This window comes from Dermacentor silvarum, chromosome 6, assembly GCF_013339745.2.
Source record: "Dermacentor silvarum isolate Dsil-2018 chromosome 6, BIME_Dsil_1.4, whole genome shotgun sequence".
NCBI classification, from domain to species: Eukaryota; Metazoa; Arthropoda; class Arachnida; order Ixodida; family Ixodidae; genus Dermacentor; species Dermacentor silvarum.
In genome coordinates this window covers 115734276-115856171 of record NC_051159.1, presented here as the reverse complement: position 1 = coordinate 115856171, position 121896 = coordinate 115734276, and the positions used below count along the sequence as shown (strand labels likewise).

Below are 121896 nucleotides of genomic sequence, written 5' to 3'. Positions count from 1 at the left end.
TGCGTTTGCCTTTCCTGGTCACCCATTCTGCTATTCTAATAGACTACCGGTCCCATATTGCAGGTTCTATGCTATTGTATGACCTAGCTAACTCTACTTCTTCCTCTTGTTAAATCTCAACTAAAATATTGGATACCTAAATTCGTGCTCCTGATCCATGCTGCCATCTTGTCATCTCTAAACCTGGACAGTATCCCAACACTCACCATATTTTCTCAATTCTCTAAACAATGTTACACAGCATGGAACTATATTTCGGCACATGCTCCGCTGCTGAAATACGTCTGTTTAAGTGTGTCGTCATTTCATTGCTTGTCTTTGTCATTTTGCACATCAATTATGATTTCCTTTAATAATCATTGTATGAAACTATGCTTGGTGGAGTCAGTCATTTGCTTAGCCATCACTGGTGGAAGACAAGTGTGTTGCCACTTTTGAACGAAATGGCTTATAGACAAGCTAGAAACATCAGCTTCAATGAAGGCAAAGTAGAGTAGAAGACTCCTATACACATTGTGTGATGTGTGTGAATGAGCTTGTGCGAAATATTGGCATAAGTTTCCACAACCTTATTTTTTCAAGTAAATATCATTCAGTCCACGGGCATTACTTATCCAAAAAGCAAGGTGAATACTTTCGAGCAATTATCCCAAAGTTTTGTACTTATTAGCGTTCAGTGCTGTGAACAGCACACCAGGGTGTTGGCATGTCCAGTTCGTGTCTGCTCACTCTTCCTGCCTGCACTGTCAACTTTTGTAGTGCTGCAGAAACTAGACTCGTTTTTGTTGCCTACCGTGCCATGCAGGTACATTCCATTGAACGTGCTACTTTGCAACAGACGACAAAGAGTGGTCGTGGCTTGACTTGGGGGCACATGTGCAATAGGTTATGTTGCCCGACTCCTTTCTGTTGTCTGCTGTTGTCTACTGGACATAGTGCACTAGTTAATCCCAGACACAAAATCTATGCACATACCTTTTATTGCGATAGCAATTATATGGACACTCCAAAGCAGATTTCTGCCGTCGCCGTCGCCGTGAGGTTCCGTATGACGTCAATGGAGATGAAATCGTCGCCGCGCGCCGCCGAACGCTGTATGTGCGAGTGAAAGGGCGCGAGGGACGCGCGCTTTCACGGGGAGTGAACCCACGGCGGAGAACAAACGCGCGTTCTGCGCCGTGCGTTAAGGGCTGCAGAAGTAGGCGTCTCTTTCCTCCTTTACAATCACCATATATGTAGAGCAAACGCGCCTTCTTCGGACGCACGAAAAGCCGTGGGGGGGGGGGGGGGGGGAGGGAAGAGAAGCGACGTTTAGCTGCAGCACCAAGTGCCTATTTATATCAGAAGCTCCGGCAACAGTCACCAACGCCGCACGCATTTTGTGAGAACGCGGGCAAAACGCCGACGGCGTCGACAACAGTTGTGCGTGTTGCCGGTGCTGCTGCATGTCCAAGTTTATACAGCTGATAAAGCTACTATCATTACTCCGTATAGCTCTCTACAAATTTGCTATCGCAATTGATGCTTCGCCTTTCAGGTGAAACTGCGACAACTTTTTTCTCATCTTTATCAATGACCTACAGACTAACATCTCCTCTATTTGCCTTTTCGCACACGATTGTCCTTGACCAGCCTATTAATAGCTTCCACGATAGCATTGCCCTTCAAAATGATTTACTAATGGTTGAAAAACTGGTGTCGAACTTTGTTAATGTCTTTAAATGTCAGGAAAACTTCAGAGATCTTCCACCACCGAGCTTCCTACCAAGCACATAGGCGTAATCGAGAGTTCAACGGAAGCCTGTCTGGTCAGGATGGAACATGAAGAAAGACTTACACTGACCAAATAAAACTTCAAATGCAAGACGTTTCGGCTGAACCCATTGTGAAAAATTTGTGAACTATTGTTAACCCATCGTGAACAAGGCTTCGATTTGGAAGTCTTGCTTTTAGAGTTTTATTTGGTCAGTGTAAGTCTTTCTTTGTCAAGCACATAGTCGTTTTTGGTTCAGAGTTATCTTTAGTGTCATCATGCAAGTCCTGGGTGTCACAGCGACTCGTGATCTCAGCTGGTCGTATCACAAGTCTAACAAACGAAGCTAGCAGTGTCCTTGGCTATGTCCGGCGTGACCTTAAGTTTACCGCGTCCCATATAAAACTGCTCATGTACCAAATGTTTGCTTGTCCGAAGCTGGAATACGCATGTACAGTTTGGGACCCGCATCAGGTTAACCTACAAAAAGCTCTTGAATTAATCCAAAACCACGCTATTAGATTTATTTTCTCAGATTACTCGCTCTTCTAGGTCTCTTAACTAAAACAGAGCTAATCTTACCCGTCTTGAGTCACGCAGAAAAATAGCGCGCCTGCCCCTCTACCACAAGTTTTATCACTGGTCTCTTGCTTGCTCTATTATCATACCTGCTCATTGCCTTTCGCTCTGCAACAGTCATTCTAAAGCTGTGTACTCACAGTCTGCACACACTACTGTGCATCTCAACTCGTTTTTCATTCGAACAGCAAACGAATGGAATCATCTGCCCACCTATGCTGTGCACCACTTCAATCCTGGCCACTTCAAGTCATGCATCGAAGACCTCGCACAAATGTAAAAACACGCCCCTCCCGTAATACCCCGCACTATGGGCATTTGAGGTATCGCTAAATAAATAGTACCTGCCAACTCGTATAAAGTCCCACGGACACATCACCGGAAGTGTGAAGGGGGTGTCCCTCTGGCATCCTTTTACAATCGGGAAAGCTTCAAACGGCATGGTAGGAGAATGATGGAAAAACTTTTTTGCACACGGTTTGTTTTTCGTAAACTTGAACATTTGTAAAATCACAGAATGAGAACAAATTCGTAAACGTAACAAATTCAGGAGAGTTGGCAGGTATCTGTAGAACTAAAGCCCTTAATTACAGCCAGTTTAAATGCAACTTGTCAAGTGCAAGGATCCAAGCTCAACTGCAGGACAGGCTTTGCCGTACGACTTGCTATGTAAATCATCAGGCTTTATACTGCTAATTTATATTAGTAATATTTCCAGCAAAAAGCGTGTTAATAGCATAATATACACCAACGCAGTACATGCGAGTTCAATGGGGAATTATCCCCTCCAGGTACTGTGTGCACCCTTGTGCACACCAAGATAGTGCATCAGAAGCAAAAGCAGTGATGAAAATATTTTAAATGTGTCTCCATACATCACAAAACACTTTCAATTGGACCTGCGCTGCAAGTTTAATATGTAAAGATATTGAGTAAAACAAATTGGAAAGTAGACGACTGGATGTTGGCCCTAGGTGTTAGTGTGTGTTCATGTAGCGAGTTCTTTTTTTTCATTCTTTTGACAATGCTTTGACGTCAGGCATATATTTCAAGTAGCTAGATGCATGCTAGAAGTATGCTGGACATGAAAGTCCAACAATAAAGCCTGCAGAAATTACTAGTGAAATACAGAATCCCACAATTCACACGCCTCCTTTTAAACAAACAAGCTATCCCCAGCATATTTCACAACTTTCAACACACCAACCTCTTGTCAAACTATCAAGCATATTTCTGCAGAATCTAATCTATTTTTATCTTTCTCAATGAGGCAGAGCACAGCAAAGCAGTTGTCAACAGCAGGGCACTGCATTCTTAAACAAGCTAAGTGTTCAGAGCATAATTCTGGTGCCTTTTGTACCGTGGCAACAGAAGTGTACAACTGCCCCCCCCGCTGAATGCTTTTGCCAAAGTCTGCAGGTAATGCTTGCAAAGGCCAATTCTTCACACCGCTCCAGATTATAATTTATTTGATACCACACGTCAACAAAAAGTGATTGACACCGAATATTGATCTAACGCTACATAGAAGATTGCATATGTTAACAGAGGAACAGCAAATTACCACAAAATGACAGCAGTGCAACTGCGCAAGCTATTCTAATGGTATATTTCTTTTCCTGACAACATCAGACTAGCATATTCTTGATACAACGTCTAGTCTTCAGCGCCAGACGTCTCCAAGATGGTGTCAAATGCAAATGGCACAAACATGTGCCCTTCTCCCTTATAGAACTTGCTCTGGAACTCAACCCTGAAAAAAAAAAAAAAAATGACATTGGACAGTTTTAGTTCTACAGCATTTTGGCCATTTAGGTGAGACATGCGCAGTTGCGAGGCTATCAGTAAAGCTTTCTATTTGATATGGGCATCGCCATTGAAATGGGATGGTGGCACAGGCTACTTAGCTCATTCTTTTAACCTTTCGGGCATGTCTAATTATTTAAATACTTTAAGCTACATTATTAAAAGAAAGTTAGCTTAACTACACACCAAATGTCAAGGCACAATCATTCAGACAGGAATGGAAGAATTTCTGCAGCAGCATTGGCTGCTTCTCCTATGCTCAACAGCATCAAAAAAGATCAAACTTTACTAATACTTCTTTCTGGAAAGGAGATGAGACCAAGTAAACACTGCTATTACCATTGATTTTTTGCTAAAGTACGGCCAGATTAGGATTCAAGTGGGCGTTTGGGTGTGGCTTTGTAACATTAGCTATGCAAGCCAACCAAAGCCCGGATGACCAATAGTAGTTAAACCGGAAACAGGCACCCATATACAGTCGACTCCTGATAATTCGAAGTCGCTTAATTGGAATTTTCGGTAAATTAGAAGTAATGGAGTGGTCCCGTCAGTTTTGTATGCAGCTCTATGGAAAAAATTTCTCGATAATTCGAAGTTAAAATCTCATAATATTGGTTAATTATAAGTTATTTTTTAATCGAGAACCTCGCGGCTACCGTAATTTTTCAATAAGTGCGCAATTTTTCACGTGCCAAAACAGCTACCTGACCGCGCTGGTGTCGTCGCCATCGCAGCTGCCTGCAGCGCACTGTTATCGCCATCACCGCTGTCTGCAACGCCACACCTCTTAAAACAGCAAGATTGTTTAGTCAACGCCGGCGTTTCGTAGGCTTCGTCCAGTCTCTTGTTTTTCATCGAGTGCAACAGCCGCGCATTGGGTTAATTCCGCGTGTTTCTCCACGCTTCCGATTTTTGAGTGTCATAGTGACAACGATTGATAATGGCAACTCGCAGTTCTAACTTCTTACTGAACACTTGACCTGGCAACAAAAATCGAAGTCTTGAAAGTAGTTGACAAAGGAGGCACCGCCAAGCAAGACATCGCGCGCAAGTGCGGCATTAAGCCTAACACGCTCTTGAACTTCATCAAAAATAAGCATTCAATATTGGATGCTTTTGAGAATGACAAGTTCAAAATGTCACGGAAGCGAAGGCGCACCGGCGCCTACCCCGAGTTGGAAAATGCATTGCTGATTTGGATCAAAGAAGCTCGAAATAACAAACTTCCCCTCAGTGGTGAGGTCGTCGCGGCGAAAGCCTGATCGCTTGCAGCCAATGTTGGATATCAACGATTTCGCTTCGTCAGATGGATGGCTGACGCGCTTAAAACATTGGCATGACCCGATTTTCAAGAGCGTGTGTGGAGAAAAGGGGTCTGTCAACCCGGAAACTTGTGCGACGTGGAAAGCTGAAAAGCTGCGCGAGTACCTCAGCAAGTATCAGCCGGTTGACATCTTTAACGCAGACGAGACTGTGCTTTTTTACCGGCTGCTACCAGACAAGACCCTGACATTCAAGGATGACGACTGTGCTGGAGGCAAATGAAGTAAAGAAAGGGTGTCGGTTCTGAACGCGGCAAACATGACTGGCACCGAACGATGTCGCCTCTTGTGATCGGGAAGGCCGCAAAGCCTAGGTGTTTTAAAGGCGTAAAGATGCTTCCTGTGGACTACGCCTCAAACAGGAGGGCGTGGACGGCGTGCGACATTTTCCGAGAGTGGATCACCAAACTTGACCGCAAGTTCACGTCGTGGAACTGCAAGGTGTTGTTCCTTGTGGACCAATGCAGTGCCCACATGAATGTGCCAACCTTGAATGCTATCCATCTTGCATACTTGCCTGCAAACACGACATTGGTGTTGCAGCCGATGGACCAAGGCATAATAAAAAATGTAAAGGTCCTGTACAGGCAGCACCTCGTCGAGCGCATGATTTTGTGTATGGACAACTCCTCGAAATACGAAGTAAGTGTACTTAGTGCCATCCACATGCTAGCGCGAGCTTGGGGCCGCGTGAAAGATGAGACTATCACCAACTGCTTCCGGGCTTGTGGTTTCGTGGAAACTTCAGGGGATTGTTCTTGTCCGCCGGGGGAAGTGCAAGTAAGTGAGCTCGACAACGGTAGCTTTTGGCGCCGCTCTCGGTGACATTCGTTTTGAACAGTACATCGCCATGGACAGCACTGTGGAAACACGCAGTCCACTGACGGACAGCAAAATTGCGCAGATCGTTCGGCCCCATGAATGCATTCATGAAAGCGACGCTGACGCTGACGGCGACATCGAAAATGAGCCACAACCGAGGGCTGCTGATGTAGCTGCGGGTCTTGCTCTCGCGCAGCGATGTTTTGTTGGAGAAATTAACGCCGAAGAAGCACTTGGACACGTCTACTCCTTGCAAAACATGCTTGCCGCAGCTAGATTCGGCAAGCAGAAGCAGACGAAGATGACAGACTATTTTTCATAAAAGACTTTCTGCTTTGAAATCAATAAAGGTGCCGTTTTTTGTGCTTTTCTTTTAATTGGAAGTTCGTTTAATTGGAACTTTCTTGCAGTTCCCGTGAACTTCGTATTAATGGGAGTCGACTGTAATACCACCAATGCTAAATCCAAAAGATGACATGTATGCATAACCGATAAAGTTGTCCATTACATTGAGCACATGCAAACTTTGGACCCACTAGTTCGTAGCATTTGGAAGGGCTTTGCAATTGTATTCAGCAAAGAGGGTAGTTAACCAGCAGAGAACAATGATGCCATGTTGCAAATTCGTCATCCTGTGCAACATTCCCCAACACATGCTATCCACATTCAAAAGCATGATCGCTCATTTTACATAAAGCATCAAACATTGCATCAGGTCTGGGTACTGCTTTTGTTTAAAAGCACTGCAACACTTCTGCCTACTCACGGCCGGAAACATCCAAGCAAGAATATCTTCGGAACTATGTTTTCTAAAAGTGAGCTAATCATGGAAGCCAGAATTAATGATATATTAAATGGATCATCACAAAATATGGCTGCAACTGAGGCATCTGCTTCAATGTGTGCGCATGCAATGCAGCTGTGCTTACCAAGTTGCAATAATAAAGAAATATGCTTGGCAATAAAGCAAACTTGCAACGCTTCTTGTGAACCATAAACCAGCATTTTTCTGTCCAAATGCATGAGCACAGAAAGTCCTAGCAGATACATTCACCGGTGTTATAATCAGCAAGGAATTCGACAGCTCAACTGTGTGGGATACATCGCCGCGCGCTTTCCCATGACGGGAGGCGGTTATCATCATCTTGGAAACTCGGATCCCTCAAGTGTGGGAGACATCGCCGCGCGCGTTCCCATGACGAGACGCAGTTACCGTCTTCCTGGAAACTCGGGTCCCTCAAGTGTGGGGAAACCTCGCCGCACGCTATCGTCTTCCTGGAAACTCGGGTCCCTCAAGTGTCGGAAACCTCGCCGCACGCTATCGTCTTCCTGGAAACTCGGGTCCCTCAAGTGTGGGAAACCTCGCCGCGCGCTATCGTCTTCTGGAAACTCGGCTCCTTCAAGTGGGGAAACCTCGCCGCGCGCTTTTCCCATGTCGAGATAATCGCCTTCATCTCTGAGAAAGCGTCACCCCTTTTTCGCTCTGAGTGGACGCAAAGGCGAGCACCGAAGGGAGAAGGCACGAAGGGGAAAGGTCGTCGACTTGACAACCTGACAAAGGCACTGATTCCACAAGTTCACTTCCACAAGGGGGACATCAGCTACTACAAGACCGCGAGTGGTTATTTAAGGCTGTCCTGGCCCCCGTGTTAGGCAGAACCGCTCGAGACTCGGATAAAGTCAAAAGCATGTACCAATGAAGTGAATACAGTCTTCTATTTTCATCATCACGATGCCCGCCTTCACTGCCGTCTCCCAATTCTTGCGGTGACGACCCACCTCACCCGGTCGAGATTGTATCACCGCACAGGCTTCTGCATGTAAAGGCCAACTGCAACAAAAGTACAGTAGAACCTCGTTCATACGATTCTGCGCAATACGTTTTTTGAGATTATACGTGTTTTTTTTTTTGTTTTCTGGCCCCATAAGAGCAATGTATTTTCATGCGGTTGATATGATCACGTTTTCGCCTGAAATTGGACGATACGACTGCAAACTGGTATTTCTGAAACTCGTAGCTTTATATTCAAGTGTACTAAATTAAATTACATTCCAACCATCCACGCACAACGTGTTAAGGGCCGGTGACACTAGAGGAAAAACGCGCGCTGCGCGGCGGCGGCGGCGGCGGCAAAAAGCGCGCCACAAAAGCTGCCGCGCAGCAGGTTTTTAGTGCCGTGGGAGGGATCGGTCCTGGACCGATTTAAATTGCCGCGCGCCCCTGCGGCAAACAAGACATGAGCGAAGCAGACCAATGGGAGCTGCCCCCTTTATGTACGCGCGGGCACGGCCGGTCGGAAAGCACGTGCTCGCTCTTTAAAGAAGAAAGGGGCGAGCACGCCTCGAGACCGGCTGTTGTGCGGGAAACTGGTGTCATGCGGACCTGCCCAACTGCTATTTTCGCGCTCGTAGTATCGTCTGCTCACGTTTGTTTTGGTTGGCTTTTCAGGCGAGATCTTCATGCGGTCAGGTGGCTGAATGGAACGCCTGCCCTCCTTTGCCAGTCGTATCGCTCGTTGTGCGACGCTCTACAGTCTTCCTTTCTTTCGGAATTCTTGGCCTCGTGGTGCCGTGACCTCCGTAGCTATGTCAAGGAACTTGTTATCTTTCAAAAGAACTTGTTTACGGACTTTGAAAAAAAAAAAAAAGGAAGTTCAGCAAAAACTGACAAGCTGTTTTAAAGTTGTTCAATAAAAGTGTGTTGGCTTCGTTTCGTGTCGTGTGATGCAGCTCCGCATAACATGCGTGTTACGCGGAACAGTACCACTCGATGCCACAGGAAGCTTTGCTAGCGAGTTTGTCACCAAGTAAGCCTGTTGTCTTATGTTTTGGGGCTTGCTTTAGATGATACGATTTTCGGATGACACATTTTATTATCTGGTTCCCGTGAAGATTGTATCAACGAGGTTCCACTGTATCATCTTGGCTAAAGTAGCTATAAATGAGTAGTCTGTGTACGTACCAGTGCAGACGCAAGGCGTGCAGAAAGGCCGACAGCCCTTCCATGATCAGCAGCACGGCCACTGTGAGGAATGCCCAGGCAGCAAATGTGAAGTACATCAGAAAGCCGCCGACCACACTGATGGGCATCAGGCCGTTCTTCAGCACCATGTTCCACAGCACCTCCGACAGCTCTGCACAACACGACCAGAGAAGTTGTGAACAACAACTATGGGCCATGCAGCTACTATGTCCACCCTGCTGAAAGAAACCTGGGGCAGCAGCCAGCCATGTGCAGTGAAAATTGTGAAGGTGCCAAGTTATTTGCTGCACCACTGGTTAGAATCACATTTGACAATTAGCTGCATGTATTTTAAATATACCCAATAATGAACTGCATGTCTGCTCAAATGTAGCTAGTGCAGCAACCACATGGAATGAGTCTTGGATCTAATTTTCTATGCAGTCTCGATCAATATTTTTGTGCATTCATTTCGTGCTACGTCCTTAGTCAAAATGTGTACGACGGCATAAGCATGTTACTTGGCAGCCACATGGACCATTCCAACAGGGATCAAAGAAACAGTGCCGACATTCCAAATAGAGTGCAGTCTTTTTCAAGCACCTTATGTCTCTGCATACTTAAAAATAGATGCTGCACATTACGTAAAGCAACTGTTAGCATGTTCTACAGAAGACATTGCTGTGGATTTCGGTTTCAGTTTTCCCTAACCTGGCTAGTAGACCCACTAGAGGAGGTTGTAGCTGCAAGTGTAATCAAAGCCCGATACATTGGCAAGCAATGCCTGCTTTTTTAACAGCGAAACTGTATAATCCTGCCGTTAGTCCGTCCGTCGCGGACAAAAAATGTGGGCCGATCCTGGCGGTAGTGCAGAAAGGGTCCAAGCGCAATGGCACGTATCTCTGAACTAACGAAGCTGAGCCTGGCTAAGTCTAGCTAAGCATAATTGGGACTACTTAAGCTTAGTCATTGATAGCCAATCAATAATCGATCAATAATCAATAAATTCCAGAACATGTTAGGGATGACTTGTTAGTGCTTAGCCTAGCCCAAATATGTAGCCAATACCTTGCAATAGCCAATCGATAGCCAATAAATAATCAATAAATTCCAGAAAATGCTGGGGATGACTTGGTAGTGCTTAGCCTAGCCCAAAATACATGGCCAATACCTTGCAATAGCCAATCAATAATCTATCAATAATCAAATTCTGGAAAAGGCTGGGGATGATTTGGTAGTGCTTAGTCTAGCCCAAATACGTGGCCAATACTTTGCGATAGCCAATCGATAGGTAATTGATAATCGATCAATAATCAATAAATTCTGGGAAATGCTGGGGATGAATTTGTAGTGCTTAGCCTAGCACAAAAGCCAGGACTAGCTAGGAGCCCATCAGCTCTGCTGTCTCTTTAGCATTGGCCTCCAGGACAAGCTACGCTAATTTTTTTTTATTATTGCAATAGCAATTATATGGACACTCCAGGCAAATTTCTGCCTGGAGTTTCGTATAAAGTCTCGGTTCTGTATAAAGTCCAAGTGAGACAACATCGTGGATGCACGCCATGTACTGCAAGTGCGAGTGAAAGCTTACAAGGGTGAGCCGAGAAGAATGGTGGCTTGATGCGTCAGTGACTTCTCGCACTCGCAAGGGGGAGAGCGGGGAGATGTGCGAGCGAAAAGGAGGGAGGGGGTGCAGGTTAGTGCACATCTCTTCTACTGCAGCTGTGGCACCTGAGCGCGGCCGCAAGTGTCCTATCTTGGTGGAAACCTGCACTAGGTTCTAAGGCTAGCCGACCCAAGATAACTGAAGGGTTCATATGCACTGTGTTCTCACGCGCCAAGCCGTAGCCACCCCCGTGGCAAACACTAGGCCTAGCTACTTCGACATTCGCTACCAAGCTTCTTGCAGTTCTGTGCAGTGTTTTCCATTGAAACAATTCGCCACTGCTAGCAATGGCGCCGACTCAGCCTTTGTAATCCTCGCCAATGGCTTCAAAGCTTGGAAAGCACGACGCGTTGTATAGTGCCAGTTCCCGAAAGTCTTCGCCTAAGCACATGCGAAACATTGCTGTAGAGCATATCAAGAGTGAGAAGGGGCAATTGTCTCGGGACATGGTATGTATTCCTTAATTATACACGCGTGCACCTGCTGTCTCCTATCACAGTACGAGCACCGATATGCCTAATAAGTGTGCTGGTAGGCCTTTAGAGCTATTTCGGACGTGCCTGTGGTGATTTGAGTCCTTAAGGGCTGCAAAAGGCATGCATTCATTTTTTGGGACTGCCCGATTTTTTGGACGTTCTCGCAGCCCCTAGTGAGCCAAAAAAATCTGACGTTGACTGTATTGGATGCAACACGTGTACTTCCCTGTCAAATGCAACTTTGTATAAATAACAAGGTTAGACTATAATTTGGTTTTACCATCAATGTACGAGTTTTTGTGGCTTTGGCAAATCATATAGCCTGCCAATATTTGATCCCACAAACATGTCACTCATGCCACAAGTCAAACTCACGTGCGTGAGCCAGGCTCAGAGCCCAGAGTCGGAGGTAGGAAGCTGTATGCGACACGGAGCCCAAGCAGTACTCAATGGTGTGAATCGTCTGGTTGATGAAGGTGTCGCCGAAGTTGAACTCGCCAGACTCGTCGCCATGACCGCCGTGGCCACCACCACCCACGGCTTTGGGCGGCTCGGGCATTGCATTGGCCGCCGCTCCGTCTTCAGCGTCCTTCATTCCATGATGGGCCGAGCTGGTGGCAGTGCCCTACGCGAAAACAGGCAAAAAGTCTTGAGCCAGTGTCTGACCAAGACGCGAGTTAAACAGTTGTGTGAAACCTTAATGCAACATACTGACAAGTTTTAGGTCCCAAGGCTGCAGATTAGGCTAAAAGAATGCTGTAATGAAGGGCTCTGGATTAATTTTCACTGATTTCTGTTGTTTGTGCACCTGAATTTACAGGCACTCCTGCATTTTGATCCCATCAGAATGTGGCCGCCGCGGCTCAATGTCCAGGAGCATGTGACAAGAGAGAGAGAGAAAGAAAAACCTGCAGTAACAACATGCTAGCAAAGAATAAAGGTACAGTAAAACCTCGATAATTTGAATTTGGGTAATTCTAAGAATTTGAGCGGTCCCGTCATATTCAAGGCAAATTCCACCAGATAATTTTAATGGCCTGCGCGGCTCTATCCGGATAATTCGTAGTTTCCGCCTGGCAGCAACGTGCGACTCTTAGGTTAGGGCGCTCCGTACAGCCGCCGGCCGATATTCCGGACCTCGTGGAGACCAAAAATAGTCCGAAAAACTCGTTCGGCCAAAAACAATAAAATTTATTAAGCCGCTTAGTGCAACTTAAAAAACTTGAATGATGCCCTGCCTCATACTATGCTTGGAGGAGATCAGACTTGCTTGGATTTGTGCAAGAGTGATATCTCCATGTACAGTCGACATGAGCGTCACCGCGTTAGCGATACTCGCCAACGGAATTCGCCATGGAGATCGCATAAACAATCTTTGCACCAGTTCACTCTCACGAAGGCTCAGGAGGTGGCGCCGATCACCGAGACACACCTGCTCAGCGTACACACCACGTTCAAAATAGCAACTGAAATTTTATAAAAAATTTTTTAAAAAAGAAACAGATCCCACATTAAATTATGATAATATTGCTGACCGCAAAAAGAAGGAAAAATGACACAGTGCCGTCCTCTGGAGCATTTCGCCAGCCAAGGAAGAGTGGGCATGGCCTCCGAGACGATCATGGATTGATAGCGTGCGCCTCCCAATCTTGGAGGCTATAGAGCGGGCCATTGGAAGCCAAGCTAGCGGAAAATCCAACATGGCGGCCTCCAAGATCTGGTAGCGTGGATCGGAACGAGCGATTTAGTCCGGAAAATCAAACTTTGGGAACACAATTCGTCCAACAAAAAAAAATCGGTTGCGAAAATGCATTAGCTCAATGGGAACCCTGACGCTGCATTTTTGAAGTCCAGAGTATCCAACAAGTCCGAATTTTTTTAGTCAGGCATCCGTGTCCACTTCAGCGGTGGTTAACGATTCCGTGAACATTATCCGCAGCTTTGTTGAGTGCAGTGGGGGTGATATTTATATGCTACATGCTTTGAGCCAGGTGGAGAACATGGCACTTGGGGCGGTGAACTACCGCACCAAGAAATCGCGTATCAGTGATTACTTCAAGTAATCTTTCTTGAACAAATAAAGGTGATTTTTTTCTTTTGCTTTTTCTTGCAGCAAGTTCTTGCTTGTTTTCTTTTTTTCTTCATTTCAGTTAATTCGAAAATCCGCTTAATTCGAAGAATTTTCGTGGTCCAGTGGCCTTCGAATTATCGAGGTTTTACTGTAGCTTCAACATGGCACAGTTGGTGTTTAACCAAAATGGGAACTAAATTTAAATTAAAGAAACTTCAGGGAGCCTCTAAACGGCCTTAATGGCCACGCAACAGCTGGCTAGAATATGTCTTCTCACTTTGACATTTATCGTTATGTTTAAGTAGAGTAAATCGCAAAAGTTCATAAATCAGCAATTCTGACAAAATATACCTACTTGTTTCTAATTAAGGCGCTCGCCTTCATGGAAATCAAACAGCGTGAAAAGAGCTAAGGACAATGGAGTCAGACAACATGGGTGCCGTGTTGTCCGATTCTATTGTCTTTGTTCCCTTAGAAACATTTTATTTCTACGATGTTAACCATCAACTCACACAACATGCCATTTTGATCCACTTACCTTCATCCTAATGTTTTTCTTCTCACTATATATTTGCAAGTTTAAAGAGGGATGGCATAAACATTGATATGATCAAAAGCTAGATTGACTATTTGCATGGAATCAAGAAAGTCTTCCCGTTTCTGAGGAAGAGTGCTTGGTCAGTACTTGACGGAGACTTGAACTCAAATGCTAAGTAAAGTCTCGCAATTTTTCCAGTGTTTCATTCAGCAAAATTTGTGCTAACACTGGCCAGAACAGCACGGGGGAGGAAGAGCGCATAACAGCTACAGCTGAAGGACAAGTTCCTTCTTCCACTCCTCAATGGTCCCTTGACAGCTTACCAGAGCGTTTGAATGGCCACCTCCAGCCCTCAATGCCTGCTTGTGCTTGTGGCGCAGATAGAAGGGCTTGGCGAGGAGGATCCACGGGATGCAAATCACGGCCAGGAGGACTAGGAAGCTCTGCAGGCCTTTCTGCAGATTAACGAGAGCATTGCTGCGTGCGTTTCATTACTGGCATAAATGACCACTACAACGTAACTTGGCATGATGCAGTGCACACAATTCAAAGGCAGTGAATGAAAGCACGGGGCAACATAGATAACACACAACTTAGCAAGTTTGGACAGTTAGCTTTGTGGGGATGCGCGACTCTCGCGCGTCTCCTGTAATCCGGCTTCACCGCGTGACTAAGCGCCGGCGGCGGTCGTGGTGGTTGCGGCGCATTGCGAGGGATGGCGCGACTGTCGCGATGCTAATGCCACCGAACGGCGGGGTGACTTGGGAGAAAATGGTCGAAGGCGCTTCCTCTTCGGGTTGGGATCGGTGGGCGATGCGGACGTCCCGCGTGTGCGCCGGTCCACGCTTCGCGAGACCTTCTCGCGTGGCTCGGAGCAGGGCACCAGTATGGACGAACACGGACCGTTCGAACGCGCCACCGTTCGCGTGACCGTACACGTGCACGACTAGGCGATGGTGTCATAGCATGTGGCGAACATATTCGCTCGCTATCCGGTCGCGGTGAGTCGGACTTACTTGATTTGTCGCGCGCCCATGTAAATGTTCTTCGGGTAGTAATTCGGCTAGCATGCATTAGTGTATGAAAGGTGCAATACATGCCCTTTTTGTTTGCTTGCACTACTGTGTTGTCGTTCCTTTGTCCCAAGAGCGCGTATGAGACCCCACAGCTTGTATTCAGCATTATACAAACACGAGACAAGAGGCAGGCAACGGTGTAGGCCTGCATTCATTCTGCTTTGTCTGTATCCTGCACCGCTTGTAAAAGGTTCTACACAGCACACAAGCACAACTTGGCCCTTCCATAAGCAAGCATGTCAAAGAAAATGCACGTTCATGGTGGAATGACAGCACTACACAAATGAGCACATAGGGCAGCAAAAACAAGACATTCTCATGTCCCGATTTTCTTGCCTTATGTCATCACTTTCGTACCCCTACCATTTCAACATGCGCAATTCACAAACCTGCCCAGTTTTGCATTCCAACGCAGATACACATTTTTCACTTGTGCACGAGCTGAGATTCACACCTATATCTAAGAAAAAAAAGTACAGCCTTTGCATGGGAGAATGCAGTAATTGGGTGAAAAAGCTTGCGAAGCCCGTCGTCCTCACCTGTCCGTTGTAGAACTGTGCCTGGTAGCAAGGTTCAGTCGGGTAGGAGAAGAGGAACATGTTGATGAGCGTGATTAAGAGGCTAGGCGCACAGTACGTGTCCTTTCCAAAGTTGATGGTCCACTTGGCAAAGATGATGATCACCAGGTAGCCGAAGATGGAGCAGAGGAACAGCAGCTGAGGCACAAACTCGCACCACACGTTGGACATGTTGCGGAAGAACCTGGATGAGTAAAACGGAAAGTTTTGTATTGCTCTCAAGAGAACTTCTTTTACGCTGAAGACACTTACAATGCTACATAAATGGTTCTATACGTATGTCCATCAGTTGTGGCTGGTTTATTTGCGACTACAGTGGAACCTCATTGATACAATTCTGCGTAATACGTTTTTCGGGATGATACATTTTTTTTCTTCTTTTCCCGACATGATTTGGTAGGATAATATGTTGGAATTTTGGACGATACGCTTTATTTTCTGGTTCCCGTAATGATCGTATCAACGAGGTTCCACTGTACTTAATGCAGGCTCTGGATCGATAGAGACTAGTGCGAGTTTTTCAACAGGCACAAAACTGGCCTTTTGCTCATTTCAACTTTCTTCCCGTCACCCTAACTGGGAACTAAACTCCCAACTCTTACCCTACTGCCTGTACAATACAACATCACAAAATATAAAATTAGATTCTAGGGTTTTGGTACGCAATACCATAGAATTTAATTTTATTTTTTTTCAATGTTCTGTGTGCCAAAACTACCATACGATTATGGGGCATGCTCTAGTGGGGGACTCCGGATTAATTGTGACCGCCCGGGGTTCTTTAACGTGCACCCAATGCACGGTACACAATTTTTCTTGCATTTCACCCCCATCGAAATGAGGCTGCCGCAGCCGGGATTCGATCCCGCAACCTCAGGCTTAGCAGCACAACGCCAAAGCCACTATGCCCCCACAGCCGGTAATAGAACGTCACAGACAAATATGACCAAAGTACATGAAGTTATTTAAAGTCTGTATACAAAACAAAGAATACCAAAAAGTGAAGTGCACACACACACACACACAGAAAGTAGCAATGATGGCACGCGAAATCCAATAAGAGGACACCAATGTGTCAACCTTTATCATGAATTTTTTAACTTCCTTGAGTTTTGGTTGTGGAGCCCAATTCCCTCAATTTCATTGTGTTACACTCAGCCTGAATTGTGTAAGCAGAGCATTGTGTAGGAACACTAAATGCAACAGACGGAAGTCAAAGTTACACAGGCCTCTAAGAAACAACAGAATCACAACAAGTTATGAGCTTAAAAGAAGGCGTCATTGCTCTCACCTGTGGTTCCAGAGGCTGAGGAAAACACCAAAAAGCATCTGCGACACACCCAGCACGATGGACATCTTCATTTTGTACGAGTTGGTGAAAGGAATCTTGTTGGTAGCTAGCTGCCATGCCTGTGGCCAGACAGAGATTACGTGTTACAAAAGCAGGATGTGAAACTGCAACAACAAAAGCTTACAGGATCCACGCCAAACGGGTATGGCGATCCCATAAAGTTGTCCACTGGGTCCAGTTGTTCCTGCTCATGGTAATCCGCCCTGGAGACATGATGCAAAAAGAAAAAGGCATTCACTTAGTTGCGAGTGCTTGTGCAGCAGATGGGAAGCCCTACACCCAGATTGTTACTTTAATTTAAAATATTTAACACACGAAAACTTCTCCTATACTACTGCTGCTAGAAGATGGTGCAATGCCTGGCTTTGCACTGTAGTTTCTAGATAAAAAGTCGGACCTCGCTATAATGAAGTCGCAACAGACAAAAATACCCTTCCTCGCATTCAATCAATCCCATTTCGTACGATTTCCTGGAGCTAACGTTCACGATCGAGAACACAAAAATTACCCAACACATTTACACTTCTTTTACACTGGTTGACACGTTCCCGGAAAACACAATCTTTCGGCACCGACATTCAGTACATTGCCACACTGATCGTTTAATATGTTTATGGCCACTAGATCCCATGTAAACAAGAATGTGTGTTCGAGAACAGTAGCCACCCGCTGCAGCAGCTTCTCCGCAGTACTTGTCTGCCTGTGTCACGTGGAAACACTTGTGCACTCACGTTTTCTATTCCGTACCAGCAAATCTCCTCGCAGGCCGTTACACACCGCATTCGCAGCTATTGCCACCAACCCTATTGCAACCAGCATCTTCACCTAAGTATGTGTCGCAGCACACGTAACGTAGTGCCATTGGAAGAGTACTGCATGCTTCTATGTAATAGGCAATAACCCACACACCACTGTTCCCTGCTGCAGAAGGCAAGAAATGAGCATCATGTATCGCTCTGGCGGCACCAGCCAGCTCGTTTTCGTTTCAGTTACCGTCTTAAAGTACTACTTAATAAGAAAACGACAATGTGCGTCTCTGGGCTGCTCAGATCGCACCTGCTGGTTGCGTGTCAGTGTCTCATGCAGCCACAATTTGCACCGGGTGGGCGCGTCGGAAATTCCTGCCCTAATGCCCGGCTCAAAAAAGCTGCTAATCCAGGTAGAATTCGAGGAGTGCAAACAGAAGCTTGCCGAAGCCAGACAAATGACAACGCGCGTCTCGGGCCGCTCATACCTCACCGGCTCGGTACGAACCGGCGTGTCGTGCTGTAACAATTTGTGCAACACTTCACATTACGTAGATGGCTACAGTTGAACCTGCCAAAATTTTTAGTCAGTATGCCAAAATTTTTAGTGACTAGGATCGTATGTTTTCCAGGTTAGTATGTTTTTTTTTTTTGCATTTTTTCCACAATACATATGAACGTGCTTCTGCTGTATTTCTTAGAAGCTGATATGGGGAGAAATATTTTAGACTTACTTCATTATGTCCAATAATTTTTTATGTGCGTGTTTGTTATACAAATACAAAAAGGATGTCTTCACACATTGCACATGCAATTCCAACCAGACTTCAAAAAAGAAAAAGACTAAGTAGGAGTGGCAAAAACATGTTGCTGAGTAATCTGTTGACATAGCAATTGTTGGCATATACAATGGGGTACAATCGCTTCACACTCATAGAAGCCATTTCTGGTACATGTAACCACGATACAGACATCTCCAAGCTCATTCTTACAAAGAAACCAAGAAGTGTCTGGTAGGTTTTTGTGAATGATTAACAGTGACCAGGCTTAATGACAGTTTAAAAAGATGGCTGTCATGCTTTGCCTTAGTCGCACAAAAAAAAGAAGAAAAAAAAAAGGGGGGGGGGGGTGTAACAAGGTCCCCTAATGCCTAATCCATTTATTGGTCAGCTAGTCTTAAGTACACCACAAGCACAATCTCTGCACTTTTAACTTCAATGTTTCAAGTAATCAATGAGAGTTGTCATTTTTGACATGACTGATGCATGCAACATTTATGCACTCATATTTCGTGCCTAGAGTGTTTTTTATTGAGCAGTGACCTGTGCAACAATTGCATTTACTACAAGTTCTGCGCAATCATATTGAGCTTTTCAACTGAAGTGGCTATAACAAACTGAGTGAACAATTCACCTGCATAAATGTACATTCACACTGAAAATCAAAAAATCTCGACTGCCAGGGCTGGCAACAAAGGAGCGATTCGGTGTGATCGACATCTGTGCAGGCCAACACTTCTGAAAGTGACAACTCTGAAGCGTCTCGTTCTCAATGAAAATTTTTATTGCGATAGCAATTATATGGACACTCAAAAGCAGATTTCTGCCGTCGGCGTCAGCGTCGCCGTCGACGTGAGGTTCCGTATGACGTCATTTGGAAATGAAATCGTCGCCGCGCGCCGAACGCTGTATGTGCGAGTGAAAAGGCGCGAGGGGCGCGTCTTTCTCGGGGAGTGAACGCACGGCGGAGAACAAACGCGCGTTCTGCGCCGTGCTCGCTTAAGGGCTGCAGAAGTAGGCGTCTCTTTTCTCCTTTACAATCACCATATATGTAGAGCAAACGCGCCTTCTTCCGACGCGCGAGAGGCCGTGAGGGAGGGGAAGGGAAGGGAGGCGACGTTTAGCTGCGGCACCAAGTGCCTATTTATATCAGAGGCTCCGGCAACAGTCACCAACGCCGCACGCATTTTGAGCGAACGCGGGCAAAACGCCGATGGCGTCGACAACAGTTCTGCGTGTTGCCGATGCTGCTGCATGTCCAAGTTTATACAGCTGATAAAGCTAATATCATTACTCCGTATAGCTCTCTACAAGTTTGCTATCGCAATTGATGCTTCGCCTTTCAGGTGAAACTGCGACAACTTTTTTTTTGTGATCTTTGCAATTACATTTTTTTCAACAAAGCTTTTGGTAGAAGCCCTGCTTTCTAAAATGAACTTTGGGGTAGTTTCTTCCATACAAAGTCGACCAATGATAACATCAACGGCCATTTAAAAATTACAGTCCTTTTTAGAGAAATGACAATACACATTGGTGTCAGCTTTCCGGCATCAATGTGGAGGGCCGCAGACAACTTTTTTTATCAAGGATTACTCATTTGCAGTTTTTACAAAAGCCACAGAACTGAGTAAAACGGCACTAGTGCACCAATTCCTTGGCCATGCACTACGCAACTGCAAACTTACGCAGAAGGATATATCTTGCCAGAAAAAAAAAAAAAAAACTAAAAAATTTGAAAATAGAAAATATTGGCACGCACTTCTTTGCAACAAACCAGGACGAGCCAAAGATGTTGAAGGACTTGGAGAAGGTGTCATTGTATATGAGGCCTGTGTAGATGCTGAAGATCCCCATCAACAGGATGATGTAGCGGCCACCAAAGAAGGTGTTCCAGATCTGTTCACATAAAGAAGAGAGCCAGCAAACAAAAATCAAGGTTGCAAAATGAAGCAAGGACATCAGTTAAAAAAAGAATAGAAACTTGTTATAGAAAAGATTAAAGCTCAGAAATTATCAGTAATTCAACAGTCAGTGACAGATTATGAGCATATTCATCATAGACCAATGAAAAGAAATGCAGGTTGCAACAATTACCCTCGTTACAAAAAAAAAAAAAAAAAAAAACATACTATTGTAGCGGACAAGATGCACTGCTGTACAGCCCTTCAGCCTTGTTGGCAGTCGGCAATTGGCCTTCTATGTGACCGACTAATACTTTCTGTTCACTTGGGCATGCAGTTAGTGCAAAAGGCACAGTTTCAGCTAAGAACAGGCCAAAAATACAAGAGAGCGATGGCAAACCAAAGTTCAACAGTGGAGTGGACATTAACTCAGAGGGAACAACGTGCATGCATGCAGGTCCTGCTTAGGACAACAGGCGTGCCCAAGTACACTTACTTTATTCCAATATGCGATATAAGTGACAGGTGGCGTGAAAATCAACAGCAATTTGAATGTGGCCTGTGTACTAGCACCAAACTCAGACTACACTGCAGTGCATAATTAAGTTACTTTCCCTACTCACTACCAACCAAATCTTCGGAATCCTGGGGCACTCGGTTACGAAAAGCATTCTTATTTGGAAGGGGCATTGCGTAGCGCCATCACAAGCTCACCTGACACATTGCAAGTGCTTATAATTAGAACCTGTTCACGAGAACTGCAGTTCCCAGCAAATTTCATTCAAGAGACAAACTGGGGTAACGAATCTGGTCAGCTTCTCGTTTGCACATTATGAACTCTAATAAGCTTTTACTGCAAGCAATAATCAGAGACAATTTTGCTGTCTCATGGTTTGCTATACCCTATACCGATACACTAGTACTGTGGCTCAATATGCTGCTTCTACTATACTGTGACTGGCAACAATGCTGTTCTCAGGACAGCTACTAATCAAGCAAAGCTTGCAGCAGCAATTACCCCTAAGGCCACGATTTTGTAGTGATGCCTTTTCTCGATGCTAATGTTTTTCACCACTTTTCGCGAGTGGTTAAGTCGCGCTCCACCCCGGGCAGAGCATCGAATGTGGCCTCGCGAATGTGAAAAGTGCCGAAAAGGCATTAGCATCGAGAAACGGAATCGCCGCAAAATACCGTCCCTGGTTTATCTGAAAATGTAGAGAGAATACCAAGCTTACTGGAAGATAAATGAGTGGGATCGACGAGAGAATATAAAGCGCCACATGCCATCATTAGTGCATCAAATCACTGCTCCTCACATGCTGCTTTCCAGGTTTTTGGCTTATATGCACCCGCACTAGTCGTCGATGCTTAGGTCATGCGGCACAAGTAAGGTATGTTTAGCGGTGAGGAGTAATCAGCACACCACCATGAAGTTCATTTAAAAGTAACTAAAGTGGCACGCCAACCTCATTGTCAGATTTTTCAGCTTGCAGGGCCTTCTCCTTGAGCACCATCCAGAGAGCAAACAGGAACATCAGGGTACCATGGCCAGCATCTCCAAACATCACAGCGAACAGGAATGGAAATGTGATGATGGTGAATGGGGCTGCAGCAAAGCAGAGGGACAAACATCACCATCTTTGGCTAAAAAAAAGACTTGCACAGCAAGCCTCCTGCTTTTCCATAATGTAGGTACAATGAGGGTGAGCTCCTTTCAACGAAGATGTGCCTGTGCATACAGTTATTTAACAAAATACAAATGAAGGTCGTAAGAGGGAAGCTGCTATCTGCCTTAACCTTTTATTGATGAGTATTGCCTACAGGCAACAGGCTGAGTTTTTCAGGCTGAATTTCGGTATTGGGTACGAAGTTTCTGGCTAAATGTATTCGGCCAACTCTGAATGACAGGTATCAAGTGTCTTTTGTAGGTTGAGAGGTAACAAAACACAAGGAAGTAGTTTGGCACGCGACTCACTTTCTTTGAAAAGCATGGTCAGTGGAGACAGACCGATGCAAGATGTCTGGCTGCAAAGGTGCACACAGGGGATGTAAAGCAAATGAAATGTACCTCCGCTATGGTTCACATATCACGAGAGCTGTCTAAAAATTCAAATGAAGCCATAGGTGGCTTGGGGTGAAGCCCACTTTCAGTTTGCTGCCTGGTGTTTCTCCCCTATTGCAGAAAAAGTTTCCGTTAAATATTTTTCTCTTTTCATTGATTATGCTTATTCCCAAAGTATTTTGCACATTTAGAGAGAAAATAACACTTCTTCCTGGCATTTATATGTGCTGTCATTAAAGGGTGAAAGTAGCCCAAAGCTATACCGCATGCTAGCACATTCACTTTCAAGAATTAAGTGTGTTTCTGTGGAACTTGCTTTGGTTAAATCAGGGTCATGATTAAAAAAAAAAGATTACCTACTTGATGCAAACAAAGAGAAAAAGAAAAGCACACAGCCAATGGCCATAAAAGTAGTCATGACAGACAGAGCAAACAGGAACAAACGACCAAAAAAGGAGACAGGAAGAGTGGAACTTTGTTATCAATTCAACGCCTTCAAGTAACCAAGATGTGGGCAATGCAAGCACAAAGAACAAAAAGAAAGTACACACCTACTACTAAAAGTAAAAAACTTAGGGGAATAAAGAGGGAGGGGAACAAAGATGGAGGGCATGATTCAACTCGGTCTAACAAAGCTATCAATAAACAGCATACACACGTGTGAAAAGTTCTACATTGTTATTCTGCTATCCATCATGAATGTAAATAACGGGCCATTTTCTAGCCTGCTGCCCTTAAAATAGTTTCCTTGCCAAGTTCACTTTGATGTGAAGCTACGCCAAAGAGCTGATCACTACAGCCCAATGTGTCCAACTGACAAGTAGAAAGACTCAGCAGCGCATCACAAAGGAAAGCATGCTCACCTGGGTTGACCTCTCTGTAGCTTGGCACAGCATACGCATCGACAATGCTCTGGAACCCTACAGTGAAACGGTTGGTGCGGTTGTAGGTGGGCGGGGTCTCCTTGGTCTCCATGCGGTTCAAGATTGATGGCACTGTGTTACCACCACGGTCCTGGAGGATACAGTAAGTTTATGTGTAAAAAAACCATGAATGGCCTAACAAATTTTCAACTTCTGGCCATCACAGGCCAAGGTGTTACTTACTTAATAAAAAGATGCTCGTACAGCAAACTGGCTGTGCTTCCTGAATTTTAGCTTTGATATTCTGCTAGGATTACATTCTATAGGTGCTTCAGGGATCAGACTTACAATGAATGGGGAAAATGCTGAATGCGAGAAGCCAATGTGGTTTTAAATATGCAGGTTTTAAAAAGGTTACAGGAACAACAGCTCCATATGAGAGAAACTGTTTCCAAATGGCAGCTTCGAGGCTTTGAGAGTGCAATGATCTTCCTTTCCACCCAGCTGATCATGGCTTTCAAGTGCCCTTGGTAATTAGAGTCATTTTCCAGCAGCAAGTAGGCCTCACTACCTATCCTTTTAGTGACCCAGCGCACTGACCGTGCCTCGGTGCAGGGCCATCTGGATCTTCTCAAGGTCAGAGACGGCGCACCAGCACTCGGCAATGAGGCACTTCTGGGTCACATCCAGGTTGAACAGGTTCAAGGCATGGTAGATGGCCTTGATCTTGCGGACCTTCACGAACCAGTTCTTGATGTTCTTGGCCGCAGCCATCAGCACTCTGTGACGGTGGTCCTGTGTCTGGCCCAGCACCTGCAAAACATGAAAGTGGGTACAACCCATTCAGAAAGTTTGACCCACAGGTCATGACTGCAGATGCAATCGATGAATTAAAAACGGCTACTATATTACAATGTAAAAATTATAGTAAAATTAAATGGAGACAAATACACATTCCTTTTAAATGTGCACCAATGATTTGACTGCCCAATATGCACTCCGCATGGTCCTTCGTTCCGATTATTGCCACTCCGTACACATGCTATGCAAACTTCCACAGTTACGTATGTTATGTAATGCTCCACAGTAAGAGACACTGAAAAAAATCTGAACAAATAAGTTTTATTTAGAATATGAAGCAGCGCTTTTCAGTTCAGAACCATAACTGCCACAGAGATTCATTTTTGTGTGGAAAGTTTTGAACACTCAGGCATGAGGAAGCACAGCACTGAATTTTTCACTGTCACCTGCTGCGACTTTATTTCATTGTACTCCCGTGGTTTGGTGAAACCTGATGAGGGAAATGCACCCACAACGCTGCTTCAAGGCACAGATGTCAGAATGTGGATGCAGACATTCAAAAAATATGAATTAAAAAAAAAAAAACTGAATTGGACACCTAGTGTCCACAACATCAGCATTTCTAAACTTCACCAGCATATTTCGGTTGCTGCTGTTTAAACCAACAATACCTCCTACTCATCGAACTGCCGGCTTGGGCAATATGGCCCCGTTCTTAGTGCCAGCAGTTCGCCTGGCTTTGGCAGCCAATAGGTTACTTCACAGCGAATACACCAAGCCATCATAATGACAACCGTGCAGTTCCGGTGAAGAGCTCAACTATCCAAACAAAGCAGATCAAACCAGCAACTTCTTGGTTTCCAGCAGAACTGCCAAGTAGTTACTTTCTGGTTGATGAGAATGTGCCACTTTCACATACCATGACATATGTGCCATGTCAGGCCACCCAATGTATTTGTGGTAATTTCCACCATTATCTTAGGAAGCCATCTGATTTTTATAGCACGATGTCAAAGCTAAAGCAGTGACAATTCTTGGACAGGTTCATAAAGCTTTAGCAAGGACTACCCCTTGGTGATGACTAAGTCCTCACCGCTTTTATTTTACACTAACATTTAGCTAAACATTCTTGTAACTGTTCACATACCGTGTTGAGGTCTTCAATACGGGTCATCACACCAATGGACATCTCCCGTCTATCCGCTGGAGTCTCGGGGCATGGGTAAAGGGTTGCACGAAACCTGCAACATTATTGCCAATTAGACATGCCATAACAGGAAATACGAAGTGAGCAGCTGCAACTAATTCAGTGATCACTTGACTGATCTGATTTATTTAGTTCAGTATGCCAAGGAAGGTTCCTTAATGTGCACATAAAACTAAATGCCTTGTAGCTTTTGCATTCTGCCACCATTAGAATGTGGTTACGTGGTTCTGACGGTGGCCACTGAGCAAAAGTAGGAAAGAGCTGATGAACAAGGCAAAAGAAATCAACCAAAAATAATGACGATAGATGCCGATTTATATGTTACAGTGGGGTTAAAATGGGGCCATATTTACTTGAGTTCTACGTGTAATCGGAAAAAATGCACAGCCAATTAACTATGATGTGCTCGCAACACTCGGCCTAGGAAGAAAAAAAAAAAAAATTATGGGGTTTTAAGTGCCAAAACCACGATCTGATTATGAGGCACGCCGTAGTGGGGGACTCCGGCAATTTCGACCACCTGGGGTTCTTTAATGTGCACCTAAATCAAAGTACACGGGTGTTTTCGCATTTCGCTCCCATTGAAATGCGGCCGCCGTGGCTAGGATTCGATCCTGTGACCTCGTGCTCAGCAGCCCAACACCATAGCCACTGAGCAACCACGGCGGGTGCGGCCTAGGAACAGTCCAGTACTATCGCACCATTAAACAAACACCAAACAGCACTGGCACTTCATGCCAGAGGTGCCTTAATTATCTCAAATATGTCAGACAAAACAACACTGCTGCACACAAGAGATCAGCTAAAGTCTGATTAGGCCCTTCCTTAATATATGCGCAGTACGACAGTAAAAAATACTGCAGGTACTTTTCAGTACTGAAATTTCTAGCTGCTTTCAACTTTAATCAGTGTAATTGCACACCTAACGACATATGGCCTTATCACAGATATCAGAAGGTAACACCTGGTCAGCATACCCTTCACATATCTTCTTGACTCGCGTCTTCAGCTGCTCTCCTTGGAAGAAGATGATGAAGACCGTCTTGTACACTTGGTCACCCTGAGATAAACATAAACGTATGCTTCAAAAAATTTGTGAGTACGAGTGTGAGTACATTGGCATTAATCCTATTTTTTCATTCTTCCCCAAACCTTCAATGTGCAGTTAATCCGTCAAAGCCAGCCACATAACCAAATTTTAAGGTAATGTACAAACAACCACCATAAAAACTGAAGAACAAGAAATGCACCTACTACAGTCATCTGAGACTTGAGCTACCAATTGAAGAATGGTCAGTAATTGAACTGCAATCAATAAAACAGACTACAAAAAAAGCTATTGACTGATTCTGTCAGTGCCAGGAGCGCCAGCCTGTATGTGCAACAATATTTAAAATTTTTTGAATACTACCATGGTGAAATTTAAAACAAGAAAGGTGCAGTAGGTGGCTGGCTTACACATCAACCAATAGATATAGAGGTACTGAGAATGGTTAGGGCCTACAACACAACTAGAACTACGACGGAAACGAAACTGCCTTTATATTTATAGCGATGCAGCAGAAGACAAAGAATCTGCAACAAGAAGAAAAATTCATTTAGCAATTGTTATTCAGTATGCAAAAAAAGGAAGAAAAAAAAAAAAACTGGGTCAAGTCAGGACTTCGGACGTTTACTCAAACGCTAGGACTGACTCGCTAAATTTGGGACGGTTGGCAACCTCAGTGCAAATAGACAGGACATAAAGGAACACAAACGCTGTATGTGGACAAAAGGCAAATTTAGAGTTAAAAAAAATTACAATAAACTCAACTCACGGTGACAGGGTCTTCCAGAGGAGTTTCGATGGCCGCCTGGCGGAGGAACACGTTCCCACGGCACACACGCCACAGCATGCGCTCGAAGGACGGCAGCCGCTCCCGCAGCACCACACCGGCCACAAACCTAGTCGATTCAAGCGTCACGACAACCAAACACACATACACATCAGCACATGCAGAACACAACTGTCTCAACCAAAGCACACTCATTAAGGCAAGCCCTACAACATAAAAGCTTTAAGACCTAAATTTAAGAGAATATTTTCGTTACAAATAGATTTTGATCAGACTTGCACTCTTGTGATTTGATGAGATGAATGTAAAAAATTGTTTTCATACATCATGATACTTCTTTCTTACAACTCCAAATGTCATGACTTGTCAATTTCTGAGGAACAGACCTCTAGAACTGTACGACTGATATAACTAATTATTGATAATAAACTATTGCAGGGTATTTTAGGACAAAGATGTTTATAAATATTATTATAAGAGAGTTTGCTCCAATCACTTTTTGTTCCTGAAGAATGAGTATGGAATTTAGCTCCCAACAGTCACATATCTTCTGGTCTGGATTGGCCTAGAACTTTTACTTTTGTCTTATTGCACAGACTGCAAGTGCAAGACCATTCTGGTACATTGGAATATCTTCATATTTGCAGGTAAGTAAATAAGCCACCTCCAAACAGCAAGAAAATGTAATACCTAAATAACTATGTATGGTTCAAGAAAAACACATACTAGAATTTGGCCCATCATTATACTGGTAAGTGATGCAAGTTTTACCAATTTGCATTCACGAGTAAAAGTTATAAGCCCTTAGTTCGGCCTGCTCTATGAGCCGTCTTGTTTTGGAGAGGGCTATGCATTAAATTTGCATACCAAATCTGAGGTGATTAAGATCTATAGCCCCGGTGAAATGTAAGCATGGCAGCTGGGAGTTTAAACAGATGCACTCAGTAGCAGATTGTTAAGAGCCACAATAGCAAAGCTGTGCTCACGGTGTTATATTAAACCAGATATTGGTGTACACTACAGGTGCTTTAATTTTTCAAGCCCACATGGAAAGTAGTGTGCTTGGCACCGTGTGATATCACCGGAAAAAGATCTTATTTGTCCAACAAGTAAAGTAAAGAGACCAAGGAAAAGCTAGCAGATGTAACTCATTTTGTCTTAAATGCTGACATACCCTTTGGTAAGTACACTGTTTTGTATCTTGTAGCTCCTATAAATACTCAGAAATGACATCACAAAGGCTTAAGCCCCAAAGCGCATGACAGCGATGTTGTGTGCGACAACGTCGCGCAACGAAAAGGGCCGCCGTGCGAACAGATCGCTGGATTCTTGTCGCTCGATTGCTCGGTTCTGGAAATCTAAAATTCGTCACTCGTCGCCCGGAAGTGCTATGAGCGACTAGCCAACAGCGCGAAGCCGGAACAGGATGTACATTAGTCAAGTAGTATCAATTTTCAAGTAGTAAATACGCGCCAGTTTTGGCGCGTATTTGCTGCCCTCATACAGGCAACATCGGGGAGACGTCGCTCAAAGTTGTCGCTCGTGTGCGATACGACTTCTGGTGACGAGCGAACGCGACAATCATCTCCATCGTGTCGCTTGTCACTGTTGTGCACAAGATTGCTTGCATGCGGTTTATACTTTAATGTCACTAATTACCATGCCATAATGGATTCAAATCTAGCTGATGGTTTAAAATGTATGGTTTAAATGTATTACTACAGTACATACTATCTAGAAAATACACTGGCAAATCTAAATTCATATAGAGAAGTGACTTTTCCAAATGGAACCCTTGTCCTTTACTCAGTTTTCTGTAAATTCATGAAGCACTGAGACCTGAATTTCAATACTCTACACAGTCTGCTCATGTCTGCACTGAATTAAAGACCCCATGGACTACAATCATTGTGTCAATTCTTCACTGCTGCAAGTAAATGAAAGTTTGAATGTGGCTAATCCTTTTCAAAAGTAGGGCAGTAGCAACAGCTGCTTTGTACAAACACGTACAGACATTTAACTCACCTACATGTCGAATACAATGCCCAGCACATTCTACACATGAGTACATATGAGGCCAACCTACCTTACAGGGCAACAGTGTACACACCACTTTAAATAAATACAGGCCTACAAGAGTCACGCATGCATTTCTGGAGAAAATGCAGTGCTACACATGTGCTGGCGAAGTGCAGTGTGCGAAATACAGAGCATGCCACAGACATCCAGTCTGCTAGACATCGGTGAACATAATCTCGACATAGCCTGCAGAGAACAACCAGCGGCATGCAAGCAGAATAGCATAATAAAAAGAGCGGGCTGTGTGATTTCTTGTGGCAAGAAAATGAGAAAACCTTAGAAATGTGAGCTTCCAGAATGCTCTACTGTCATACACCCTTTCGCTCGTGGCATCCTTGTAGCAGATGCCACGAGCACACTCACTGTGGTCAGGGATTTTGACTAACCTTGAGGAACTAACCTCAAGGTAACTAACGTTCAGCATGGCGTCAGAATGCTATAACAGTGGTGACTGTCGCGGGCTCCATATAGCCATGATTTGTGTGCTACATGGTGAAGCAAACTTTGTGCTTCACATGTTCAATCTTGTTCAGCTTCAAGCAGTGTCTTCCAACACTATTTTAGGCCCTTCCAAATTTTAATATTGAGCAAAACAAGATATCCGTGTTGACCTAATAAACAGAGGACTGAACAGACCATGCCTGGCAGTGTAACAATGGTGATTGAACTATGCCGAATCCCCAGTGCAATGGATGAAATTGGAAACACTATTTTCAAGTTCCAACCTTGCTGTAATGTCTTAACATTATAAAGGACAAAAGCAATTGTGGCTGCCAGAAAAAAAAAAAAAGAAGAAACTTGTGCAATGTGCCAGTGTACCAGTACACCAGCCAAAGTGTGCACTGATCAGTGAGACAAAGGCCGCAATGGTATGCGAGAGTGTACATGCCACGGCATATCCTCGACTACCTAGACAAGTGCCACCCTCAACCTTTGCCACAAGCTGGGGTTCCCTAGAGTGCGGCAGGGAAGCTCTATACCCGCACCAAAGCTCAAAAGGCTAAGAGGTCTACACGGGAGACAGAAGAGGATGTGACCTACCCAAGTTGCATGGACGAAGACGCAGTCATATCACTAGGCACCAATTGGAGATGCATGTGCTCTAACTCCCCGGTCCGAGCATGCGTTTGCTGCATTGGTGCCAATCCGGCAGATACAGACGTGAGATGCACTGTTTCGTCACGACAACCTCCACAGCGGAGGGGAGGGGGGGTCGGAAGGGTAAACGTTGCAGCAAGACACGAAAACCAACAGACCATGCGACAACACAGCAAGGAGGATTCGGGATCACAGAGGGAAGAGAGAGTGCCCAAGGGAGGTGTGAGAGACAACAACGATGCCGGGTGTCAGAGACAATGGTCCACCAGCAGGTCAGGGTCTGGTGCAGCAGACGACGTTAGTTAAGAAGAAAAGGAAAGGAACACTGGGTGGTCTTGAACGCAAATATGTTTTTTTAGAGCGGAGACTGTCATAATTGCTGTTGAGCACCATTACACCATTGTCACTTTTACCCTTGATGGCCAGCTGGAAAGAGACTCGGCACACAAGACTGCTTGAGCACTCGCCAAGTACGCAGCATGATAATCTAACGAGACAGCATCCGCAGACTGCAGCTAGTGAGTCTGTAGCTCAGGGGATCACTGCTCAGTGCTTCCTGGGTTTAAGAAGTGTGAAGAATGGGTCACACCCCATACAAGAAAACCATTCAACTAAGTGAGTGGCCATTTCCCACATTTCCATTATGCATACTAGAATGCCTGTGACAAGAGTTAAACGGTACAATGCATACAAATAGAACAAGGAAAGATGGTGCATTGTTGCTGCTTAGTGGATGTCCCGTAGGCACACCGTAACTACAAGGGAATGAAACCTAGACAACTTGAAACAATACAATGTCGCCAAGATTTCACTTGTTATTACAAAATCAAACCCAAACAACTTCTCAGCTAAAATGGCACTACAGTCAACTCTCGTTAATTCGATTTCTCGCTTAATTTGAATACACTTGAAAGTTCCAGCAAGAAGCCACATGTAGTTTGAATGCAAGAGCATGCCACATTGGTTAATTTAACTTCCACCAGCACCCCCTCATGTGAGCAGCGGTTACTAAATGCTTAAAAATGCAAGAAGTTCAACAGATGGCACACTACAGCTTCCCTAAGCAATGATGGTGGCACAGTAACCTGTCCTGCAGTGATCGTAACAACTTGTGCTGTGTCCTGAGCAATGTCTATTTTGAGGATTTTGTCAGAGCCAACAACAGTGTTGAGGTTTGCGGGCCACTGACCGACAACATGTATAGTTATTGTAACACAGTACTGAGTAATCTCCACGGCAAACATGCCCCGGTAGCCTAGTGGCTATGCCAGGGGCTTCTGAGCTGGAGGTAGAGTGTTCAATCTCGCAGCTTTGGCACCGTAAACCCCCCATAATTTTTCCAAAGACTAGTTCAAGCAATGAGAGACTTTGAATTCGTTTTGCCACCATTTGTTCATTTGACCTTTCAGCATAATTTGACCAAATCTTGCGGTCCTGCAAGGGTCGAATTAACAGATGTCGACTGTATAATGAAGACAACCGAAGAAATTAAGCTATACCTGCCAAATTTCATATTGTACACGATTAACACTCTACATGTTCCATGCACTAAAGAGATCTTCAAGAAATGCTACCAATGGGACAAATGCAAATGAAGCTTGTTAGATAGTACATGCAATAATGTCAGGCTGCTTTACACATTCAGCATATCATGACTGGGCCAGCAAACAACACAAGGGGTAGTGGGTGGTTAGATTCCGTGCCACAGGGCTGGCCATGCAATATCCCTGGTGGTCCACAGGCTGGCAAGCACTCTATCTCAATATCCTGTACGCATGAAATGTGAGGGCAAACGGTTTGTAGTGCAATAAAGCAAGTGCTAACAGCTAACCTAAGTAAGCAACAACACCTAACATTGACCTTTGTCATGACACGCAACCTGCATGAAACTTCACGACATAGCTTATGTAGCAGACTGATCTCACAATTTTTTCATTTTTTTCACCCCAACATTATCGCAACAAGAGCTGCCCGATAGGCTTTTTCAGAGCAGATATGAATGGACAACATGTTTGAAGTGGCCAGTCTGTTGAGTGTCAAATTCAAGATCTTTGTCAACATTGTTTTCATCAAAGCACAAGTAACCTTGGAATTATTACACAGTGCATGTGTCACTTGCACCGTGAAAATAAAAATAAAATTAATACACAGTAAAACCTGCACTGTGTTTATAGCCTCAGTGCTTAACTCAATGTTGCCTCAAACTCTATTGCAGTGATAAATCAATAAAGACTACTGGCACCTTGGTGATAAGCAGGGTCTCCAGTGAGACTGTGCAGACATCAGTCTATTGACAAGGTGATGTTTCTGCTAATTAAAGCACTTTGCTAGCTGTCTTCAGACCATTGTTTAGCATGTGTTAAACAGCAAGCACCCATCCTGGACAGATACAATGCTTTTGGCCTGCACAAGCAAGCAAAGTCATTCTTCACCAGTTGCCATCCTTCCCAGACGTGACCATCCGTTCAAAGTGAAGCGTTTTGCGTGTCATACCTTTAACTATTCACAATCATTCATTCCACGTACAATCGTTGACTGGAACGCACTGCCATCACACATAGCCACCGTCATTGATTCTGTTAAATTTCATGAACTAATAATGACGGAAGTTGTGAAGTGAAAATAAAACTATCGCTATTTTTATTGTATAACTTCCGACACATTGTTCTCTCTTTGTTTGTTGTTGCTTCTTACATGTCTATCTTTGTGTTATTTGGAGCTAATATTATTTTGTGATATTTGTGTTCGCTCATGCGTTGTTCTTTCCACGTTTGACTAATACCACTTTATAACATTTTTTTGTTGTATTGAACACCCCCTATGTAATACCCTCCTGCGCGAGGGCCTTTAGGGTATTTTGAATAAAATAAAATAAATAATACAAATGCTAAGCCAGCTTGGGCAAGTTAATTATTTGCAAGCAAAAACCAGGCCATGCCTAATGGGCAAGCCTTGAATATCATGATTAACGCAACACATCTTATGGCAGTGAAATTAACATGGAAAGGAACATTCCTCCATCTCGCTTCCGTCACATTATGTATACGCCGATACATAGCTCATAAAAAGTGTTTATCTTAGAAAGCATAACAGTACAGTTAGTTCCAACATGAACTTTTTTGACAGTTGCACACAAATGTTCGCCTAGCTGATGCATGACTGGCATATTGGCGTATACTAATAACTGCACACACTCAGCTTGCACCCAAAGCATCTGCAAATATCTCAAACACAGATTGAATGTAGTTTTTGCAGTCCATCCACAATAAAATGAGCCAACATAATATTGCTGCTGTCTGCTAATAACTATGGCCAACTTCAATTTCCTTGCACTTAATTCTTTGGCTATGATTTTGCTGTACAGCCTGCATCTGTCCAAACAGTGTCTTGGTGTTATGTAAGGTGCAGCATACAGTTCAAATAAACTTTATTTGCCACTCATGCCCCTGTCATAGGCAAACCAATTTTTTTAATTTGATCTAATGACACTCGACAAAGACACGTTCCAGCAAGTAAGAAAATTGAAGAGGTGCTGAGACACAAGGGCGACTGGAAAGGTAGAGCGCTCTACCTTTTCTGCCGTGCTTTTGTCTCTGCCACTCATTTCATAATCTTACGCGCTGGGATATGTCCATAATTCCAACTAGCCCAACTCTCTTGCCTTTAATGACATTCGATTCATGACACAGCATCAGGCTTCATGCGGTGCTACACAGCGAAGAGGGGACATCTGCGTCCAATGTGTCAAAGAAGTACAAAAACAATTGCAGTATTTTTAAATTAGAGGTACACTTTTGAGAGTACAAACCTGCTTATGTTAATAAACATGGTGGAACACAATCCAGTACAAAAATGCTATCTGGCACTGACCTGTGTGCCACTAATAAGATTTGTATTAAAAAAGTAAACAAGAGTTTCTTAAAGGAGTATAGATGTTAAGCTGTTTTCTTTTCATCCTTGCATTTTCTTTTGCCACTGTGCTGGCAAGTATATACTTCCCTTTACTCATTTGATTGAGAACATCCTTTTACTAGAGGTGGGCAAATATATATTTTTTCTAATATGAATTGAACACAAATAGTAAATATCGAATAGTCAAACGCAGGTGCGTATATGTATTCACAGGCGAAATATTTATTTTCGTATAACTGGGTACGACACCTGCACTAACTAGTCTAAAAGAGACAGCTAGCTAATAGGGACAAAGAATCAGTTTTAAGCCCTAGAACTGATTGTCATTAAAAAAGGCACGAAAGGCCATTAAAACTTTAGAGCCGGTTTTGAAGAAGTTTTTCAAGAATGGCTGCTGTACAGAATTGCTGCCACAAAAAGATTAGTTCGGGAAGAGAGAAAAAAAAACTGTTGAAGGACTTCTGAGCAAGAGACGCATGTAAAAAGCCCTTTGAAAGAAAAACATCACTGATCGTAGCGTAAGAGATAAAAATTTGACTAGACTGCCAGAAACACTAAATGATGGTCAAGCAACACCCATAGGTTTTCATGTAGGCTTCTGCTGCGAAAACGAAAACAATACTTGCATTATCCATTTTGTATCTGCATTCCTTCTAAAACCTACGTTGTTTTACTTCTGATAATTTGTGATGCTTTGTTCAGCAGACAGAGAACAGTAACGACACTTTATTTATCGATTCTTGCGAAATACTTGGTTAGTTTTAAATATTTAAAAATACAGAGTAGTTCATTTTAGAATGCAAATGTTTAAGGTCATATTTGATTCTATTTGAAACTTCGAATATTCGCAAGAGTTTTAGAATAGGGGCCCCAAAAGTTTGGGGCCCCAGAGAGCTTTGCGGGTGTTAGCGTTGGGGCATGCAGGAGTGAAGAGTTTTAGAATAAGGCTTTGCGTCTTGCACTTGCAGCGCCACTACGGTGTCAAAGAAAAACTATTATAAATATTAAAATAAACTATACCATTTTATGATAAGAAGAGTAATGTTGACTTTTGTGGTTTTGCGTTTAATTACAATTGAGTGGTTATTCGATTAGCAGCAAGCGATTTGTTGCGCTTAATTTTTAGTAACCAACTTCACATGCCTTCACCAGCCAAGCTAATCCACGTTAGGCCTACAAGCCAAGAAATCGACCATCGAATTCGGAATCAGCGGCGTCTAATGAATCAATCTTCAGTACAAACGTTTTTTGAGAGAAAGCGATAACCGCAATCAGTTTTCCTAGCTTACGAACTTAACGCATTACCACGAATCGAGCCGTTTGGTACTCGGTTAGAGCCGTCGCTTCGATGGGTGCCGCCATGTTCGTTGACGCAACCAAAGTTTTTGGGGAAGCTTTTGGATCTACCGCTAAATCAGTGAAATAGCATTCCCAACGCAATTTCTTTGGGACCCCTATTCTAAAACTCACTATTCGGTCACCCCTACTTTTTGTCTATCAACATTAAATATACTCATGTAGCAGCCAATCAATGACACTAAATGCAGACGTCATTTACTACAGATGATTCACGTTCTCAAGCAACAGCGGTATTAGTGACACTGACGGTAGCAATACTTAGTATGGAGTGGTACCAGTACCACTCAAAGGGGGTGCTGTGGTGTTCAAAATGGGCAAGTAGCAATGTAAAATGCGCTGTTAAACGTAACAGAGGCAGGAAGTTTGAATGTGACTTATCTGACCGACATCAGCACTCAGTGCACAACATTGGGAGAAATTTAATGTAAAAGTAAGCACTACAACAAGCATGCATGCATAATACTATGTGAACACATTCAAGTTATAAAACTGGCTGTTATAAATGCAGTTTGGCACAGCTGGGAAGGCCACAGGCAAAGCAACACATTTATTTGTTGAGGCTGAATGTCCTAAACTTTTTAAGGCAGTGCAGCTAGCTTGACTGTGGTTGAAGCAAGTGCAGGCTAAGTTGCAACTATCCATATTATATTTCTGCACGACTTGCCGAACTAAGCAAAAGCGTGCGATAAAGATGTGAAGGAGTATGCTCGAGCAATGCCTTAAAATATCACATATACTTCGGCTGCCACATAACAGCACTGCTGTGACAATCACCAGCACGGTACAACTACTTGCATTAGTAGTTGGAATTTTATACACTTGGCAGGCTACTCAAATGTAGTAATTAAATCAAGGTACTTAACATACCAAAACTGCACAGTTGGTTAGGAGAAACATTGCAGTGGAAGGCTCCGGAAAAATTTTGACCACCTGGGACTCTAACGTGCACTGATGTAGCAATACTAACAGTGTATAGCATTCTCAACAGTGCTAACCCTGAACTCTGTGGTTGAGTAGGAACAAGAGCCTCCGTAGCACAATGGCACAGACATGATGGAAACAAATGGCTATAAATATGGAAGAAGGGCACACCCCTTCAAAGATTGCAGTGCCTCGTCCCGATTGCTCATTCTTATCAGATTTCTTTTTTTTTTCCCCCCTGTTTCTGTGTAATGAACTCAAGTTTGGGCGCTTCCACGGCAGAGGAAAGTGATACAGATGCAACCACTTCAGTGCTAGCAAGCAATGCCAGGATGAAACAAAGCACTGTAAGCCGAGTGCCGTACTTTTAAACCCTGGCAGGCTCTTGTCAAATGCTGCAAGAATGTGTTGCCGTGCCCCGCCTTAGCTCAGCTGTGCACCCCTGGCATTTTGTGACCCAAGCCTTGATGTTAGCTCACCCGAGCCTGAGGGCCTGTCCGCCAGCCCTGAGGCCCTCGTCTCCCAGCAGCATGACGTGCTCTTCCTGGGCACTCGGGTCGTGCATCTGTGCACGGTGATGAAATTCCGCCTGGTGTGACAAACGCACTCGCATTGTACACACAAGCCTGCTCTTCTGTCCCATCGGCCCATTGAAGGAAAAGGGTGGGGGAAAAGGGGCGTCGAGGGAAAGGGTACTAACAGGGGAAGAGAATGTCGCACATGAAGGCTTGCCCATTCTTCATCCCATCCTACCCAGTGAGACGTGGTAACCAAAAGGTTCAAAGAGCTGTGTGTGTGAAGCCAGCCTTTACAAGCCACTTTAATTGGGTTCACCAAATTTCACTATGCGAGCAGTTTTTCTTCTAACCACTGTCTTGAATTCAGCTACAGTGACCAAAAAAAAAAAACCTTGTGTTCGGCTTTCTTCATAATTAAATGCTTCGTGCCACAAAGCAAATAGCACTTCTAAGCTAACAATATTCTAGATATGTGGCGATTTTTATGCTTCTAGTTCCAATAAAGCATGCTTCCTGCTGTCAAAAATCAAACCCTGCAGCATAATGAATTTACCAGCCCCTGCCCTACTGTAGGAAATAAACGACATCTTAAATTGGCATTTAGCTGCAACAGCTGGGCTTGTTTGACCCAGCAGACATCCTCAAGAAATTAAATTACATTTTAAACGGACCAGTCAGCCAAAAATATAAGTTGTTTTGCAAGCTACATACCCACACATGGCTTTTTAAAATAATGTATTGTAAGCTTTTATTACATCCTGTGCTGAGTAGCTATGTTTATGGTGCACTTGAATTATGAAAGTTTGCCCGTTGAAAATTAACGTTTTATGGTTCACTATATAAGTAGCAAAGTAAAAGCACACACAAACAAGCAAAGATTTAACAGTACTAGTACCAACCAGGATGTTTTCAGAGCAAAGAGACACTGTGCCTCATGTTCCTCTCACCCTTGCAAGTTTTTTACAATGTGCATTTATCATGAATACGTAGCGGATACCTTAACTTTACATTTTGATAAGGTTTCTTCAGTCTTTAAATTCCTCTGATAATGCAGCTTCCCTTACATTAATTTCATCACATTTGTCCAAATAATCACCTAAAAATTAATTTCACCACGTTTGTATGCAGAAATATCAGTGAAGCCATGAACCAATGTGCATGCCAATAGCTTCGTATAATATGAAAGTGCAGGAGCATTCAATTACAGTACTAAGAGAGTGCAGTGCCTGTCACCTTGGGTCACCAAAAACTGGTGCCAATTGCTGGAAAGTGTCCAACCTGAAATGCAAGTGCTTATGCTTTGCAAGTAGCACAGACTACAATAGAATACCTACTTGAGCGTGAAAAGAAAGCTGTCATCTGCTGGTCTGGTCCCACAAATGCATAAGCTCCAAGTTTTATAGCATCATAAGCACATGAGGCTGAAGCACTCCCCACCTAGTGTACTTAAAGTGAAATGGTACAATAAAGCTTTGAAAAAAAGAAAACGAAAGAAAGAAATAAAAGTTGCCAAGCCTATAAGCTGCAACTCGCAGGACTGGTGAAGCTGCAGTGACAGTTATGCAATAAAATGAGAGCACTGGCACGCACTAACATAAACTACACTTTCCAAATTTAGCCCTCGCTAAAGAAGAATGGGCAAGCCTAAGTAGACAGAAGGAAGAAATAAAAGGAAGAAAGAAAAAGAGTAATGCAAGCCATGCAAGTGTAGCCATAGATGCGTCACGCCTTACGACACGTGATATGCAAACGTGGAATATCCAGTAGAAACACATGCAAGCATGCTGCAGTAAGTACTACATGCACCCTGCATGCAATCACAAAGAATAAAAGATTAGAACATGCAAAACCAAAAATACTGTTGAAAAAGTGTGCTTAGACTAGTGCATCTTTCTTGCCTTCTACATCAGGTTGTAGCTTGCAAGGAGTAAATAACCTAGCTGAGTTGTAAATATGGCACTAGACTTGGACAGGCTTCCAAACACACCATATTTAAGCCACCAATCTCCCCAGCATGATTTAGGTAATGTTTAAATGCGCATTAAAAGAGAAGTCAATTCCGCTTGCAAGAAGCAAATTACTGCACAGAGTCGTAATAGTTGCTCATACCTTTTTCAGAAGTGCAAAATGTTAGATTGTGGCTATTACAAGAATACAAGTTTCTGTTTTGAAGTAGTTTTTGTCCCAAAAGTTATCCTGTTTGCCAGCGCAGAAGACTTCCATTAATTCAACTCTGGTTAATTCTATCACGACCGAAGGTACTGGCCGGCGTCCATGCATTTCTATAGGCCAAAACTTTGGGTTATATCCTAAAATTGGTGTTCGCCAGATAATTTGAACTTTACTAGTCCGCATGCATGCACCTGACCCCCATGGTGATTCGAATAGTGGCAGCATCTCTAATCGGAGCTTAAGGGACAGTTAACACACATCTGTCTAAACGCCCGTTTTCGGCCTGCCCTAGGAAGGTTTTCAAACAATAACAGCAACTCAAAATGTCCAATTACGGTGTTTAGCCACTTAACATTTTAATATGCAGCTTATTTTTTCCCATCAAGATTAGGCCAGAAATTGTCCGCATGGTGCAATCTCATACAAAACCAAAACCGCATTTGCGGCATTAGTATGCTTTACCGCAAAACACCGCTGTACTGCGGCGACGCTGACTTTAGGAAACTCGCAACCATCGGCAATACATATTAGACCCTTGGCCTTTTTTCTTGCTAAATAAATTGTGTGCATGTTAGATTTTTACTTTGTTTAGGAGCTTTAAAGGTATTTCTACATTAGTTCTTTACTTTGGGCGCATAAAAATGCAGGCACGCGTTTGATTCAGGGGCGTGTTAGAATCCGGCAAATACTTTCAAATGAACCAGTGGTGCGTTTTTGACATTTTTCTGCATCCTGTTTAATTCGACCCGCCGCATAATTGGATCAATTTTGCAGTCAACTGCAATAGTTAACAGACCACAATATCCGAGAAAATGTTGGCTTTCCAAGCAGTTTATGGCATAGCTAATAAAACCAAACGGTACGTTTTTCACGTATACTAGTACAGGCTGGATATCCAAACATCCCCGACTCCGAAAATATTCACTCCGAAAATATTCACCAGTTCTAGAATCCTGTGGTCCATAAGCATTTGTGGTTGAGTGCATTCTAAAATGTGCACACAGCGCTACATTACGGAAGAACCCGGCACCAATAAGTTACACTGAAAGTGCGAAACCAAAATGCAGAGAGAGCAACAGGAAAGTGCAATGGAGCACACAATGTCAACTACAGAGTTAGCGTGGTAATAAAATGTTAGGCTCATAGAAAGGTACAGAAAAGCTTTCTTGGTCAGGACAGTAGGGCAAACCAAGAAGGTAACGGGTTCTACAAGAAAAGGGAGGAGGCAGGTGAGGGCCCAAGTTTGGCTATAGTCTTCAGCCGTGTTGTGGCCTATGATAGCCATGCGAAGATGCCCAATTGCCACCTTGACGTAGTAGCAGTAAGTCTTGCAAAATGGTGCAAAGCACAAAGTTAAAATAAAGATGCACCCAGGCAGTCTATCCAGCTCTTCAACAATGAAGAGGCCGCACCTAAGTACACAGCTTGGCTCTAATACACAACTGGGTGTTTCAGCAAATGCGTCCATATGAAGACATTCACATTATTTTTCACAACAGGCGCTGCCAGTGAGATCTAATAATCTAAAAGTTAGACTTCAGAGCACGTGTTGTAACTGTAAATGAATATGGTGACTGCTCAAGGTGTGTTCATTTACAGTAGGAATCCCGAGCCTAGCACCAGTTCAGAGAGATTCCTACTAAAGGGGCATGCCTTGAGTAGCCAGTTAATTCATTTAGGTAATTACAACGTGCACACTCGATAATATGCAAATATTAGATAGGAAATTTTCGCTTCTTAAGAATCATTCACTATTATGAAACAACGCTTGATGGCCCCTGCCATGAATAATGTGTTGCTAAAAAGAACCTTCTGCGGCACAGAATTACTTAAAGCATTTGCTAAAACCATCAGAGGTGATCCTATAAACATCTCCCAGAAGCACAAGGCAAGTGCATGCAACACGCAGATGCTGCCGTATCAGAAATCCACGCTCGTTTCAGATATCCAGGGTCACAGCACTGGGCTCCACAAACAAGCTCGGTGCTTTCTCCGCAATGTGCCCACAGTGGACAACTCCTCTGCTCTGCTTTAAAAACAGCCACTTGAGATGAGAGCACGTCGCATATGCATGCATTGCACTGGATCAAGAAAGAAAGAAGTTGCGCTAGCTGGTTGCTAGATGGGTGAAACAGACTACAACATGTGCTTTTCATCAATGAGTATGTGCAGGGTTTTGCATCTCTGCTTACAAAAGTACAATGTGCATTTCCGGACTGCACATCAGCTTGCATTCCCATCTTGTGCACAGCAGACACTGAGCAGTGATGGTAAACTATATGTAGCATTAGGCAACAAAGCTGAGAGCCCCAATTGATTATAATACGAACAGGGTGTGTGAACACTAGTAAAAAAAGTATTTTTTTTGGTCTAGAAATATTCATTAGATGCAGAAAGAATTCCAGCAAGCCAAAACCAGGACGACTGACACGGCAATGGGGATCAACTACAGCAGCCTGTATTTATGTGCGCATGCATTAGCATGCATGTGTTTACACCTGCACCGTTTATGTGTGCATATAGTTCTGGTTCTGTCACCACTGAAATTCTCCATACAAATAAGAAACACTTCGCTAAAATCGAGGTGTTCCTCAGTCTATTAGTACTTTAAAGCCAATCTAATGTCAATCAGACAAATGCAAATAGATTTCATTAATGTGCCAAACATTTTACTCCCCGACACACTTGCTCAGAGAGAAAGTTAGACAATTGCTCCGAAGGAAATAGGCAGGTAAGTGCCTCTATAGAAATTATGACACTTCCATCGTACATTTTTTTGTAAACCCAGGAGCAGCATTAAAGAAACAAAGATAAAAACTCTGCACATAATCACACTCGCGCAGCGCAGATCCATCCACAATGCACTTTACTGGTTTCAAAACTACCCAACAGTGATTTGCGCTGGCATGCAACCTAGGCTGTCGATATCCCGACAAGGGTGCAACACGCCAATCCACAATTGCAATCTTTGCTTTTGTGCATGCCAAACACCCCATCCTGTCCCCCACCCAATTCACTCGCACGGCAACTCTTGGCCACCAAGTGTGAACTTTGCTCCCCAAGTCTTTTTTTTTTTTTTTGAAGAGTGTGAAAGGGACTCCCACATTATAGCAGAGGACAGAGCCAGAGACAGAAAAGCAGGTTAGTTGCATACAGGTACACAAGCAAGGCAAGAAAGAGAAGACAGGGGTATCATGACAAAGCACCATAAAATCATTGAAGGGAAGTGGGGGGGAGAAACTTCAGCACACAAGTTTCACAATGTTTCGAACACCATCACGTGAGCAGGCAGCAACTTTCAATTAGTCTGCAAGACTGACTTCTAGGGCGACAAATGTGACATTCTTTTACATACTCTGCTCTCTTAATGTTTTTTTCTCTCGAGATACGTAACTGTGAGGAAGAACAGCAAATGAATGCCCCTGTCTTCCCTACTAACATAGATTGCAAACAGGCTGTACCAAACGCTCTGCTTTGACCAAAAAATAAGTTGTCAGCCAGTGACAAAAAAAAAAATTAATAATAATAAAACATGTAACCACAGTACTTTCCCTTGTAATGGCCAAAGCAAAACAGAGTAATAATAAGACGAAACATTACCTCAGCATCCCCTTCCTGCAAATGACTGAAATCTGATGCCCAGCAGCTGTATGTGCAATTTAAAATTCGCCTAAATTTGCCACTCGCCCAAAGTTGCCGCGTGCTCACCACAAGAAATAAAAAGAAGTTGTGAAGGCAGATGGAAATTAGTGTAATTCATCAAGTCCTGGCTACCCAAGCAGTCCAATTCCTGCTTCAAGTGGTTAATTTTTCATGTGACTTGGCCCCAAAACAGGCAGCGACATCAGCAGCCAATAAATGTTGAATATTCTTGCACTACAAGAATGCTCTTGCGAGTGTTCGGGAATGCCAATCACAAGATTAGGCAAGGACAGCATGCCCTAATGGTTTTTGCTTTGGCCATTAGCAGTTAGCTAGCAAATAGGAAGCTTTAATCCAGATAAAGCATGCAGCGCCGTTTTCACTTGCTTTTTTAACAATCAACCTCACAATGCTACTTGTAAACTTTCACTAAGGGGGACATAGGTGCAGCGCAACCTTCACTGTTCTTAACCTAACCACTCTGACTTAGATCAATGCACCGATCTTGCATATGCAATCACTGTTACAGCAGGTCAATTAGGTCACAATATCTTCATTGTGGAAATGACAGGAAGCTTTTTGTCATGAACACTGCCCCAAGTAATGCAAAAGACACTCGTATTTCTTGTATATACGTATGTGAGCTCCTTAATATTTGCAAGTTCCTTTTTTGATGCTTAGTGCAGTTTTCTGACGTACCAACAGGCATTGTTATTCACTCTGCTAACTTCTACAATGTTTTTCTCGTGTCTGGCTATATGCAACACCAAATCTCAAAAAAAAAAAAAATGTTGGTATAGCTTCTCGGTACAAATTTATATACAGTTTAAGAAACTCTTCTCGCCAATCATAGTGCAGTATCTTTTTTTTTTTTTTTACATTCAAAAGCAACCTACTGCTATGTCTACCATAAGTTCCAAATCAATGCTGCTCCAAATTTGCACTACAATGCTATTAAATTAAACAAAAACACTGATCCACAGTGAGGCTGACATCACAAAGTGAATTAAAATGTCAGCAAATTTCTCGACTACATGTTCTATAAAAACATGATTTTTCAGACTTGAAGACCCTATGTCCCCCTTTAAACATTCTGCTAAGACAATGTCACATGATAAAATTTAGTGCATGCGAGAACCTAAGAGTTCTATTATGTTAGTTTGACATCCTGCTTCATTAACTATCACAAAGCTGTAAGCTGCAGCGACATACTACTCTGCTGGTTAAAAAACAATGTTCTCAACTAAGCATCATAACGAGAATACAGTGTTGAGAGAAATTGTTAACAAAACTAATGCATTACAACAGGTGAATGGCCACAGCAATGAAAAACCTTAAACTTGGACTTAGGTCAGTTATTCAGAAAACTGCTTTCTCGCCCAAGGAAGCTTCATGCACGTAGCAATCGAGACGGCACCAGGACAAGACTGAATTAAGAAAAATTTCCAGCTACCTGTACCGAAGATATCTTCAAAAAAAAGAAAAAAAAAGAGAAAGACCACAATCAGAACTGGAAAAACTCAAAACATTCAATTAGAAAAGACTCACATTTTGCACAAAGCGCAACGGTGAAAAATGAAAATAAAATGACACAAGGTTGCTAACATCACAGTGGCCTGCTCCCCCTGCTTTGATACACTACGATAGACCAAACATTATCCCTGTGCTTTACCCATCTTCATTTATATCTCCCCAGCAAATGGGCCGTAGACATGAACTCCGGGTATGGCCTAGAATGAAGAATGCCTTCTCTCAATGGAGAACTGCATTTTACAAAGAGGTAAGAAGCTGTGAGAAGACCTATCCCAAGACAACTTTCACTACGCCATCCTGCTACAAGGGATGCCAGTTTTTAAGAATATTTGTGACAAACTGGCTTTGCACTTGAGGCAGGGAAGCAAGGACAAGCACATTCTACAAGAACAGCAAGGGTGTTTTCTTCGTGATGTATTACAAAATATAGGTAGTACACTCTCATGCATTATTTATTTTTTACTCTTTGCTCCACTTACCTTTTACTTAATTTAGCTATATGTTTTAGTTACTGCAACTAGCTGACGTGCTAACAATATTCGTGTCCCAGATATTTAATAACAAGAAGTTCCACTTCAGTATTATACCCTGGTATGTCTACTTGATTACTACTCTACAATGTCAATGGGTATAAAAGGCTAATCAAACAACTATTGCTACTACCCAGCCACACACCCAGAGGTTGCTTTAAACGTAAGCTTTGATGGAAAGCACGAAGGACTACCAGCACCACCATCATGTCGGCAGGGCAAATGCGCACGCACATTTAACATGGCGAGTTTGGTCTATTGGAAAGGCCTGCCAGGAAAACTAGGCAAGTTTACTCTCCGAAGTACCAGAATCAAAAGGAACTGAGCAGGAGCCACTGAAACAAAGGATTTTGTCCGCAGCAAACAGTCAAAAGCTTCACTAACTGACAGCAACTTGCCACACGGCAAGTTGTTGCTGGACATCTTAGTGTGCCCCTGCAACTTGTTGTCATTTAAGTGTTCTTTACCTGTGGGCAAAATGCTTCAATAACATTGGGGGGAACAGACCACTGCTCAACATCTCGAGAATGCTGACCCTTCGATCTGCCAAAACAATGCTTTATTTGGCATTGTCATGCTACACAGCAGTGCAGTGGTGCTTACTTAACAACTACAAAGTGTATATACAAACACCTGCTGCACTTACACGAGGCTGGTGCGCCTATCAAGTTTTGGTCTTCTGTTAAAAAATTTTTTTTCCAGATCTCAAGGCTTACGATGCTCTGACCCTAACAATAATTGGAACATGAATTTGCATACTTGGCAAGTGACAGTATGCATCAGTACTGCTAGCAAGAAAAAGCACCACTGCAATATACCATGCGACATGGCTTGCGCCAGGGACCCATAAAAGTATTACCTCGGCTTGTTTTTCTGATCTCTCAAATCACTAAAGGACATGCTAGCACAACAAACCAAACAATATCGTGCTCTAAGCTTAATTGAGACCTATTTTTTGTCGCTATGTATGGTTATCATAATATAAGAGGGATCTATGCTAGTATAGTAAGCTTTTTGTCCCAAAGGAAGAGCTCCTGCAGTGGCTAGTCAACAAGGGAAACTTAAACAATCAAACAATTTTGAAGATCCTACTATGACAATTTGTCATTATATTTTGAGGTTAAGAGATTGTGCAGAAAGGCCGAAGTGTCAAAATACACCAACCGCACTATGCAGTAAGCACAGTGCGTCTAAATTTTGTGCTGCACAAAGTTCTTCCTAGGAAACAGAGCCAAGAAACCATTTACAATTTGCAAATACGGCAATACCCCAATGCAGTGATGCAAGGACATGCGTTATGGTTTTTTCTGTACAAGCTCACCACAAATGTATGCGAGGTTTTATTAAAGTCATCTGCAGGCACTACCCTGCTGAAAACCACTATGTGATTAGCTGGCAGGCAGTAAAAAACTGAACAGAAAGAAGACGAAACTATACTTCGTTTTGTACTTAACAGGCAACACTGTGGAAGCAACGCAAGTAGTGCGGTCGTAGAAGTCGCAATCTGCACGTTTCGCAGAGCAGTTGTTTTTCATCTGCGACACTTTATGGAATAACCACTACTACTACATATCTTACAGCTACAACTTGTAGACGTAAAGCTATGTCGAATCATGTATTATTTGTGCACTTCCAGCATGCGACATACTATGTTTTGGTTGTGAGTGCAAGCATTGAGCTGTGGTCGCTGGCCACAGATAAAGGTCACTCCACTTAATCCGTGGTAGCTCCATATCTGCAACGCCTTGCCTTCCACGTGATTATTACGTCCCATTTCGCAACATAAAATTATACATGTTTCATCGAATTACATTATGCATACCTACAGTATAGACCACTTATAACGTAACCGCTTATAGTGCAGGACCGGATATAGCGCGGTCTTTTCAGACTCCCGTTAATTTTCCCATAGCACTCCATGTATGCACGTATCGCTTATAGTGCAGTTGCGGGAAACGAAATACCGGTTACAGTGCTGGGAGTACGGAAGTCAGCAGAGACGGCGAACGCTCCCCTCAAACGGGCGTCCCAAGGAGTGCTCGAGGAAGAAAGAGACGAAGTGGAGGAGAAGGGCATGTGGTACGAACGAACAGCCAGTGAGGCTGAAACCAGACTCTTGAGTGCGAGTCGGGAAATATCACGGCGCGCATAGCGAGCAAGGGCCGCGAAACTGCCAACGCCATCCAACGCTCGCTTCACGATAACGGCAGTAAACGAAACTTCAGGGAGCGGGCGGCGCAGGCACAGCACGGCGAAGGGCGCAGGCGGAGACCGTGGAATGTGAGGGAGGAGGGCAGCAGGGAGGCGGATTTTGCCTCGGCAACTCCGCCGCTTTGGTGGCTCCCCTCGCCCTCCCTCGTAGCTCCCTCACTTTCGACTGTCACTGTGCGCCCGCCGCTGTGCAGGCGCCGCCGCTCCAGCCGGCCCGGCGCCAGCTCCTCAAAGTTTCGTTTTCTGCCGCTATCGGGAAGCGGGCGTTTGCTGGTGTGAGCAGTTTCGTTGGCCGGCCTGGGACAGTGCCGCTGCTTCCCTCTGCGCCGTAGCCGCACCGTGCTAGGTCAACACGTGACTAGAAAGTAGAGGAAGCATAAAGGAGAAAGAAGGGTTCACTGCCATTTTCTACGCGTGGCTACGGTAGCGTGGCTGAGACGTCAGCACGTACACGCATGTTCCGGCGCAACGCAGAATCGGCGACCTTGCCATTTGAGAGAGGGTGAAATTTCCACCGCATTTTTTTTCCCTTTCCTTTTTTGTTTTGTTCTCGCGACATTGAGCCTTGAGGGGTCTCTCCTAAGCTTTTACTCTATGGCGGTGCCGGAGCAATGCCGGTCGGAGGTGCCGCCGCGTGATTTGGTTCGAATTAACGAGATTCGACTGTAAATTGAATGCAAACGTTCTAGCTGCATTCCTCGTCTGTCGCATATGCGTGGCGGCTCGGTGCGCATGTTTTGCATATGTGCGGGCCTTAAAATTGTTGCTTTGGTTATAGTGCGGTACCGCTTATAGTGCGGATATTCGCGACTCGGGCGACTTACGTTATAAGCGGTCTACACTGTATATCTTTTATACGCGACATTACTTTTTGGTCCCAAGTGCAAGCAGTGGGAAAAGTCTTTCTAGTCTTCATAGCGTTGCCTGGTGTGTTATGACACGAAGTATAGAATACAGGGTTTGTCCGAAAAGTAGTGCCAGTGATTATATTGTGAAGCGGCTATACGCTGCAATGCGCTAGGACTGTTTGGGATTGGTGGAGGGGGAATTAAGCGTACGCATACACGGTCGCTCAGCCATTTGCGACTATCTGGAAAGTAAGGACAGGCTTTTCTGTAAAACTCGTTTTCATTTCCTGTGCAAGCCTTAATGCAGCGTTCGTTGGAACAAAGGATTGCTATCAAGTTTTGTGTGAAACTCGGCAAGTCCACAGTGGAAACTTTTCCTATGATAAAGACAGCCTTTGGTGATAAATGTTTGTCGGAATGTGAAGTCTACCGGTGGCATAAGGCTTTTTTAGAAGGTAGTGAAGAGGCCAGCGATGAAACCCACTCTGGATGGCCATCAACGACCATCACAGACGATAATGTGACACGTGCAAGAGATCTTTTGAAAGCAGACCGTTGTTTGAATGTCTGTTTAATGGCACAGACAAGAAACTTTCCAAAACGTACCGTTCCCCAGATTTTGAGGAATAATTTAGATGCGAGAAGTGTGCGCGAAGATTGTGCCCAAGGTGGTACCGGACGACCAAAGATCGCACCGAGCTGAAACGTGCCAGAAACTTTGGGACTTGTGTGAAAGTGAGCCCCACTTTTTAGACAATGTCATCACAGGTGACGAGTCCTGGGTGTTTGAATATGGCGCCGAAACAAAAATGCAAATTGCCCAGAGGCACACCTCGGCATTCTCTTGCCCCAAGAAGGCCAGATTGGGCAAGTCAAAAGGTCAAGACCATGCTCAGTGTGTTCTTTGACATCAGGGGCTCATCCACCATGAGTCTGTACCACATGGTAAAACTCTCAACACCAAATTCCCCGTGGAAGTGCTCAAGAGACTCAAACGAAAGGTTCATCGCGTCCGGTTTGACATCACGAGATTAGAAGCTTCACCGTGACAATGCATCAGCCCACACTTCCTTCCTCATGACCCGCTTCCTAGTCGATTCAAAGGGGCCAGCGGTTCCCCAGCCACCCTACAGTCCTGGCATGGATCCCTGAAACATATTATTTACGCACTAGAAAACTCCGATGAAATTACATTATTTCGGGACAGCTGAGAAAGTCAAAGAGGCTCAAGGCTCTAAAGGACATTCTGGAGGAGGCCTACCATTACGCCTTCGATGCCGGGAAATCTCGCTGGAAGTGGTGTATCGATGCAGGAGGAGCCTATTTTGAAATCTTTTCATGTGTTGTACCAATCTGACCGATAAATTTTTTCAAGCAATTCACTGACATTACTTTTCGGACATACCCTGTAGACCCTCGTCTTCTACAGACAATAACATTACAATAATATAACACAACTACAAGAATACTAGGTACACTCGGAGATCATGCCAGGGAAGCAACATACCTCATCAAAGAAGGCCTGTGTTTTACGCAGAATGTGCTTGAGCTCAGTCAGCTCAAGGTAGGTCCTCTTCAGTGCTTCAGCGTTGGTGTTAACCTCTTTCAGTTCGTTCTCAAGCTTCTCAAATGTGGCCTGCACAATCACAGCAATGAAAAAGGTCAATCCAAGAAGTGAGCAAATCAAAAGCTTGGCATCTGTGCAGGTGCAGTGTAATTAACAGTGCACCTGCCATTGCCAGACTGAGTTCACATAGCTGCAGCAACTGTCTCCTAGAAAGTAATACCGAAAACACCCCACACAAGAGCTCGGAAAATTGAACAGGTTTGTGAATTGTGGACTGTGCTCTTAAACAGAAGTTAGGGATTCTTAATTAAAACCAGGCACATTTTTCTTTTTGCTTATTAATATTAGCTGCTGTTTATTGGCACATCTACTATGGCTAAACAGCCCCAAAGCAATGATGACGAACTCGATTATAGGAAGAGATATCAAATAGTGCATTAGCACAAGAAACAAGTTTGAAGTAGGGGCATGATAAAAACAAATGAACTGGCACATACAGCCATGCTATATAGATTGGCGTATCATGCCAAATTAAGATGTGAATAAAAATCAGGCATAGGGCTGGCCTATAGAAACCGTGTATAGGACAGGCATTTTTGTTTACTTGTTTGTGTCGATACAAACCGCTTGCATGATGGTCAATGCATGGCTATATTAACCAGGGTATGCCCACAAGCTGAAAAGCAGCTGCAAACTTAACTAAATGTATCAGAGACAAGTGAAATGGATAAAAATATCACCGCAATTTTTAACCTGCCATAATTTTAGCAAGCTTGTATACAGTAAAGCCAACGTAAATGCACAGAAACAGTTTGCTGCAAGTTTCTCAAAATCATGCAGCATCTTTCTTGAATGCATTTTTAGACATGCAATAAGTGAAGGCACGTTGAGAGCAGTGCACCCAACCTTTGTGCTTTACACATACAGGAAACGTGGATACAATCTGACACTACAACAATCTTGTTTTTACATCTGCACATGCGCACCAAGATCCAATGCAAGATAGAAGTCTCTCAAGAAGACCTGCAATTACTAGTCATGCATCAGCTGAACGATGCTATGCATTCAAATTTTGTAACGTGATAGCCTTATCTAATCACGTGCTACCATTAAACTATGCTCGACTCCACTTGACGCCCATTCTCTTATAATAATGAACAATAACTAATTCTAAAATGTCTACAACATCTACAAACATCTGCTCACCAATTCACACTGCCGTCACTCTCTTAGTGTTAACTCTATTATTTTCTATTCCCCCCCCCATTACAAGGTTCTTCGCTTCTTTTCAAGTGTGTTACCTTCAATGTGTTGGTCCCATAAGATCAGGCACAGGTGAATCACACAACAGTAGTTGATCGCTCACCTCCAAGTCGATCATCTCTCGAGGTTGTGGTGCCTCTGGGTTGTCGCCAATGTCCAGCATGGGGATCCCATCTTTCTTGATCTCCTTCTCCAGGAATCCTGGATGTGATACGACAAATTATCAATGACACAGTTGGCCGCACACAATGTCATGGCCACAAAAATATGTACAAGGCAGGAAAAAAAAAAAAAATGTTACACGTTGCTCGCACTAATCAGAATCGGTTTACCAACAGAAAAGTGCAGTAGGTTACTTATGTGTAGTGAGTCATCAATATAGTTGCATTATGCTGGCATAGCACAACACGGCATGTTCGCATCCTGCTTAACCTTACATGTACGTTACAAGAAACAAAGGTTCAAAATGAGCCTTTACAGGGGAAGTTATTGCTTCCTCCGATCTCGTCAGATTAGCAGGTTCCATTTGAATATTTTCACTTGTGTTGAGACTTCAGAGTCACACTTCAAACTAAACTCAGTAGCTGCCAGATTTGGATTCGTGCCATGAAGTGGACCGCTCGAGCGCAGTAAATGTGACTGGCGTACGCTTTTTGCACAGCGACTCCGACCAGCGAATCTATCACGTGAACTAGACAGCCGACGGTTTGAAGGGCGGCGCGTGAACACGATGGCAATTGAGTCACATGACGAGCTCAACACAGCTAGATGCCCAGCAAGCATGCACATGAAAATTATGATGGGCGGTAGAGAGGGCGACCGTGGGTTATTACTCACGTAGCTTTCGCTCCATTTCATCGCAGCGACGTACTTCATTGACGAACTTTCGTTGAAAAGCGTTGACGTCAGGGTTGAGCTAGAAAGCAGCACATTGAGCATGAAGAAAACGGCAAAATAAATATTATGGATGACATAGAGCTAATACTATGAATTACGGCTATGCCCAGTGGCGTTAGCGGTAATCAGAGACCGTATGGCGAGATGAAAGCAGACTTACATCTCTGAACTGGACCAAGCCCAACTCGCCTAGCTCCGACACACAGCCGTAGGCTGCTTCGGACTGAAGGAACAGCTGGCAAAGCGTCATTTCCTCGCTACGGAAAAGGCCCCCCATCTTCCCGGCCTCTGGAAGAACTTCGCTGTTGAAACAGTTCCAAGTAAAGATTTAACAGGCGCCCAATGCTACTCGCGGACACCTTCCAATAACCGTAAACAGCGATTACCACCGCTGAACTAGGCTAGGCCCGCATGGGTCACTGCAGCTGCTGCAGCACGCACCCTCACCGCGCATGCCAACGCCTCCACGAGCCGACTGGTCACGTGACTAACGGCGGTGCGATCAATGGGCCGGGGTGGCCGAACCCAGGACCGAGCCGAGGCTACGGTACGCACTGTATGGATGCTTGAGGGATCTATTTGATATCTGTACTTGGTTGAAAGCAGCCCTAGCTCTGCTTCCACAATCCTGCTATTTTCTACTGTAAAGGCAGAGGTAGATGGACGTACGCTGTGTACTAACACACTATGTGAAAAACACTGGAGTCCTGAAGGTGCTATTTGCACGTCAGTCTGCAGCATACCACCCCTATCTAGGAGAGAAAGTTCAACTTTATTTACAAGCGGTGCCCAATTTCTTGCAGTTGGACCTGTTGCCGGTTGGGGGTAAAATTCTTCCCTCGTTGACTTGGTGGAGCACGGCGCACTTTCGATCGCGATGAAGCTCGATCCGGTTCGAGTTTCTCGGTCGTGATCGGCAACTTTGCGCAGCTGCGCGAGGGAGCCAATCGGGGTCGAGAATTTCGATCCGGATCGGGCTTGATCGCGGTCAAAGGTGGTCGTGTGGCAACGGAATTAATTGCTGGTGGCTGACCTGCCTTCTGTAGCCGCTCTCACAATGAATGTAATGATGGCGCGGCCTGCTGGCGCAGGCGTGCGTAGGTCGGAGTTTATTTACTCTGCGGCGAGCCTTGGTGACACCAAGTGACCCGACCAAATCCGGCTACATCCTTCAAACAAATCACGGCCCTGTACAAATCGCACAGGCTCAGATTCCCACCACCGGCATCGGGCCTAAACAAGGCGGACGAGCGCTGGCTCCTCCGTCTCTACACCAACGCGGTATTGTGCCCGGCCATACTCACACACTTTAACCCGGCATTCTCCGGGGCCTGCCCACACTGTGACCATCCGTTCGCGGACTCCTTTCACATGGTGTGGGCCTGCCCATCAAACCCGGCGGTCCCGCCACACTCTTTCCCATTCCCCCCTACCCGAGAGAGCTGGGAGGCTGCCCTGCTCGGCTGCTCGACCCTGGAGGATCAACGCGCCCTAGAGGCCCGAGCGCGTGCTGCAGTAGAAGCCACAGGGAAGCCACAGCCACCCATTTTCGATCGCGATTGAGCCCGATCCGGATGGATTGGCTCCCTTCCGCAGATTGAACGAAGAAAGCCAATCGCGACCGAGAAATTCGATCCGGATCGGGCTCGATCGCGGTCAAATTACACGGGGCACTTTCGATCGCGATCGGGCCCGACCAGGATTGAAACTCGCTATCGCGATTGGCTCCATTCTTCAACCTACGCAAACGAACCAATCGCGATGGAAATTCTATCCCGAATGGACTCGATCGATCGAAAGTGTCCCGTATGGCAGCGGTATTTGAACCGCTTCGCCGTGACGTACGCCGCTGAAAACGAAATTTGCAGTCTCAGTTGCCTCACCTTGGAGTAATCCTTTCGCGAGAAACTGCGCCGGCACTTTTTTTTTTTTTTTCATGGGATATAGGTGATGCGAATCCCCGGCCGGCACCGAACCTTCGGTCGGGTTTGCTCTCATCATGAAGCCAGTATATGTAACCTCGTGCAGCGTTCTTACCCAAGATAAGGTTGCAATGCCGAATAGGGCCAGTTTGGGCGGCGTTACACTATGACCACGGTGGTGGTGGTTATAACCAGCGCGGAACTGGACGGCTACTAAAAGCGGTATGCACCCATCTTGCCTTTCGTGTTCACGCAACTGCGACTGCATGACGTTACAGCGGAATCACGGCTGCGTTGCTTCGAACACGCTCGGCACCCCGAGAACTCCGCCATGTAAAATTCTCAAGTACCCAACTCGCGCATGTGTGCGAAGTTTATGCACTGAAAGAGGGCGGGTCGGGGCCAATCAAATCAACTTCCTTTTGTTCAGAAGTCACTTCGCATTGTCAGCACATTGACGTTCCCACTCTGCAATATCTTGCACAGAACGTTTCTTGAACACTGGGAAATTAGAAGGTGCAGTACAGTCCTGCCCGCAGACCACAATTATAAGGGCCACGTTAGTTTCTTGTAACCTGCCGAAATCTACAGCCTTGCAAGCACTGCACACTGCAGCCTCCCTACTTTTAGGCACACTTCCTGCTATCCACCCATTGGATAAATACCTCACGATAAACACGGCAGCTCACGCAATGCGAAACCCATACTGAAGCGAGGCCCACTTAAATTTGCCTTTATGCAGAGACCGAAGGGCAGGATGGTGACAAGTACGAACCGCCTTGTGCTGCGTGGATTACTTACCATTGCCGCTAGAGCAAACATCATTTATTCAAGACCACCAGGACAAGTATTTATAAAAGATATAAATTCTTTTATTTTGGCAGGTCACGTGTTATTCTGATCACAATATTCTTAATGGATATGGTCTTCACTTGAGCCAATAAACGAATCGGAGGCCAATCACACATCTTACAGCCGTATTGCATATCTAAACCCCAAGTAGGAGGGACGAAGAAAAAAAAAATAGGAAAATGAATTACCGGAACTGTTATCAAAATGCACCATCGACGGAAAAAAAGCAGTAGCCAATTTAGATCATCACTTAAGACAATCAAACAAATCCCTCCACTTGGCATATGAAATTAAGAAAAATATCTGAGAAATTTGTTTTGGCCTAGTGTTCCAAATCTCGTACAAGTGTGCCCAGCAAGGAAGCGTGGAGCTTGGCAGTGGGCGACCCCGGGAGGCCAAATGACCCGAGGTTTGAAGAAATTTGGGCACCCACAAAGATTCCAGGCGGCGTGCAAAGCAATGGAGGAAGTTTCTGGTCACTTGTTGCAGCTAAATGACATTGTCGACTAGGCCGGTCAGTCGGGGGGATTCCTCCAAAACTTGCACAGCGCCCAGCGTCCACGCTTCCTGCCGGCTACGGCACTTTGCAAGCACGCCTATGGCGAGCTCGTAAGAGGAAAAGTGGGGAAAGGGAAAGCCGGGGAAGGACAAGGAGATGGTGCAAGGATGCACTAGCATAGTAGGGAAAAGTGACATGGAAGGAAAGAAGGGGGGGAACGAAAGAAAGGTGGCAGGCAACGTAAAAATTTTACACCCGCACAAACAAAAAACGAGGGAAGGGGGATGTGGGTAAGGGCAGTGATTGGAAATGTCAAAGCAGTCGCAAACAGGCAGGTTAACTCTTGACGGCCACCATTGCAGCAGCAAGCATACACGAGGGCATCTTGGCGACTGTGCGCAATAGGAGAGCCACATGGCATTTGTGTGCGTGAGCAACGTGGTTGCATGTGTGTCTGGGCCGGCAGACCCCGTCTGCCAGAAGTGTGGAGTCCAAAAATCTTGTTCCGACAGACAAGGTGACCAACCAGTTGAGAACATATAATACAAATATACACTTTGTACAAGACCTAAAGGGGGGGCTGCAGCTGCAACGGTAGGGCACAAAGAGTTGTCAGCAAGACAACGATCGGGCCTGTTTGCCTGCCTGGCTGCGCGTGCTTTGACGGAGAGAATTTTTTTTTTTCAGCTCGAAACAAACCGGGGTCTCGCGAGACATTTGCGAGCCTCGCACATTCACAATTTGTGGGCTGTCGAAACATGCTTCATGCAAGGCACCTCCACACAGCCAACATGAATGGAAGTCAAAACATCTAGAGGCGAAAAAAGCTGACAAGTGCACCAACGCAGAAAGTATGTCTGTCAAGTTTTAGCTATTCCAGATAGAGCCGCTAAATCAATGTCAGTCTAGTCCGAAGTGCACTACTGATCACAGCACACCAAAATTTTATCGGAACAAGAAAATTTTGCTGCAGACTTATGCCAATTACTTGGGGAAAACGAAATTCTTTCCTTTAGCTCATAGTGAGTCTAGCACTTGCTAAAAAAAAAAAAAAAAAGTCAGGCTAAATGCATGGCCATTTACAAAAACCGCAGTCCGCTCATCAAGAGTGCATAGGCCCTGTCTTATTCTTTCACTTGTAAAGTCCACACAGGTCTATAAAAGTCCAGAACACATACTGCACATCACGATGTAGAACAAGGACTTGCTGCACACACTGTCCTCATCTTGGGTCTTGCCACAGTGGACCAGAAGTGGGAGGGAACAGAGGCAGTCTTGACCGTTGCAATGTCAGTTCTGGCCAGCATCCAATTAATTGAAGAGGACCAGCAACCGTCTCTTCGGTGTGGTGGTAATCATAGTGCCATAGTAATGCGCTCACAAGCCACAATATAGTCCTGTACAATGTCACGGGCAAAGCAGCACCACATGGCAGTCGAAAACTTGTTCTTGCAGATGGATTAATTTACATAATCTAAAAAAAAAAAAAGAAGACAGCACTCGTTCCTAAAAATAAGTTTCCGCTGGCTTCACATTTACAGTCAATTTTAGCTTCCCAGCAACTTTCACTCTACAAAAAAAGTATAAGTTATGGCATGAGGTGACACTTCCAGGAGAAATAAATACTTGTTCACTTCAGGCATCCCACAAACTTCATTTGCAGTAGTCCGTTTTTTTTAGTTTTTCTTGCAGCACACCACACACACACAGGCACATCCATACACATTTTCCCTTCTGTACAGTATACAACAGAATCTTCCGGAAGTGACGTACAAAATCTGGAAAAGAAAGGAAGAAACAACTTAGTACGCTGCTTGTTAGGGCCAAGTGATACTGGGCAAACACTAAAGGGCCCCAAACCACCTCCCTTAATTTAAAAACAATCCCTTGCTCCTATCTGGGCTTTCCCAGTCAGACACCAACAGGACCATATGGTAAAAGCCGTCCACATATACAAGAAACGTCAGCTCCAATCAGTCTGCTCGCATGTGTCTTTGCCATGCAGCCGCAATTTGTCGTCTTGCTTGCCCGTGCTCAAGGTGGGATCAGTTGATTGAACACCAGAATGCTCTGTACTGCCCGCGAGGTGGCAACAGCTTGTAGCCAAAAAGCAGATTCCCGATATGCCAAACTACAGTCAAACCAGCGTATAGCGATCACAGATACGATTATTGGTTATACAGTCGACGTCCGATTTCCCGGACGCCCGAAATTCCGGACATGCCCGATTTCCCGGACTCATCTGTGGCACCGTCAAGTTCCCCATAGAGTCAATGTATTAAAAAGTCCGAAATTCCGGACGCTTATAGCCTTCGCCATCCGATTTCCCGGACTTTTTACTGTTAACCGCAGACCGAAAGTCACCGCCGCCGCCATTTTGGCTGTTTTCATATCCTCGAACCCACCATACTCGCATCGCAGGTGTGGCCAGCAGCACCGCCGCACCGCGCCGCGGCTGCCGTAACCTCGAAACCGCACGTGTCAATCCGTTGCCAGCCGTAGCTTAGCCAAGCCAAACCTCACTGTGTTCGTTCGCGTGTTGTTTTGTCAGCTCTGCCAGCTCTGCGGTCGTGTCTGCGGTTGATCGTTTGCTGCTGCGCGCTATCTTCAGTGATCACGTTTCCCGACCTTCAGCATCCACCGAGTTCCTAGCTGTTTCGTGCTGCGCTTTTCGTCGAGCGGATTCGTCGTTTACAGCGATGGCACCGACTGCCCCTTCGTCTTCGTCCGCGCCTTCGAACGAACTGCCATCCGCGGACGTTGCCTTCGACGATCTGCGCGCTGCCGGCGTGTCGATTCCAGCCGGGATAACCTTTGAGGGCTTCGCCGACGCTGACAAAGACCTCGAGCTATGTGCGGAGTTGACCGATGACGAAATCATTCGTCAAGTTATGGAGGATTCCGACACTCCGACACCGAGAATGAAGAGCCAGCTCCTACACAGCCAACGAGCTCGGAGTTGACGCGAGCACTGATGACACTGTCATCGGTGTACAGCGGCAACATGACGTTGACTGAAATTGAGGCAGACATGATCGCGGGCAAGCGGACCGTGCAAAAGAAAATAAGCGACTTCTTTGCGCCCAAGTGCTGACCTATGAGGTAGCGCCGGCCACGTCGTATTTTTTTTTTAAACGGCTCTTTTCAGAGCCACCTAAACGATGCATTGGCTGAATAGCAATGAGAATCTTGTACTCCGGCCGTGACCCTCTCCGTCAGCGAAAAATACCTACCAAAAAGGTGCGTTTTCACGTGCATTCGTTTTTCCGGACTGCCCGATTTTCCCGATGTTTTCGCGGTCCCTTGAGGGTCCGGGAAATCGGACGTCGACTGTAATGCTTATGTTTAAGTTAACTTGCAATTTTCCTGCCCTACCTAGTCAGACCGAGCCTAATCTTTTAAAGCACCGTACAGTTACAATGAGCACATCAAACATGGTTACACTAAAAATGTGGTGCACACAAAGAGAAAAATAACAGGCCTGAAGCACAAGAGGGGCACACAGGGATTAAATTTTGAAAACCGCGAGTGTTGCCATCATTGCTGTCGACCTTGACACGGCACTACGCACATCGCCTTGAAAGTGCAAAGGATCTGCAGTTACTATGCCATTATCCCTTTGAAGGTTTTTGCCGTATCTGTACGGCGGCGGTTTTCTGTCCCGCAAGGTCTTTGCCGTACGGGTACGGTTTCGATCCTCCGTTTGAAATTTCGCGCCATAATGACGATGCATGCTCACCGGGAGGTGCTGCCACCTTTTAGGACTTACAAGAAGAGTTTGACATTTGTGCTACCTTCTTGCGGAGATAAACAGAACCGATTTCTAGTTTCAGCGCGTGCGTCGCGCAGACTGCAGGCAACACCCCTTTCGCGGTTTCGCCGCGTGATCGCAACGGAGGCGCGCCAAACTTGAGTTTTCTCTCTGTCGGCACTCTTGCAGGGGCGGCGGAAGTTGATTTCTATCTTGATTGGCGCTGTCTTAGCTTGTTTATCAGCGCCGCTCACGAGGTATTCTCGCTCTCCTTGTTTACCGAGTTTCCGTGGAGTTCTTCAGATGCACGGCAAAGCGGCCACTTCCCAGAGAGGGTGCCTCAGCCCAAGGCAGCCGCACAGAGAAGATGTCATGTGTGTGCCAACACAACTTGTCGCCCCAAGAGCAGAACAGACACGCGTTTTTGGTGTGCAGACTGCGATAAGGCGCTGTGCGTAGAACTGCGTTTCAAGGAATACCACACTCTGGAATATTATTGAACATTTGGAGTTCTGAGTGATACCGACATCAAAATACTGTTTCTAATTTTTTTTTTCACTATTTATTCCCGACTTTATTGCGGATATTGAATGTACAAAATGTATAAAGTAATTCGACCATCTGGGAAAGTTTTTTTCAAAATAATTCGACCTTCAAAGGGTTATGTGCACGGCTTGTTGGCACTTATGTCGTTGATTACCGATTCACGTGACTCTGAACCTTTGGAACTTAGCACTTTTTTGGCCAGAACACAGAAAATAACCTCACGGCTTTCGGTGCACTCACCCTCGTGTGACTGACGTACAGCCATAAGGACATAATGGAGAGACCTTTTCAATACGGTGGCATGCATGCTGCAGTATTTCCGCCTCCAGCCAGCTAGAATGCTCTTGTGTGGATCTTTCCAAAGACCACTGGCAGCTGCCGTAACACTAAAATATTTGTACTTTTTCTTTCAAAAAAATATTGACTAGGTGCCTTCTTGTCCGATAGGAACTTAAAAAAAAAAAAAAACATTTTGTTTTGCTGCCGTTGTGAACACAAACTTTGCAAGCTCTGTGCAAACATGCTTTACCACTGCCTCGATGGTGCAAAATTAGTAAATCTCCGCTTGACCGCAGTGCTGCGTTTGAGAACGTGGAATACAGACAAGTGAATAGGAGTGTGGTGGCAGTGGCGCTCTACTAACAAAGCGAGACTGCACTGTTCCATGGCCGCTACTCTATTCATACGCAACTTGCAAGACGCCGTGAAGCATTTCTTCGCAGGCATGTGCACGAGTTCTCCCAGTCTACCTGTTACGTTCAGTACTGACATGTCCATGCGTCTTCTAGAGAAGTATGTGGCCAAGAGGAGAGCACCCGCAGGAAGGGTGCGAAGGTGCAAATGAGCATCGCAGAAGTGACGTGTGATGCAGAGGCAACTGCCCGTACAATCGCTGCTGACGGGGAGAGTGACTTCACAAAGGGTGCACATGCTTTTGTTTGAACAGAATTACTCCAATGTACTCCGCAGTACCAGCTGAAAATTCAAACTGTCACTGCACCATCTATGCACAGCACTTGTCCATTTGACTAGTAACTCATTCGATACAGCAGTTCAAAACTCCAAGCTGCCAAAGCGTGTCAAATCAGCTGTGCCGCCGCAGTCATGCCCGCACGACATACAGCACAATGCTCATAGAAAAATGAACAGGAGAAACCACGTTTTAGTTAGGCTGAAGTACCCTTCAGTACACAATACGCACTCCAACTGCGACCCCAACCTTCTGCACATGGGTCATGAAAGATTGTTCCTAGGACTGCAGATGTTTATTCATTTTCAACTTTTGCCCTTCATCGTTGGCTTGGATGAAGTCGTGGAGCAATTATTGCCAGGATTGGCCACTTAGCGTGACAAAACCAATAAAACGGATCAATAGAATATACACAGTCAATGACCAAATTTTTTGGACATGACCGGTAATTCGGATGCCTTCGCAGCACCACCACACACACCCAATAGAGCGAATGTACAAGAATGTCTGGAAAATTGTCACCATTGATCATCTTGCACGCAGATTCCCTGGCAGCTGTAGCCACCTGGTGCCAATGCTAGGCCTAGCTGCTTCAACATTTGTTACCAAGCTTTCCGCTGTTCGGTGCCGTGTTTTTCATTGAAAACATTCGCTGCTGTTAGCAAAGGTGTCGACCCCACCTTCGCCAATGACTTGGAAGCGCGGCATTGCATGATGCCGTTTCCCGTAAGACAGCTTTGCTACAATACCGAAGTGTTACGCGGTGAAGCATACCAGAAGTGGAAGGAGGCCACTATTATTGAACACAGCATGTACTAATTATACACGCATACACACGCCATTACCTGTCACAGTACAAGCACCAGCATGCCTAATAAAGTAAAACCCTGCTGATACGTTTTTCATGGAACTGTTAAAAAAATAAATTCTAAGAGCGAAACACAAGAGCCGAGAGCGAGTAGTGATGAACTGCACACAATTGTATTTTAATTCTTACGTTTGAATTAAAGTTGCATTTCGCCTGAATGCCGAAGCATTGATTGCGATAGCAAATTAGTAGACAGCTATACAAAGTCAAGATAGTTTTATCGTCCGTGTAAATTTTGAACATTCGCTTATTAACTATATTAACAAGCATAGTGTCAGTGCGCACAGACAAACATGAACAATTCACACTCGGCGAGCGGGGATACTCGCTATCAAACCGCCGGCAGCAGCGAGCGATGCGATCTTGTGCTGTGTATCGCTCCAACGCAAACTGAGCACCGAGAACACACAGCACGCGCAAAACTGAGCCGCCGATGCACCTGCACTGCCTAGACTACCCCCAATGCAGATCGCTTCCAAGATACGGCCCCGAGTTGATGCCAGAGTAAAACGCCACGCAGGCGCGCACTTTTTCCACGTCGCCGATTGCTTTTAAAATATGTCAACCGCACAGCCGTCGCAGCACCCAGTGGGTGGCAGCAGACAGCTGTTATAATAAGTAGTAATGGCCACAACTTCAGCTCCCTCTTCATTGTCATTACCCTGTACTTCAGATTGCATCAAAAAATGACTTACCATGAGTTATGCTAATGAAAAAATACATGATGATTGGCTCCTATTTGCTGGCATTTGCTTCTGCATCTTCTAGCTGCAGCTCTGCCACGTAGAGGTTCTTGTCAATGACCTAAGCATTAAAGAAAACAACCTACATTAATGGCTGCACATTTAACGATATCACAGGAGCAAATATAACATCAGCATCAGAAACAATGCATCTTCAGACTACCTTCAGTAGCAGAACTGACTTTTTTTTGCATTCATCATTCAGTAAAATCAATGAGGCACCCAAATGAGGGGAAAAAAAAAAAAATGAAGTGAAAATGTCAGCGTGCACAAGAGGTAGTAGTCATGTTCTGAATGATTCACATCCTGCTGTTTGATTTCGCAGATATACAAGCAGCATAACACAGTGCAACAAGGCAATTTAAAGCATCAAGGTTAAAAGAGCGATGTTCAGACTACTACATCTTGATATCACAGACAGGAAAGCTGCTGCATTTGGTTCATCGAATCAAATGTCTTCCGACATTAAGGGGACGCTCCTTGGAAACACCTTATTACAGAGTTTTTCAAGCAGATTTCAATTGTCAGTTTTTTTGTAGCTGCTACAGTTCTCGAGTTATGTTGTACACAATAGCAAAATAGTGATTTCGCAGGCACTTTATTGTGTATCAAGTTGTCACAAAAAGCATTGCAGTCTACAGAGCTAAATAGGCTACAGCGCAAAGTGCCGATATTTATCCAAACAGCGTGTGCAATTACCGAAACTTGGGGAAAAAAACGCAGCCAAATCCGCTTTCCTGCCGCCCTCCTCCCTCACCTTCGACGGTCTCCGTGCGCACCCGTGTGCCGGCGCCGCCTGCTCGCTCCCTGAGGCTTTGTTTTCTGTCGTTATCGGGAAGCGACCGTTAGCCGGCGTGGGCAGTTTCGTGGCCCGCGCTTGCTAGGCGCTTGCGCGCCGCGATATTTCACGACTCGCACCGTTCGTGCATCGTGCTATGGTGCACGAATACTTCAAAAATACGTCCTTTTAATTCGAACAAAATTTCGGGCCTCTTAGAGTTCGAATTATCGAGATTCGACAGTAGTTTTAAATGTGTTTCGATGATACGAATTTCGGCTAATACTTTCGTGACCCCGTGAGATTCGTATCATCGAGCTTTTACTGTATGCCAAATTTTGTTAGTATGCACTAATTCTAAGTGTACAAAAGGCTTCCCAGAAAACATGAAAATTTCCAAGAATTTCAAAATCAGGTTTGTTGCAAAAGCATGTATTCTTGAAAATGCAATTATCACATGAATCTTTGAGCACATTGAAGAGCAGCTTCTACAAAAAGCACACAAATTTCTAGAACCTTCCTGCTCTGCAAGCTTGGCCCTTCACGGCTCCTACGGTTGGTCTCCTCGGTGCGAGCCCTTTTTCACTGCGCTACTATGGTGCGCCCTTGCTTCTGCTGTATGCTTCCAGTTCATTTTCTTTATGCACACATCATCGCACCGGTCGCTGCACGTGGGCCAACTCTTCTGGGGAAAGTACTCCAATCTATTGTAGAACTTGCTCAAAGCTGACATGGCCTTGTCATACACCATAGCACATCAATAACCGCGGCTGTCTACAGATGTCTGGGAAGCAAATTTTGTCTTTCGACACAGCAGCCATATTTCGCTCGAATGACTCCACTGCATTCCGTGTCTTTCAATGAAGCCACCGTGCCTGGAGCTAATCAGTAAGGCGCTTATAAATAGGCATAATTGCCAAGCCCCGAGCTTTTGTCAAGGGGGTGTGGCATGGTGTAAGCTCCCCCAGTGCTTCAGCACGTTTATGTTTACACCAAGAATCTGGTCCAGCAGGGCAAAATTTGTGGCTACTGGCGCCATCACTGGAGCAACAATGAAAATAAGAGGCCTATAGTGTACATGCTGCGGACGTTGCCCTTGTTATTTGCGATAGCCATTTCATAATGTCTGAAGTTTCTGGATGGCTGTCACTTTTAGCTTTTCACCTTGTGGCAGTGGCGTCACTTTTCGCAGAGCAGTGCCCAGGCGTTTTGAAACGTGGTTGGTGCACTCTTTTTCGACGACAGTATTGCCATCACTCAAGATATTTGTGAAGTACAGTGGGTTCTCGTATGACAATGTCCTCTGCCATATGCGGCACTGCTGCCTCAGGTTCCATTGCATGGGATGAACACTTTTTCACATACAGGACAATTTAGTGGAATAATCTTCCTGAGCACACTGTGAAGATCCCGTGATCGAGCTAGTTTTAGGGCCAAAGTAACGGCCATTTAAAAAAAAATACTAATGCGTTTTAAACTATTGTATAATGTGTTTACTTTTCAGTGATGGCTGCTGAAAGTCAATAAGCATTGTTTTGCATAGTCATGTTACTCAAGCTCCTGACATTACCCCTATCTATGTAACCACTGTCGCGGTTGACCGGTGTCAGCGGTAGGCCTAACCGACGTTGAAGCGTCGTTTTCCTCGGTACTTGTGTAGAGTGCTATACTTGCAGATGTCGGAACAGCACTTTTTCGAGCTTGTCACCTCAAGAAAACACTGAAACACAGAAAACCGTGCTGCTAGCAACGCACGGCAGCGGCGGTGGCGACGGTTCGGCTTTACTACAGAAAAGGAGCACCGCCATCCAATGGCAGCGCTGCACTGCTTGGCACTCAATTCAAAACGGGTGAGAGTCCCGTCTTGCTTTTATTCTCCGCGAACATACGCGACTACGTGGGAACGATGCAAGCGGCGCGAACTTTCGCGACTTTTGGTGAATTCTAGAGGAACCGCCGCTCACTTGGGCGCATTTTTAGGCGACTTCTCATGCGAAGTTCGGCTTGATATTTACAGAAATAAAAGTATATAAGATGATAATGTAACTCGAAGCTATTTTCTTTTAGAAAACTGTGCCTTATCGACCCGCATCTCTCCTTAAGAATTCAAGTTGGCATCCGCCCGTCACAGCCGCAGTTGCTTTGACTTGTCCCCGACCATGCCCCCTTATCTGTAGTCATACAGACACTAAAAGATCCAAGGCAGTATTGGTTAATGAATTGAATATTTGTTCATTTGCAGCTCAAAATGTGCATTCCCAGCAGCACAGATGTCAAATACTCAACAGCATTTTGAAACAGGGCACTCTGGGTGTGCAAGCGCACAGTTTGACCAAGGGCTTTGCTGGCTCTCAATCAGCAAGCCGAACATGCCAATCAGTTGCATATGAACGACTACAAAACAAAATTTTGTGTTTTCATGCCATGTATTGGCACAGCAAGGCACCAACGGGCCACCCAAACCAAGAGGAGATGCTTTGCTGACCAGTCTGATGCATGATGTATGCGTTTTGTTTGCATAGATCCAAGTTTTGACAATAAGAGTTCTACACTTATAACAGTTTAACAAAGCCATTTAGTAGTGTATGGTGCAACTCCATTATAACGAGATTTGACCATTTTAAAATAGTGCAACAAACCTTAGGAATAGGCTTGATTTCCGTCCCCAGCTCCTGCTCTATGCGGTGCAGCGAGAAGCGGTCATCGTAGGTGATCAGGTTGATGGCAATGCCAAGGTGGCCAAAGCGCCCGGATCTGCCGATGCGGTGCAGATATGTCTCTGCCATCCTTGGGAAGTCGAAGTTGATGACCACATTCACAGCCTGAATGTCTATACCTCTTGTGAAGAGGTCTGCACACAAGGAAGAAAGAACCACCAATCATTTAAAGGGGGAGGAGGGGATGAAAAATAACTTGTTTCTTGGCAGAAAGGGCTGAAATTTGGATTGCAATAGAGAGGCAAATCTAAAATTTCATTACGATATCTTGATTAGATTTTGTTTTATAAGAGTTTACAAAGGTTTACAAGTTCCTTGCTCCTGGAAAGCCTGGCACAGTAACGAAACATGGTACGGAACTGGGAATACTTTGTATGTTTGCCCAAATGTCTAATCTACACCAAGACAGTGTTCGCTTTTTTTTTAGTGCCCTCATAATTTTTTTCCTCAACATGACATGCGACTTGTTTCACAGCATAGAGCCATGTAGTTGTTCTGACATAATTAAATAATGGAAAGATAAACTAACATTTCAAGACTGTCCTGATGTGCAGCACAGTTCATGGATCACAGCAAAAACTGGATCAAAATCTGTTCAGCCACTGTGCTATGCTTTCCACGAGCGAGGTGACCGGAAAAAAAAAAAAAAAGCACACACACACACACACACAATTGAGAAAACGGGCTGCAAACTTTTGCAAGCAGTGCAGGTTTATTAGAACGCATTAGGGCTTGCTGACAAGCATCTTCCACCTTTGCCTCTGTTTGGTGGGCATTGAAAATTTCATAGCCTGACTAGTTTATCAAATTGAACTTCCGTTCAGTTGCGGACACCGCGCGAAGGGAATCGCAAACGCTGCATGCTCGCGCTTCTGAATGGTGCACCGTTCGGGAGACTATTAGTCCGGTGAATCTTCGGTTATCACACTAGCTCGTCGATGGTTGGGGCTTGCTCGGAGGCAGGCGTGTCCGTGTCGCACGATGCATCAGAAACGGAGTACACCATCTTTGCCGGCGATGGTGACCTTCGACCCGCGTCTATACGATCTCGGCTGATTCGCGCGGCTGTACGTCGAGGCGCGTCTTCCGTCAACTGCATTATCGGTGCCGATGGCACAAGGCGATTGTCGGTTTCGCTGCTAGACTCACACGGTGCAAGATAGCGCGGCACGTAATCCACGGTGCACCTCCGCTTCCGCTAATCGCCATATTCTTTTCGCCGTAGAAGGCGAGCGCTTCCGTATTCCAAAGGCTTGCTTCGTCAAAAATTTATTCTCGAACGAGCGACGATTCATCACTAACCTGGGAGCTCTCAGAAATCCGAATTCTGCGTGTCAAGTGAAGACGTCAGCGTGGTTTGCGAAGCAGACAACTGTGGTAGCCATTTTGCCCGCTGTCGCAGCAGTAACCACTACAGAGACGCCTTTCATCACGGCAGCCAATCGGAGGCCCGCTTTCGTCCGAAGGCCTGTGTGACTACCCTCAGTAGACCCGCGCTTCTTTTGTGTGTGCGTTTGTTACAAGATGGTTCCGACCGACGAATTGAGAAGCGGAACAGCAAAACAGCTTTCGATCGATACCAAGATGACGGCGCTCGGTCGCGGGAAATACGAGATATGGCTCCGTGAACTGCGGCGATTTAAAGCTGTTTTCTCGCCCTGCGCACCGACAAATTTTTTTCGGACCACTTTAGTGCGTTTTCAGCCAAACCATTTTGATACAGCGTAGACTAGGCGTGCAGATACCAAAAAGCGTGGTTTCCAAAAATTTCTCTCGCAAATTTCGCATCTGATCCCCGCATTCCCCTTTAAGAAATCTAGCAAGGCACAGACGTGCACATAACTTGCCAGCAAATTGGTGAGCTGGCTCCTGAGGGAAATTGATCGGATGGCAAGAATGACCATGCAAGATGCCATCGCAAAAAAGCTTGCGAGCAGCCACAATGGAGAGTGAGCTTATCCGTATACAGAATTACTATTCGTGGAATGCTGCTTTACTGAAATATAACGTGAGCAGTTGGATTGGTGGCACCATCTTGTGCACATTATACTAGACAACTCTACTGGCTGTGCTTTTACAAGGTATTTCCTCGATGTAACTCACCAGAGCAGACAAGGTTCCTGCAGAGGCCAGCGCGGAAGTCATGGAACACACGGTTACGATGTTGCTGGGACATCTTGGCATGAATGTAGTAGCACGAGTAGCCAAGCTCCGTTATCTTCTTGGCGAGAAGCTCCACCCGCTGAGTGGAGTTGCAGAAGATGATTGACTGGTTGATTTGCAGCTGCAGTGGGAACAGGAGGCAATGAAGCAGCGTGGGAAAACAACCCAATGTCACCATTATGCAACTGTCTGTAGAAGCCACTGAACGCAAGCAAAAGCCAGAACAGCACAGTTCTGTCCATCCTGTCTGAACTACGGTGACTTCTCCAGAGTCAAACCTGCTCAAAGGCAAGTATTCTTTCATTAGTTTTGCGAATGCCATCACCAACCCATATCTTCAGGTCAACTCTGACTGCTGAAACACTATCAGGTGGTGCCAATGCAGCAAAAATTGCTGGAGTCCAGTGTATTAATTTTGCAAGTCAAACTGTACCCAACTGTCGGGAAGCATGAAGTAGGGACCAGTAAAATGCAAGGCCTAACAAAAGTATTAATCTTCATTGGTGCTGCTGACTGTGCCAGCAACACTTTTTGAAATCTTGGACTGCCCTATCCAGACATCTTCAGTTGTTCCTATATCTAAAGTCTTGGTCAGCAAGTGAAATGATTCAAGGTGTAGTCAGAAAAAGACTGAACAGGACACATCTGAGCATTGCACTTAAGTCATTCTAGCAACACTGTGATGCACCTAAAGAAACAAAAGGGCATGCTCACCTTAGAGAAGAGCGTGTTGAGGCAGTGAACCTTTTGCCTTTCCTGGACGAAAGCGTAGTACTGCGTCACACCTTTCAGGGTCAGCTCATCCATCAGGTTAATCTCATACGGGCTGTGCAAGTGCTTCTTCTGTGCAAAAGGTGAACGGCACAATTGTATCAAGCGGCAACAGCAGGAGAAACTGCACTGTTTCAGCAGCACAGCACAATTTGACTCGACCCTCCCGGATCTTTCACAAAACTTGGAAGGTCATGCACTACAGCACAATTAACTATACTCCATTTTGTACTTGGCAAGCAATGATGCGGCCGTGGAAGTTTCAATGCACACGTTTTGTAGTGACATTTTTACCTCCTACAACATAACCATAACTTACAGACCTTTGTGCTTCCAGTATGTGACTTGCCATGTTTTGGATATCAGTGCAAGCAGTGCGCCATGAGCGCTAGTCGCAGAAAGATTCAGATGAACATCTCTCATTAAGGGGGGACATGGGTTGTGGAGATTATGTCCTGCATCTTATGGCCAATTCTGATGAAAATAATCAGGCTTGCTTAGTTTTTCGTGCTGATTTCAAATATGCAATAATTTTTCTTGTAGGTCGATTTGTTCAGAAGATACACAAATCTGTCGCGCTCTTGTTTCCGGAGACAATGAAAAAAAAACTGCTCAGTAGAAAGTGATATTATTTCATAGCTAGATACTATAATATGCAATATGCAATGCTGCAAAAAGTTTTCAAATTAAATAATAATTAGCCATTCTGCAGGTGATCAAATTTATTCCTTGTCCTATGGCTACCACAACAAAAGAAAATTAATAAAATATATACATGTGCAGAAATTTGAAATTCTGCTCTCAGCACTTTGTAATATGCAGATTAGGCTTTCTGCTAAGGAAAGAATTATTGCTCTAGCTGTTCTAGATCATGAGATCTCACTCCGACAATCTGGTGAAGTCACCCAAAAACAAGTTTTGAGAAAAGTGAGAAAACATGCAAAACCTTTTTATTTGCAAATTTACAGCTGGAACAGCTCAGTAGGCACCAGACATGTAGTCCTGCTGACTTCCAGCCCCTGTGTGCCGCTTTTTCGGGGACTGGCCCACTTTGCCCACGTTTAGTTCGGCGTAAAGTTCGCGAATCGACCGCGCGCAGTCGCTCGTCAGATTACGTGCCGCGCGATCGGCCGCGGGCGTCAGCTTCGCGTAGCTCTGCCACGGTTTCGTGTGAACAGCCCGACGGCTGATGTCCATCAACGAGAATATGTCATTGAACGCGGTCTGTTGGTTGCCCGTTGCCTGCATGGCACGCGTAGCCAAAACGTTCACAGCAAAGGGGTTCATTCGCTCGGCACTGTCAACGCGCGGCGAGCTCCACACCGAGTCTCTCCACAGTTTGCTCACATAAAACGCAGCTTCACAGCGAGTTCGTATTCCCGCTCGTCTCGGACGATTTCGAAAGCACCACTGCAGTTTTTGCACGTCGCAAACGTTAATAAAGTGTTCACTGCACTCAAATCCACAATCGTAAACGTAGTCACATCAGCCGGGCGAAGTGCGTCGTCGGTACTGTCACCCACGAACTCGCGTTTCCTCTCCGTCGCTGGAGCGGAAGATAACGCCGATAGATTCGCTTTGGCTTTCGCCGCTTCCTCCTTCAGCTCGGAGGGTTGCCGGTAGATCGTATCTTGCCGCGAGTGAAGGTCGAAGGCTTGGCGGCAGACGGACTCTGAATCGCAGCAGCCGCTGCGGCCGTTAGGCCTACCGTTGCTGCATCGACGATTTGGGCATCAAACGCTGAGGTTGTGGTGTCCTGGTCGTTTCGCGGCGTCGAGCAGCGCACTTTGCAGTTTTCGATGAGCGTCCGTCGCACTTTTTTAGCACCAAACTTGTGCCGCGTGCGAAATTTGCGCACCGTTTTCGACAACGCGGCACGCTTTCTCGCTGACACTGGGGCAAGATGGCGCGTCTCAATGCGCGTCTCCAAGCGCGCAGCAGACGATGACCATGCCGTTCCGCCAATTGGGAGGCAAGCTCAAGTCACGTGCGCCAAGTGCTGAATAGGAGAGTGTTTTAGTACCTTTCTTTGGCGCGCAGTTTTGAAGTGGCCAATAGCTGAATGGGGCCCGTTCTGGCGGGAACTTGAAGGCAAAAAGCGGCTCTTTCAAATGAGACCAAGATGTCCGCGCTAGCACACGTGGAAGAGCAGGCGCGCGTTTCGGAAAATGTGCCGTTTCAGCGTCAGTTTAGCCTGAAATTCAGCTAGTACATGTCGTGTAAGGCATCATTGCGGCTAAAATATTGACATTATCGGTATGAAATTAATATAGGTGCAATAATAGCTGTACATTCCAACAATGCAATTAAAAAAAATCGAGTTTTTTCGCGATTTTTGGTCGCCACAACCCGTGTCCCCCCTTAAGTAATATTTTGCGACATAAAGGTAAGAGACCTAATGTATCACAGAATTACATATCACTCGTTTCTGCTGGCGCTACTAGTGCATTGGACAATTTACAAAAGTAACGCATCATGGTGACTGACGTTGCTAGGACTGCACTTTACGTCAAGACATTTGAGCAAATTTGAGCAATGCTTCGAGAGGGACATTGCGCAGTGTTGGGTTGTCCCTCACTAGGTTTAGTTATTTTAAACAAGTCCCAATCGCTGTGCATGCACATAAGCCAGCGGTGGTGCAGAACTTACCATAAACTGCTCCACCGTGAGTGGGAACGTGGCAGAGTAGAGAAGAATCTGCCTGTCAGGGGGCAGGTAGCTGATGACCTTGTCCAGCAAGCCCTTGAAGTCCTGGGAGAGAAGCTTGTCTGCCTGCAAAGCAAAAGCAGCAGCTCAGGTGTAAGCCTTACTTTATGACAAGCTAGGCAAGGAGAACGCATTCTTTCAAGGTGCCACTTTTCTATCATCCAAAAAGGATTAGCGTTTTTTTTTTTTTGGGGACCACATTACTTCTTTCTGGGGTTTTACGTGCCAAAACCAGTTCTGATTATGAGGCAAGCCGTAGTAGAGGACTCGGAATTAATTTTGAACACCTGGGTGTCTTTAACGTGCACTACAACGCAAGCATTTGGAACCACATTAGAGTGCGAGATAAAGACCACCTGAAGATACCATTAGAGAACATTAGAGGTGCACGATTGCCCAAATACGACAAGATGCTTAGAAATCTGCATCGTCTCACTAAGGTCTTGGGTGCTGCGTTGACGCGAAGTTAAAAAATGATAATTCGGCCTTTTCTTTTTGGGTAAGCCTCTTAGCATAAAAGTAAAAAAAATAAGTTTTGAAGAAATGCTTTACGAGCCTCACTCAACCAAGCGTTTCTTCGTAAGACTACTTGCTGTTACTTGCAAAACTCAAACATTTGATGACACGTGCCAATGGCTCAAAGACATGGCGACTGCATATCAGTGCTTTGGTATAATGTCGTCAACTTTTGCTCTGAAGCAGAACTGATGCTCATCATTTATGCAGCCACCACTGGAGTTCCCTCCCCCATACGTAATGCATTTATGGCAATGTAGCATAAGTAAATGAAGGCAGCTAAGAGCAATGGAATCCCTACCACTGGCACAGTTGTGCTCGGTCGAGACATTTTTAGGCAAAATCGGGATGAAGATGCACAATGCCAAATTAATCCTGTTCGGGCAAATAGGTTGTAGGCTAGGTACTGCAAGAGATGGCAACGCCTTAGGAGCTGAAATTACCCTGAGCATTATTGAAGTAATAAAATATAGTCTCCCCGGGGCTTCACAAATATACATGCCTGATAAATGCAGCAGTTGCAAAAGCCGCACCTTGATGTAAACATGCAACCAGTATATAAACCTAGCCCCAAAACCTTGTGCGACACCCGAGTATCTAAAGAAGGGAAACTGAGGGGCTCGATTTTGTTAATCACAACTGCATAAAGCCAACAGACAATGAATTCAAGGAAAGCATTGGGGAAATTAAGCGTAGTTGAAATTGGAATGTAGAAAATCGCGAAGAAAGGGGAAATGTAAGACTGGCGAAGCTGAAGACAACCTCTGCATTACGCGTGTGTTGCACTACCAATTTTGCTATGGCGATGGCCATCAATTCATCCACCAACTTGGGTATTTCTGTTTACTTGATCAAGCCCTAGGAGTGTTAGCCAGCGCCACTCAGAACCATGGTGGGCAGATGTGGAGCATCCTTTTTTTTAGACATGAAAGTATTTATGCTCCATCAAGAAGCACTTACAATGTTGCAGATACATTTAAATTGAGCACAATATGCAAGATGGCGATAACCCCCCCCCCCCCCCCTCCACAGCCTGACAGAATGTGTTCCAGACTGCAGCTGCTTGTTACTGCAGGATAGGCTTGGCGCATACGATCAAACAATGTACTTTGAACAGATGGCTTGAGGCAGACTTGGAGAGGACAGAGTCAAGCACGGTTCAATCTAGAAATTACACATGCAAAGCTTTATCAAGCACCCCTTTGCATTTCATGCATAGGATCACAGCCAAGAATTGAGTGCCACTCAAAGAGCAAATTTGAATGCACTTGAAGCAAGAAAATTCTTGTGCCCTCAAGAAACTTAAGCCATATGTGACAGAACTTGAAGCAAACAGGTCTCAACAGCAGAGGGGGCATCATGCTCTTACAACAGGCAGAATTTTGAATGAACACTGATTGCTCACACAGGACACATTCCCAACTTACCTCATCTAAAATGAGCATGTTGCACTTGTCCATCTGCGCTACTCTTTTTTCCATGAGATCCAAAATGCGGCCAGGTGTCGCAATGATCACGTGAACTGAAATGCATTACAGATGCTTTGTCACTAAGGGGGAGAGCGATTGGTAAGCATGCACTATGGTATGGAGCACCAAGTCTATTCAATAGTCTAAACTGCCATCATTGTTAGTGTGCACGAACTTTTGCTGCAAAGTAAGGGCTCTTTGCCTCAAGCAATTGACAGAGGTCACATGACCGACCGAAACTGGCTCGTGGCAACTTTACAACAAGTGTGACCTGCCTGTTGCCACATTGAAATGTCCTGCTACTGATGCCGCTCATGCCTACTTACACTGCGACGCAAAGAGGCAACATATACAGACGTGTTGTTCCTGTGCCACTAATTGGTTTAAAAGCATTGCACTGCAGTCACCCGAATGAAAGATCTGGCACAGAATGACCCGAAATAGTGTTTTCAACCAAAGCAGCCATTTGCTACCAATTCAGCTGTGCGACCTCTGCAAGCCATTCAAGTGAACATTCAGCTCCTGTTATGACCATTCTTCCAAAAGGAAGAGATGACATGACCCACACAAAGATGGCGACTGCATATCAGTGCTTTTGGTATGGTATAATGTCGTCAACTTTTGTTCTGAAGCAGAACTGATGCTCATCATTTATGCAGCCACCATTACAGTTATTTTCCAAGCCATTACGAGGAAAACAATTGCACATTTTCACTAGCAACCTGACCCATTGAAACCAACTGCTCACTGCCTACAACACTGCTAAGATGCATTGGCAAAATCGAAGTCTTTTACGGAACATTCAGTCACCCGTTGAACACCCCCCACCACATGACCGTACTCTTGATTGAAGCCACTAATATCGAGCCAGAAAGAGGATCCCAGCCATACCATTTTCGTAGATGCGCATGATGTCATCCTTCAGGTTGGTGCCACCAGTTGTAACCATGACCCGGGCCTTCAGGTGCTTAGACAGCTCGATGCAGATTTGACTGGTTTGGAGGGCCAGCTCACGAGTGGGGACAATGGCCATAGCTGCAACAGCGCAGACAGCCACACTCAGCATCGTTGCTGATGACAAGAACTTGCAGTGACAATACTCCGCACTCAGGAAGTGGTATAGCATCGTCACACAGGCTCTGTAGCAGAACTGATGATCATCACGATGACACACAGTGCAGTGTGCCACGTCAAGGGCAACACTGACCTTGGATGTGATCCTTTGTCACGTCTATCCGCTGGAGCATGGGGATGATGTATGCACCCGTCTTGCCAGTGCCATTTTTGGCCCGAGCCAGAATGTCGCGCCCTAGGAGCGCAATGGGGATGCTGGCTTCCTGGATGGGAGAGGGCTTTTCCCAACCCTTCTCAAAGATGCCCATAAGCAGCTCCCGCTTTAGGCAGAAGTCCTCAAATTCGTTGCCCTTGGTGTCAGTGACATCCTGCAGAGAGGTAGAAACATGGACACAAATGCATCAGCACCATCCCTGCGAGATGCACATGCTGACCTAATCTTCCAGGTTGCACAGTCAGAGAGTGGTATAATGTCGTCAGACTGAGTTCTGAAGCAGAACTGGTGATCATCATTTGTGCAGCTATAATTTATTCAACATATAAAATATATTTTAGCTAGCAGTGTAGACATTTGGGCTTGTTGGTGTAACATATTTGCAGATTTTCTTGTAGCGCAAATAACACAGACGTAGATGAACGAAGACACATACAGGCGCTAACTTCCAACGGTTGGAAGTTAGCGCCTGTGTGTCTTCGTTCTACGTCCGTGTGTTTTTGGCGCTACAAGAAGAAAATCTGCAAACATTTTAGCTGCCCTAGAGATAGCAACTCAGCAACAATATCAACATCTGCTATAAAAACAGAGAATATTGGTACGTACTGCATTAAAAGATCAAGTGCCCATATGCAATGAACAAAGTAGTCAATATTTTCAAACACTTTGGAAATGCATTATAGACGACTATGTGCATGTGGTTTTATCAAAAGTCTGCAGCACCGTGGTAAATGGGTCAGAAAAGCGTGAAAGCTTAATCTTTATATGTACAGCCTCCCACATTTTTAGCTGTATTGCACGAGAACACCATAATATGGTCATACGTCGTCCTAAAGGAAACATCGCAATAATGGCAAAGAAGCTTACAGAGCTTTAAGAATTTTTATGCAGCATTCCTCACTACATACCATGGGTCCATTTGGTGTATCACTTTTGAAGACAAATTATCTTGACAAAAATGGAGGCCAGAACATACTTTGGGACAGCCACCAATACTGCACCGAGTTGCCATTTGCACAACGAAAACATGCTTTTTAAGGCTCGGCACAAGTTGGCTTAAGCACCCTGCATTTTACAAGTAGCTGATTGCTACGCGAGTGCAGCAATTTTCATAACAGGAACTGCTTAACAAAAATTGCTTTGTTTCAACCGTTCGCATGGGAAAATTGTAGTTTTGTCTTACGAGTGTGCCAAACATCTAACCTGAATAACACCAGCTTAGCTAAAATAGGCATAAAGCATAACTTACAGATGTTCTCTTCCTTAGATCACGGGGAGGTAAGACAAGCTTCGTTTTCCAGCCACCTTCTTCGACATCCCTGAAAGGAATACAAAGGAAAATAGTCAAGCTGAAGGAAAATGCTAATTTTCCTACCAGTTAAATAGTGCCACCATGGGCTTTCCTTTCAATTACTAAATGCACCAGACCAGGAGCCCAAAAAATTGTTAGCTCGGATGGTAGGGCGATCGCCCCGGAAAAGGTGTTGGTACCGAGTTCAAATCCCCCCCCCTCCAAAGACCAGGACGAATTTCCTGAACTTCAACGGTTGAGAAACTAGTGTGGGTTTCCTGCGTTGCTTCGTGCTACACGGGAATGTGCTACAATTTTTCCCTTTATGAACTTCCCCTACCACATAATTTGCTACAAGCTACTAGGGACTGCCGCCAGCCTGGCACATCGGAATGGTTATTGGTCCCGCCTGAGCGAGCATGGCTCACTTACAGGACCCTGCATATTTCGCTGAATGTGTGTGAAAAAAAAAAAAAAGATTGTGCGCTTACTGCAGCGCTGTTCTTGCTAAATTTCTTGCTACCGTTTTTAGGGCGGGCTGCCACGTGTTCCAGGGTGGGAAACACGCGGCAACTCTTCCCGACTGGCTGCTTTCTGTAGCTGCCGGTTGGTGGCGACAAGGTTATGCTTGCACTGTCGTGGCAGCAGCTCGCATCCCCATAAATGAAGGCAAATTTGCACTTAGAAAACCAGGAAACTAACTGTGCCATGTGTTGCACTAACCAGTGTAGACTCCCAAATATGATAGCTCCCCCAAATTTTAGCAAGAACAGTGCAGCGTAAGTGAAGAATCATTTCGAACATAGCAAAATATGCAGGACCACGTATAGCCGACAGCAACTTGTCAGTAACGATTAATTTCCAGGCTGTTAAAATTGTGTGGATTCGATTCATTAGCACTTTCAGTACCAATGCCTTCAAGATAGTGATGCCTTGTTTTACCACAAGCACATTTAGGTAAACACTAAAGCATGTTAGAAAGCACTGTACACAAAAATACAAACCTAATGTTGTTGGTGTGGTTTACAGCCTTCTCAGGGGAATGGTTGCCGGAGTTTTCTGCTACTGTGGACATTGTGGACTCTTCCAGCGTGCCGCAACTATGGTAGAAGGCCCTAAAATGCAAAGTCATTGTGGTAGGCGTCATCATAGCATGCTCACAAGAGTAGCTCAATGCACTAAGCTGCAGCTCGCGGTCCTTTAAAGCCACAACTAAGCAGTTCGTGCGGCAAGAAAAGCACAACCTGGTGTCATCTGCACTGTAGGTGTTGAGGGTGACGTTGTCAAAGAAACTTAAATTTCTGAACAAACCGACTCGCTCGCTTCACGAACAGAGTCTCGCCACGAGTCGGCTAGCTGAAACCGGCGCGTTAAGTAACAGGCGTGCAGGCTTACAGGCTACGCTAACTAATTTTGCACAGAGTCGGCAGCCCGGTGGAAAAGCACGTGAACAGATACAGCGCTTCTCGATATTGGCGCACCAAAGACTGGCAGACACGCTTCAAACACTATCCAAAGTTCACTGACGCTAGAAGATAATGGGTAGGCAAAGCGATATCGCACCTCGGGTACTAGGCTAGGTCCGCGCTTGCCTTCGTTGAACGCTCTGGACAGCTGAGCAAGAGGAAACGGACCGTAAAAACGACCGATGCGGGCTAGCACCGAGCGCCACGACGATACCGGCCAAACCGGAGCAGCGCTCACCCTTTCCACTCGCAATGCACTGCTCGTTAGCACGGCTTCAAATGACCCGAACCTTGAAAAGCAGCGGACAACGAACCGCGGTTTTCCGTTCGCAGCGCGGGCTTCAACCTAAGCCCCAACAATGTGCTTAAACAAAAGCAACAAAAACGAACAAGGCTGGGCGTCACGAGACAGCCCAGAACGGCAACAACACAATGACCCACACACAGCCCTTGAAGAAACGAACCGCGGTGGTTTATGAAATAGCATAACGGGTGGCCTGCAGCACGTTGCAATTGTTCAGAAAACCTAACGCAAACGCAGTATCCGATACGCCAGCACTACAGCAAAAAATACATATATACAGCAGTAAAATGCCAAACATTGGTGCAAGATATTTACACTTTTTAGGCTTACACACACGGCTTTCGAAGCCGAAACGAAGTCACCTGTAGTGTTTCCCGTCACGTAAGCGTTACACAGAAGCACGCAAACAAGAATGCGGTTGCTTAACAGTTGAACAGGAAATTTGCGAGATAAGCGACGGTTCGTATCACGCTGCATATACTTTTAACGGACCGCCCAACGTTATCCGCCCAGTAAATACGACGAAAAGGTGCTCGCCGTTTGAACGAGCAGGAATAAAATACACTTACGGTATTGAAGCGCATGTACCGTAGACTCAAGCGGGCAACATTCACTGTCCTTTCAGCAAGCGCACTTCCCGATGCACAACGATTAATTCTCAGCATACACATCGACTGACGGTTCTCAAGATGGCTGACCATTTATTTAAAAAGAAAAAGCGCTGCACAAAGGAATCATGGGTACAAACATCAGCAGAAAGAAAAAAGCCAGACAACCACTTTGCACAATGCACTTTTTAAAAATGTATTTAAGAGTAAATTTAGAAAGTAAACAGCTGATAATTTACTCCGTTTTACTTAACTAAAAAGCTCACGCATGATGTTTGGTAAGATGGCAGCGCCTCTAGCAAAGGCTATGCAATAGTTTGCCAATGAACAGGCTTGGGGCTGGTTCTGGTTTCGCATCTTTTATTCGCGCGGCAGATTCGAACATATGCATTTATTGAATTTGTCACTATATACCTATAATAGGCTTCACCAGGGTAAAATAGAGTAGCTTCGCGACAATTGTGGCACACAGAACATTTGCGTTATACGTAGGAAAAATACCGTAAACTTTATTATCAAATCAATCAGATTTGAGACCGGCGTATTTATACGTAAGGCACTTTTTTTTTTTTGCATAGTTTTCGAGAGACCGAAGTAACAAGGTCAGTCATTTATTTAGGGTATTTCTTTTTATTGATTTCCTTATTTTTTGATTTTTTTTAAGGAGCGGGATGTTGGTTGTAGGGGGATGGAAATAAACGCGCTATTTACTCGGTACCTTCATCCGAAATCGATACAAAGTGTTATTTTCGGCTGGCCAATCCAGCGATTCTATTTATATTTATAGCGTTTTAATATCTCAGTTCACTGGAAACGTATATGAAAATTGCAAATAGCATCGCTAATCTACTGCAGTCGTAATTACATTGCGTCTAGTGGCGTAGTCTTATAATTTATTATCGAATTTCGTTATCCTCTGATATACTCTAACTCGCAACGTTTCCTGCCAGAGCAAGCTTTGTGGCTGACCGTTAGCGAGATCCTTAATACTTGATCTAAATGACGCCTGGCGTGTGTATGCGTGCCCAATACGCTCATTGCGTTTCCTTCGGCGCGTTCACGACAGGCGTCACGTCGATCAAGTCAAGCATGGGCTTCAAGTTAAGATCCATTTCTGAATACAGGGATAAGTATTTTTACGAAAAGCTTAGAAGCTTAAGTAATCATCTAACAAAAATAAGTAACTTTTAAAGTAACGATTTAAACGCGATACATATATAAAGAAGTTGTAGAGCATATCAAAAATATTCAATTGAAATACTTTAACTGAGTACTCAGACTATTGAAATAGTCTGAGTACAATATTCTGAGTACTGGGTACTCAGACTATTGAAATAGTTCACCATTTTAAATGTCTGGGCATATTTTTTTCCGCCAATATGTCCTGGGATTGCCACGTAAGACATGTCCTGCAAAAATTAGCTCAGGTGACAGGTGTAATTGGTCGGCTTCGATACTTACTTCCAAAAGGAATCAAACTTCTGCTCTATCATTCGCTCTTTAGCTCTCGTTTAAATTATTGCCAACTAGTATGGGGTACAACGACGGTCACTAATCTTAATCAAATATACTTAGTTCAGAAAAAATGTATTAGGCATATTTTCAATGCACATTTTGCGGCATCTACTAATGTTTTATTCTGCAGTTCAGGAATAGTCAAAGTACACCAGACATACAATTATACGTTAAGCAGGAAATTCAAATTAGAAACTCGTAAGAACATAACAAGTTTGCGCATTTTGGCCAATTTAAAGGGACTGACAACCGATATTTATGGACCCAGTTTTTTATGGCGCAACAAAAAGCTCACCCTCGGTAGTGTTTACACCTGCAGCGGTTACTTCCAAAAGTGCGTAGATATTTTGTAAGCAGAATTTTTCGATCTGAGCAGCCTTAAAAAAAATAAGAGTCCCTCCTCCAGCAACGCTGAGAAGTGATAGCGATGCCGATAGCCCGCCTCGCAAATTGTGAAAGCCGCCCATCGTCCTGCTTTCACTGGAGGACGTGCAACTGTGGTTAACCACCTATATTGTCACCTTTCCAGCCACTTTTAAAGGTAAATAGACTTGCACAATAAGTTTGCGTTGCTGTACAGACCTTTCTTACAGCTGCACCACGTTCTTTTCCCAAGTACACGCCTACGTCATGGCTGGCTGGCCCCCGTCGGTGTTATTCAGTCGATAGACGAGCCAAGCCAAGTCATCGAAAACGAAGGCGAAGGCAGCGCCACTTTTCTACTCACTACAAACGAAGGCTTATCTGCACATTGTAAGTTCGAAAAAACTTATAATAGAAAGAATGTTACTGCATTTCAATACAATAAAAAGACCAGAAACAGCATACACTGGTAGAAGGTCACGTGGTAGACCTCTTAAATAGGTTCATGTTTTTGCCGCATGGGGCGCCAAAGGTCATTTTTCACGACTTTTAGTGAAGAATTAAAAATATAAATCCACGTTTAATGAGAAAAACGGGGCCCGTTCTAGCCAATACGATGGACGATCTTTCCATCCGCGGAGTTATCTCAATTCATGTTCTGAGCGGTTGTCTGTCCCTTTATTAAGAATTAAGCATTTAAATTATCCCACGCGTCATGGAGAAAATTGGGAGGTAGACACAGTACGATTAAACTCCGTAAAAGAGCTCTTGTCTTACACTCTTCCCTCCCTTCTGAATCACAATGACCTTAACAATTTTGTCTTGTTTAATTGTTCATATCAGGATATCCGTAAGTTATATACAGTGATGTATAGCTACTACTTGATATGTATGTAGTTTCCTACTGTATGTCTACTACTTAATACCTGTTTTATTACAAACCTTGTCTCATTTATCATAACCATAATCGTATCGAATTGTTTCATCTGGTTGTATGTAACTGTTTGTAACAAATTGATTTCTATACTGTCTTTTTTTCCCCTTGTACTTTCAGTGTATGTATGCTAGATATTTGTATTTTGATCGCATTTCAGACATTCATTTTCTCGAAGAAACTGTTTTGTATCTATTTTTATGACGATTGTAATAACTGCTTAAACTTTTCTGTATTAACTTTACATTTCCATACCCTAGTGTGTGCCCTATTGTACTTCGTTGTCTGTTAAGCGTCACTTTTCTTTCATTCATTTTACGGTAGTGCTGATACCGCCCCGAAATTTTTCTATGGAGCTGCGACCTAGTCAAGCTGTTCTGACAAACAGCTTTTTGTCACAGTCCTTCTTTCTGTATCTTTTACAGAGTGAAAATAAACTTGATTGATCGATTGATTTTATGGAGATAGCTGTTGTTTTTTTCGAGGCTTCAAGGAAAGCGCGCCAAATGTGGAAATGTATACTACGTGATTGCAGGATCTTGCGCGCTGTGACATTTGTTCCCTAAAACAGGCTTAGAACCAAGCAGGTTATCAAAAAAAAAAAAAAAAAAAACCCTGCTGGAGTGGAGATGATGTCCTGAAGTTGAAGTCGGCCACCGCCATCTTACCAGGGGAATTAATTAATGCTGGCATTTGGCGGAGAACAGGAAGCGTTTTCTTCTCACTTCCAATGACTTTCACAGGGCCAATTTTGCCGTACAGATGCTTCTCGCTGTGCCTGTCTGTGTCGCTGGTTTTAGGATGAAGCTTGAAGATCTTGGCAACTTGTATAGGAGATCAGGGTGTCACTACTCGGCCTATGGCAATATTTTAGCCCGGAACAGCATTCAATTATTTTCCATTTAGTCGAAAATTTCGATTGACAGGTCAAGAACACTTGAACTGCGACTGTTCTCCGTGTAGTTCAGCACGCTTTAAAGGGTGAAGTAGGGGCAAGCGCTGGCTTCACCTCTGACGATAAGGGCTGCCACTACAGCATTTCTTTTTATAATTACCTTCTTGCTTAGAACGAATGATCAATGCTACACACAAACAGGATATATGAATATGCCACAGGCAAACGGTATGGTTCGAAGACAACGAGCCTGGTTTCCATTTTTGCCAAAACAGTTTCTCTTTTGAATCGACGGATCAAATGAAGTCATGTGATGTAACGATAAGTAGTGTGCATATCAATTCTCGAAGCCCTGTTACCTTTCCGGTTGCTGACGAACTGCGTGGGCGAGGAGGTTGTCGCGGAGGATGGCGATGCATCTGAGAACAACGTTTATAGACGTCAGACTCTGGAGTTTTGCAAGACGCGTAGCGCCACCTGTCGGTGCGAAGAGGTAATAATTGAGTAGTGCAAAGTCCGACTCCCTTGCTAAGTTGCCTAAGCAGCTAGCGAGTGCGAAACAACGATTTAACTTAATTTTGGTTCATATTGCGAATGTTTTGCGCATTTAACAGCCAGAATGAGAGCTATGAATTTCTCCGCTAGTCGGACGTGCCGCCGAACTGCCGTAAAGTTCTTGTTGGCTCACTCCTTCTATGGCGATGGCGAGCACGACGGCAACCGCGACAGCTCCGCGCGCTACGAAGAAACGCCGCAATCGACGTTACTGTTGCGTTGTAAATTGCCATGAACGTGAAGGACTGAATAACAACGTTCAGTTTTACCGATTTCCATCGCGGTCGTATGAAGGAGAAAGGAGAGAGCGCTAGATACGGGCCGTTCGCGTGTTGGGTAAGCGAATTACTCGCATTCTCCACAACACAGCCGCTCACATGAGAAAGTGTGATAATGTTGTTCTGCTGTAATTGTGTTGCGTAGCCCTCACGGGGGACCATGGAAACCAAGTGAAAACTGAGGAATCTGCAGCCGCCTCTTCGTTGGCAACAGAATAAACAAAGTTGTGAACCATCCTGCGTATGTGCCATCGATGTTTCTACCTGTTTACACACGTCCGCCTCCACTTTACTCAGCAAGTGTAACGGAGAGATTTGGCAGGTCAGTTTAACCAAACATTTTGGTTCCTTTATGAATTCAAAATCATGTTCTAGGGAATTGTGGTATCGCGAGCTTATTTCTAGTTTCGGCTTTTTCGATACAACGAGCACGTTTCGCAATGCACTGAGCCCTCTTGACAGCGTTTTTCTTTTTTTTTTTGTAATCTGAGAAATAAAGTTGCTGTGGGAGCACTGGATGAGTAATTGCGAAGTAACGCACGTGTTTAGAAAAAAAAAATGTCGCGTTTCTTTACATTCATTTGTGCGCGTGTGTTGTTTTAAGCGTCTGCTGGTTTGTTTTGCCTTCGGTTGTATCCCGCGAAAGCGGACACGCACGTATCTCCATTTGCAGTAAATACAAACGGAAGACAACCGTGAAGAAAACATTCGAAGATGCGGGATAACACGCTCGAACGCCCAAGAAGCGAGAGCTGAAGCGAGAACGCAACTGAAAAGGCGAAGGTCGCCAGGGCCGTCCGCCCCTGATAAAGCGAGCTTTGTACCACTGACCGTAAGCTACATAGTTACCTGACTTAATCATATATGTACTTCATCGCTTTGACATTATGTACGTACCCAAATTTAACACATTTAGGCGCTAGAGAACGGACGTCGGAGTGCTTGCCTCGAACTCGACGTTGTACGATGCTCGCTGTACTTGCGAGTTGCAGCGCGCCGAAATAACACCTGAAACTTCTTTTACATTGTACACGTACTTCGCCCTGCTCCCTTTCCGAAGCGTGGATGGGCGGAAGAAGCTTTCCAGGTCCTTGATTTTTAGGAAACCGTGCCTTTAAAAAACCGAAAGACGGGGCTCTATTGTGGCCTATGCAGCTTCGCTTGCGGACAGCTCTCTTTGCACTACTCAGTTTGCGCCAAGGCTGCGATGGGGGCGCTGGTGGCGGGTTTTTCCGCAGCGCCGCCTGGGCAGAGTCTGACGTCTATGGAACTTTGGTTCTAATCACGTTGTCCGAGGTCATTCCGTCGTCACCATCATTTTCGCTTGCGACATATTGATTACGTTCGGTCTGCGTGCAGCATTGATCGCTCGTTCGAAGTATGCTCGAGAGTACTGAGGTTGCTGCACTTTATTTGGAACCTCGAAAAAATAAAAAAAATAAAACCACAGCAAATATGAAACCAACACTGGTGTTAGGGGGTGTGCATAAAACGCTGTAAATACCATATTAAACATAGAAATTAAACTATATGTGCCCTCAGAGTGCTTACAGATAATACGAAGAAAAAAAAAGTTATGATGCTCTCGTAACTAACAGGTTCTTGTAATGCGAACTGCGTTATTATGTGGGTTTCACTCTTCGAGATGACTTGTGGCTTTGACATGGGTGCGTTCATTAAATAATGAACGAAAGAATCTACGAGAGCGGTCGAATTTGGTACTCAGAGGCTACACTCAGAGGCCACAGTTAACTGTGGAAAACAACGAAAGAAAATGAAAATTCCTACTTTTGCTACAGCAGACTTATTTGAACGGGACCTACAAAAACTGTGTCATCCAAAAAAGTATTCTTTTTCTTTCTGTTTACGCCGAAATACAAAATTGTTCTTGATTTTAACAGAACTGGTAAAGTGAAATTTTCAATTATTTGAAATCTGAGGTTTTACGCTCCAAAACCCCTATGTGACTATCAGGCACGCCGTAGTGGGGGACTCCGGATAAATTTCAACCACCTGAGGTTCTTCAACGTGCACCCAACTGATGCACGTCACACGGGCCTTATTGCTTGGCATTTAGCCCCCATCGAAATGCGGCCGCTGCGTCCGAAAATATTGTCATGAATACTGTGAGAGAAATGACTTCTCTTTTTATTGCCATATGTCCGTTACTTGGACACTCCAGGCGCATTTCTGTCGCCGCCGTGAGGTTCCGTATATGAAGTCCAAGGGCGATAACATCGTCGCCGCGCGCCGTATGCTGCATGTGCGAGTGAGAGCTTGCGAGGGTGAGCCGGCGATCGCGGCTCAATCTCGCGCACACAAAGGAGGAAAGTGGGAAGGAAGCGCACCGTCTACCGTCGCGCGCAGCGCTACGGGGGAGGCGCGGGCAGCCAGGGCGGGCGCGCGTCGCTGTATCTCGAAATCCATCTGCGGCAGGGACACAGCTAGTCCGCAGTGCGCCGTGTTTCCGGGGCTTAGTTCGCGTTGATGCGAGACGCAGCACGAAGGAAGGTCAATTCGCTCGCTGCTGCTCCCGCCCTTGCTCACTCCAGCGCTTTGTCAGCGAGATTCCGCTGTCATCGAGTGAGATGTGTTCATGTTTGCTTGTGCGCGCGTGACACCATGTTTGTTAATTCAGTTAGTATATGCCTATGTTTACAATTTTATACGGCCGATAAAACTACTCTTCTTACTTCGCATAGGTCCTACTAATTTGCTATCGCAATCGACGCTTCCCCTTTCTGGGTGAAACTGCGAATTTTATTTTTAAATATTATCGCCAATTACGTAACATTTGTTCGCAACTTCACTTCGGACGTAAATGTAGGCAGGCAGATCTCATATGGATGAGCGAATTAGTTTTAATTTTCGGGAAAAAAAAATATGCCGCTGCTCACCAAGCCAGCCATGCCACTGAGAACATGTCCATACCGGATGTTGAAAATTGAGCTTTACGGAATCTTTCGAAATCAGCTGTGGCAGGTAGCATAATTCTTATCATTGAGCTGGGTTATTCAATGAGGCGGACGTTAGTAGCACAAGAAATCGAAACACATATCCAACTACTTAACAAAAATTCCCTAATAACTTCTTAGGTAATTACTTTAGGGCGCATTTTGCAATTTGCGAATTGTAGCCAGTGAGTTTGTCAGGCGTATCCACTTGGAATGAATTTCCAGAATGACACCAGTTTGGAGATATGCGCCATCAAACTCACCGTAAAAATGCACTGTTGTTCCACTTCCTTTTTTAAACAAAATGCTGTTTTATACATTAAAGCACATAAGTAACTGGAACGCCCATGTATTTCGTCCCACACTTCGGGAAATAATATATCGAAACTGGTGTCATCCTGGAAACATAACTGTGAGTCGGCCTAGTTGGAACAGATTCATTTTCTTAAATTTTTGCGCGCAAACAAACAGGGACGAAGAAAAGGAGACACAAGGACGAGCGCTTTCTAACAACTGATGTTTATTATTGAAGAACCACCGGCTTAAATACCCACAGATCTGCGCGATCCTGTCAATAGAACATGTCAAGAGCGCATAAAATAACGCATCGTCGCCCCCAGGAACGGGGCGACGATGCGCTGCGCTCAAGAAAAAAAAAAAAAAACTAGAACTGCGTGTCACAGGTTAAAACTATGTCTGAAGAAGTCCACCCAAGACGTAATCATGTCATGCCATGAAGACCTTATCCTTCAAGAAATAGGAATTGCATTTCCGCATGTGGCATTTGAATACCTTTTACATCTACGCCTACATATATCGTTTGAGTTGGTTACGATAATCAGCCAATAGTTCGCTAGCCCCGTTTCATCTAGTGAACACTGCATGCTTAGTATTATTTGTTATTGGGGTATCATCTGTTATTGTTAATAATATAATTGCTATCGCAATAATAATTCACTGATTATTGGAACCAATTCCAGCCATATGCAAGCCCTACCTAAGCGGGCATGGCTGGCGCCTTGAAATAGTGGAGAGAGAGAGCTCTATAATGTTCGCCCGAAAGGTATACGAAGTAAGGATAGCAGATTTATCGACCGTATAAACTTGTAAACATAGGCATACAAACTAAATTAACAAGCATGGTGTCACGTGCGCACAAGCAAACATGAACACATTTAACTCGATGACCACAGAAATTCCCTGTCAAAACGCTGCAGTGAGGAAGCGCGGCGGCAGCAGCGAGCGAATTGACCTTCGTGCTGCGTCTCGCATCAACGCGAACTAAGCGCGGACAGTGCCCCCGTCGCAGATGGCTTTCAAGATACAGCGGCCTGGAGTAGAACGCCCCCTCCCCCCCCCCCTACCCCCCCCCCCCCCCGGAGCCTTGTGGCCCGGGGCGCCCAGAGTAGAACGCGCCCCCACTCCCTACCCTCCCCCTGAAACCATGCGCGCGACGGAAGACGGCGCGCTTCCTCCACGCTTTCGTCCCTTGCGTGTGCGAGATTGAGCCGCTATCGCCGGCTCACCCTCGAACGCTTTCACATGCACATACAGCGTACGACGTGCGGCGACGATTTTATCGCCCTTGGACATTATACAGAACCTCACGGCGACGGCGACACCGACGACAGAAACGCGCCTAGAGTGCCCATATAATTGCTATCGCAATAAAAGCAGTGTTTAGCTCGCGTATTTTCGCCTACTTTCGACTCTGCAAAGAATGGGACGAAGTAGAAAGGCCCTAGATAAAGGTGGACAAAAGTAAAAAAAAAAAAAAAGATCGCCAAGCCCTCCGTACAGATGGTTAACCATGCAGCGAAGCTGAAACGTGCGGCCCCGGTGTTTAGCAGTGGGTTAATCCCGACGCAGTTTTGAAGCGTTTCTCAATTATTGGTTACACGTTTGTGCTTCTAGTGGAACGCAAGCGCCAATGGCGGGCGGATGCTGCTAACCACGACGCCGAGCTAAGTGAGATATCGAACGCATGCGACAACGGCGAGCTGAGGAGGGGGCGTTGCGGGCTGAGCAGCGTCAACGTGGCAATGGCGGGAACGCGTTCGCCGGGGCCAACGCCCGATTTTGGCGGGAGTTTCTCGAGCGATACTTTGGCTTCGGCTGCGACGAAACGTCCGCGTTGAAATCGTGAAGTGGAACGCAAGCGCCAATGGCGGACGGATGCTGCTAACCACGACGCCTAGCTAGCTAACTCTAGATATCGAACGCATGCGACAACGGCGAGCCGAGGAGCCGGCGTTGCGGGAAGAGCAGGTATGACGCAGAGAACGATGTCACTAACGGCGCGGCCAATGGCGCGCGCTTGGGTGCGACGTAGAGAACGACGTAACTGACGGCGCAGCCAATGGAGACGTTTAGCGAAACACAGGACGAACGGTCTTTCGTTTCGCCTAGCCATATACAGCTTTCGCTGCAAAAAAAAAAGGGGGGGGGGGAGTCGCAGTTTCGCCCGAAAGGCGAAATAATCGACTGCGATAGCAAATTAGTAGACAGCTATACCAAGTAACGATAGTAGTTTTATCGGCCGTATAAAGTTGTAAACATTCGCTTACCGGCTAAATTAACAAGCATTGTGTCACGTGCGCACAAGCAAACATGAACACATCTCACTCGATGACCGCGGAAACTCGCTGTCAAAACGCTGGAGTGAGGAAGCGCGGCGGCAGTGAGCAATTTGACCTTCGTGCTGCCTCTCGCTTCAACGCGAACTAAGCGGTGAGAACATCGTGCGCAAGCTATCAGCACTCGGCGCACTCTGTCCCCATGGCAGATCGCTGTCTCCATCGCAGTTACCGGAATAGAACACCCCCCTTCCTCCCCTCCCCTCCATGTCGTGCGCGCGACGGAAGATGGCGCGTTTTCTCTCCACTTTCCTCCCTGGCGTGCGCGAGCTTGAGCCGCTATCGTCGGCTCACCCTCGCACGCTTTCACTCACGCATAGAGCATACGGCTCGCGGCGACAATAGAGTTTTAGTATTGCAGAAATGCTTGCGTTAGCGTGTTACGCACGCTAAATCTTTGCGGAACGCTGTTCGATAGAGTTTTAGTATAGCGTAAGACAACGATGCGCCGCTAAGCACATCGCCGCGCCATCTAGTTGCGTGTAGTCAAAGCAGCAAACTGAGCCGCTCGACAACCAAACTCGCCGTTTGGATCCACGTCAAGCCTTGGAAAGAGCCTGCGTAGTCAAACGCTTGTGCACGGAAATCAGTAACAACTTTGAAACGTATCGGACGCTGTTATTAAGTTCAAAACAATTGAAGCATCTGAGCAATTGTTAAGAAAATAAATTGGGCAACAATAATTTTAAGATTTCTTGCATGAGTCTGACGAGTGTCTACAGGCAGAATTACGCTTTCGCTGTGCATGTGCAGTGTGCTTAACCTAGAATCGACAGCGAAAACAGCGGTATCTTATCGTCCGCAGGCCGTTACCGAAGCAAGAATACCCGAAGCAAAAACCAGCAGCACCATTTATTTGTAAATCAGTGAGTCCTACAAGGCAGCAGGACGAGACGATTTCTGCGAAGCGGGCAGCCGTCAATTCCGAGGGTGCCGCCATGTTTGCAACGCTAAACAAACTTAGCGAGCGTTTAGCGTCTCCGCTAAATTCGAAAAATAGCGGACGCACGCTATGCGCAAAACTGAAATAGCGTTCTGAGCATGCACAGTCTGCCCCCGCTATATATTAGCGTGGTGCCACTTTCCGCAATACTAAAAATTTAATGTTATCGATGCTATCGCCCTAGTGATGCAGAACTATCGATAGTATACTATCGATACTATCGATAGTTGAGTCACTATCAAACTATCGTTGGTAAAAAAAACTACCGATAGCACTAGCGATAGTATGAAACCAACCGCGCGAACTCATTGCAGCATAAACTTGGTTCCCCGTGTGCGTGGTATATGGTGGGGGTGGTAACTATGACGGGACTCTTCGTCATCGCAGTCGATCTACCCGTAACCGAGATCTGCAGATGTACCCGATAGGTACAGCTGCTGGATAAAATGTTAGTGTCGCAAATGTCCTTGCTGTGCTGACAACAGCGACCCGAGGTGCACCATTTGGCGCGCCTGCTTCTGAGCTGAATTCGAGTGGAATTATTACTTCAGCACGTATGCTTGCTGTGTTTCAAGGTCAGTGCTTGAACTAAATCAAAGCTGCATAGACACAAAAGCAAGGAACGAACACGTTGCTATTGACACAGCAGCTGCGCACTATTATTTGTTCCTCAGCACACCACCCCAGCGCTCTAAACAAGTTAAGTCCGCTCACGAATGTTACATACGTACATACAAGGACGTACAAGCACTACCGATGGTTCTATTGATTGTAACACCGATTGCACTATCGATGGTAACACTATCGAATGCACTATCGATAGTACTACCGATGGTTTATCGATAGTAATACTATCGATAGTCTTTTTACACTATCGATAGTTTAAAAAAGCTATCGATGCTATCGATAGTCAATTTACCGATAGTTTTGCGTCACTATATCGCCCTCGAATTTTATACGGAACATCACGCCGACGCCGACGGCAGAAATGAGCCTGGAGTGGCCATATAAATGCTATCGCAATAAAAAAGTGCAGGTCATGTTATTTGGTAGTAGAATAAGTGTCCGAGATGGTGAAAGTAAGTAATCTTGATCTTCTATCTCCCCTTTCCCTTACCCCTAGTGCAGGGCAGCAAACCGGATGCTCTTCTGGTTGACCTCCCTGCCTTTCCTCTCCTTGCTCTCTCTCTCTTGATAAAACTAGGTCATTAAGTCAAAATAAAATAAAATCACAGTCTCGATGAGACAACGTGCGTGGGTCATAGTTTTGAAAGGAAACCTATTGACTCGATATATAAAGACAAGAAGTCCAGAGCGTTACGCTGTTTTAATGGGCAAGGCCAAGGACCCAGCATCCGTGTCAATGACAAGGAGCCTTGGCCGAGCTTTTCCATCTTCATTTTATATCGATGTCGCCCGTCTCTGTAAGCTGGGCGCTCGAGCAAAATGTGCTCTAGAGGTTTCACAGCGCCGCAGTTATCACAAGATGGATCTGTAGTCTGGCCATTGCGAATAATAAGACTGTTCGTGTATGCAACGTTTAGTCTAAGCCGGTGATAGAGGGTGTCCAGATGCCATGGTTACAGTGTACTAGAATGTACCATGGTAGACATGAAACATCTTCACTGAAAGAGTGTGTACAATAATATATTTGGCACTGTGCCAATACATTCAGCCACATCATTGAGACCAAAGTCGCTAATCATGCTTTTTAAAGCCATATGGCCCTTGTGTCGTTAAAATGAAAATGGTCTCACTTGTTTTACTGCTGGTACAACAAACAATCAAGATCGTTCATTAGAATAACTAATCCCGTACAGTTTCAAGCATAGCGCGTCGCTCATCCAGGTTCCTATAACTCAAATAATCCGGCCCGCCGTTCAAAAGAATAGAAAGTTAGAACGCACCCAATAAACTTTCCTGTCGGACAAGGAATACCCCTTTAGACAGTGGCACTTAAGCTATGCCGCGTGAAAATGACACACCCTGCCGACATCCCAGCTGTAGACTGACGCTGGCACTGTCATAAAAGAGAGAGAGAAATAGAAGACAGGAAAGGCAGGGAGGTTAACAAGACGCACGTCCGGTTTGCTACCCTGCACTGGGGAAAGGGGGTATAGGGATGAAAAGAGAGAAAGGAAATAGAGAGAGCACAGTTTCGCGCACATTTGAAGCTTCGCACGAAGTCTACAGACGGTCGCCAAGACCTGTCGACTTGAGGTAGTGCAACAAGGCTTTCGTGGCTTTCTGCGCCATCGACGCATACGGCCATGGTCCAAGGATCTTCATTTCCGAAAATGATCGAGAGTCCAGCCGGTTCAATGCTGTCCGGAGAGCTTCACGCTCGACGTCGAACTGGGGACACAGACATAAGACATGTTCAATTGTTTCTCTGGTTCCACAAGAGTCGCACGTGGGCGTATCCCCCATTCCAATGCGGAACGAGTAGGCCTTTGTAAATGCCCCCCCCCCCCCCCCCCCCGAGCCAGAGGCGGCACAATACTGTCGCCTCAGAGCGGGAAATGTTTGATGGCACTTGAAGCTTCAAGGATGGGTCAATTTTGTGGAGATGGCACTTCGGGTTAAGAGAAGACCAATATTTGTGTGTCATAGCTTTAGCCACGATATGAAGTTTTCCTGCAGCGTCGGTCCTGGTTAAGGGGATTGGGACTGGTCGGCCTTCCAGATGAGCAGACCGGGCGGCTTCGTCGGCGAGGTCATTACCAACAATGCTGGTATGTCCCGGTAGCCACTGAAATATAATTTCATGCCCTTTAGCGATAGCTTGATGGTGGTCTTCTCTTATCTCATATACCAGCTGCTCATGACATGACATGACAGGAACTTTATTTCAGTCCTGAGGAACTAAGATCTAGGCGAGCCGAAGGCTCCCCCAGATTAAGTCGGTGGCTCCGCCCACGATGGGACCGGGAGACCAAGTCCCGTCGCGATGTCGTGGGCCCTCTGGACAGCCTGGTGTTGGATTTGAAGATTGCTGCTCTTGAGGGATTCCTCCCATTGCTCTTTCGTGATGGGTGGAGAGGCGTTAAGCTGCTCATGAGTCCTGTGATAAATGGCAAAATGCAAACTCTGAAGTGCTGCCTTAGAATCACAAAATATGACCCATTTCTGAGGTGTCTCTTGCAGGAGGTATTGTACAGCAGCACGCAGGGCAGCAAGCTCTGCCGCCGTTGATGTTGTGACGTGTGACAGTTTGAACTTGAGCATGGTTTTCGTGGCCGGAATGACAACGGCACCTGAAGAACTGGTAGATGAGACGGAACCATCGGTATAGATGTGTATTCTGTCCCAGTAGGTCTCATTCATTAATAGCAGCGTCACCTGTTGCAGAGATATTCTTGGGTGATTGGCCTTCTTCTTGACGCCCGGAATACTTAGGCGCACCTGAGGCTGTTGCAGGCACCACAAGGGGAATGAAGGCCTTGCTGCTGGGGTGTATCCTGATGAAAGGCAATCTGGATTGGTGACGATAACTTCAGAAAACGTGGAACGAGGTCTCTGCGAAGGCAAAAACGCCAAGTGATGATCGGGGACGCGGGAAAGATGACAGATATGCGCCCTGAGACAATCCACTGCAACGTATGTTTGGATCGGATGATCTTTGGCGAGGACGATTGTTGCAGGTGTTGACGGGCACTGTCATAAAACGTTGCAACTTGCTTACGGTCGAGCCTTCGCTCCTCAGTGTCACTTTCTGGTGATCCGTTACCTTTTCCTGGAATCGAGTATCCGCACGTTGATCGTGGCGGCTTTCAGGGATATTCTGACGACGTCGGTGAGCGGGTTCAAGATGAAAGGCCTGTACTTTCCCTTGCTGGACTCGAGTCGTCCAAGGTGGATACGTGTTGTCGGCCTTCAGTTTCCGGGACTGTCATCGCGCTTCAGCGACGACGACCGTTGGTGGGTGGCGTTGTGCGTTTCTTGCCGCCGCTGACCATGCACATGCCACTGCACTTTGCGCCTTTACCGAGCTCCTTGCAAGGAAGCAGAAATACCGCATCTTGACTCTCTCCAACCTCTCTCTCTTCACACCTTACTTGTGGTTCACAGATATCCTCAAGAACACCGTGGCGACGTTTTGAAGGCGCAACGTCAGATTCATAGTCGTGGTTTATATATATATATATATATATATATATATATATATATATATACAGTTCAATACATCAACTTTTCTCCCTCGATGCATCGAATGAACGCGGCGAAACTGAATCCTACGGTACCGTAAGTCAGCTGCGGCCACGGCGTAAGAAGTATAGCCGCGACTGCGGCTGAGACGCTTATAGTTCCCGGCTTCGCATTTTCTTCCGATGCGGCGTCTGTTAGCGGCGCAGGGCGCGTCTCTTCAGCTGCGCTCGCGTTCTACAGCCTCCGCAGTGCAGTCCAGCGCCCCTGCGACGTCCTTTCCCCGACCAATGCCTCCTAAAGAAAACAAAAGGAGGCATTGCCCCGACCGGCGGCCACGTCAGGGGCGGCGTGTATTTTCTTACTGTCGTTCTTCACCATATTGTCATCCGATAACCTCTGGCGGTCCCGTACCGAAAGTACTGACGCTTGTTTCGACTCTCCTTTATGCATCACGAGTTTTGAACCACTGTGCCTCGACGTGCAGTTGCTGCCTTTTGGGCGACAATCGCGCTTGCTTTCCGCCGTGCGTTGGCTCTCCGTGATAGCGCGCGTACCCCGCGCGCTTTTACTCGCGCATACGGCGCGCGGCGACGATTTTATCGCCCTTGGAATCTATACGGAACCTCACGGCGACGGCGACGCCGACGGCAGAAATCCCGTTGAAGTGTCCGTATAATTGCTATCGCAATAAAAGAAGTGCGGCAGAGATTCACTCTCATTCCATAAAGGACACAAATGTGATATAGCGAGACCATACCTTACGGAGGTAAAAGTTCAGTGGGGGGGACTTGGCACCGTAGTCTCGTAATCGTTACTTTAATTTTAGAGCGCAGCATTTAGGCGCCCGTTCCTGCGGTGAGCGTCGGCGTCGTACCTCATAACAGAGCGAACGAGCTCAGCGAAAGGTGAGAGCGAATGCGGAGCGCAGCGGGCGATGAAAGACGGCGTGAGCGAAGAGATGCTCGTGGAGGAAAGCGGAGGAGGAGGGTATGGCGAAGGCGTGAGAAGAAAAGCGTAGTGCCGCGCAAGACGGACTATGGCGACTATGACTACGAGATAACGCCAGAGTAGCACGCGTCGTTAGGGTCTCTCGAGGCGCACGCTTGCCTGCGCTCCGTTCGCGGGGGCGCGCGCATCGAGGCACTCTACGCGTCGTCCGTGCACCAAAGCACTGCATGAGCGGATGTCTGGCTGCGGCGGCTGCTGCGAATCGCGCCCACACGTCGGCCACGCACTGCCTCTCGCGATCTCCCAATTAGCGAGGCATTCGCGCCACACTTCGCTCCGTTTGGAACGTGTTGCACGAGACAGGTTGTGTGCGCCAGCCAATATATCGCGAAATGACAACACGTATAGCGCTGCGCTTAAATTTCCCGTTAGGGAGTATCGTCATCGTCGGCGAATTTTCTTCTAGTGGAGGACCATTTGTTGTTTCAAGGAAAATTGACGGCCGGGAAATCAGATGTTGACAACGATGATTTGGCGAAGTTATTTGTAGTAGTATATTTTCTGAATCGCGCCACAGTGATTAACGCTGACTATAGGTAAAATGGGGATTACAGCACCATTGGGGGATGCTAGTGCGAGTGCATCTGCGTATTCATTTAAGGCTAGACCTTTGTAGCCTGGAACCCACACTAAACGAACGAGACATAAATGTCCTGGGAGGAGAGAATAAACTATTTATAATGAACCTGACAGTTTAGACGTGGTTCGTGAAGAACAGATAATCGGTTAAAATTACGGCTTATGATGGTAATTTGCGTAAAGCTAAAACAATTGAAAATAATTCCGCCTGAAAGATAGTCGTGAAGTGAGGTACTTCGGTTTTACGCGGCAAAACCACGATATGCATGATTATGAGGCACCCGGTTTAGTTTTCACCACCTGGGGTTCTTTAACGTGCACTTAAATAGAAGTACAGGAGTCTTTTTCCATTTCGTTCCCATCGAATTCCGCGACCTGGATTGAACCCGTGAGCTCCAGTTTAGCAGCGCAACGCCGTATCCACTATATAGCCACTAATTAGGCTACCGCGCAGGCTTTCTTTCTTTTCTTTTTTTTTCTCTTTTTTGAAGTATCGACTGGAAAAAAATTCCACGTACGGCTTACGGCCAAAGATTAGCATATAGAATGACTAACTAAAACCGTTTTCGGCGCTCGACGTCCGACCGCAATAAATGACCCCGTACCAATTACTCCGCATTCTGTGACGCAAGGAAGGCGGAAACTTGAATGGAATGTTGCGCTGCAGTTTACTCTCTTTTTTATCTATAACAATGCTTCCCGTAAATCTGAGTACAAGGCGCCGGATGGGGCAGATATGATTTACTTGTTTGAATTGCGGCAAGCAGGAAGGTTACATATGTTTCTTCGTCTGTTTCGCAAGACCTATTGATGGTCTTTGCGGCTGAGAAGCGTTGGAAGAAACTCGACTTGGTCAGATTAATTGTTATTCACGTCTCACGTTTCACCAGGTTTGAGAATCTTTACGGGCGGCAGGTGCCTGCTGTGTTTCCAAGCCCTGGCCCAACCTCGAACACTATGTACTGCGAGTACGAACAAGCGCCAGTCATCGGACACAGACGACCTTGCCAGAGGTATCGGCTAATTATAAAAGAAGGTGCACCCCGACTCACAAACGCAACTCGCATTTGTTTTTATACCAAGACTCACTGACCAGGTGACTTTACAGTCTTTAGCCTCGTTCTATCAGTGCACAACATCCGTATTTAGCTTTGGAAAGCACCACAGACGTTACTGCCTATATATTGTGAGATGGTAGATGTGATACACTGCCAAACGAGTCGCAGTGTGGAGTTGCCTATGAAGGTCGAAAACAGTCAAGTATCCTACCTGTAGCAGTGGAGCGACGCCGTGTACAAGTGTTTGTACCTTTCGGAGACAGAGGTAAACATGAACACATCTCACTAGATGACCTCGGGAAGTCGCTGTCAAAACGCTGGAGTGAGGAAGCGACGTTGTAGAAGCAGCGATCGAATTGACCTTCGTGCTTCATCTTGCTTTAACGCGAACTAAGCGCCGAAAGCATAGCGCATACGAAGCTACCAGCCCTCGGCGCACGTTGTACACATCGCAGATCGCTTTGAAGACGAGGTCCACGGGACCGCACACTTTTGTCTACATCGCAGAGGGCTTTAAGGATGCGCGGCCGCGCCGTACTCAGCAGCCGCCGGAGTTGAGCGCTCCCCCGTCCCTTCTGTCCCCGCCGTGCCTCGCGCGCTACGGAAGACAGCGCGTTCCCTTCCCACTTTCCTCCCTTGCGCAAGCGAGATTCAGCCGTGATCGTCGGCTGACTCTCGCAAGCTCTCACTTGCACATACAGCATATGGCGCGCGGCAACGATGTTATCGTGCTTGGACTTTATACGAAAAATAAATAAATAAATAAATAAATAAATAAATAAATAAATAAATAAATAAATAAATAAATAAATAAATAAATAAATAAATAAATAAATAAAATTACGGCGACGACGACGACCGAAATGCGCCTGGAGTGTCAATATAATTGCTATCGAAATGAAATAAATGGTCTACTCTCTGGGAAGAAAGGTGACCCGAGTGAAGTATACTTCGAACAAACTGGCATAGTATCAGTCACATTTTCCCAATGCGGAAGTTTCTTATCTAAGTCGGTCTCCGATGTGCGTCGTTTGCTTCTTTCTGGAAACAGTGAAATTATTGATTGCGGTCTGTTTCCACTCAGAGAGAGAGAGAAACATGCTTTAATGATATGCTGGAGACGTTAGTCTGGCTGTTCGCCTGACATGCTACTCCAGGTACGCATTTCTTCATTTCGGGCTTAAATGGACTAACAATTGAGAACAGTGGTCACGGATGCACAACGTTGAAGTGAGGGGAGTTACGTTTACACGTACAGGCCGATAATTTTAACGCTATTGTGAAAATAATAACTACAAAAGTAAACTGCGTTTTCGATGACTCTGACTTCGACGTTTTTCATCGAGTACCCACCAAGGCTGGCAAACACAAGAGTATCATTGTCCGGTATTGTTATCACACAAAAGAAACAGAATAAAAAGAAAAAAAAGAAGAAAAGAAAGCAGGAGTTTCTTAGCAAAGCACGTCAAGCGCGTCTGAACGCGAAGGCTCTCGGATTCACTGAATGGACCTCGAACGAATGCTGTTTCATTGCGATCGCAATTATGTGAACCCTCCAAGCGGATTTCTGCTGTCGGCGTCACCGTCGCCGTGAGGTTCCGTAAAAGTCCAAGGGCGATAAAATCCTCGCCGCGCGCTGTCTGCTGTATGTGCGCGTGAAAGCACACCAGGGTCGCGCGCTTTCACGGGGAGCGAGCACACGGCGGAGGGCAAACGCGACGTCTTCCGTGGCGCGAAAGGCCGTGGGGTGATTGGACGGAGGGAGGGGGGGTGATGGGACGGAGGGAGGGGAGGCGACGTTTAGCTGCGGCACCGAATGCGTATCTTGCAATCGGGCGCAAGGGGAACTGGAATCTCGCAGGCGAAAGGAGGAAAGCGGGAGGCAGCCTGGGAGGGAGGGCGGGCGGCTTCTGCTCTGCGAGCAACTTGTACTTTGCGTGGCGGCGGGCGGTCGCGCGCATCCTATCTTGATAGTGATCTGCAACACGGCTCCTACCTTTGTATGCGCTGTGCTTTCAACGCTCAGTTTCCGTTGAAGCGAAAGACCGCACGAACCTTCGTTCGCTGCTGTTAGCACGCTCACTCACGCCAGTTTTGACAGCGGTTGTGTGCGGTCATCGAGTGCGATCTATTCATGTTTGCTTGTGCGCGCTGACACCATGCTTGTTAATTCGGTTAGTAAGCGAATGTGTCCAAGTTTATACAGCTGATAAAACTACTATCCTTATAAGCTCCGTATAGCTCTCTACTAATTTGCTATCGCAATTGATGCTTCGCCTTTCGGGTGAAACTGTGACATTCTTTACAAACGACCATTTGACATAACAGAAGAAGAGGGTGTTTTCTCAAAAGCAATGAAAAAAGAGCAGCAATGGCAATGCCTGTGGACGAACAATTCTAAGATAAAGGCTAGGCAAACTTGTGAGAGCCGGGTCTTTCGCATTTCAACGGAAGCTGATCTGCTGGTGTTCCGATAAGTGATTTCACTTCTGCTCGGGAAACTCTGTAGAAATGACTATAATGTCATCTAATCTTTTTTTGATTATCTCAAATCTTTCTTTCAAAATGCGTGTTTTTCATGCAACCATTTTGAATGCTGGAAGCCTTAAGAAACATTATTAATGAGGAATACCTTTGTTTGCTTTCCCGTAGTCATCGTTTTAGAAGTACTGCATTATGACACTAAAGCCCGGGATACATGGAGCGAACTTTCTCGACGAACTTCACGCGTCAAGTAACGACGCGGCGACACGACGCAGGATGTTTGCTGTGTTGCAATACATGCGGCGAACGCCGCCGCGCGTTGGCCGCCGTGTTGGCGGCGGTCCCGGCCGCCCGCTTCGAACTGAATTTGGCGTTGTCCTTGTAGAATTCACTTAGTTGGAAGCAAATGACTGCGTAAACGGCTTTCGCTTAGTCTCAGGCCGCTTCGACGACAGAGTATTATGGATAACCTTGAGTAGTTTTCGAGATCGCTTCTCGTTTCGAACGCGTCTAAGCCTAGCGAAAGAAATATCCGATGCCAACGTCATCTATCGGGGAAGTCGGGAGATAGGCATGACGACAGCATGTGGCCTCTGAGATCAGAAGATTTCTGTTGAAGGTTGTTGTAGAGAGCTTGCACTGCTTGTCTGTTTCCTCGCAGATCAGCGGATATGGGATGTACAAATACAACGCGATTCCTGAGAGATCATACTAGGAACTACTCAATCGGTGCAGAGACATGCAGACACGGCAACACCAACGCGATTGCAGACGACGCGAAAAGGCGCGCGCGCGCGAAACACCAGCATGCATTGCGACCGGAACTAGTGCCTCCTGATTGGCTGTCGTCCACCGCTGCGCGCTAGACGCTTCCGGCGGCGGCGTTCGCCCGACGAAAATGTTTGGACAGGCAGATCGGCTGCGGACGGCAAATTTCTTGACGCCGGCCGTCGGACGTTCGCCGCCCGACGAAGTTCTTCGCTCGGACGCCGGTTATTCGCTCCATGTATTCCGGCCTTAACGCGCACCGACAGTGAACGCTTCGGTGGTCTCAGCACTACGACGCCTCGATGCCAGCATTCGAAGGGACGCTGGCATCAAGAAGCACTACCAACGCCACCTAGGTGGCGTTCACCGTACTCAGCACAGCGGAGCGTGGCCTCCGCAATTAGCTCTGAAAATGTTTCTGATTTCCATATTCGTGCATCCGAAACATGTTGATGAAAACGGTTGATGAAAATTTGTTTTGTTACTTACTGCACGTTTGGGATAGGTCATCTGGAAACCATGGAGGCGTGATGATCAACATCATCAGCCTATAATTATGTCCACTGCAGGCCGAAGGCCTCTCCCTGCGATCTCCAATTACCCCTGTCTTGTCCAACTTGCGCCCGCGAATTTCTTAAATTCATATCACTCCACCAGTTTTCTGCTGTCCTCGACTGCGCTTCCCTTCTCTTGGCATCCATTCTGTAACCCTAATGGTCCACCGGTTATCCATCCTACGTATGACATGGCCTGCCCAGCTCCACTTTTTCCGCTTAATGTCAACTAGAATATCAACTATCTCCGTTTGTTCTCTGATCCACACCGCTCTCTTCCTGTTTCTTACCGTTAGGCCTAACATTTTTCGTTCCATCGCTCTTTGTACGGTCCTTAACTCGTCCTTGAGCTTCTTTGTTAATCTCCAAGTTTCAGCCTCATATGTTAGCACCGGTAGAATGCAATGATTGTACACTTTGCTTTTCAACGATAGTGGTAATCTCCCAGTCAGCGTTTGGTAATGCCTGCCGTATGCACTCCAGCCCAATTTTATTCTTCTATAAATTTCTTTCTCATGATCAGGGTCCCCTGTGAGTAATTGACCTAGATAAACGTACTCGTTTACAGACTCTAGAGGCTGACTGGCAATCCTGAATTCTTGTTCCCTTGCCAGACTATTGAGCATCATCTTTGTCTTCTGCATATTCATCTTCTACATAATCCTTACACTTTCTCGATTAAGGTACTCAATCATTTGCTGTAATTCGTCTCCATTTTTGCTAAATAGGACAATGTCATCTGCAAACCGAAGGTTGCTGAGATATTCGCCGTTGATCCTCACTCATAAGCCTTCCCAGTCTAAGAGCTTGAATACTTCTTCTAAGCATGCAGTGAAAAGCATTGGAGAGATTGTGTCTCCTTGCCTGACCCCTTTCTTGATAGATAGCTTTCTACTTTTCTTTTGAAGAACCAAGGTTGCGGTGTAATCCTTGTAGATATTTGCCAATATATTCACGTATGCATCCTGTACTCTTTGGTTGCGTAATGCCTGTATGACTGCTGGTATCTCTACTCAATCAAATGCTTTTTCATGATATATGAAAGCCATATAGAGAGGTTGATTGTACTCCGCAGATTTCTCTATTACCTGGTTGATGACATGGATATGATCCATCGTAGAATATCCCTTCCTGAAGCCAGCCTGTTCTCTTGGTTGGCTGAAGTCCAGTGTTGCCCTGATTCTATTTGAAAATACCTTGGTGAATATTATTGCGATATCAATTATATGGACACTCCAAAGCGGATTTCTGCCGTCGCCGTGAGGTTCCGTATGACGTCAACGGCGATGAAATCGTCGCCGCGCTCGGGACGCTGTATGTGCGAGTGAAAGGCCGCGAGGGACGCTCGCTTTCACGGGGAGCGAGCGCACGTCGGAGAGCAAACGCGCGTTCTGCGCCGTGCTCCCTGAAGGGCTGCAGAATTAAGCGTCTCTTTCCTCCTTTACAATAACCATATATAGAGAGCAAACACGACTTCTTCCGTCGCGCGAAAGGCCGTGGGGCGAAGGGAGGGAGGGAGGGGAGGCGACGTTTAGCTGCGGCACCAAATGCGTATTTATATAAAAAAAAGTTGTCGCAGTTTCACCTGAAAGGCGAAGCATCAATTGCGATAGCAAATTCGTAGAGAGCTATACGGAGTAATGATATTAGCTTTATCAGCTGTATAAACTTGGACATACAGCAGCACCGGCAACACGCAGAACTGTTGTCGACGCCGTCGGCGTTTTGCCCGCGTTCACTCAAAATGCGTGCGGCGTTGGTGACTGTTGCCGGAGCCTCTGATATAAATAGGCACTTGGTGCCGCAGCTAAACGTCGCCTCCCTTCCCTTCCCTCCCCCTCCCCCCTCCCCCACGGCCTCTCGCGCATCGGAAGAAGGCGCGTTTGCTCTACATCTGCTCTACATATATGGTGATTGTAAAGGAGGAAAGAGACGCCTACTTCTGCAGCCCTTAAAGGGAGCACGGCGCAGAACGCGCGTTTGTTCTCCGCCGTGCGTTCACTCCCCGTGAAAGCGCGCGCCCCTCGCGCCCTTTCACTCGCACATACAGCGTTCGGCGCGCGGTGACGATTTCATCTCCATTGACGTCATACGGAACCTCACGGCGACGGCGACGACGACGACGGCGACGCCGACGGCAGAAATCTGCTTTTGAGTGTCCATATAATTGCTATCGCAATAAAACGTTGCGAGGCGAGAAGGTGGGTAAGATTTCTGACACTGCTCCACGAGTGTCCCATTCTGATCTAGTCGAAAACCTCCGAGTCGCCCTTAGAGGCAACGGCAACAGTCACCAACACCGCGCGCGTTCGGTGCGAACACGGGCAAAACGCCCACGGCGTCGACAACAGTTCTGCGCGTTGCCGGTGTTGCTGCGTGTCCAAGTGCATACAGCTGATAAAACTACTACCTTTACTATGTATAGTTCTCTACTAATTTCCTGTCGCAATTGATGCTTCGCCTATCGGGTGCAACTGCGACATTTTTTATACAATACTGAACGTAAGCTAATGGGTCTATAATTGTTCAATTATTTAACGTCTCCCTTCTTATGGATGAGTATAATGTTGGCGTTCTTCCAGCTTTCTGGTGCATTTGAAGTCGTGAGGCATTGCGTATTAAGGGCCGCAAGCTTTTCAAGTATGATATCTCCTCCATTCTTGATTAAATCGACTGTTATTCTATCTTCTGCAGCAGCTTTTCCACTGGGTACTGTACAGCTCAGTGTAGAATTCTTCCGCTGCTTTTATATACTTTGTCATCGAAATTGCTGATGATATTACCCTGCTTATATTTCAGTGCATACATTTTGCCTTGTCCTACGCCTAGTTTTCTTCTCACTGATTTCATGCTGCGTCCATATTTTACTGCTTCCTCAATCTTTTCCATGTTATAATTTCGGATATACCTGACTTTCTTCTTGTTGATCAGTTTCGACAGTTCAGCGAAGTCTATCTGGTCTCTCGAGTTTGACACTTTCATGTTTTGCCGTTTCTTTATTAGGTCCTTTGTTACTTGGGAGAGCTTACCTACTAGTTGCCTTGGTGCCTTACCTCCCACTACAATTGCTGCTTATGAGATCAACCTAGTTACGGTTTCATTAATTACCTCCATGTTGTCTTTATCTTCCTGTTCTAAAGTACATATTTGTTTGCGAGCACCAGCCTGAATGGGTCTGCCTTTACCATTATATACTGCGTCTAGGTTGGCCTGTTTCTTCATGACTAACTTTATTCTTTCTCTTTTCAAATTGAGAGAAATCCTAGACTTCACTAGCCTATGGTCACTGCACTTTACCTTGCCTAACACTTCTACATCCTGCACTATGCTGGGATCGGCAGAGAGTATGAAATCTATTTCATTCCTTGTTTTTCCATTAGGGCTTTTCCATGTCCACTTCCTGTTACTGGGCTTCCTGAAGAAGGTATTCATTATTAGGAGCCTATTTCTTTCCGCGAATTCTACCAACATCTCTCCTCTTAGTGTTCCTTGAATCGATGCCGTAGTTGCCAATTGCTTGCTAGCCAGCCTATTTTCCCCCACTTTTGCATAGAAGTCGACCATGACTACAGTATACTGAGTTTGCACCTTTCTCATTGCTAATTCAACGTCTTCATAAAACTGTTCTATTTCTTCATCATCGTGACTGGGGGTTCGGGCGGATGCTTGTACAACCTTCATTCTATACATCCTTTTCATCTTTATTACGACGACTGCTACCCTCTAATTAATGCTGTAGAATTCATCAATGCTGCCCGCTATGTTGTTATGGACTAGAAATCCTACTGCGGATTCTCTCTTATCCGGAAGACCTCTGTAGCAGAGGACGTGGCCGTTAGTCAGTACTGTATAAGCCTCACCAGTTCTCACCTCACTAAGGTCAATAATATCCCAGGCAATACCTGATAATTCTTCAAATATCCCTGCTAAGCTAGCCTCACTCGATAGGTTCAGTTTCCATTGGCGGCCTGTCCGGACCCAGAGATTGTTAGCACCCTCTGCCGCGTCGCAGGTCTGACCGCCGCCTTGGTCAGGTGCTCCGCAGCCGCTGGGGACTGAGGACCATGGGTAAATTGTAGGAGTCATTAGAGAGGTAGCGGCCGAATACTGCACCAGCGAGGCCAATTCCTGTTCTGGTGAGGGACATGGAGGCGTAGCCCTGTATATCTCGTCACTCATTTAAGTATAAGCTCAGGGACGATCTTACCATTTCTGTAACTAACTGCGAGCCCATATGGGTTGAAGTGCTGCAAGTACCCGAATAGGGACGTTGCTCTTGGTTGCCATCAACCGTTCGCCATCATCATCAACTTGGAACTTTTGCTCCTAGTTCGACGCACATCTTTATACTCTTTATTATGAAAACAAAAATATTACAATTGACGAACTTCACACCAGGGAGACAAAATTGTCCTGACTTTTCGGCCGAACAGAGTATGACCAGCAGTGGTGAATCTCTGTTTTAGAAGACACGATGTTAGCGCGCCTACTGTGAGCCTTCACCGAGAGGCTCACAGATGCGAAAGAATGGAGCATGTCGTAAAGCACTGCTATGGTGTTATTTGATGCCAGAAGTGAGGCAGGGAGCACGACGTAAGAAATTGCCCGCCGGAAACGCTTCCGAAATGCTCGAATTTCGCTGAAGATTACACAGCCTCGTTCAAAGGTTTCAGAGTGTTTAAAGGCGCACCTAAGCGCGTGAGAGCTTTCTTGGAAGGGTCAAAGAATCACGAGCAATTATTGCCATCAAAATTTAAAAAAAGAACAAATAAAAATAAAAGAAATAAAAAGGACGACCGGACCCGCACGAATACTGATGATGCTGCGAATACAGAAATCGAGATTGAGGCAAAGGAACATTCCGATGACTGTCGATTTTGAGGTGATTAGCATTCACGCAATGTAGCGAGACAGCGTATTCCTGAATATATCTTTTTTTTTCAGAACCAGCAGTGTTCATTCTGAGATTTACGTTGCTTCGGATATGTACTTTGCTTCGGGATCAGCCCAGTTTTCTATGACACTCGCTCGCCGGGGTCGGTCATGACTATGATGACATGCCGACGGCTGTCTGGTGATTATGTAGTGACGATCATGTCATGACTTAGAAGGAGCTACGAAGATGGAACGACAAAGGTGGCATGACGACGACAACATGACAATAATAGGATGACGACGAGTGTATGACGACGATGACATGACGTCGACCATGTGACGCAATCTTTATAGTATCCTACGTAGCGGCAACGCAATGGTAACCGTAGATGCTATTGTTTCATTAAAAAAAACTTTGTATCAAGAGAAAGCTGCTCAAATTGAACGTGTTAGGATTCTTCAACCTATTATCACAGCCATACAGACACTGAACGTGTGATTTGCCTCATTTATCAACGTAGAAAATCTATTGAAACTACAGCGGTCGATGTTCTCCACGCGAAATGAATCTACAGGTTTTGCGCTACGTCGTCTGCTGAGCTTCCACGTTGCCTGCATTGCCAAAATAGCGAGTGCTCTGCACTCTTGCCGAACTGGTCTTGCATAAATTCAAATTGAGGAGCGTACTGCAGGTGGCTCGCGCTGCGCGTTCATATCGATGGCAAAAGTTCTGCACTTCTCAACTTATGCAATAAAGCACAATGAAATCGAAGAGACCTATAGCGGTGTACGCTTAACGCTTCGACACCTCTGATATCCAGAAGAACTTGTTCTTGCGCTGGTTGGTGTCTAAGTTAGGTAAAAATGCTGTTTCTGGCGCAAAGTACGGAACATGCGAAAAGGGGGACAACTAAGAGGCCGAGGAGCGCCATCCCGCCTCTTACCTGTCCCCCTCTTTACATGTTCCATACTCTGCGCCAGAAAACATGTTTATATAGCAACTACGCCACGCGACCATGGAGACCTCTCGCTGAGTCTTCCGTCGAGACGTCCTTAGTAGGTATGTGGCCTGTAAATATTGTTAGTGGTTTCCCTCTCCACGACACAGCTGTGTAAGAGAACCCCCATCACCCTTCATCTAGTCAGCGAGACACCAACACCATTTTCGGAGGACTGCATGCACCTACCTGTATGACTGCAATGCGAACTCATTGTAACGATTATCGCGATTGCCAGGATTGCAGTGCGTGAGGTATCGGCTGGTGTTACAATTCTGCATAAACGCATAGCTGTGAGGCATGTCATGTAGTGGGTGTAAGAATCGACCTACCAAGTCACCTCATTTGATTACAAAGCCTTCGAGATCAGATCCGTTTTGATTACCACGTCTCCAGGGTAGTACCAGTTTACTTCACTGGCCGGTTACCTTCTCCTAAGATCACGCACTATAGATCACGCCTGCGCTTAAAGCATCCGTCGCAATGTCCGTGAGAGGAGCTGGCAAATGCTAAGCTAGAACATATATGAAGACAAATATATTTTTGGTATACTCGAGACTATGGGCGAGACCACGGATGCCATTGTGCTAGCTTAATTGTTAAATCACCGCACGAGGTGTCTTCAGATACAAGTTCGACTGACAGCACCAAGCAAGAGCGAAAACACAAATCTCATCAGTAGCTTTCAGGCGGCTCCCTGTACTCCTGCAGTACGAAGATGTACAAGGAGCTCACTCATCTTTACACTAATGGTTCAACAAGCGAGCATGGTTGAGCCGGATAAGTGATCTTGCCTGCACATGTCACCACCAACCCCCCGGACTACAACGACAATTGCAGATATTAATTGGTGCTCTTGTAGCCGTTTCATCAGCTGAGTATGCTTTCCTTTTCGCGCAGTTTTTTTTTTTTTCACTGGGAAACTATTCACCATTGGACGCGGCCGCTGTTGCATTCAACCCTTGATATCGAACTGGTTGTTGTCGTATAAATGTGCGGAACTTAGTTGGTATAAACTAGAAAAATAATATGTATCACCCATGCAATACCAGATACAGATAGAGAACAAACGAAAACTGATACGAGAAATCATTTAGGCCCGCTACCGCTGTTGCAAGCAAGCGAGTGAGACAGTTCAACATCCGCACGAACATAGTGTGGATTTTGCGATAGAACGGCAAACCGAGAGAAGGAAGTGTCGTCGTTCAAGAGAACATCGATTGTGTCCTCAAACAATGTCGGTGACCACAATATTCAGGCATATTATAAAATTGCAGCGATCACAAAAGTGCACAGAGGTCACAAAAGCTATCGCCAAAAAACTATGAAAATTCATATCTCGTGACATAAAGCGCACAAAAAAAAACTAGTTTTCAGATGCGTTATTCATAAAGATTTTCACATCATGAAGTTGTCTGGCGCATTATATAAAAAAAAGAGCAAAAAAAAAAGAAAAAACACGGGCCACAGGGGAACTTCAAGTGTGAGCCTGGTAGAGGTCAAGACACTCCCAAGCTTTCGTCAACGAAGCATTCTTGGAGCAACTGAATGCCTTCGCAAAATCCTGAACGTACATTATGGGCACGTTGATCTCCGCGTACATCTGCGGCGAATTTTCCTTCGGGCACCGGTAGTAGGTATTAAGCATGTAAAATAATTGTGCGTGAGAGAGCGTCCACAGACTCCAAGCGTGTTGCATCGGGTACCAGTGGGTCCAGTTCAATGCACTGCGAACCGTTGACAGACCGAGTGAAGTGCACAAGGCGTGGTACTTGCGGGTTATCTTGGCGTTGTCAAGGTATGCTGCATAGAAGCAAGCTATGAAATACATGATTTTGTTCTTTGTCTTGCTTTTCCACTTCACGATAAGCAGAGCCATGCTCCAGAGGCTTTCTGCCAACCGGTGACCGAGGATAGCCATGTTAGGAAGAAGGGAATTGGGACCTGTACGGATGAAGTCGTACATCACTGGCGACAGAAGAATATAGCGGTCTTCCAGAAAGATGAAATCCCGGTACTTTCTAGGCGATGTTCTGGCTGAAAACTTGGACCGTCGCGCGATGTTGACTTCATGGTTAAAACGGCGGCCTTTAAGAAAGTTCTCGGCAAAGTTTTGCGTAGCCTTTGGGACTGGCACGGAAGCTCGGCTCTCCTCCATTGGTGTAACAAGCCTCACGTTTTCAAAGAATTGGTCTCGCTTCTCGGCATCTTCGGCTGCAGTGACGATCCTCTTGAACTGTTCGTGAACGGAGTTTTTTATAAGCGCGAATATTTTCCTTACCGCCGCATCCTTGTCAAGAGTAGTGAGAATTTCGGCCTTGAGCAGTTGCCGAAGCTCAAAAAGTTTGAAGGCGTTTTGCGCGCAGGATTCCGCGACTTGGGGCGAGAATGGAGCGCCCTTGCTGCTGATCTGTTCCATGCCTCTTGCGACGGCGTGCCACAGAAGGTAGGCCGCCTTGGTATCTCCATTCGTGCAGTTGGTGAAAATGCCGTAAAGCAGGTGAATTTCTTTGACGCCTTGAACCTTTATAAATTTAACGTCAAGAGTGAAGTCCTGCGCATTAACCCCGGCCTTAATGTCATCAATGTTCCAAATCTCTCGACTGAAATCGGTGCTGCCGTTTGACAGGTAGTAGATTGCATTTTGCCCGTGTCCTTCCTTAAATTGTTCACAGAGCGTTGCAGCCAACTTGGCCGTACCCGTTGTCGTGGCTGTCGAATTCGTGGTTCGCTTCAGCGCGTCCACTGTAGCGTTCAAATAGTCCAGAGAGCGGGCGTCGGGATCACAAATAGCCTTGATTCCCAGAAGGGCTCTCCTAGTTCTTTGGTACTCGACCGTGAGAACTGAACGGATAGAATACCTAAAAGACGCCGTCATGATGAAAATCATCGCCATTCGAGAGTCCACTTGATTCAGGAGGTCCCCCTCTTCCTGCAACAAGGCACTGGAAAGTGAGGTGGCCAAGGACTCACGGTGGGAGACTGTCACGCACGTCTGGTAGAATGAGTTGAGGAAGCGTGCTGCATTGGTCGTTCTCACGTTGTTCGGCATCGTTCCTGTTATTATGGCGCTCTTGAGTCTAAAGTCAAGGACGGTGTTTTTGGAACTGTTGAGCTCGATTGAACTTGAGCAGACGTAAGCGAAGAAGTCGTCGCACGGGTCTACGCTCGTGTTGAGTTGCCTGGCTATCTCCTTGACCTCGTCGGGGCAGCAGAACGAGTGTATCTCTGTGTCGGAAGGGGGCTTCTTTCGTCTCTGTCTCACACTTATGTAGACACTGATGAGCACGATCACCACGATTATGAGCACAAACACTGCACCGGCACACTCAGCGAATAACGCGCGATTGCAGGTGGTCCTGGATGGCTCAGCGTTGACGAGACGGATTTCTCCGGGAGCGCCAGAGACGCTAGTAGGCGCAGTTGCCCACCGTGGATGAGCACTGTCCGCCATGCTTTTTTTTGCCTCCGGGAGTGGCTCATACCCACTATGGAGCGTTGATGATGATGATGATGATGATGATGATGATGATGATGATGGCCAATGTTATCACTGTTCTGCGCCTCGCGGCCAGTGACCTTCTCGGGCAACCTTTTGGTTCATGATGAATGTGACAATTTTGTCGGTGGTTTTCCACTTTCTCATTGCGACGGATCTACGGAACGCATTCTACAGCACGATGCACAAGGGAGTCATGGCGGAAGCACAGCAGCAATGTGCGCACATGACGCCCAATGAAAATCATGCAACAGTTGCTTCATCAGAGAACGTATACCTTTTCTGGGGCCATAGAACTGCTGACAGGCCCAGTATTTCAGTGGGAGGGTGCCTCTGCTTTGCGAAGCGCGCGGTTAAGAGACTCTATTCAGGCAACTATACGTCGCTGTCATTGTGGAACTCGTCTGCCGAAACCGACTAGTTGATGAAGCGGCGGACTCGCCGCGGTGGCTCAGTCAGCTAAAGTGTTGCGCTGCTGAGCACGATATCGCGGGATGGACTCTCGGCCGCGGCGGCCGCATTTCGATGGAGGCGAAATGCTAAAACGCCCGTGTGCTTGCGTTGTATAGTGCACGTTAAGGAACCCCATGTGGTAAAAATTCATCGGAAGCCCTCCACTACGGCGTGCCTCATAATCAGAACTGGTTTTGGTACGTTAAACCCCAGAAAGAAGATGAAGCGGCGGAGCCAAAGTCCGACGACTTCCGTGGGATCGGCGTCGATCCCTGCTTCCCTATTTCCTCGCGATTGCATCGAAGGCGGTTACGAAGAGGGGCCATCATGGACGGGGTTTAGCGAGAAGATGCTAGAGATCGTATATAGAGATTCTTCTCGGAACAATATGAACGGAGTGTGGCACCTTGTGCCGCTCTCCACCCATATTGTTCTTTTGTCTAGGAAAGGTAGTTTAATTAACCGGACAGCTGAGTGTTTCAGTGGGCTTATACGTACTACATGTTGTACGCTTCGATTCAGTCATGTAATAGTGCGCTCCTATAATAATGAAGCTGTCTGCTGTAATGTTATTTTTAAATATGCGAAATAAACCCATTCCTGTGTCATCAACCTCTTGACCTCATCTCCTTACCAACAAGCAACTGTTTCGTGATAGAGACGGACGACGGCGTGGGCCCACTTAGTCAGCTTAGTACAGCTATAATTACTACGTTTTAGGCATGTCTGCGGCGTAGGCAAGTGAACCCTTGTGTGGCACCCGGCTTCGAACCGCGAACTCCAGAACCAGGATTCCAACACCAACTTGCGAAATGAGACGTGAATCAAGCGTGTGCGTCTTCAATCGAAGTGCCCGGATTTGTTCAGGAGAGTATATTAGCATAGGCTATATATAGTTGATTGGCAGCACACTTGGAGACGCATGAACGAGCACAAAAGGAAACATCAGTGCTCATGTTTGTCTACTTGTGTCTTCGTCCATATGTCCACAAGTGCGCATGCTTCTACGACATTATGCCAACATGTTCTCGCAATAATAAAAAGAAGCGTTAGAGGCATACACGCGTTTCGGATTTACCATCGCGATTGCGAAGTTTGTCTATAGTTGTTTCTGCCTTGACATTCTAAAGGAACAGCGCTGGTTGCAGGGTTACTCCATGATAGCCGTGTTTGCGTGGTCCTGTAGCGAGCAATGTTTTCTTTTTCCGTTTTTTTTAATGCGTTCGCATTCTTTGGGTGCTGCACGCACTTTTTGGGGGCTATCTATCTATCTATGAAGGAAGGTTATCTATAGGAAGGAAGGTATCTATCTATGTATGTATGCTTGTATGTATGTTTGTATCTGTTTTCCCGCTATACCTGGAGTCACTGAGTAGTCCGTGGTCGAATGGTTAACGCATCGGGCTGCTATGCTGAGGTAGCAGGGTTCGAAACCAACCATTGGATTAACTTGGGTCGCTGAGTATGTGCCAATGTGTACATACGCGCCTGTCTCCAACGAAGCTCTGTCACGCCGACATATGGATCACTGTAGATGCGAAGGTGGTGGCGTGGAGCAGAGGTAGAATACCCGGCCTCAAATCTGAAGGTCGCAAGTTCGAATCCTACTCCAGTCCACTACATTTTCAGGCATGCAGTGGTGCCTGACACCGGCAAGAAAAAAGAATGTATTGCCGAGAGCTAGTGGGGCTATACTAGTTCAGGTGCAACCAAACTAGGAAGGCCCACTAAGCTTCAATAAAGTCACTCCCTTACCAGAACCGGAATTGGCCTCCCCGGTGCAGTATTCGGCCACTACTTCCCTCATGACTCCGACAATTAACCCATGGCCCTCAGTCCCCAGTGGCTGCGAAGCACCTGACCAAGGCGGCGGTCAGACCTGCTACGCGGCAGAGGGTGCTAACAATCTCTGGGTCCGCCATAGGCCGCCAATGGAAACTGAACCTAGCAACGTTCAACACGCGCACCCTCTCGAGTGAGGCTAGCTTAGCAGGACCATTTGAAGAATTATCAGGCATTGCCTGGGATATTATTGGCCTTAGTGAAGTTAGAAGAACTGGTGAGGCTTACACAGTGCTGACTAACGGCCACGTCCTCTGCTACAGAGGTCTTCCGGATAAGAGAGAATCCGCAGTAGGATTTCTAGTCCGTAACAACATAGCGGGCAGCACTGATGAATTCTACAGCATTAATGAGAGGGTAGCAGTCGTCGTAATAAAGCTGAATAGGTGGTACAAAGTGGAGGTAGTACAAGCCTACGCCCCAACCTCAAGTCCCGATGATGACGAAATGAAACAGTTTTATGAAGATGTTGAATTAGCAATGAGAAAGGTGCAAACTCAGTGTACTGTAGTCATGGGCGACTTCAATGCTAAAGTGGGGAAGAATTAGGCTGGCGAGCAAGCAATTGGCAACTACGGCATCGATTCTAGGAATGTTAGTAGAATTCGCGGAAAGGAGTAGGCTCCGAATAATGAATACCTTCTTCAGGAAGCGCAGCAACAGGAAGTGGACCTTGCAAAGCCCTAATGGGGAAACAAGGAATGAAATAGATCTCATACTCTCTGCCGATCCAAGCATAGTGCAGGATATAGAAGTGTTAGGTAAGGTAAAGTGCAGTGACCATAGGTTAGTAAGGTCTAGGATTTCTCTCAATTTGAAGAGAGAAAGAGTAAAATTCGTCAAGAGGAAGCAGGCCAACCTAGAGGCAGTAAGAGTGAAAGCAAACCAATTCAGGCTGGTGCTCGCAAACAAATATGCAGCTTTAGAACAGGAAGATAAAGACAACATAGAGGTAATGAATGAAACCGTAACTAGGTTGATCTCAGAAGCAGAAATCGAAATGGTAGGTAAGGCACCAAAGGAACCAGTAGGTAAGCTCCCCCAAGAAACAAAGGACCTAATAAAGAAACGACAAAACATGAAAATGTCCAACTCAAGCGATCAGATAGAATTCGCTGAACTGTCAAAACTGATCATCAAGAAGAAAGTAAGGAATATTCGAAATTATAACGTGCGAAAGATTGAGGAAGCCGTAAAATATGGACGCAGCACTAAATCAGTGAGAAGAAAGCTTGGCATAGGACAAGGCAAGATGTATGCACTGAACGATAAGCATGGTAATATCATTAGCAATTTCGATGACATAGTAAAAGCAGCGGAAGAATTCTATACTGACCTGTACAGTGCCCAAAACAGCCAAGCTACTTTCATTCGAAATAGTGATGAACCGGATACAGAGGCTCCTTCTATAACTAGCGATGAAGTTAGAAGAGCCTTGAAAGACATGAATAGGGGAGAAGCTGCTGGAGAAGATGGAATAACAGTAGATTTCATCAAAGATGGAGGACATATCATGCTTGAAAAGCTTGCGGCCCTTTATACACAATGCCTCACAACTTCAAGTGTACCAGAGAGCTGGAAGAACGCCAACATTATACTAATCCATAAGAAGGGAGACGTCAACGAATTGAAGAAATATAGACCCATTACCTTGCTTTCAGTATTGTATAAAATATTCACCAAGATTATTTCCAATAGAATCAGGGCAGCACTTGACTTCAGCCAACCAAGAGAACAGGCTGGCTTCAGGAAGGGATATTCTACGATGGATCATATGTCATCAACCAGGTAAGAGAGAAATTTTCGGAGTACAATTAACCTCTCTAATGGCTTTCATAGATTATTAAAAAAGCATTTGATTTAGTAGAGATACCAGCAGTCATAGAGGCATTACGCAACCAAGGAGTACCGGAGGCATACGTGAATATCCTAGCAAACATCTAAAAGGATTCCACAGCTACCTTGGTTCTCCACAAGAAAAGTAGAATGTTACCTATCAAGAAAGGGGTATTCTAGTTGACATTAAGCGGAAAAAGTAGAGCTGGGTGGTCCATGTAATGCGTAGGATGGATAACCGGTGGACCATTAGGGCATAGCCTCCTATATTTAAATATAGGAGGCTATGATTAGGGTTACAGAATGGATACCAAGAGAAGGGAAGCGCAGTCGAGGTCGGCAGAAAACCAGATGGGATGATGAAGTTAGGAAATTTGCAGGCGCAAGTTGGAATACGCTAGCGCGAGACAGGGGTAATTGGAGATCGCAGGGAGAGGCCTTCGTCCTGCAGTGGACATAAAATTTAGGCTGATGATGATGATGATGATGATGGTGGTGATGATGATGATGATGATGATGATGAGATGCGGCACTTGGTAGGCACCGCGGTTCGAAGAAATTCTTTGATGCCGACTTGTAGCCCTGGGTATGTGCCGCTCGGTCTGTGCTGTTCTTCAATGAACCTATTTGATACCAACTTGTGTCACTGGGTATGTGCCAGTAGATGCATTACGATCTTTGGGTAACTATGTACGTACCACTGGAAATGTGCCGCTATACAATGACGAAAAAAATCGGCAGATACCACGCCCTGTGGGAATCAATGTTATCTGAAGCATTGTGCGGGGAGCCTACCAAGTTAACGAAACGACCATGAGAGCACCAAGACGTAGGCGGCTCTTTCATGACCTACATGACACGCATGTCATGCAATTTATGTCATGAGTCCTCGGGTGTCCCTTTAGCTACACATAAGAGACCTTAAGGCGAAAGCCTTAGTCATGCTCATGACTATGACTTCGACCACCGACCTTTAGCCTTTACCTTCTTTTAGTACCACATATCGAACCCATTCCATTGGTTTTTTAGTGTTAATATTTCCCCCCTGAGTCATTGTCATTTTTTGCTGAGTCACGCCAATGACTATGATTTCTACCATCATCTTTTAGTGTTTCCTTCACTTAATGTCCACGTCCGAACACACTTCAGTGGTTTTTGAGTGCGAATCTTTTTCGCTGGGTCATTGTCGTGACCTATATGACACGCATGTCATGACATTTATGTCATGACATATTACTAATGTTCGTCATACACTCCTGTCATACTATGCCAATTTTGGTACATACAGAGTTAACGAAACGACCATGAGAGCGGCAAGACGTAGGCGGCTGTTTCATGACCGACATGACACGCATGTCATAACATTCATGCCATGACATATCATTTATATTCGTCATACGCTCTTGTCATAATGTACCAATTTTGGTACATACCAAGTTAACGAAACGACCATGAGAGCACAAAGACGTAGGCGGCTAGATAGAAAGATAGATAGATAGATAGATAGATAGATAGATAGATAGATAGATAGATAGATAGACAGACAGATAGATAGATACTGTCAAAGTAGCAAATGTTCGCCAAGAAATGCTTCGCATTTAAAAGATCCCTTCAATTTATCCGCTGCTAACCGCCACTGAACCTACGTGGCAAGGGCTCTTCAAGGATAGCAACCCGACGCATTAGCAGGCTGTGCCAGAAACGCACTGGGCATATGTGCCGCTTTCCAATGAACGCCTTTCACGCCAACGCTTTAGCGAGCTGCATCAAGAAATGAACTAGGTCTGTGGCGCTCTTCAATCAACGTCTCGTCAACTCGGTGTCGCTGAGTATATGTGGCAGTGAGTGTGCAGCAAGCGAGGGAACGATTTCCAGCGTTCGCAGGCACCGCGGCGCGCCGCGCTTCTCGTCTCGGAGGCCACGCGCGAACTTCTATGCAGCGCCACTAGATGGCGCAGCGTGTCCAGAAAAAAAAAGCAAGAGAGAGGGAGGAGCCCGGTTGCCGCGTTTCTCAGCGTTCGCATGCACCGGCGCGTCACGCATTTGGGAGGCCACCCCAGCCTTCCCGACGGTGGCGCTAGATGCGCCGAGTGTTCTTATGGAAGCGCGGAACAACAGTTCCGCTGCGCCTCACAGACAATTCTTTTCGACGGTGGCAATACGTTGTGTGGCTAGATTGATTAAATGCTATAACGCCATAGACAGTCATCGTGAGAGGGGTTCAGCCGAATACTTTTTTCAGGATGTTCCGTGGTTTATTCTTCGTACTTCCTTGCGCTGACGAACGAGCTAGTGTGCAAGATGTCACTGAATGTCGTAAAACACAGCGGTGTGAGCGGTTGTCGAAGTAAAAAAAAATTGTGGGGCCGCAACATTCATATGGGAACGGATTACCAGCGAAGCTGTTTAGGCTGCATACATGGGCTGCATACATTATGAAATGATAAATTTTTTTTTTCATACGGCACCACACTACACCGACACTAGCGCCGCCGCGATCACCGCATCTCCCATGCATCTGCCGCAACCGCTGCTGCAACCGCGTCGGCACCTCCGACGCGCGTAACGTTAAACCACAGAAGCGCAGGCCACGTGCACAGGCGATATCGCCAGGCGATATCGCCACACCGTTTCCCCCTCTCCCCTACCCATCTCCATTGCTGCAGCGCCGTCGCCACACTCCTCGCCCCTCTCCCCTACCCGTCTCCATTCCTGTCCACTCCACGCACCGCGATACGAACGTAGGCCGCCCAGGGTACAACCCCCCCCCCCCCCCCCCTTTTGGGAACGCATGTGGGGGATACATACGGGGTCTAAAAACTTCGCTGTGAAACATCCCGATACGACACTAACACACGGCGAAGCTCATCAGGGTGCGCAGGTGAAAGATACGCGGCTATCATTTTGTTCAATTCACTGGTGGGCAAGCTGATGGATCCTGCTGCGCACGTACGACTTGAAGGGGCTTCAGATGTTAGCGTAGAGATTTTACAGTCGTTTAGGAATGACAACGTTGCAAGCGCAATTCCCTAAGGTAGAACATGGGCGTATAATTCGTAGTTGAGCACAGGCATATATATAAGGACGGCAGAAAACCAGATGGTATGATGAAGTTGGGAAATTTGCAGGCGCAAGTTGGAATACGCTAGCGCAAGACAGGGGTAATTGGAGATTCCAGGGAGAGGCCTTCGTCCTGCAGTGGACATAATTATAGGCTGTGATGATGATGATAATATAAGCTAAACCGTTGACAAATTAGACAACCGTGTGTGGTAGGGTCGCACTGCGTGCCAAGACAACGTCAATGATAGGGGATGCAACGTAATTCCCGTCAGTGACAGCTGGCGAGGGCGTCAAAAGAACATAAGTATAGTGGATTGGGGCGGCAATCGCAGGAACACTAAGAACACAGTTGCGAAGAGAAGGGGGCACACCGCGCACTTGCTCCCCGCCCCCTAAATTTCTGCGTATGCACCTCCCCTTCCCCTCCAACACCCCCTCCCCCTACCCGACCCCCGCAAGGTTTCCTGGCTTCGACACTGGTCAGAACAAATGAAACTTCAGAGAGAGAGAGAGAAGAATGGAAAGACAGGGAGGTTAACCAGAGTATATCTCCGGTTGGCTATCCTGTACAGGGGAAGGGGCAAAGGTGTGCGAGAGAGTAGAAAAAAAAGAATAAAGAATAGAAAGAAAAAAACTTGGAGTACGCTTAAGCTTCGCCTTTAAGAGTGGAACGCGATAGCATTTTTGGATGCCGTTAACGCCGACACCGACATCGCTTACCCCCATTTTCTCGACAGGAGAAGGGCTGGTGATTTTGCCTTTTTAGGTCCCACGCATGACAACGGTAGTTCAAGGGCGCGTTACAGGCCCCCGAGCCCACAGGGATATGTGCCATTGAGCTTGGACCCTTTCCGCACTTATCACCAGGATCAGCCCACTTTTCAGCGTGACACCACCGCCACCGCCGAATCTTGTGAGCCCATAAAGTATCGCTTAAAAAGTTTGTACAAACGGCTCAAGCAGTATGAAACGCGTGCCGTCACGTTGATGGCGCGAAATGTAAAACATAAAGGGATAAAAGGAGGGAAATTCGACATTTTCCCCCGCTATTGGTGAGGGCGAGCGCAGCCTGTAATTGCGAATTACTGCGATTTCTAACTTAATTGGTGTGTTATTGCTGCGATGTCAGATGCCTAAAGGTCGACGGACTACCGCTTCAAAAATAACTTTTGGAAGGGAAAGATACTAGACGTCGTACAATGTGAAGTGTATCTTCAGGGGCGGCGATCTTGTCGACGCTAGCTATTACAAGCTGTTCCGCCGAAAAGCGGTCCAGCTTAACCATCACCATCAACAAACAGGACTTCACGCCGTCGGCTTTGTCGCATGTAGCTGTTAACCAGCACGTCTGAAACGATATAAGGTGGCTATTCGCTTAAAAAAAAGTGCATATAAATTTATTCCAAAGCATGCCTTCGGCGATGGCAAAAGGAGATTACGTCAACCTTTCGGGATACAACAATGCACAATAAACACGCTGCGCAATTAATAGCATAGCAAGGCAGTGTACTGAATCTTCAATTGTACACTGCGTGTGGCTTTGAAAGTGGCATTGGGTTGCCCTTGAGTAAACACACACATCAGCTCATTTCAAAACAAGGCTTTTTGAAAGCGCATCAATTAGATCTGCGTCATTTATGCTACAAGTGCGTTGGATCCGCATACTTGTTTGTGTTATTCTGTGTCGCATACCCTTCGCACTGTGCCTGTGGCAATCTGCCGGTGAGCACTAGGTCGGTGGTTCGACTCCCATCCTCGGCACAGCATCAAACAATGAATAAAAAGATAAATAAAAACATAGAAAAGAAAATATCACGACGAAACTTCCAGCGAAGCTGATTCATTCGAGCAGTTGCAATAAGAACTTCGGTTTCGCGCAATTATATCACATAATGAACAAGTGACCTGCATATCAGTGGTTCGCTTAAAACTGCGTGCGATAATTTGCACCGTTTATGCAAACTCAATCATATACGCTCTGGAGCGCTTCAATACGCCATTTATATTGCACAGGCCGTAATTAACCCAAACACTTTGAATTCGGCCTACGGAACACCCATACCACACCCCTTATATATTTTAGACAAATATAAATTTTGTGTAAGGTAGAAATTTCTTTAGGGACACGGGGAAAACAGCGTAACAAAATGGCCATATCACGCTTTCAAGCACTTGCTAAAGGAATTCTTCGCAAAGGCTGTATTTGATCCACATGCATTTATTTTCGCACACAGATTTATTAATTTTATTTTGTTCTGAATCTTTACAGAAACTGTGACAAGAGCAAAAGGCATCAAGGCCTGACCGAGGCTCCTGCTCCGTTGAAAGTGTTTGGCACTTGTTTAAGAAAACTTGTTTACTTGCTTAAGAAAACGTCGCTTTATGCATTCAAGCACAAAAGTAACGGGAACGCAAATGGAAAATTTCTCCGCAAAGTTCGAAAATTATTATCTCGAAACTGGTGTCCCCCTGAGAATTCGTTCCAAGTGGATCCGCCTTACGAACTCCATGGCTACAATTTGTAAATTGCAATATGGGCCATCAGGTAATTAGTTCAAAACTTAATTAGCGATTTTTTGTTAATTAGTCGATTGTGCAGTTCCATTTCTTGTGCAAGTAATTTAAGACTCTTCAAGTAGACCAGCTCATTAATGAGAATTGCGCTATCTGCCACAGGCAGCCTTTAAAAATTTTTGAAAGTGTTCGCAGAAACACCCTGTATGTAGTGCCCCATACTAATATACAATACGAAAGCCTAGAATAAAGTAACGAATAATACAGGACTATTTTTAACCAAACAGGTATAATGTCACTTATTTTAAAGAAACAACCTGTAATTTTGCTAATCTCAGTTTTAAGGATAATAACATGGCTATATTCCATGATTGGTCCTCTCTAAACCACACACCAAGAAACTTGTGAGCCTGTACCTGTTCCAGTTCAGCCCCACGGAACTGAACTGTAATTTTATGATGAGGCGGTTTGTTAATTCTGGCAAAGAATATGTACTTAGTTTTGTTAACATTTAACCGTAGCTTATTGATGTGTAACCAATTCCATAGCCGATCTAAATATGTATTACATGAGCTTTGCAATACTGCCACCGATCTTTCCGCAAAAAGCACATTAGCTGCCATTAGTTGCCACAAGCCATAGTCATCCCCCTATATTCGCTAAATTTGATCTTGGCGGCATTTGCAGTTCTGCCAGGGAAACAGGCTAATTTCTGTGTGCTCGCAAAGCACAGTCATACCGCTCCTGACCGCTCGCATACGTCATTTTTTGCAAAGGATGCACTTAATCCATTCACGTTGAACATTGCTAGCATATATCACCTATTACCTGGCTCCTACTTTCACCAAACATATAAAAAAAGGTGTCTCGTTGACTTCATCGAGGAAACCGGGTGAACCTCGTATAGAACGAATGAAAATACCGAAAAAAGGAAAACGAGGATTCGATGATTATTTGTAGCGCCCCTAATTAAAGGAGAAATGTTAAAGTTGTGCGACAAATTATCTTAAGACGCCTCCCATTTCTACTTCAGTAGTCTCGTAGCAATATAAACTTTGTGTAAGGGAACGTTTTCCCGGGACATTTAGAAACATCCGAAAACGGTCACGTTACACTTTCAAGCACTTGCTTTAAAGGGGCCCTGTAGCCATTATATATCTGCCAAGAAGTTCTGCATCACAACGCGCTCCTTATGCTATCCAGAGGTGAACCTAAATATAATTACAAAAATTGACGTGGCTTATAACAAAATTTATTCAGCTTACAAATTCAAAATAAGAGCAGACGACAGAAAGAGGCATATCCTTTCGCATTTTGGTCGCCCATCGAGGATTTATGCTGCTTCCTATCAAAACGCAGCTTACATGATAGTTTTCTTTTCGCTGTGGCCTTCCTTTTGCATAGCTTTACTTGATATGCTGGCGCCATCTCGTTATGGCGCCTGAGAACGCACCTTCTCATGGCACCGTAAACTTTATATATAGCCACATTGGATGTTTGTCAAAAATATACAGAATGAACTCATGATTTATGTATCGGTGCTCCTAGCAAATGCTTTGTCTTGCATTATAATTCTACTGTGGATAGAGTTACTGTAAAGGATCCCGTTAGGGAGACCCCTAAAGGGAACCATAACTTTACTCTAGACCGTAAGACAATAGAACTAGTGTCAGTTTCAAACGAAATTAATTTGTATTGCACAAATGAATGTCCTCTTCGTAGCCTTAAGAAAGCATAGAATGCGTTTTTATTTTAAAGTTGTAATTCTTCTTCTTCTTGTTATTATTATTTAATTTGAAAACATATATATATATATATATATATATATATATATATATATTGACAGGAAAGGGAAAGCGAGAAGCAAGCTGGCAACTGCCACCGGAAGAGGCACAACGCCTGCCTACTCTTCAGAAAGGAGAAGACAGAAACATAGAAATGGAACACAGGAAGAAAGATCATGGTCTTAGCACGTAAAGCCCCAGAACTGCAAAAAAAAAAAGATAGGAAGAAAGTGAGGAAAGAAAGAGCACACACTGTATGAATAGCATAAAAACTCACAATAAATTCTTCATGCTCAACCAATCAAAACGAACAGCCTAAATCAAGTGCCTTCGCATCAAATGCGCTACCGGATATTGTTGATGTACCAGCAATATATAACGTTTTTGAACGCTTCTAGCAGAATTATAAGCATCGCCGTAAAAAAAAAAAAAGTTCGCGAACCGAGCAGTGCAGGCACGTTAAGCAATTCTAGAAGTCAATACTAGTTCGGAACTATCTAAAACGGCGTCTCCTGTTTATTTAGGACATTCATTTAAGGCCAGTAGGCAGGCCGGTTTAGGCAGGGCGTGCAGCGTCGAAAGGGTATGTTTAAGGGTGTCATATAGCGCTTTCAAAACAACACCCTAGGTAGTTTCGAAACATCTTCCACCATTGGTACAGGGGACGCACATTGGAATAAACGAATTCGCGTTTAGGCCATCGACGGCACAGAGTTTCATATAATAATCACTAGGGGGAACTGTGTCACTGCTGTCAACGGTAGCTGCAAGCGGGGTGCTTAAGCCAGCATGGGAATTATGGGTAGTATGCATGGATTTGCATAAAAGTCGTCCTTCTGGCTTCAAACGGCTTCGTGACTTTGTAAACTCGTCATTTTCAACGAAGTACTGCGTACCAAACAGTTAAATAAACGTTATTAAAATCGTCTGGCAGCGAGATTCGAGCACAGGACCTCTAAGCGCAGAAGCTCGACGTTGAAACCATTACGCCACGGACGCATGTATCGAAAAGGGGGCGCAGAACGCCCTCATAAATTGCTCGCAGGGCAAGCCAGCGAGTTTCGATTTGGCCACCCCGACAGGCAGAACCGCTGCAATTAGTAGCGATTGTGCGTGTTCGCATGAAGGCCAACCTCCATGGAGCGAAAAAGCGACGAACTTTCAGCGTCCGCCGCTCGGCGACGGCCGCCCGCCGCCCGACGGCCAAAAACTGCCTGTTCGCCGCCGATCCACTCCTTCCAGATATTCGCCGCCCAGAGAACCGCCACCGCCGGAAGTCGTTGCGCGCGGCGGAGAGCGTGGACCAATCGGACCATAGCACCGAGGGACTTCCGCCGGTCGCCCGTCGACGGGAGTTTTGGTTGTTCATGCTTGGCTACTGTTCGGC

General features: G+C 45.6%; 2 protein-coding genes, 1 long non-coding RNA gene and 1 other non-coding gene across 9 annotated transcripts; all 4 read right to left on the bottom strand.

Annotated features, from left to right (window-relative positions):
• Window positions 1-554: 554 nt before the first annotated feature.
• LOC125946391 (uncharacterized) lies at window positions 555-2666 on the bottom strand. The gene is made up of 2 exons (XR_007467548.1): window positions 1554-2666; window positions 555-975 (listed from the first exon to the last, which is right to left on the bottom strand). It is a non-coding gene; the product is annotated as an uncharacterized LOC125946391 (long non-coding RNA).
• A 1118-nt stretch (window positions 2667-3784) lies between these two features.
• Window positions 3785-52198, bottom strand: LOC119455882 (V-type proton ATPase 116 kDa subunit a 1). 4 transcript variants are annotated; one of them, XM_049669398.1, is made up of 20 exons: window positions 51905-52198; window positions 51685-51763; window positions 50951-51048; window positions 49525-49653; window positions 44349-44363; window positions 37043-37128; window positions 27177-27303; window positions 26337-26419; window positions 25300-25393; window positions 23952-24164; window positions 23352-23502; window positions 21893-22032; window positions 20285-20421; window positions 17125-17203; window positions 16941-17059; window positions 15611-15833; window positions 14319-14450; window positions 11762-12011; window positions 9245-9416; window positions 3785-4085 (listed from the first exon to the last, which is right to left on the bottom strand). In XM_049669398.1, the coding sequence occupies exons 1-20, from the start codon at window positions 52019-52021 to the stop codon at window positions 3989-3991; spliced, it is 2541 nt and encodes an 846-aa protein (XP_049525355.1). In that variant the 5' UTR covers window positions 52022-52198; the 3' UTR covers window positions 3785-3988. The 4 variants fall into 4 exon arrangements, with proteins under 4 accessions (XP_049525355.1, XP_037573325.1, XP_037573327.1 ...); XM_037717397.2 differs by lacking the exon at window positions 44349-44363 and having other exon boundaries at window positions 37043-37152; XM_037717399.2 differs by lacking the exon at window positions 44349-44363 and having other exon boundaries at window positions 51905-52197.
• Window positions 52199-54516: 2318 nt separating this feature from the next.
• LOC119455880 (ATP-dependent RNA helicase me31b) lies at window positions 54517-78089 on the bottom strand. Of its 3 annotated transcripts, none has more exons than XM_037717394.2 (12): window positions 77934-78089; window positions 76599-76709; window positions 75553-75622; window positions 74223-74457; window positions 73907-74050; window positions 72974-73068; window positions 70974-71096; window positions 68268-68396; window positions 67494-67674; window positions 65313-65524; window positions 61848-61956; window positions 54517-56795 (listed from the first exon to the last, which is right to left on the bottom strand). In XM_037717394.2, exons 2-11 carry the CDS (start codon window positions 76667-76669, stop codon window positions 61888-61890), a joined length of 1329 nt encoding a protein of 442 aa, XP_037573322.1. In that variant the 5' UTR covers window positions 76670-76709; window positions 77934-78089; the 3' UTR covers window positions 54517-56795; window positions 61848-61887. The 3 variants fall into 3 exon arrangements, with proteins under 3 accessions (XP_037573322.1, XP_037573323.1, XP_049525356.1); XM_037717395.2 differs by having other exon boundaries at window positions 68268-68393; XM_049669399.1 differs by lacking the exon at window positions 77934-78089 and adding an exon at window positions 77680-77698.
• Window positions 73599-73671, bottom strand: LOC119457152 (small nucleolar RNA snR61/Z1/Z11). Its single transcript, XR_005193168.1, has one exon. It is a non-coding gene; the product is annotated as a small nucleolar RNA snR61/Z1/Z11 (small nucleolar RNA).
• Window positions 78090-121896: the final 43807 nt, after the last annotated feature.

Bases quoted from the DNA above. Each gene is read 5' to 3' on its own strand.
- LOC119455880 (XM_037717394.2), bottom strand. From the start codon at position 76,669: ATGTCCACAGTAGCAGAAAACTCCGGCAACCATTCCCCTGAGAAGGCT. The intron at 71,097-72,973 runs GTAAGTTGGGAA...TTTGCTTTGCAG, and splicing joins ACATGCTCATTTTAGATGAG to GCAGACAAGCTTCTCTCCCA. The intron at 61,957-65,312 runs GTTTGTTGCACT...TTTAATGCTTAG, and splicing joins AAATCAAGCCTATTCCTAAG to GTCATTGACAAGAACCTCTA.
- LOC119455882 (XM_037717397.2), bottom strand. From the start codon at position 52,021: ATGGGGGGCCTTTTCCGTAGCGAGGAAATGACGCTTTGCCAGCTGTTC. The intron at 37,153-49,524 runs GTATGTTGCTTC...TTGTCACACCAG, and splicing joins CACAGGCCTTCTTTGATGAG to GCGGAATTTCATCACCGTGC. The intron at 4,086-9,244 runs GTACGTACACAG...TTTTTTTTTCAG, and splicing joins CACGCCTTGCGTCTGCACTG to GGTTGAGTTCCAGAGCAAGT.